General features: G+C 42.8%; 3 protein-coding genes across 10 annotated transcripts; 1 reads left to right on the forward strand and 2 right to left on the reverse strand.

Annotated features, from left to right (window-relative positions):
- Positions 1–21,554: 21,554 nt before the first annotated feature.
- On the reverse strand, positions 21,555–28,657 carry RPL15 (ribosomal protein L15). The gene is made up of 4 exons (XM_073333482.2): positions 28,596–28,657; positions 27,078–27,259; positions 25,867–26,003; positions 21,555–21,906 (listed from the first exon to the last, which is right to left on the reverse strand). Exons 2-4 carry the CDS (start codon positions 27,247–27,249, stop codon positions 21,601–21,603), a joined length of 615 nt encoding a protein of 204 aa, XP_073189583.1. The 5' UTR covers positions 27,250–27,259; positions 28,596–28,657; the 3' UTR covers positions 21,555–21,600.
- Positions 28,658–29,875: 1,218 nt separating this feature from the next.
- Positions 29,876–36,125, forward strand: NKIRAS1 (NFKB inhibitor interacting Ras like 1). 2 transcript variants are annotated; one of them, XM_073333491.1, is made up of 4 exons: positions 29,876–29,969; positions 33,513–33,585; position 33,627; positions 35,748–36,125. In XM_073333491.1, exons 1-4 carry the CDS (start codon positions 29,876–29,878, stop codon positions 35,985–35,987), a joined length of 408 nt encoding a protein of 135 aa, XP_073189592.1. In that variant the 3' UTR covers positions 35,988–36,125. The 2 variants fall into 2 exon arrangements, with proteins under 2 accessions (XP_073189592.1, XP_073189591.1); XM_073333490.1 differs by having other exon boundaries at positions 33,513–33,754.
- Positions 36,126–40,804: 4,679 nt separating this feature from the next.
- On the reverse strand, positions 40,805–103,144 carry UBE2E1 (ubiquitin conjugating enzyme E2 E1). Of its 7 annotated transcripts, XM_073333485.1 has the most exons (7): positions 102,741–103,144; positions 102,322–102,384; positions 100,667–100,849; positions 97,985–98,035; positions 52,954–53,086; positions 42,839–42,986; positions 40,805–41,637 (listed from the first exon to the last, which is right to left on the reverse strand). In XM_073333485.1, exons 3-7 carry the CDS (start codon positions 100,816–100,818, stop codon positions 41,540–41,542), a joined length of 582 nt encoding a protein of 193 aa, XP_073189586.1. In that variant the 5' UTR covers positions 100,819–100,849; positions 102,322–102,384; positions 102,741–103,144; the 3' UTR covers positions 40,805–41,539. The 7 variants fall into 7 exon arrangements, with proteins under 7 accessions (XP_073189586.1, XP_073189587.1, XP_073189588.1 ...); XM_073333486.1 differs by lacking the exon at positions 102,322–102,384; XM_073333487.1 differs by lacking the exons at positions 102,322–102,384; positions 102,741–103,144 and adding an exon at positions 102,424–102,669.
- Between the last annotated feature and the right edge of the window lie 3,321 nt (positions 103,145–106,465).

Here is a 106,465-nt window from a genome sequence, read left to right on the forward strand (position 1 = left end):
CACGGCCTCTGACAAGACTGATGGTCTGTGGCACCTCAACCACCCCTTTCCTGTGGCTGGGAGAATCTGGGTGAATTGCTCTAATACGGTCACTTCCGCCACTTGCACTCTGGTCTGCTTTTACGTGTCTAACCAGTTCCAACACTGGTCCCACAGACATTGAGCCACCACCCAAGGTCAAGCTCCTGGCGGGTATCTCTCCTGGAAAAACCTCTGACAGAACATCTCAGGGCTGATACCTAGCGAGTCAAGTAGGCCAGTTTTTACTTTGGTGTACTCCAGTGCCTCAACAGGGCCCAAGCTTCCATATGTAGCTTATGCAGGGCTGGACAGGTATGGGGCTATCGGGGTAGCCCACTGTTCTGGTGGCTAACGTGCCATGGTAGCCATCTGTTCAAAGGTGACAAGAAAGGCCTTGGGTCAGCTCCAGGGCCCATTTTCTTGAGCCATATGGGCAGCCTGGCAGATGGGGATCTCCTATAGGTCCAGGCACCGTAGCACTGGATGCCCCCTGAGGCTGTAGTTGTGCCACTACCTCCTGGCTCAGGTGTTCTCGTTGTGCCTGATGTTGAGCCGCCAGCTCCCAAATTAGCTGTTGCTGGTATTGTTGCTGTTGGGCTGCTTGCTGTTGTTGCTCGGTTGCAATCTCTTGCAATATCTGCCCCTGTTGTTGCTGGTTCTTGAGCATCCATTTCAGCAGTTTTTCCATATCCATGATTCTCTTTAGAGTCGTTCCCTTGCTGTTGTGGTAGTCCTTTTAACAAGACATGGGAAATGACCACAGTCTCCACCACATGTCATAGGGGTGGGGGGGGGGGTTTGAGTCCAAGGCCAGCAGTACCACCTAGTGGCGATACCCCAGACTGTGTCACCCGGTGGTGAGAGTCAGTGGCTGCTTTGCCTAGTGGGTGGATTCAGCAGCTGTGTCACCGAGTGGCGACTCAGGAGCCAGGGGGTAGAGGAACTCAGCCCTCCTTGCTCCACTGGGTTCAAACCCAGGGCCCAAAGAAACAGTCATTCAAAATAGTCAACGAATGGCTACGCAGATGGTGTCGGAGAGAAGGCTTTGGTTTCTTTGACCATGGGATGGTGTTCCATGAAGGAGGAGTGCTGGGTAGAGACGGGCTCCATCTTACGAAGAGAGGGAAGAGCATCTTTGCCAGCAGGCTGGCTAACCTAGTGAGGAGGGCTTTAAACTAGGTTCACCGGGGGAAGGAGACCAAAGCCCTGAGGTAAGTGGGAAAGCGGGATACCGGGAGGAAGCACAGGCAGGAATGTCTGTGAGGGGAGGGCTCCTGCCTCATACTGGCAATGAGGGGCGATCAACAGGTTATCTCAAGTGCTTATATACAAATGCACAAAGCCTTGGAAACAAGCAGGGAGAACTGGAGGTCCTGGTGATGTCAAGGAACTATGACGTGATCGGAATAACAGAGACTTGGTGGGATAACTCATATGACTGGAGTACTGTCATGGATGGTTATAAACTGTTCAGGAAGGACAGGCAGGGAAGAAAAGGTCGGGGAGTAGCACTGTATGTAAGGGAGCAGTATGACTGCTCAGAGCTCCGGTACGAAACTGCAGAAAAACCTGAGTGTCTCTGGATTAAGTTTAGAAGTGTGTGCAACAAGAGTGATGTAGTGGTGGGAGTCTGCTATAGACCACCGGACCAGGGGGATGAGGTGGATGAGGCTTTCTTCCGGCAGCTCACGGAAGCTACTAGATCGCATGCCCTGATTCTCATGGGTGACTTTAATTTTCCTGATATCTGCTGGGAGAGCAATACAGCGGTGCATAGACAATCCAGGAAGTTTTTGGAAAGCGTAGGGGACAATTTCCTGGTGCAAGTGCTAGAGGAGCCAACTAGGGGGGGTGCTTTTCTTGACCTGCTGCTCACAAACCGGGTAGAATTAGTGGGGGAAGCAAAAGTGGATGGGAATCTGGGAGGCAGTGACCATGAGTTGGTTGAGTTCAGGATCCTGACGCAGGGAACAAAGGTAAGCAGCAGGATACGGACCCTGGACTTCAGGAAAGCAGACTTCGACTCCCTCAGGGAACGGATGGCCAGGATCCCCTGGGGGACTAACTTGAAGGGGAAAGGAGTCCAGGAGAGCTGGCTGTATTTCAAGGAATCCCTGTTGAGGTTACAGGGACAAACCATCCCGATGAGTCGAAAGAATAGTAAATATGGCAGGCGACCAACTTGGCTTAATGGTGAAATCCTAGCGGATCTTAAACATAAAAAAGAAGCTTACAAGAAGTGGAAGGTTGGACATCTGGCCAGGGAAGAGTATAAAAATATTGCTCGGGCATGTAGGAATGTTATCAGGAGGGCCAAATCGCACCTGGAGCTGCAGCTAGCCAGAGATGTCAAGAGTAACAAGAAGGGTTTCTTCAGGTATGTTGGCAACAAGAAGAAAGCCAAGGAATGTGTGGGCCCCTTACTGAATGAGGGAGGCAACCTAGTGACAGAGGATGTGGAAAAAGCTAATGTACTCAATGCTTTTTTTGCCTCTGTTTTCACTAACAAGGTCAGCTCCCAGACTGCTGCGCTGGGCATCACAAAATGCGGAAGAGATGGCCAGCCCTCTGTGGAGATAGAGGCGGTTAGGGACTATTTAGAAAAGCTGGACGTGCACAAGTCCATGGGGCCGGACGAGTTGCATCCGAGAGTGCTGAAGGAATTGGCGGCTGTGATTGCAGAGCCACTGGCCATTATCTTTGAAAACTCGTGGCGAACCGGGGAAGTCCCGGATGACTGGAAAAAGGCTAATGTAGTGCCAATCTTTAAAAAAGGGAAGAAGGAAGATCCTGGGAACTACAGGCCAGTCAGCCTCACCTCAGTCCTGAAGGAATTGGCGGCTGTGATTGCAGAGCCACTGGCCATTATCTTTGAAAACTCGTGGCGAACCGGGGAAGTCCCGGATGACTGGAAAAAGGCTAATGTAGTGCCAATCTTTAAAAAAGGGAAGAAGGAAGATCCTGGGAACTACAGGTCAGTCAGCCTCACCTCAGTCCCTGGAAAAATCATGGAGCAGGTCCTCAAAGAATCAATCCTGAAGCACTTGCATGAGAGGAAAGTGATCAGGAACAGCCAGCATGGATTCACCAAGGGAAGGTCATGCCTGACTAATCTAATCGCCTTTTATGATGAGATTACTGGTTCTGTGGATGAAGGGAAAGCAGTGGATGTATTGTTTCTTGACTTTAGCAAAGCTTTTGACACGGTCTCCCATAGTATTCTTGTCAGCAAGTTAAGGAAGTATGGGCTGGATGAATGCACTATAAGGTGGGTAGAAAGCTGGCTAAATTGTCGGGCTCAACGGGTAGTGATCAATGGCTCCATGTCTAGTTGGCAGCCGGTATCAAGTGGAGTGCCCCAAGGGTCGGTCCTGGGGCCGGTTTTATTCAATATCTTCATAAATGATCTGGAGGATGGTGTGGATTGCACTCTCAGCAAATTTGCGGATGATACTAAACTGGGAGGAGTGGTAGATACGCTGGAGGGGAGGGATAGGATACAGAAGGACCTAGACCAATTGGAAGATTGGGCCAAAAGGAATCTGATGAGGTTCAATAAGGATAAGTGCAGGGTCCTGCACTTAGGACGGAAGAACCCAATGCACAGCTACAGACTAGGGACCGAATGGCTAGGCAGCAGTTCTGCAGAAAAGGACCTAGGGGTGACAGTGGACGAGAACCTGGATATGAGTCAGCAGTGTGCCCTTGTTGCCAAGAAGGCCAATGGCATTTTGGGATGTATAAGTAGGGGCATAGCGAGCAGATCGAGGGACGTGATCGTTCCCCTCTATTCGACATTGGTGAGGCCTCATCTGGAGTACTGTGTCCAGTTTTGGGCCCCACACTTCAAGAAGGATGTGGATAAATTGGAGAGAGTCCAGCGAAGGGCAACAAAAATGATTAGGGGACTGGAACACATGAGTTATGAGGAGAGGCTGAGGGAGCTGGGATTGTTTAGCCTGCAGAAGAGAAGAATGAGGGGGGATTTGATAGCTGCTTTCAACTACCTGAAAGGGGGTTTCAAAGAGGATGGCTCTAGACTGTTCTCAATGGTAGCAGATGACAGAACGAGGAGTAATGGTCTCAAGTTGCAGTGGGGGAGGTTTAAATTGGATATTAGGAAAAACTTTTTCACTAAGAGGGTGGTGAAACACTGGAATGCGTTACCTAGGGAGGTGGTAGAATCTCCTTCCTTAGAGGTTTTTAAGGTCAGGCTTGACAAAGCCCTGGCTGGGATGATTTAACTGGGAATTGGTCCTGCTTTGAGCAGGGGGTTGGACTAGATGACCTTCTGGGGTCCCTTCCAACCCTGATATTCTATGATTCTATGAAAATGCACAGTCTAGGAGATGGGTGCCCTGCTCCCTGGGCCACTTCCTACCCCAGCTTTGGTCCTCTGCTGGTATCACTTGTCTGTCTTGGGTCCCCCATGAAGTTCTCTCAGGTGACTCTCCAGCAGGTCTCCCTCTATCTGCTGCGGTTCGTTGTCCTCAGCCCCCATGGCTGAAGGGTCTGCTGTGGCTTGACCATAGGGTCTGGTCCTGGCTTTGGGAGCCTTGGCACCTTCTCTGCAGGAGGACTGCAACACCCAGCTGCTCTCGTGCTCTGTCCGACACATATTGAATCTATTTCCCCATGTTAAGTATCCTCACACCTTCTTGTCAACTGTCTAAATGGGCCATCTTGATTATCACTACAAAAGTTTTTTTCTCCTGCTTATAATCGCTCATCTTAACTAATTAGCCTCTCACAGTTTGTATGGCAACTTCCAACTTATCTGTATGTATATCTATATCTTCTTACTATACGTTCCATTCTATGCATCCGATGAAGTGGGCTGTAGCCTACGAAAGCTTATGCTCTAATAAATTTGTTAGTCTCTAAGGTGCCACAAGTCCTCCTATTCTTTTTGCAGATACAGACTAACACGGCTGCTACTCTGAAACCTGTCTCTCATGATGATCCTCATGCAGGACAGAACCTTTCAAAACTGGCAATAGAGCAAACCAAAAATGGGAACAGGTGCAAAAAGTCAGTCTATACCATGGACAGTATGCAATTCTCTGGGGAACTGTCTGTGCCAGGAATTGTGAGATAGATGCAATGCTTTCAGGGAGTGTTTTATGTGGTATAGTGCACCCAAAACATATTAATGTAGGTGGGCTGCATAGTTCCAGATAGCACAAGTTCAGTCACACTGATGCAATTCTCTAGTATTGATAGGGCCCTACCAAAGTCACGGTCCATTTTCATAAATTTCATGGTCAAAGCATTTTAAAAATCTTGAATTTCACAGTTTCATATATTTAAAACTTAAATTTCACAGTGTTACAACAAAGCATGAACATGTATTTTAAAACGGCAAAATATAAACATGTAAAGCGCTTAAGTTAATGAAAGCAGGTTAAAAAAAATTCTGGTTTCAATTGTCATTCATTGTCTGACAATAACTCAAAAACTATTGTGAAAAGCTGTCTGTCACACTCTTTACTTACTGAAGTCAGTGGTTGAATGTGAGCGTGAAGCATCCTGCAACCGTGTCTTTCTTCATTCCCTGTCTCTGCGCTGAAAGTACCTGTCTGTGTTTAGATACACCTCTCACTGCATCCACGGAGTTCATTGGAATTGTCAGAGCGGCCAAGCTAGCTAGCCTTGAGAGGTGAGGGATTCTGCCTTCCACTGAGTTCCAAAGCTGTGGCACAGGCAAAGTACAATCCGCTTCTTTCACAATATTTTTGTAAGCAGGAGTCTCCAGCCTACAATTCTTGTTGAAGCCAGGAGCTGCATTAAGCGAGGTTAATCCACTGTCAACAGGTGCATTTGTGCAGGGTCAAAATATGCACAGCTTTAGGAACCCTGCTACAGGTTGTTGAAACTTTTGAGGTGTTTTTTTCTGCATCGCTTGACTGTTCCTCGTGGCAGTAATATTGTCTGAGCTTCTTTGCCCTGCAAGAAAACACCTGCTGAGCCCTGACATTTAACTCAGCGTTGTCAGAGTGATTTTTGTTTGACTGTGTGTCCGCCCAGAACAGTACATCCATTACTTTGTTGTAAGCTTCGTGGATTGTGACATGTCGAGATTTGAACCAAGTGATTAAATCCATCAGTCCTGTGGCATTCTTGGCAACAAACTGAACTTCCTCATTCAGCTGAACATCGTTTAGAAGGGTTGAAAGATCTGTTAAAACTTGTGTTTTTGGTGTCAGTGTTGGCTCTTCTGAGACGAACTCTGAGTAGATTTCACGGTCCGTGACATGTTTTTCACGACTGTGAGTTTGGTAGGGCCCTAACTATGGACAAGGCTACTGAAGTAAAAAAAACTTCTATCCCTGTATTATATTTATAGCTAATCTAAAAAAAAGACTAATCTGTTCAATATTTTCAGCTATCAGCTTAAATATTGTCCTCTTTAATTCAGATAATGGCAGGCTCTAATACAATTGAACTATAACCGTGACTGCTTTCCTAAATTAATGGTGTAGCTAAGTACCAATCATTGAAGACAAAAGGAATCTTTCCACTGAGTACAGTGGGCTTTGGATCAGTCCCTGCAAGTGCACTGTACTGCTTGCTTGCTTATTTTCCAATTGGATTTTATGTGTATGTCTAATTTTTTTAGACTTGTTGCACCTTATTTTCTTAGTGAAGAGAAACCTTAATAAGAGTTCCTTCTGCTCTTTCACCTGTCACTGCATCCCTGTGTGTATCCAGAATGCTTTAGGAAGAAGCTTGAGATAAATACAGAATATGAGTATTCTAATAGGAATTATAACACAGGGATTGCCCTATAATCCATCTAGTCCCATATCCCATGTCTCACAGTGCCCAGTACCAGATGCTTCACAGGAAGGTGTAAAACCCTTTAATGGACAGTTATGTACTAACGTATGCAGTGTAGTTGTAGCTGCGTCGGTCCCAGGATATTAAAAAGACAAGGTTGGTGAGCTAATATCTTTTATTGGTGAAAGAGACAAATGGCTGACTAACTTTTGTTGGTGAAAGAGACAAATGTGTTAATTACTTATGCTAAACATTCTATTCCATCTTGTTTTAGTTGTAACACTCGGAGTTTCCCAGACCTGCAGAAGAGCTCTGTGTAAGCTCAAAAGCTTGTCTCTCTCACCAACAGAAGTGTACCCTTTAAAAGATATTACCTCACCCACCTTGTCTCTCAGTTATGTACTAACAGGCATATACGAGAAGTTTCTTCCTAATCCACATGACTAGTGGTTTGTTTGTGGCCTGAACCATGAGAGTTTATATCCCTCCGACATTTTTATCCTATGTAATGTTACTGTGTTGTGACTCATATAAACATCTAATGCAAATGGACTCACTAGGCCAATCAAAATGAAGGGTACAAATCATTTTATATTGTGCTAAAATTACTCCCATCTACTTTAGCCACAATAAAAAGACTCAGGTAAGATCACCAAGTTCCTGAACAATACAAGTAGCCTCAGCTGTCACTGCAGATTTCAATGGAAGACCAGGACATAGGCCTCTATTTTTAGGCGTTAAAGACAAGATATATTAATTTTGTATTAATTAATCCTGTATTATAACAACGTCATCATGGCTCAGTTTTTGTCAGCCATATTTTTCTTTCATTGTAATAAATTACTTGGCCTCCAAACTCAATTTATGTACCAGAGGACTGAATTATTGCTTTGTAAGAGAGAAATAATGCTATTATAATTTAGTTATGTGGATTGTGGTTTACTGGGGAGCAACATAATGGATTACACAAACACAATAAACTACCCCTAACTTTCTCTCATGCACTATTGCACCAATATTTGCATTTCTTACAACAGCTGATTTCTAACAATACATTTTGCTTTCCCTGAGAAATATCACAACAGTTTTAATTAAGTCATACAGTCAGTACACAACCAGGTGATGCTGATGCTGCTCTATGTGTAGAACAGCTGCATTTCTTTTCTCCTCCAATGAATTCTCTCCAGGAGAGGCCTCCATGTAATATAATTTGTGAAACAATAAACATTCCTCATATGTCCTCTTCTCCTTTGATTTTTTTCAAACTGACTTAAAACTGTCACAGATTGCTGGAGAGACTCTTAAATTAAAGCACTGAGACTCACCAGTGAAGTACATAAACTATAGGCTTTATTTATCATTACTGCACTGTATGAGTATGCACGCAAGTACTCACTAAATCTCCCAAAGTCCTGTCCCAACATGCAACTGGGCTCAGGATAAAACCTGAGATCGATTCCATGGAAACCCATGCAGTAGTATTGTTGTCATAGGGGCAAAATAATTGTTGCCCAATTACTTTAATTCTGTTCAACTGCCCTGAGGTATTTCCCTCCTCAGGTCTGATTGCCACCAGTTTAAATTCATTTTGCTTCTCTTCTTTGTTAACCTGCTTGATCCTTGGGTGAGGTACCTACAGAAGGGCAACATCGTACAATAATATTAGCTCAAGGCCTAAGTAGAACGAAAATAAAAATAAATATCATTCCGCAGATTTGGGGGGAAATCCCCACATTTTGCCGAAGTTCCTCACAGGTTTCTATTATTCCTGCATATCATCTGTACTTTTCCCTTCTGGAGCCATGCAGCACTATCATGCTAGTACAGTGGTTCTCAAACTGTGGGTCACCAGGGCTGGTATTAGACTTGCTGAGGCCTGGGGCCAAAGCCCGAACCCCACCGCCCAGGCCAAAGCCCGAGGGCTTCAGCCATGGGTGGTGGGGCTCAGGTTACAGGCCTCTGTTTGGGGCTGAACCCCTTGGGCTTTGCCCCCCCGTGCCACCTGGTGCTGCGGGACTCAGGCGGGCTCAGGCTTTGGTCCCCCCCCCCCTCCTGGGGTCACGTAGTAACTTTTGTTGTTAGAAGGGGGTTGCAGTACAAGAAGTTTGAGAACTCTATTTGGTTTGCTCTCCAGCCTATTAAAAGCAACTAAGAGTTAAAAGAATTAATTTGCTTCTGTTTCTTCAGAGTAAAATGCATTAGAAATTTATATAAGTTTATTTATAAGAAATTTATATAAGTTTATTTATAAGAAATGTATATAAGTTTGAGATTAGTGTAATCTACTAGAGAGTCAATAGACGAAATTCAGTCCAGTCTAAAACAGATGAAACTCTCATTCACACATGGGCTGAAAATGGCTTAATAAGGCAGAAAGCACAGCCCCCCCAATTCTGTACACCAGTGGTCCCCAAACTGTGGTCTGCGGCACACTTGCTGGGGTCCCACCCATGGAGAGCAGGCCGGTCAGATGGTGCTGGCTCTTCTCCTTGGTTCCAGTGCTGAAGTAGATTAAAAGAAGCTAAAAATACATTCAGGGAGGTCATGTGATTTTGACTGGGAAGAGAGGTGGTCTGCACAGTCCCACGAGGAAGGGATGGTGTCTGTGAGACAATCTGTCTACATAGCTCTGATCCAAACAAATCCAACGGCTGTTCTTGAGACTGCAAGAAACTAATGTTTCAACTGATGATGATGTTGTTATTTATATTATTGTTGAATTTTTTCCCCCGTTACAGTTAAATAGAATGGCCCAGCTCCTCAGCTGGTGTTAATCAGCATACCTCCAGGTCAGGCCAGGTAGGTCAAATTCTGCTCCTTTACACCATTGTAAGCCCAAAGCAGATATATTGAAGTCAATGGAGTTACTCTGAGTTTTACACCAGTGTAAGAGAGCTTAATTTAGCCCAGAGAGTTCCTATAAATGAATACCTTAAAGCAGTAGTTTTCAAACTGGGTTACGCATACCCCTAAGGGTATGTGAGCTCTTGTCAGGGTACGCGATAAAAATCCTGTAATGGCAGACAACGCACTTTATTTAGTAAGACTTGGCAAGCTAATCATGGGTATATTATAACCCTATCTCAGATGGGGGTACGCAGTAGACTCATTATTTGGAAAAGGGTACGCCACCTAGAAAGTTTGAAAACCACTGCCTTAAAAGTCAGTGAGGTGATTAGTTGGCAATACAGGAATTGTAATTGCTTCAGTTTCTTAGCATCTCTATTTATTGTGTCATTTTCATGTGAATTCCCTCTGAATGTGGCTAACCTGGGAAATAAAAAGTCTAAATGAGAACAGAGAATTTAAGACCTGAAGCTGCTGGGGGTGAGTGCCATCCATCATCAGGAATTGAAGATACTTGGCACTTCACAGGATTGATTAAATCAAAGTCCACAGACTCTATTTGGTTTGCTCTCCAGCCTATTAAAAGCAACTAAGAGTTAAAAGAATTAATTTGCTTCTGTTTCTTCAGAGTAAAATGCATTAGAAATTTATATGATTTAGGATATGCCTTTTAAATGGATAAAAATGCCATTACCAGTGGTAAAATATGATTGTGTGAATAAATAAATAAGCCTGATATGCACCAAACTGTCAGAGAAGAAGCTTCATAAATGATTATGTCATGCAGGTCTCAAATATTTAGTTATTCAATCAAATATTCTCTAGTCACAAAGAGCCTCTGAAATGCTAAAGAAAATTGCTTCCAGCTATAAAACCTTAACTATTAAAACCATGTAACATCCCTTATGAAAGCATGCACAAGACTTTGTTGGTATGAGCCTAAGCTTGTTAGAAATACTTCCTAGCTATGCAACGAACTATTTTGCAAATATAGAGCCCAATTCTCATCTCATTTGGGTGAGCATAAATCAGGAATAATTCCACTGAAATCAGTGGAGTTACAATGGTGTAAGACCAGTGAGAGATCCGACTTACACTCATAGAGCCTGAAAATACGTTTTTGGCTACGTCTGTTATTTGATCTTCGAAAGAAGCTCTGGGTCCAAACAAATCCAAAGCTGCACTCCCTTCCCCAGGAGTGCAGATACCACCCTCAACAATTCTTCTGGGGGCATCTTCCAGGCCACATCACCACTTCAGTCCTCTCTGGATTAGTCCTTAGCCAACTTGTCCTCTTTCATCTCCTACATCAGGCTATTCATGCAACTGGACCAGACTTGGTTGATGTGATAGAAACAGTGTTGGGTATCAGTATCTTATTAAATTCAGTATAGCACACATTTCCCCACCCATTCACCTAGCGGCCTCAGCTCTGGGAAAACTGAGCCCTGCAACATCCCAGATAAAGGGTGGCTTGGGGCAATTGCTCCCTTTGAGATCTCCCAACTAAGAACAAATGGAACTATTCAAGAGCAACTTCATTCACTCTTACTGGTGACCACAGGCAGCCCAACAGAACCTCACTGTCACTGGTACTGAAGGCAGGTGACGGCTCTAATAAAATCATCATGGACTCTTTGTTCATTGCTAGGAGATCAATCAATGCAAATAACCACAGTTTCTATTCAAAATCAGGGTCTAAAACAACTCCAAAGATTCCCAACATTGCCAGATCTGATCTGCCACAATCTTCTCAATTAATTTCTCCCAAAATGGGATATTTGATAACATCAGTAGTTAGCAAGAATGTCAGTGTCAAAGTGATTTTTTTTTACTGGGACACACAACAGCTTTTTAAAGGATTATGGACAGCTTGCCTGCCCACTTCCATACATTCCAGTATTTGGGCCTGGATCCACAAAAGGACTTAGGCACTGCAATACCTAACTTCAAGGTGCCTAGAAAATCACTGGAACAACATAATTTACTAAGCATGACTTAGGCACCTATACAATGCACAAGGACAGATAGATACCTTAGAATGGGATCCACAAAAGCCAGGAAGCTAGGCCCGGAGCTGCCTGAGCTAACTATTGGGAGATGCTGACAAAAGGGGTGTGTTCTAACCCCCACCCCCTCTCAGAGGTTGGCACCTAAATCAGGGCTGCAGGGAAGTGCCTGCGTTGTGCATGTCAGACTAGATGATCATAATGTCCCTTCTGACGTAAATATCTATGAATCTTTGTTAGTGAGCCCCAAATCAAGAACCCCCTCCTAGAATTAGGCGGCATAGGCACGAAGGTGTTTCTTGTGTGAATGAGTTAGGCACCTGCCTAACTCCACACAAAACAGATTGGGGCAAGAGGTGGAGGAAGAAGGAGACAGCCATCATCTTAATCTTTATCCCAGTGGTTAGGGTACTTACCTGTGATGTGGGGAAACCCTGTTTAAATCCCTTCTCCTCATCAAGTAAAGGGAGAGAAATGAACTGGGATTTCCCACATCCCTGGTGAGTACCCTAACCACTAGGCTAAAGGTTGTGAGAGGCCTCCTCTTCCTCCACCCCTTACCATTTTGTGTGGTGCTAGGTGTGCTCAGACAACCTACAGGATCAGTCCCTGGGGGAAGGGGGAGGAACACCTGTCTTCTCCTGCTTTGGGGATCCATTGGGGCTTAGGCAGGAGATAGGTGCCTGGACCCCTCGAGGGAAGCTGCAGCATGCATGCATAGAGGCAGAAATGTAGGTGCCTATGGAATTCTTACAACAAAATGTAGTCACAGAGTGAGTCTGGACATCAGCTAAGCAGAGATTTTGTGGATTGCACTCGTGCCTAAAACTGGGACACAGGCACTTAAGTTCCTTTAATCCCAGTTTCCCATCCAGCTCATTCCTATCTAGTAGTAGCTTTCAGGCTAAATTTGGCTCAAAAATCACTCCTGTGACTGAAACATCTCTCATTTCCTTAGACTGAAATAATTTTTTCTCCTTTAAGTGCATTTTTAGGACTCACGAAGATTGCCAGAATGACTCCCACTGAAAAGCAAAATCTTCTAGTGAGTAAGAGCAGTGGCAGTGTAAGCTTCCTTATACCATCTGCTAAGGTGCCTCAACCCTGATATAGTGGGACCGTCACTAGCAACAAATGGTCATTCGGTCTCTAGACTTATATAATCTTTGCCTGTTCACTGAGATATCCTGTGGCAGTACCCATATTACAGTGGTTTTTGCTGTAATACTTTCTACAACTAACTCTCTGTATAATTTTCCATTAGTGATGTACCCAAATACTTGGATGCTAATATCTAAATTGTATTGTTAAATTTATTCACCTAAATTTGGGTGATTGCTGATTGTGTACTATATATATCTTATGACTCTTAAAACAAACTTTGTATTTGTGGATAATCTCTAAGCACTATACCCAGATGTACAGACAATTCTTTTCTTAACCAATTATATAGTTTTTTAACATTAGCTTTAATAAAAAAAATTAAATCAGTACAGATATCAAGCTGTTTCAGTTGGACACATTTTTGTTTAGTGACTGGATGAGTGTGACTCTTAGAATCCAGTTACTAGTGTATATATTCACAATAATAAATCTGATGTGTTTCCCATGGCTATTCTAAAATGACTGCTTAAAATTTGCTGCTTTGGTGAACAGCCTTGTGAATATTCAGAGAAAGTGAACATAAAAGGACACTAATCCAAGCCTGGCAAATTTGTTTTAAAATTTTGCAAGATTTGTTCAGTTGTAGGCACACCATGTTCCAAATTCAAATCAACGACCAAAACACCGAGAATTTAGTATCCTCGTACCAAATGAGATCAGTTTTTAAACTGACCAAACTTTGTTCTATTGAGAATGGACATCTAGACATCAATCAGATGTATCTGCTTAAACTGCTATGGGAACCCACCATCTCCAAATCAATAAAAATGTGTCTGTTTCATTCTTCCAAGTAATTAAGGAAGTTGTTTTGCTTAACATATGAATTCCTAAAGCTTTGTAGAAATATGAATTAGTTTATTTCTAAAACTATTCTGATCTTTTATTACATATAGTTTACTCCTTTTTCTAGCAAAGGCTTTCCCCTACCGCCCCTCAGAGAAAAAGTTAACTGTAAGCAGGTTCTCTATAACCCAAACAGCAGCAGGTCCACTGTAATAAACTATGCTGAAATAATTTGGAGCGTACTACTTCACTATAAAGTTTCATGATAAGCTTGTTTCACTGTACATTGAATAATCATTGATTCCCAATGAAATATTTGTGAACACCAAAGCATCTTCTTGAATTTTATTTCAGCCTTTCTAAATACAGTTCTCATTTTATTAATGACATTCGTTATAAATATTGGGTTTTTATCCAGGTAGTAAAGACAATATAAGGATCATGTAACTCAGTAGCTCCATTTAGCTGGTTAATGATGCCATTGGTGAGAGACAGGCATTATCACAGCAGGGGCTCTGTGTACTGTTTCTTATGAGAAAAAGGGACTCAACCAACTGCTTGTTAGTCATGAAAATGAACAATGCCAGAAGATGATGTACATTAGAGAAAAATGATTGCATGAATGAACACGGACCTAAGATGCTGCTTCCTTCCTGTAGTTAGGTTGTAAGCTCTTTGGGGAAGGAGCTCTTTTCTCATTATGAAAAAAGAAAAGGAGTACTTGTGGCACCTTAGAGACTAACCAATTTATTTGAGCATGAGCTTTCGTGAGCTACAGCTCACTTCATCGGATGCATACCGTGGAAACTGCAGCAGACATTATATACACACACAGAGATCATGAAACAATACCTCCTCCCACCCCACTGTCCTGCTGGTAATAGCTTATCTAAAGTGATCATCAAGTTGGGCCATTTCCAGCACAATAGCCCATCCAAAGTGACAACTCTCTTCACAATGTGCATGATAATCAAGGTGGGCCATTTCCAGCACAAATCCAGGTTTTCTCACCCCCCCATCCCCATACACACACAAACTCACTCTCCTGCTGGTAATAGCTCATCGCGAGTGGTCACTTTGGATGAGCTATTACCAGCAGGAGAGTGAGTTTGTGTGTGTATGGGGGGGTGAGAAAACCTGGATTTGTGCTGGAAATGGCCCACCTTGATTATCATGCACATTGTAGGGAGAGTGGTCACTTTGGATGAGCTATTTCCAGCAGGAGAGGGAGTCTGTGTGTGTGGTTTTTGGAGGGGGGTGAGAAAACCTGGATTTGTGCTGGAAATGGCCCACCTTGATTATCATGCACATTGTGAAGAGAGTTGTCACTTTGGATGGGCTATTGTGCTGGAAATGGCCCAACTTGATGATCACTTTAGATAAGCTATTACCAGCAGGACAGTGGGGTGGGAGGAGGTATTGTTTCATGATCTCTGTGTGTATATAATGTCTGCTGCAGTTTCCACAGTATGCATCCGATGAAGTGAGCTGTAGCTCACGAAAGCTCATGCTCAAATAAATTGGTTAGTCTCTAAGGTGCCACAAGTACTCCTTTTCTTTTTGCGAATACAGACTAACACGGCTGTTGCTCCTAGAGGCCCAGTCAGGAATTAGGGTTCTAATAGGCTAGGCAGTGTGTATTAAGCTGCTAGCCTATGCATAATGAGAAATTTCAGAGTAACAGCCGTGTTAGTCTGTATTCGCAAAAAGAAAAGGAGTACTTGTGGCACCTTAGAGACTAACCAATTTATTTGAGCATAAGCTTTTGTGAGTTACATTACCTGTAAGGGTAATTTCGTGAGCTAATTACCTGTAAGGGGCTAATTAAGTGAGCTGTAGCTCACGAAAGCTTATGCTCAAATAAATTGGTTAGTCTCTAAGGTGCCACAAGTCCTCCTTTTCTTTTTGCGAATACAAACTAACACGGCTGTTATTCTGAAATTTCTCATTATGCATAGCCTAGCAGCTTAATACACACTGCCTAGCATATTAGAACCCTAATTCCTGACTGGGCCTCTAGGAGCTACTGGCATACAACTGATTATTAATATATAAATGTCTCAAGTTTTGGTTAAAACTATGAAGACGTGGCAGAACCTGTACACTCAAAATAACTTGCATAGTATATCTTGCAGCACACAATTCTCAGAGCTGATACTTAAGGTAGTTCTGCTTGGCTCTTTCTAGCTGAAATATGAAATACACAGCCAAGTCTGCTTTGGTTGTCATGAGCTAGATTTCATTCTGCTTAAATCTCAGACAAATGGTGCATATTCCTTATGTAGCAGTCTTTACTTACATGATAACAAACCATTTGTTACACGAGACCCCTGCCTCATTCATTGCACAATGCAATAAAGACAGGAGGTCTGCAGGAGGAGAAAAAGATGTTCCCCTAATGATAAGGCACTGAACTAGGACCCAGGAGAGCCAGGGTCTGTTCCTGGCTCTGCTACAGACCTCCTATGTGATGCTGAACAATACTATTATAATGTACAAGAAGGCTGAATTAAATTTGCACAAGCAGCTTAGTTCAGGCATTTCTTAACTTGTTTTACTCTGCAACCTTAATATTCTGTATGTAATTAGATATATATAATTGAACCTGATTCAGAAACATCTGGGTTAGGAAGAGAACAGCAACCTACAGAACGTGGATCCCTTTAGAGCTATAATTTTCAAAACTTAGTCCTCAAGAATGGGTCCAAGCAGCCCCTAAATTCACTCGCAGCACCTGGTTGGGTTCAGATCCAAGTTGTTTTGATCTGAAAAGTTTCCAAAGAACTAAATATTTCAATATGATAGCCTGATGTATTACCACTCTGGCCGTGTAATAGACAATATTTGCAGGAGGACAGAGATTATATTTCTCCCAATTTAATCAAAGGGCAGATAAGAGAATTTGTGATTGATTAGACGGATGAACTGGACTAATTGTATGCTTTTGCTTTTCTCACTGGGTTGCAGCAACTAGACAGGCAAGTGACTGTTGCATTGCATATTAAAGGAGAGAGATGAGAGAACAGGTTAGGATATTACCCTTGTCATAAATATAAGGGGAAGGGTAACAACCTTTATGTATGGAGTAACATCAAATCCCTCCTGGCCAGAGGTACAGAATCACTTACCTGTAAGGGGCTAATCAGTTCAATTAACCTAATTGGCACCTGATCAGAAGGATCAATGGGGAAAGATACTTTCAAATGGGGGTGTGTGTGTGTGTTTGTTAGTGCTCTTTGTTTTGTTCCTTCTTGGGACAAAGAGAGAGGGACCAAGCAGGTAACCCAGCTCCTACTGAAATGATACTTACAATTTCTGTAATTTGAGATGTAATAGCAAGGAAATGCGTTAGATTATCTTTTGTTTTATCTTGTGAATTTTCCCTATGCTAAGAGGGAGGTTTATTCCTGTTTTTGTAACTTTGAAGTTGAGCCTAGTGGGGAATCCTCTGTGTTTTAAATCTTTTTATTACCCTGTAAAATTACCTTCCATTCTGATTTTACAGAGGTGCTTCTTTTACTTTTTTCTTCATAATAAAGTTCTTCTTTTAAGAACCTGATTGATTTTAGTGTTCTAAACATAAAGGGTCTGGTCTATACTTTTATTAAAAGCACTTGGTTAGTATGTTATTCTCAAGCCTCCCCAGGAAAGGGAGTAAGGGGCTTGGGGGAATATTTTGGGGAAATAGGGACTCCAAGTGGTCCTTTTCCTGAATCTTTGTCTAAATCACTTGGTGGTGGCAGCAATACCATCCAAGGACAAGGAAAGGAATTTGTGCCTTGGGGAAGTTTTTAACCTAAGCAGATAGAAATAAGCTTAGGGGGGGTCTTTCATGAGGGTCCCCACCGCTATACCCCAGAGTTCAGAGTGGGGAGGGAACCCTGACAACCCTGCTCCCAAGTCAGTTGCCTCATCTTGCACAAATGCCAGTACTGAAACAGAGAATTACACTTCCACAGGTCTGCTCAACTGTACAAAGCTGATTCTGTCTGCCCTGTATCTAGTTTAATATTGGTTTAATGCTGGTTCCCAATTCTCTTCTCCCAAACATCAGCTCATTTGACCCCATTAAATGTAAATCTATAAGCCTTACATTCTACATACTATATTATAGAAAGGCTGTCAGTGATTAGAAAACAATGTATGGAAACAATAACTTAAACTCACTGTTGATTAGTGTGTCCTGCAGTTTTCAGCTTAACCAGCATTGCCAAGTAATGAACATCTCTATCAACTGCAGGGCAGCCAGTAAGCTCTTCTAACTTGGTCAGAGCACCAGCTAAACTACACCATTTAATCCATTTTAACAGGTTTTTTTGTTGTTTTTTTAAACACTTACCATCCTTAGAGAGGAATGAATTAAGTCTGAACCATAGTTAAAATTAAGTTGCATTTCTAGCACTCACCTTTAACTTCATGCTAAGTGAGTGGTTAATACATGAGGCTTAAAAATGCATCTGATACTACTTCAGGTGGTAAAAGCTTACAGTTGACTGCTTTTGATGGCACTTGGCAACAGCCAAGAGATTTTTTTTGCTACAAAGCGCTATTGTTCTGGAATTTAATTGCTGTACCCATTCTTTCTGGTCTAAAAAGTACCAGACAGTTTGTTCTCAATTACATTAAAAGAAAAAAAAATCTGTTTAGAGTCAGACTGACTTAAAAAGATTGGTTTCAGAGTAACAGCCGTGTTAGTCTCTATTTGCAAAAAGAAAAGGAGTACTTGTGGCACCTTAGAGACTAACCAATTTATTTGAGCATAAGCTTTCCTGAGCTACAGCTAGTGAGCTAGTCTCTAAGGTGCCACAAGTACTCCTTTTCTTTTTAAAAAGATTGAGATTTTTCACACTCCTATCCCAGTTTCTTTTTTTAAACTGTATTCATGTGATTCCTTAACAGTATGTAAATATGATACTAGAGAGAAAAAGCACATAATATTGATCATGTACCTTCGCCCGGCCCCATACATACCCATAAGATTTAAATTTCCTCTCCCTTTCCAATTCAAGATAATGACAAGGTTTAACAGAGTAAGAGACACTGCTGATGTGAGACGACTGCTTTCAAGGCAATTAAGACTTCCTAAAGGCTAGAGGTGAACAGGCAGTATCTTGAAACATGCCTTCACTTTGCTGGAAAAGATACTTACACATCCCACCAAACCACTCTCAGATGAATCCATTTATCAGCTCTCACAGCACTGAAATTCAGCTAATCTGGCAAAGTGGTCATTTTTTGGCATGCTTCTGTCAAATACCTCACTCTTGCACAGCACTTTACAAAGGAGGATAGTATTATTCCCAGAAAACCAAGGCACAGAGGTGATAGGTGAGTTGCCCAAGGTCACCCCCCAGGGTAGTGGTAGAACCAGGAACAGACCCCAGGACTCCTTAAAGTCCACTGCTCTATCCAGTAGGAAACACTGTCTCCCCTATATTGACTGCAGATCTGGCATGTAAGGTTTCTAAATGCCTGTGGAGCAAGAATTTGTTCTGCTGGACCTTGGTACTCCAGAAGACAGATCCTTCTGCAAGCCCCCCCCCCCCAGATACAGGAGTGTTTCTTGTCCCTGCTTTCCTACTCAGCCGCTCCCAAGGCCACAGAAGGGAGGCAGCTGCATGGGTTCCTTCTCAGTAGCCAACAACCTCCTCGGTGTTAAGGGGAGACCCGGTCCAACTTGCACCTAGGTTCTTCAGTTTTGGGTCAAGCCAGGCTGTCTTAAGGTCTTGCTTTCCAGAAACAATCCTGTCTTCCCAATACCAATTCCCCTCCCCCAGAGCAAAGTGAAATGAAGGAGACAGCAAAGCTATACACAAGCAGTCTTTCGGATGCCTTTCTTCAAAGCAAAATGGAGTAGCCTCTAGCCTGGCTATAAAGGAACAGTTTCTTTTGAAGTTCCTTCTTGCCCCAAATCTAATTAAACAAGATTTCAAACAGATTGCTAACAAGAGCCTTTTGGAATTGCTCTCCCCAACACCAAAGTAAAATAAGGGCATGGCTACACTTGCAGATGTAGAGCGCTTTGAGTTAAATCAGCCTTTGGAGAGTGCAGTAGGGAAAGCGCTGCAGTCTGTCCACACTGACAGCTGCAAGCGCACTGCTGTGGCCACATTGGCAGCACTTGCAGCAGCATAGGGAGCGGTGCATTGTGGGCAGCTATCCCAGCATGCAAGTGACTGCAACGTGCTTTTCAAATGGGGCATGGGTGTGTGGAGTGTGACGGAGTGTGTTGTGTGTATGTGGAGGGAGAGAGTGGGTTTTTGCAGGGCTGAGAGCATGTCAGCATGCTGTCTTGTAAGTTCAGATGGCAGCAGACCCCCTCCTCCCTCTCTCTCACACACACACACAGCATTCCACAGTAACTGCTTGCTTTGTCTCAGAACAGATAAGCAGCTGGCTGTCAGAAACACAGCTTTCAAAGGGCATATCCGCATTCCAGCAGCGATTCAAAAACAATGACAAGAGTGGCCACTTGACTTAAGGGGATTACGGGATGTTTCCGGAGGCTGATCAGAGGGCAGTAAAGCAACACCTTGTTCACACTGGTGCCGCAGTGCTCCAGCGGGGGCGCAGCAAAAGTTATTCTACTCGTCGAGGTGGAGTACCAGCAGTGCAGTAGCTGCGGAGTCAGAGCGCTATAAGTGCCTTGCCAGCGTGGACCGATAGTGAGCTAGTGTGCCTGGGACTCCTTTATTGTGCTGTAACTCGCAAGTGTAGCCAAGCCCTAAGGCTTATAAACAAGCTGTCAGAGAAGTACACTCCCTTTGGAGTGCCTTCTCTTCAAATTAAAACCTTTTGAGACAGGCTATAATCAAACAAACAAAAAAACAACAAATTTATAGTCTTAGTAGTGTTTCCCCTGTGAACAAAGATTTTTTCTAAATTTGGCTGCACAGAACTACTTCCTCATTCCCAGAAATTTTGTTCTTGGTTGTTTCTGGGAGGCCCTAGCTACTTTCAGGCTGTCAGTTAACCTGTTTCCTCAGCCTGGAGTCCCATGGCTCTCTCAGCCATGTTCCCTGTGGTCCTAGGCCCCAGTGGGCAACAGGCCCCATCACAGCCCAGCTGCATGGCACATTTCTGTGAGAATGCATCATTACTCTCTCTACTCCCAGTGTTATGAATGAAGTATACTAGGAAACCAGATTACATTTCTTGGGGGGGGGGGTGTTAGATTGCATTGTTCCAAAACGGGCAAATGAATACATCTGTTCCATGTAGAATAGGCACATCAAAGTAAATAAATCAGAAGAAAATGCCAGAAGACCTATAAAGAGCAACGGAACACAGCAACAGAGTTCCAGTCTGGAAAAGCTGAGCAGACACTGAAGAACTGTAGGAAATACTCACCAAGCCTGTATCTTTGAACATAAGTCACTGTGTGAACTTATGAACTGGGCATTTAAAATGCATATTTTAATGAAAACAAGTATCTTCATCCTAGATTTTAAATCCAGGTTTAGATTTAAGCACCTTATTGCAGATACCCAGGCTTGAAAACTTCTAATAGTATTAATTCATATTCAACAATTACAACTAAAAAAGTTTTGTCCTACTCACACTTAAGGAGCAGACATCACTCCCAAGCAAATTATGTTTTAAGCATCTTTCAGTTTACCATCTGACACCAATATAAAACAAAACTTGTATTTGGTTCACATCAGTGTGTGCATCATAGCTGGCCTCTTTGTTACCAGCCTCAGCAGAGAACACTGAATAGACATGGAAACCTCAACACCCTTTTTGACCGTAATAGAACGGAGACGCTTGCACTGTTTCTCCTGCTTTACCTGTTGTGATTAGAGTTCTACTCTCCAGCAATGTCACTCTAGCACCCAACCATCAAGTTAAATTTTTTTGCCAGTCCTTTAAAATAAGGCAATACAACTATGACCTCCTTGAGAAAACCTGACTTCCCATTTTAAGTAATTAAGTAGAGACAGTGGAAAATTCAAGATCTCTCTCAAGCTTTATTAGATTGTGACATTTACAAGAATTAGCGATAACGGTGGAGCTGCAGGGTATTGCGTCTTCTCCATGCAGCGCGGCGGGAGCCACCAATGGTGTGATGGAATTTGTGGCCCTTGCCAAGACCACGACTCTTCCTGCCAGCTGATGTCAGCCCACGCATCTCTCTGTGTTTGTGAACTGGTTTGGTGATCCATTGGGTGTCAGGGTTGCGTCTGATGGCCTTGTGGAATGGATCAATCAGGATTACCTCAAAGAACTTGTATGTGGAATCTTCACCCACCCAGTAGGAGTTTAACACTCTTAGAGCCCCACAGTGGCGACCAGCACGCTCCTAGACAACAGGGTAAAAAACAAGAGTTCATACAAGGGTGGAAGGAGAGAAATTCTTTAGGACTGTGTACACAGGGCTCTAACTAGAAATATAAAATTAGGAAAGGGACAATTGAAATTTACGGCACTTAACCCAGGTTCTCGTCCCCAAAAATCCTTGAAGAGGACAGAATACAACAAAAAAGGGACAATTAACAAAAGAATTTGAGACTGGAGAGCAGTTTGGAAGGATTCTCACGTGTGAGAATTAATGAAGAATTAAGGGGAAAAGTGTTTGGTGGACATAACAAAGGAGACTGCTTCACAGCATAGATGCACAATGATGGCAAAGAGTAGGAATGGAAAAAAAAAGATAAAGGATACATTAAGGAGATGATTAGGAGGAATGGAATTAAAGACTGAACAGGAAGAATTGAGAGCAAAGGTGTGGCTGGAGACAAGATTATATGCCACAGTAACAGGCACCAAAAGCCTGAATGTGGCAGACAGGAAGTCAGTTAAGGCAGTGGTGCGCAAACTTTTTCCAGTTGCAAACCCCTCCATTAACAGAATCTGTCCGTGTCTCCCCTCCATTATTGCACAGCCAAGACTTCCTCACAGCAGCTGGCTGCTTCTACCTTGCAGCCAGGAGGCATTGCTAGGGCAGGGCCAATACCTGCTCTTCTGCTCCTCCCACCTCAGCTTTTCCGTGTGGGGGAAGACGTACGTGATGGTCTCTGGTGGTGGAGCCAGGGTTGGGCACAGAAGCTGCCTGGAGCAGAAATTGCACAGCACACTGACCCACGTCAGGAGGTGGAGGAGGAGCTGGTGTTCCCTCTCTGCCCCCTTCTACTGGGGAGGCTGACCTGGGCCCTGCTGCATGGGGCTGGGCATGAGCCACCTGGCATCACCGCTTGCTTCCAGAACAGTCCTCCATGCCCACCTGGGGGAAGCAGGGGGGGAAATCACACCCCACAGTTTGTGCACCACAAAATTAAGGAATTTAAAGGAGAAGGATTATATGACATGAGTGTCATCAGGTTACTGGACATGTATTAGGCTATGAAAGTCTTCTGAGGGAAGTGATGGAAACCTCATTAACTGGACACCATCTTATACTAGAGAAAACATACACACAAAAATCACTACAGGGAATAATCCCGTATTGACTGGAAGGGAGGACGGGAAGAGAAGTGTTTTCCTTCTCTCAAACTTCTATGGAGGGCTGCTGCCCACTTTGAGACACAACATCCTCTCTCCATTAACGGATGGCCAAGAACACCGCAGCTCAGTTTTCACAGAAACAAGAGAAAGAAAAGACCTATTGGGTCATCTAATCCTGCTCCCTCCCCAGACAGTTTAGGACTGTTCTCTTTTTATTTTTGTTAGTGTTGTTCAGTTTAATATTAAGCATGTGTAACCAGAAAACTTTCAGCACTACCCATGGGAGATTACTCCACAGGCCAATAGATCTCCCTGACATCCCACTCCATTTCCAGTCCTGCAGCAAGAAGTGGACCTAGTACAACTATTATATATGAGACAAAAAGCAAGGACATGAAGCCATGTTTCAATATCAAAAGGAGCAGAAAAGGGCATTACATTGATTTAACTGCAAGGAAAAACCAATGCAATATTCATCTTTTTTACACTCCATCCAAAAGTTAGAACCCTGCATCACAAGCATTCCTGCCTACAGACAAAGCCTTAATAATGACTGAAATAGACTAGCAGTAAAAGTTGTCTATGAGAAAAAGTATACAAAATTAAGTAAACTGGTGTCTAAAGAGCTGGAAACCTGGCTAGTCCTTTAAAGTGATCAGAACTAATTAGATCAAAGGTCTAATTAGCATGAGGCAGACAGATCTGAAGACCTTGCAATTTTTAAAAAAACAAACAGTGACTTGCTCAAAGACAACCTGGATCGCAGTTTAGATTGCCAAAAAGGAAATAAATTATTTTTTCTACAAAAGTGGCACTTTACAGGAAAGAGGGAAGTCAGAACATTCCTGATATACAGAAATACCTTTCAGGGTAAAGATAGACAAAACACACAACAGGAGACAATTCCAAACAGGCTTTGACTTATAAAGAACAAGTTAACTGTTTTCTCATTCTTTTTTTTTTTTCTTGGCATTACAAACCCCCACCTGCTCACCCCTGCCCATGGTCAAGAGAAACACTGGAGAAATGTCCCCCTCATGGAAACTACAGATCTACTGTCAGACACACAGCACCCCCCATTCTCACAATGTTGCCTTTTGTTTTTAGAAAGATTTGATGGTATGAACTTGCTGTACAAAGACAGTTCACTCCTCTCATCATTATGTAAAATAATGTATAGTTAAGGCTCTGATTTGGAAGATTGGTTGCACAGATGGAATTCATGGCCTCTCAGTGTGAAAGCTGGGATGACCCATGAACATCACATTTCAAGAGCACATTATGAGTGCATAACAAATGGAAGCACCTGAAGCTACCAAGTAGTCTGAAGTTTCTTTAGAACTGTCTAGCGCTCAGAAGGCTCTAATCATGGAAAAAGCCTACCTTTAAAAAACAATTAAAAAGGTCTAAGGGTATATCAGGCAGTTTGTCTTCAACAAAACATTTATTTTTGGGTTGTTGGACAATTGGATATTTTTCTAACTTGCAGGACGGAATTCCATATTTAACACACAGTTTTAACATTTCCTCATGACTCATCTTTAACATTCTTTTGACAGTAATTAGGTTTAACTGAGTTCTCAACAATCTTTCAACCAAACTCTCTCCCATTACCAATTTCTGGCATCACTATAGCTTCAGTATTTCAGTAGCGAGTCATCAAATCCAGAGCTAAGTTAACCCACAAATAGTCTTTCAAGCTCTCAGGGTATCAGACTTTTTGTCCATGTTAGGGACACTTGTTTAATACAGCCCTCCCCACACCAAGTAAGGCAGATCAGACCGTGACTAGCAAATTGATTCATCAGCAGTTTTCTGTTAAACATTAGAGATGTTTCGTTCGGTGGACTGTAAATGAGAACTTTACAGGGAAGAAATGGAGAGATACAAAACACCTTCTAACTATCAATTCAGTAAGATAGGGGCATTCTCAAGCTGTGGGCCACAGCACATGCCCTGATCATATGGTGTTAGCTCTTATACTGTATAAAGCACAACAATCCGTGCCCTGAGGTGGTTACAGTCTAAATCTGATCATAGACTATAAACAGTATGTAATGAACTATGACAATAGCATGAAATACTGAGTAAAAGAATTGTTTTAGGGTAGAATCCGATAGATGTTCTAATCTATTCCCTGTTCTCTTATTATCCATAAACCTATCCCTTCATGTATTCTAGGATTCTCTTCTCACCAGGTACCATTCATCTTGCTACACCAAGGGAGCAACACAAACTGACTAGGATCATGTTAGTTTCATGAAAATTATTTTACTTCTTGGCAAGCAGAGTATTCAGAAGCAACAACTCAGTTTAAATTCTTCAGCAGGAAAGCGATTAAGATTGGAGAATAAATATGCATACCATACCATGCATATCATAACAGCTTTAAACATCAGGAAGGGTTTGTTTGGACTGTCTAGGTTACAGAGACCAAAAGCAAAGGTGAAAACATGCACCATAACATATTTGAAGTTTCTTGATGTCAAACCCCCTTATTTAATGAAGGCTATCCACTGTTGCTGGCTGTTCTATTGTATGCATAGGACAGCTGCATTGACAAATTCGGTGACTGTTCTGGCATTAATGTGCAGTGCAAATGACTTGTCAGGTTAACTTCTCTGCACACTAGTTTCCCCATCTGTAAAATAAGAAATGGATAAAGAATCCTACACAAGTACTCTGGTACTATCATTAGTCGTGATCTTCTGCGTTACAGAGGAAATCACTCTTTTTGGTCAAGAAGGATATTCAGAACCAGTGCAACTCAGCCCCCCAAAGAAGCTGCTATTGAGTGACACAAAGGAAAGACACTTACCTCTGCTACAGATTGCAGGCTCCGGGCAAATTTCAGCTGGTTAACACCATGATTTACAGGTTTACCATAGGTAGCACCTTTCGGGACTGGGCGTTTACGACCACCACGACGAACACGAATGCGGTAGATAACATAACCTGTAAACACCATTTTTTAAAAACTGAGTTTCTTGGAACTACAGACTTCTGATAACCTTTCAGTCACTAATTATGCTTTTACACTTCCCCACTGGGGCTATACTTCTATGCTACCACAAGTACTGTTTTTTGTACAATAATCTTCACCCACTGCTCACCAAGTGGTACAGCATATTAAGAACTTGTCTGCACTAGAAAGTTTTGTTGTTTTGTGGATACTGGTACAGTTAAAGTGGCAAAACTCCCCAAGTAGATAGCTCCACTGGCATAGAGTATTCTGGTTTGGGAACCGAAATAACCTACCGATATAAAAGTACATTTATACAGGCTTTTACCTGCGTGTTGCCCCCTAAATTCCCTTCCATCCCCACAAAAATGCTTCACCCAAGTTTAGTGTTTTTAACCCTGGCTAGCTGGGAGCGTGGATTAGAACCCAGGTTCCACTTGGGTAGTTTGCAGCAAGGATATAGACTATATCACTCAAGTGCTGATAGGCCTCCAGTGTCTTCTCATAATTCTCTCTGTGCCCAGAAGGACAGACAAGGTCTCCCACAATTCACCGAGAAAGAATCAGGGCTCAGTTCATTGCAGAACATAGAACTAAGAGATCTGTCCCCAGAAGTGCTGGTGACACACAACAAAGAATGCAACACCAGTGAAAACACAGTAACTTGACTGTGGCTGGTCTATACCTGAGCTAGATTAAACCGGATGCTGAACACCCAGGCTAACTCAGCAGTGAAGATATACCCTAAGAATAAGGGGACTTCAATCTCCATACGTATTTAGGCTGCGGTTAGCTTCTCTACCCGAAGTGCCAATGTGGGTGCCAATTAAGAGTTAACTTACATTCTACTTGTATGTGCCCACAACTCATATGGTAATTTGGTATGATACCAAACTACTTTCACACAGGAAACAAAGTTAAACTCTCAGTGAAGAGCATGATTAAGTATGCAGCACGCTCCCATCTACACTGATTCATTAATATTCAATCATGGAAGGAGCCATCAAAAACCATTAACATTGTACCACTAAAGCATGCTGACCTCACACCCTTTTAGTTCTAGTTACCTTGTTTAGCCTTATATCCAAGTCTACGGGCTCTGTCTGGCCTGGTTGGTCGAGGAGCTCGATGTAGGGCAGACAACTGGCGATACTGCCAACAGCGGACACGCAGGAGGAAACGCATCACATCTGACTGCTTCTTCCTCCATAGCTCTTGGATGTATTTGTAGGCACCCATGTTTGTTTACCTGCTGAATTAGAGATCTGTGTGAGCTTGCAGAGTCTTTCCAACCGAAAAAATATAACATCACACAGAGGGAATAAAAAATATGCTGCCTTATGTGAACACATTTCCAAAGCTCCCTATACATATGTCAGGCATGATGACACTGTTAAAGCAGCACACATCCAAGATTCTGGAGATCTGTAACTAACCCCACACATACCGATTACCATCCTGAAGTTTCCTCTCCTTTTTATCTGTTTATGTCTTTATACCTCAAACTCTTCAGGGCAGAGACTTTTTTCCTTTGTGAACCTGCTCAGCATGTTTTGGCTGCTACCACAAACTAATAATATCTGATCTGAATTTTAGTTATTGCTCTGTAAATTTAAAACTTCAGGGAAGTCACGCTGGGTCTCAGTTTCTTCACCTAACGAAAAGCTTACTTTATCGGTTTCTCAAATACTTTGAGATCTTCAGGAGATCATTAAAATTCTGCAAAATATTCAAGAAGCCACTTATCCCATACAGCATAGTTTTGCAGGTCTCACGGGAAGTCACAATGCAAATTTAATTCAGCCATGTCAAATTCAACCCTCAAAAATATCTCACCCTGAGACAGCTTAATTTATAAACAAACCCACATTTCTGGTTATCTTCCCTTCTTGTGCTAAGAGTTCTGGCTTCCCATCTACCTATATTGGGTGGTATTTGCTACACCAGTCCCTCTCTCTGCTTTCAATGCGGCGGTTTAAGAAGCCTTTGCTGATCTACAGGGTGCAGATGCCTGCCTGTATACAGCAGCACAAACTAGTAAAAGTAAAGCCAAGCTGAATAACTGGACTCAGTATCTACCCCCCACCCAGGCTCCTCCTCAGTGAGGCTCCCCCACGATACAGCCCTAAGGCTTGGCTGCCCCTGGACCCTAGAGCGACACGCCCCTCCCCGCACACACGTCAGTCAGAAGCTGTCACCCCCACTTCGTTACACTCGAAGGGCTGCCCAACAGCAGCCAGCTCAGAGAGGCCTAGACACCCGCTGCACCCCCCTCCCCAACCCTGTCATGGCTGTTCAGAGGCCCAGCCACCCGCACCTGGCCGCCCAGTAGGGCTCCCCACTCAGCTCGCCGCGGCCTGCGCCCCAGGCACCCCCCACGCAGCGGGGAGGCCCGTCCCAGCTCGGGCCCAGCACCCCTCAGGGGCCCGTCCCGACCCATCTCCTGCCGCCCGGTCCCTGCCCCGGAGCCCGGGCCCTCGGGGCCTGGCCCGCGCACGGAGCGGAGAAGGAGGGACGGATGGGCGGCTCCCAACCTCCGATGGGGTCGGATGCAGCCAGCAGCCCAGCACGGCGCAGACACTCACCTGATGGCGCCCGAAGCCGGAAAGGAAGAGGCCTACCTCCCACCGTCCTTTGCGGCCCCCTATCGCTTCCGGCCCTAGCGCTGGGACCTGCTGGGAAACGTAGTTCTGAGGGGGCCAACGGCTCTGATTGGCCTAACCTCCTCCGCCCCGCCCCCCTCGCCACATGCCAATAAAAGGAAGGGGCGGGGCTGCGATTACAAATCGGGCTGTGGGTGGGCAGGACTTGAGGAGGCGCCCCACTCCCAAGGTGGGAGGAGCATCTTTCTGCGCGGGGGGGGTCCGAGCTCCCGCCGTGTTCTTGGGGCGGGCGCTGTGGGCGGAGCCCGGCCCCAGCTCTCGGAGAGGCTGGGCGGGGTGTGCGGTGCACGCGGCAGCTGCTCTGCCAGCTCAGGGTCCCCGCCCCCTCCTGCCAGGGGCGCCCCCTGGCGCTAGGCTAGTAGCCGCAGGGAAGGGCGGACCTGGGGCCTGCTCGCTGGGCTAATAGCCCCTGAGAGAGCTTCCCTCTCAGCAGCCTCCCCCCAGCCTCCCGGCCAGCTGGCACCTGCGTGCCCGCGGCGCCTCCTCTGCCCCGTCTCCGGGCCAGGGGTCCCTGCACATCCAGCCAGGACAAAGTCGCAAGTCAGGGCCCCCACCCCCAGCCGAGAGTGCCCTGTACGCAGCTGTTATCGGCCCGCCGGTGCCTGAGCTTTTGGGGGGCACTGCTGCCAGCATTTCCCTGTGAACGTGAGGGCAAGATGCATGCTTGGTTTGAAACGCAGGCCCAGGCGCTCACGTGTTCCCAGGAACTGGCGTGATCAGATCAATATATATATATATATGAAACCCACAATGTGGTGGTGGGAGTTGGCAGCACTGCACAGGCCGTGTGCTGGGTGCTGTACAAACACAAAAGCAGGCACAGTCCCTGCCCTGAAGAGGCTGCAAGGCCTTGATCCTGCAACTATGTAAGCAGGTGTGTAACTACTTGGGTGAACGGCCCCCTGGAAGTGGAGGGAATTGCTTGCCTGAGTAAACTTAAATGTGTGTAAACGTTGGAAGGCTTGAGGCCTAAAATGTGGAGGGGGAGCAAATTGCATTGTTCTAGAAATACCAGCTGCTGGTGACCTCTTCAGATAGAGCTCTGCTTCAAAATCAACTCCATGGGTTGTTGAACTGCATAATTAAAATATACTGAAGCACTAAATGTTTCAGTGACTTTGCTGTTAATGTAATGTCTTAAATATAACAGATCCCTGTGCTTGAACAGGATTTATTTGCTGACTTTGCTATCCTGAAATAAGATGGGAAAGGGCTACAAAGTGGTGATTTGTGGAATGGCATCAGTGGGAAAAACAGCAATTTTGGAGCAGCTTCTCTATGGAAAGCATACTGTTGGTGAGATGTTTTCCATTTTTATGATATTCCAACAAGTTTTAGGGGTACCAATCCGGCCTTTATTTTTCTTGCCTTTACTGAGGTGAAGGGGGAGAATGAACATGGTGTTGTTTTTTAGCAGCGATCAGTTTTCTGGAACTCTTCTGAATATTGTTTTAAGTCTTCTATATCACCTCTTCATGGACACTTGCAAAGTAACCATAAAATTGGCTGTGTGGGTGTGTGTGCGTGTGGTGGTGGTAGTGGTGGGGTTGTTTGCTTGCTCTTCTTGCTGCTTAACATAAAAGTTTAAAAGAGGAAAAAAAGATGAAGAGTGGAGGGTGTAATATGTGTTCTTTCTGCCTGTTTTTTGACACTAGAAATTCTGGTCTTCCACCTGGGAGACTATATTGATGACTGTAGAATGAGTAGACTTATTACATCTGAGATGTAGTAGATACAGATACCTAGAATAGGAAACCTGCTAAATTGAGAGGGGAGGTGATTTCATTTTTGTAGACTGTTTAAAACGTAGTTTTAGTTGTGGTTGACACCTGTTTAGCAGAACATCTGGTAGATAGGCTGTGAATTCCATAGCACCTGGCACTCTTCAGCCTGACTTGTCTTGAGAGAGCAGACTAGAGCAGTGACTGGTTAACTTCTCCAAAAGACGTCTGGAAAGGCTTTTGAAATATTCCCTCTGTTCAGTAATGTCTCAGATGGAGGTCATACCTGTACTTTGAGGTGCCTATGGCCCCTCTGTTTCTGCCAAAGCTTATCAGCTATGAGACAAAAGGATGGTGAGAACTTCAGTTCTGTTGAAAATGCTTCTTTTCTTTATATCTCTGCCTCCTGACTGCAAAAGGTGGCCCACCACTATGTGTACTATGTCCAGCTCCGCACATCTGCTTGGATCCTCCAGCACACAGTCCTTTGCGGGATAGAAGCCTAAAAGCTGTATGGTGAATTGTAGAAATATAGATAATAGCAAATGTGCTTTGCCAAAATCCCCTCATATACATACAATCTGAGGTGGGATTTTCAAAAATGCCCAAGGAACACAATGGGAGCATGGATCCCATTAAAGGACAATGACACTTAGGCTCCTAAGTCACTTGGACACTTCTGATAACCCCACTTTTTTGTAATCTGTTTTGCTTATTTGCAGGTTCTTTGTGCATTGTCTAAGTTTACTATAAAGAAAAGGAGTACTTGTGGCACCTTAGAGACTAACCAATTTATTTGAGCATAAGCTTTCGTGAGCTACAGCTCACTTCATCATTCACTGTCAAATATTTATTGGACAATGGCAGTCAGTATCTGTGATCCTTACTCTTTGTATTTCTAAATTGCAAAACCATTTACACTAAACAAATTTTACAGTGTGCCTAGTCTGCTACAGATGAAATTTGCGAGCATGTTTCTTGCATGGTGTTGATTAGCAATGTAAACAAGGATTCTTGCTCCCGACCCCCTGGACTCTCCGAGACTTAGGCTAGTTAGTAATGCTATAAATGACGTGCCTTTCCACCCCCGTAATCTTTAGCTTTGTTTTATAACAGTTGTAACAAGGCCTAAGAAAAATGTCTGTAGGCAGATTGTACGAACCAACAACTGTAAATACTCTTGGCAGCATGATTTCAACCATAGCATTGTCAGGTGGTTCTGTCCTCCTCTTTCTCTAGCTGATGCATGCAAGTCTAAGATTACTAATAATCTTCAAAGGTGGGTTATTCTAACTGGGGGAAATTCCCACTACATGAATGGCCAGCAGGAGGCCTATGTGCCACCAGAAACTGGGAATGAGCGACTGGGGATGGATCACTTGATGGTTACCTCTTCTGTACATTCTCTCTGGGGCACCTGCCACTGGCCACTGTTGAAAGACAGGATACTGGGCTAGATGGACCTTTGGTGTGACCCAGTATGACCGCTCTTAAGTTTTGAGTGGCACATGGGCCTGGTGCTACCCTTTTGCAGAGGCCTGAATTTCACCCATTGAGACTACTGGTGTGTAAATTCCTATGCCTCAGAGAAGTCCTTAAGGTCCTCCATTGTTACTTATTCTCACTCCCAATCTTAGCTCTTTCCAGCATGAAGGACTTCATTTCCACCCCTTTCTCATCAGGTAAGATGGTACAGACATATCTGTTGCTGCTTCCATTATGTTGATTGGGAGGAACGGTCACATGTACACTGACTAGAGGCAGAGAGCAGGAAGAAATGATTGTTCTCTGAAGGGATTCAATTAGCCACCTAGTTTTTAAAAATGCCCCAGCACACCCTTCTGCTACCACTTTCCTGAATCAGATCTACAACCTTATTTCGCACTCATTCTCTTTTTATTAATCAGTCCAATTTTTCCTTGTGCTGTTAGTCTTATGTCCTCATGTCAGTGTGGCTATAGTTGGAGGCAAGATCAAATAGTCTGGTCAGAGTTTGCCATGTATCTAATGGGAGCTGGATTTATGAAGACTAGAAAAGGAGGGAGGGAGTAGCGAGGAGAGCTTGTGCCACTTTTTTTCTGGAAACAAAGGTTGCATGCAGCAGCGGAAATAATCAGCACAGGTGTGGGTGGAATACTTCAGCATCTTTGTTGGCATGAAGAGTTTCAAATAGTGTTATTCAACATAGTAAAATCCTTATTTCTAAAAGTGTGTCAATATTGTCTAAAAATCAGAAAGCTATCTTGTCTCAGATGGAGGTCATACCTGTACTATCCACCCTACAAGAACCAACAAGTGTATGTTTGTGGGTGTGCAATGGAGGCAGGAGATGACAAACTTTGGTAACAGAAGGTTTGTTGGAAAACTTGAAACTACTACTAAAACCACTGAGCTAGACTTGAAATTCTGAGATCTCCATCATGTCCTTAAGTTATGTAGATTCCCTGCACTCAAACATCCTTCAGCCTTGCCGCTTATAGCATCATATGGCCTGAGTCTACCTGTTGGGTAGTTAGTACTTTACACAAGTAGTCCCTAGACTACACGTATTAGTCCCCTTACTCTACTTGTGGAGTAAGGTACTATTCAATATGAGGAAGGGTGACAACATATAGGGACTAGCTATAGGGACTAGATAGGTTGCTAAAGAAAACTTAATTAAGCCTTACAGTAGTAATTTCTTTAGTACTCCTTTTTCCTCCGTTATGCTGCCTGAGGGGCAAATTCTGACTCCTCCGCAGCTGGCTTTATACATAGAACAACTGGTACAGTTCTGGTGGGCAGGATTTGGGGAACCTGTGGGAAGGGCCAACTAAGTTATATCAGCCTGAACTTATGCCCATAAAAATGCATTAATATATATTAATGTACTGAATGTGTATGTGACATGGTCTCATTACTGTAAATAGCTAGCCCGTTGGTCTTGCTGAGAACATAATGGGATCTGAGTTCAAATCCTGGTCAAACCCATCCAAAAAAAAGTTTTTTTTAAATGGATTGAAATGCACTGTTGAAAGCCATGAGTATTAGTGGTTTTACTGAAGTATGAATAAATACTTACAGCATTACTTTACAGAATTTATTATAAGTTCTAACTTTTAGGGCTTTTTAAAAACAGGTTTAGAAGAAGGTGCAACATTGGAAGATGTGTATTTGGCTTCAGTCGAAACAGATCGTGGGGTTAAAGAACAGTTACGTCTCTATGACACTGCGGGTCTGCAAGAGGGAGTAGAGTTTCCAAAGCATTACTTCTCTGTTGCTGATGGTTTTGTTCTTGTGTATGCTGTGAACAGCCTTGAATCCTTCCAGAGAGTAGAAGTGATCAAAAAAGAGATTGACACAATCAGAGACAAAAAAGAGGTAAAAGCTTGATGCCTTAATTTCTTGGTCATGTCTGAAATAGCACAGTAATGGAAAGTTAAATTACACAGCAGTACAAAGGAAAGCAAATATTCCCTGCAGTCTTGGGCAATCTATACAAGAGAATTTCATTAATCCACACACTATATAATTGGCACAAAAGATAAATATCTTGCCCCTCTTCTCAGCAGAGATGTATGTAGTATTTCATATGGACGGTAGTATAGTTTGTAAACTGATCAGGTGTTATACATGAAAACTAAAGTGCAGTGGATAAAACAATGTGGTCAGTTATCCTCATTTGCTTTTAGTGTCATACTTGCTCATTTATAAAATACAGTAGTTGACAATGGGTCTCCCAGACATTAGTCAATTAGCAAGGAGGATCTACTGTATTTCAGTCTGGCTGTTGAATCACTTGTGAAGAATGACTGCTGTATTTTCCCTTAGAAAGCTGCTAGTGTTAGCAGTTGATACAGTGTTGCAGCTCTTCTAGATGAACACCGCCTGCACAGTACACTTGTGTTTACCATCTTCTTAGAGTATCCATATATCCTTTCATAGTTCTCCCTGCTAAATGCCTTTAGCCGATAGGCCAGCAAAATAAAGCTCATTCAGGCAATAAAAAGGGAGGGGGTAACAGGCAGAATGTCATACCACTTCTTGCAAAATACAAGACGTACTTAATTAGTACTCAAAATGTATTCGGGGAGAGGGGAAAGGAATGGTTTGACAACGGTGCAACTTGCAGTCACAGAAGAGACAGATTAGCCATTGACCATAGTTAGGTATCTTGTTTCCTGAGTGGGTTGCTGAAGTTATGTTCTTGAGGGTTATTGTGCTTTTCTAAGTTAACTCCCCCCTTTCTGGGCAGATACAGAGCTGCTTATGTGTGGGTCTGGGAAGGCCTTCGTGGTAAATAAAAGATGCTGTGATCTTGACTAAAGCATGTGGTGGAAATGGTGGCCCTATGCAATACGAGTTAAAACATCAACAATATTGACAGAACTTAAAGCAGTAATCCTGACTTACTCAGAAGGTAATGCTCTGAGAGCTCTACAGGGAGTCGTAGAAGATATTAAAGCAAGAGAACCTGTGGTAAAGTACTTACAGACAGAAGAACCCCAGGAAAGAAACTGGAGGCATACGACATCCCAGAGTCTGCTCAACAGGAAAGAATAGTTAGGCCTGGCTACAGTAAAAACTAGTGCTGGCAGGAAGAGGGGAGGGAGAGAGAGAGAAGAAACAACCCAAAGCAAGAGGAGAGGGTTAGAATTAAAGGGACACGGTAATACGTTTGAGTTCAGGGCTGTACAGAGCAGGGCTTCTCCAAGGAGTATATAATGTTGAGACAAAGTCCTCTGACTAATTTTTATTAGTCTTAGCTTTTGTACCTAGTTTATACATCTCTCCTCCAGGACAATATGCCACTTGAGTGTGATATTTAGAGGGGGTGCCTGTATGTTGTTCTGAGTAGTGTGACAACTTGTAGTAACATCAACAGGTTATCTTATGGAGGAAGAGACTTACTCTTCTTACGCTACAGTCTGGGGCTTGGAAAGCAGCAGTCTGGGCCAGGTCTTGGCTGCCTTACTGCCTTGTATTGTCATCATCTGTGTGAAGGTGTCAAACTGACATTCAAGAGCATTCTACGCTCTTGTCATTGGTGTGTGCAAAGCAAATGGAGAATCTGGCTGTAGAGCTTTGCTCATCACCAGAATGGATTTTCATCGGGTGATGTGACACACTCCACTTTCCTGCCTCCCTCCGGTTGTGGGTAGCAATCGCCACCCACCTTGCTCCCAGCGCACTGAGTGACACAGGTTTAAACCCCACATTCTACTACTTCAAAATTCAGAACGTGTTTAGGGTGAGCCAAAATTAACGTAGAGATTTAGATTGTGAACGGCCTAGCTCCTGCATGCTATTTAACAACTTTGATACAGTGATTGATCTGCATATACCACCTGGACCTTTTTGCTCTTCTTTCTAGGTGACAGTTGTTGTCTTAGGAAACAAAACTGACCTCACGGAGCAAAGACAAGTGGAAACAGAAGTAGCCCAGCAATGGGCAAAGGCTGAGAAGGTGAGACTGTGGGAGGTGACAGTGACAGATCGGAAAACACTCATTGAACCTTTCACTTCACTAGCCAGTAAACTTTCCCAATCCCAGAACAAGTCAGCATTTCCTTTGCCTGGGAGGAAGAGCAAAGGCAATAACTGTGATAACTAAAAACCCCTATTCCAGGGGAGGCTATTCATCTGCTGCTGCAAGGGCCTGGTGTCTCTCTTTCTCTGCCATTTGTTTGGCATGTTTTTTCTGAGGCAGTACTGAATTCAGAATTAAAATCAGCAAAGTCATGAATGTAGCTGTCCTTCAATCAAGTATTTTCTTGGAAAACCACAGCTGGTCACAGTCTTAAGCACAACACAAGGAAACACTTTGTAAAAAGGTTATAATGGTCACTGGGGTGTTATAGTAGATCACTGCAGTGATGGCTGTCTATATCCCCACGCATGGCCATTTCAGGCTGCTACTGGGTCAAGTTCACAAGTGTACAATTAATAAACTACTCCATATGCAGCTGTCCAGCCTCTGTTCTTCCCCTTTTGCAATTGCAAAATCTCCTGGCTGCAGCAAAGGAGAAAGGGCTTACCTATCTTCCCATGGCTAGAGAAAAGGTGTGTGTGATGTAGTTTCAGCCCCTTGGTGCCTCACTTACTACCCATGGGTGGTGTGTATAGTTGAAGTTCCAGCACAGCTGAGTGAGAATACTCTAGGAGGAGACGAACAAGAACATTGCCTACCTGGCAGGGGTATGCATCAGTGTTCCTGCTGCATGTGGAAATGGTGACATTCCATGAGTGATTCTCAGATAGGTCAGGCCTCACTTGCAACTAGCGATCAAAGGCTGGAACATAATGTGGCTTCCTTGTAGTTCCCCCTAGACTCATCCAATATGGAAAGTGACCTTTACTGTTACGTGGTATACAAAACAAAAGCTTGAGGAGCAATTAAAAAAAAATCTCTACCCTTGGGGAGAGTAGACTAACTATGTAAATTTTGTTTCACTTTTATATTGCTGATGTTAACTGAAGCAAAACCTGGTACCTGCTCTTGGTTAGATATCTGACAGTTTCATTGACAAGAGATGGTACAAATTCCCTGTTGCTAGTACTGTAGTTCTTAAGTCAACTGGAACCCTGCCACAGCTTAGGAAATATGGGAGAGAAAGGGCTGCAGTTACTACCCTTGCCTAGCAGAGCAATCATCAAACACTGCTGCTGTCTATCTGCACAGGGAAGTTACACCTCGTATTCTGTAGAAAGACTAAGGCTGTGTACATGCTACAGCTTAGGTTGGTATCCCCCCTGCCTTCCCCCCCCCCAGCAAAGTAAGTTACACCAACCTAAGCGCATGTGTAGACAGCATTGTGTCAGCAGAAGAGCTTCTCCCACCAACATAATTACTCCAGCCCTGTGGGCGGCAGTAGCTGTTGATGGGAGAGCTCTCTCCTGTCAGCTTAGAGCATCTGCACTACCAGTGGGGCAGCTGCAGTGGCTGTAAGTTCTGTAGTGTAGCCATAGCCTAAGTAAAGAACAGTGTGAAGCACTGTATCTCTTTGTGGAAGAGGCTTAATGAGTGTAGCGAGAGGCCTGCTAGTGGTGGGTATATCTAAAAGACAGCCAGCCAGCTCCGCATGGCAGATCAGCAGAAATGCTTTTGCAGATCCCTCGGCTGTAAAAAGTGGCACAGCTTCCAACAGCAGATGCATATGATACTGAACTTGACCTCACAGGACGGATCAACACATTTCAGGATTCTGCTCTCCTAACAATCTGAACAGGACTGAGGAGGGAGATAGAGCGAAAGCAGCAGGAGAGCAAATCATTTCCAGAGAGAGAGAGAGAGAAGTTGCTTGGAAAGCCATATGAAAGAAACAGTGAACAGACAAGTGAAGTTCCAAACTGGAGGAGTAACTCAGTAACATTTTTGGTATTTTAAACAGTGTTGCACTGTCCTGAGTCAGCAAGACCTCAATAGTTATTTGTGGTGACACTTAAGCTGCTGAGTACTGTCATTTGAAAGTCTCAATTTTGATGGCTGCACTAACCCTTTAAATATGTACCTGCAATATCCTTCTGCTACACAATGGTATGAATAACTCAGTGCAAAGTATGAACAGCGAGTAAGGGTGGTGCAATAATACAGTTTACCAAAATGAAGCAAGTTTTTATGATGGAGTAACTTGGATTACCTGTATACTTGAACCTGTTTTTTGTCTTGCCCCGTGAGGTAGTTCTGGATCATTGTTCTTCCTGTGCCCAAGGCGTATGACAAGAGAGTCAGCAATTACATCTTCAGTTATTCCTTATGAATGAGCAAGCTCCTGCTACACTCTGCTAGAACTTTGCACATGTTTCTGTTGAAGGATTGCAGCTGACTAAGAGCTTTGGTACTAGCAGAGCAGTAGTGGAACGCCACCCACTTTAACTTCCTGCTGACTGTACATGAATCCTCCATGTTTCTCCACACATGGAGTGTTTGCAGGAGACCACTGACTGGCTTTGGAAGTGGGATGAAGATAGGACTAGTTTGTTCTACCAGCAGTGGTTCTCCAGCTTTTACATGCCATCATTGACCTGCCCCATGTTACCAAATTTAAGGCACTCCCATCTCCCCATAACAGAGGAAGTAGGGTGTGCCACCCCTGCTGTCATAGCAGCAGGTGGAGAACCCATGCTGAGAATGGCAGATGAGTCAATCTCAGATCAGCCACATGGGCTTGCCAGGTGTCTAACCAAATACTACCTATGAAGTCACCACATAAGTGGGTGTTGTGTATTAGAGAGCAGAGAAAGCAGGCAAGATAAATAATGCTAGCATGTCAGAAGACCTTTAAGGTTGGAGAGTACAGTGTTACCATGTGGATCTGTACCCTATCTACTTCTGCACTGCATAGCCTGAATCCTATAGAGCAGGGGTGGCCAACCTGAGCAGGAGCCTGAATGTACCAATATTCGTTGCCAAAGAGCCACAGTAATATGTCCGCAGCCCCCTGTTAGCTCCCCCACCCCACTGGCAGTTCTGCCAGTCAGCCCCTCCCTCCCCACATCTCCCAATCAGCTGTTTTGTGGCATGCAGGAGGCTCTGGTGGGGAGGAGCGAGGGCATGGCAGGCTCAGGGGAGGGGCAGGAAGGGGTGGAGTTGGAGCAGAGCCAAGGGTTGAGCAGTGAATGCCCCTTGGTGCCTGTAGCTCCAGCCCCAGAGTTGGTGCCTATACAAGGAGCCACATATTAACTTCTGAAGAGCTGCATGTAGCTCCAGAGTCACAGGTTAGACACCCCTACTACAGAGAAAGTTCTATATTGTTTGCTCCCCTTGCTGTGATCCAAATGACCTGATCCCTTTGTCTGAAGCAGAGGAAATCAGGTGGTAGTATGGCATCAATTTGCCACTGTAGCACTGGGAGGAGTCCTCTCATTGGCAATCCACCTTCCAGGCACTAGCTAAGTCAATGGAAGAATTCTTCTGTTGATCTAACCCTCCCTGTAGGCAGCACTAGGTTATCTTAACTACATCTCTCAGGGGTGTGAATTTTTCACACCCCTGAGCCACACAGCTATGCAATGTAACTTTTCAGTGTAGGCCAGGCCAAACTAACAACTCAGCACTGCTCTGCTTGGGCATTAAGAACCTAGGTGGTTTCTAACTGGTCTACACTGAAAACTTCTGTCAACCTAGCTACCATCTTTCAGGGAGATGGATCTACATGACAGGAGAACCCCAGAGGTTGCTTTAGTGACTGGCTACACTGAAGCACTACAGCCGTACCACTGTGGCATTTTAAGTGAGAAGGCATTAGGGATTAGACAGGGTGACTAAGTAGTAGTTGGTCACCACATAAGCAAGAAAACCCAACACATTACTTTTCATTTGGTCAGACTAGATACTGGCATTTTTTTTTAAAAAAAAAGCCCTTTTCTTTACAGGTCTGTCCTACTGCTTTTTAGCCACTCAGGCTTAGTGTCCTTTCTAAATACTACAGTCCCTTGCAGTAAAGTAGCTGATCTAGTTGTAGCCCTCAAACTGTTCAGAGCCGCTGGTGTTGTGTCCGAGTGAAACTTGCATATATGTACAGCTTTCTGCAGGATTAGTAGGTTTCTATGGGCAGTGAACTATTGCTGTTGAGAGTGTGGTTCAGTGACTACAGCAGGGAGGGGATAGACTGAGGCAAGGCTAGTGTGTTCTGTTCTTTGTTTTACCATTGATTCAATACCTGTTGAAGACTGATCACATAGCTCCCTTACAGCTAGATTGTTGTCCCTATCCCTTACTGGGCTGTACAAGTGGCATTATCAGGAATGAGTTTTGCAGCCCATCTCTTTTATGATGCCATTCCTTCTCCTCCTCCAACTGGAAGTACAGCTCCCTCTCTCATATTACAGCTGTGACAGACATTCCCCTCAGGGGCTCACCTGCAGCCCGTCCTTGGTCTCACTGTTCCAGCTGCATTCTCTGCAGTTTTAGGTAATAGGCAGCACTTCAAAACCAGTTTTGGGAGCAGTTAACCTTAAAGTTAAGAAGCTTGGAATGTTCAGCAATGTGCTGGGGCAGGGATGCTATGTAGACCCCTTCAGGTTCTACTGTATGGAGCTGGACTATTCCTACGGTAGGCAGTGTTGTGGCGGACCTGAAGAGCTCTGTGTAAGCTCAAAAGCTTGTCTGTTTCACCAACAGAAGTTGGTCCCATAAAAGATATCGCCTCACCCACCCTGTTTCTCTATTCATGTGCTATCAGCCGGTACATACTAATGTAGAAAAAGCCTTTCAAAAATGGAAGCAGTAGGAGCTGCTTACTACAAAGCACCCATCTAGGCAAGTTTACTGCCATTGATAAATCAGTGCAGGGAACTCTTCCCTGAATGCTTTCAGACACCAGCTAGCTTACAAGGAAAAATAGTGGGTACTGAATATAGGTCTTTCATCAAAACATAGTGGGGAGAAGTTTTTTCAGCAAAACAACAAAGCAGGTCACTAAGCGGGAGTCATTTTTTTACATATTTTTATTAGCACAGTAACAAATGCAGACTTAAGTAGCCCACAACATACAACCAATCCACTGAGTGACTCCTATTCCACGCCTTACATTTAAACAGCTTAAGGTATTTCACTACAGGTTGCCATAAATCCTGATTAAAACCTTTATTCTTTTCACAAAGGTAGATTGGCATATAAAATAATACATTAACTACTTCTCATTTCCTATATGAGGCCATATATCCACTCCTCCATATTACATATCATGAGATGAGTCTTTAAAAAGGAATTGTTAAATACCAGCACACCCTCCCAAGGGGAAAAAAATCCCAACATCTTTTACAAAAACAAAAAGAAAAAACCCAGTGTGTAGAGTCTTCAAAGGACTTTTACATAAATGTCAACATATGTACCTGTACAAAATTAAGCTGTTTTATCTTTTACATATCGCAAGCAACTGAACCAAAAAAATGTTTAAGTTTACATTCTTCTTTTTACTATATGTGAGCTAATATTGCTGAACTAATGACAGTCTTAAAATATGCTATTCCCGATTCTAGTTGTCTACTGTAGCAAGATACCTTAAGTTACAACAACAAAATCTTAGGAAATAAAAGACTGAATAAAATCTGTTATAGAAATACCCTACTCTTTACCAGCACCCTCCCTCCCCCCACTTCAAAATCAATAAGCAGCTCTTTCCATCACAGACAAATAATGCAAGAGTTTAACAAAAATCCATTTTATGTAGCATATCTCTTGGTCCACTGTCTGGCCATTCTGTCATGCTCTGCTCTGTTAGTCATATACTGAGTGGCAATACTTCCAACCAGGGGATCAGCTGAAAAGGAAAAAAAAGTTCCTGCTCATTTTAGTTAAGAGAACTGGGAAAAACATAAAAGAAAAAGTTGAGAATTGGTCTGATGGGTTACCCAAAAGCACTCATTGGGGTGGTGGCGGGGAAGCGGGGAGAATACATGGTGGAACACTGACCCATTGTATAGTACATAGATTATTAGACTTTCCAAGTAGAGAACAGGTCTTAATTTGTATATGTAAATTTATGGTGCTTTATAAGTGATTGCTCAATGGGGGGGGGATGGGGATTCACTAATTCAAGTTTTAAGGAGGTAAAAAAACAGATACTTATGCTTTGCCATCCTTGTAGGTTATATTGTAAACTTTACCTGATCTGTGTGCTTCAATTTCCTTTACCATTTCTAAAGCTGTATGCATGTCTCAGACACTAAGTGCACCTATATCAATATAAATCTGGCTTCCGTGAAAAGATTAGATCAGGTGTTTTTGGTGAAGTACACAGAGCATAACACCTTAGCTACTACACTTCTATAAAAGTTAGAAGAATTTCTATAAGTTTTGCTTATTTTATATTACTGATATATACTTTGTTAACTAAGCTGGACACAGGAGGGAAGTATTAAATGTACTAAAAACAGTTCTTAACTGACATAGGAATTACATTTTATATATATAAGATAAATTCCTAAAAATATAAATATGGTGGTGGGAAGTTTATTCTCGAATAATTTACTGTAAAGCTGAACTGGAGCTTCCAGGAAAAGTTGAGAAGATAACAGGCTGGAAGTTTCTTTGTGGTGGTAGTTTTTAAATACATCTAGTCTATTACCAAATCACTAGAATTTCAGATGGTGCAGACCCCCCACACAAATATGGTGTTTAAAACACTACTTTGTTTTTAGCTGGAATTTCAATCTACAGATTGATTGTCCAGGATTGTTCTGGTTGCTGCTTTCTTTGCAGTGCAGTGTAAGAACAGATAGATTACAGACATATACAGAATATCTGAACAACTTCTATTATCCCACAAAGAGAACAGAAAGCTTGGGCTATCTTGTGGGGACATAGGGATTCTCTTCTCTAAGAGCTTGATCCTATGCTCATTGAAGTCAATGGCAAAGCTCCTTTTGACTTTAATGATGCAGGATCAGGATGTAAGTTACTAACATGCCAGATGAGCCGTATCAATAGAGATGTTATCTGTTAGGGTATGTGAGACTTACCAGGGTTGCAGTCTGTAAGAAGTGAGCAGATGGAGAGGAGAACTTTAGAAATAGTTAGTGCTGGACTCCAGTTGTCTTTTAAAATGTCAAGGCAGATCACTCCTTGGCTGTTAATATTACAGTGATAGATTCTTGTCCGAAACGTAACCTAGAAAAACCACAATTACAAGATTGTTTGCTAACATGTAAAACTACACAGGTCATAAGTTTGACTTTACAGATTTAAACAGAAAAAGGATAGGAAACCCAACATTTAATTCAGATTAAAAGTAACTCCAGCTCTGCAAGGCTAAACTGTAAAGTTAATCTTTAAATGTATACTAAAGCTGAATCAGATGTAATGTGCCATTTAATATCTTTCCTATCAGAATAATCAAAAAAACTGGGTGTGTTTTTTTTTTTTCCGGATTCCTGGTGTGCTGCTGCCCTCTGGTGTCAACTAGTTGTATTACAACAGTTTTAAATCCGCTTTTAAAACAAGCGGACATTACTATTGTGTTAATCTTTCTTTTGTTTTCCAGATTGTTTTATGCAACGAGAGAAACAGTGGTTACATTTCATTTGTAGAAGAAAAGTATGAAATAGTTCAATTAACTTTAGCTTAAATTTAACAGAATGTAACAGAAGATGAAGTATTTACTGCAAATGAAAATTAGAAGTAATAAGCTATACTTTATATCTGCACAAACTGTACAGATAAAACAGAATTCTTTATGCTTCTTAAGAACCATAAGATCAACCTGGATGGTCAGTTTCTCTCCATACTAAGTTTCCCACAAAAATCACTCCCTGTTAATGGAACATTTCTTTTTTGTTGCACAATTCTCTTCATTTTGAATGCAAATCATATTTCAGTTAAAGGTGGAGAAGAAAATTTAGTCTCATGCTTTAACATAAATGGATTGTATAGGAAGGTGCGATGTTGAAAATTGAAGTCTCCTGTCTATCAAAGAGCCCACAGAGCTCCACAGCACATCCAGGCCAATATCTGTAGCAGATTCCCACTGAATCCCCCCCGTGTCAGAAGGAGACAGGCCTCCACTCTTGGGATGGCTGCTGCAGTGAGGGGCTTTTGCAGCTCCCTTAGAATTCTAAGGCTGTGGAACAACTCAGAACAGGTAAAATAATGAGACCAAAGCAGTAGAAAAAACCTTCCTGCATTTCTCTAATCTGGACCTGGAGAAACCAATTCTAGGGTCAGCAGGATGGTTGTCTCCACTCCCTTTCAAAAGGGGTCTCAGTACTGAGGGCACTAATTATTATCATGGTGAGCACTATCATAGTGGTGAGAGATATGGACACCTGTCTGTTCGGCATGGCAAGGCAATGACCAAATTAATTTCAAATAGGCCACCAGATGATAACTAATATGTCAAAGTTGTATTGTATGAGAGTACTCCAGAGGTGAAGAATGCTTTTCAAGCCTCCCTTCTTCAGAGTTCCCAAATCTCATGATTTTATCTTAAGTCTTGTAATATTTGCAGTTTTGCTTCTGGAGATAAAGTGATTGTGAGAATTCTCACGTTCATGTAAAATAATTAAAAAGGTTCCGTGACCTTATGGTTGCAGAGAAAAGCTTGGAAAGGTGACTTAAGTGTACCCTAAAAACCAGAAGGCAAATAAAGGAACCCCACATTTTTAATGAAAAGAATCATAATTTTAAAACCAATCTTGTGATGTTGGGGGCTTAACTTATGATTTTTGAACGTCTGGGGTTGGCAATACTGCTTCCCCTATTGCAGAACAGGTATGGATTGTATTTACTAGCTGCCATAACTCTTCCCTGTTCACTCCACTTAAATCCATAGAATTTATATAATCCCACAATTCCCATTTTCAAGATGAGGAAATAAAAGTTCAAGAGTTCAAGTGACTTGCCCAAGGCCACACAGCAAGTCAATACTGTTTCCACGGGTCTGGCTACAGATTCAAAAATCAACAGTGCAGTAATTTATGTTATCAAAGCCATGGCCAAAGTTTTCAAACTTGGGTGTCTAAAGTCAGTATGAGAACCAATGTTTTTTCCGCATTGTTCTTACAGAATAGCAAATATGGCTTATGCTTTAATACCAGATACTAAGATCTCTTTCACATTAGGTTTTTAAATCCATGAAAAGCAGCCAGATTTCCAAAGGGGCAGCACAACTGTAGCCTCCATTGACTTCAAAGAGCTCAGCACTTCTGCAAATTCAATCCACTTCTATTTAGATTCTTAAGTACATACTTCGGAGCCTAATTTTAGGCACCCAGGCTGAATGTAGCCTATGTCTTCACATTAAGAAGAAACACATTAAAAAGTGTCCCAACGCTATGTTTTGGAGAACAGTAAGTCTATCCTGCAACCCTCCCTCACGTGTGTGGTGCCACTGAAGTCAATGGAACTACTTACAGATTCATAGATATTAAGGTCAGAAGGGACCATTATGATCATCTAGTCCGACCTCCTGCACAACACAGGCCACAGAATCTCACCCACCCAGTCCTGCGAAAAACCTCTCTCCTATGTCTGAGCTATTGAAGTCCTCAAATCGTGGTTTAAAGACTTCAAGGAGCAGAGAATTCTCCAGCAAGTGACCCCATTCCCCATGCTATAGAGGAAGGCGAAAAACCTTCAGAGCCTCTTCCAATCTGCCCTGGAGGAAGATTCCTTCCCGACCCCAAATATGGCGATCAGCTAAACTCTGAGCATATGGGCAAGATTCACCAGCCAGATACCCAGGAAAGAATTCTCTGCAGTAACTCAGATCCCACCCCATTTAACATCCCATCACAGGCCACTGGGCCTATTTACCATGAATAGTTAAAGATCACCATAATAAAGATTATCAAAATCATGTTATCCCATCATACCATCTCCTCCATAAACTTCAGAGTAACAGCCATGTTAGTCTGTATTCGCAAAAAGAAAAGGAGGACTTGTGGCACCTTAGAGACTAACCAATTTATTTGAGCATAAGCTTTCATGAGCTACAGTTCACTTCATCCGATGAAGTGAGCTGTAGCTCACGAAAGCTTATGCTCAAACAAATTGGTTAGTCTCTAAGGTGCCACAAGTACTCCTTTTCTTTCCTCCATAAACTTATCGAGTTTAATCTTAGAGCCAGATAGGTCTTTTGCCCCCACTGATTCCCTTGGAAGGCTATTCCAAAACTTCACTCCTCTAAACTTCCCAATGACCATGAATTATAACTGTTCACCTGAGTAAGAGCTGTCAGATCATGCCCTAAATCCTCAGAATTTGCCAGCTGTCCATGCCCATGAATCTCATTGTCTGTTTATTGGTAACAAGGGTAGTTCTGACACATTCAGGAGGCGTGTGGCATAAGAAGAATGCACCAGTGTTTTTTCTGGGATTAGACTGGCCTACATGTTAAACTCGTCTGTCCTCCCTCATAGCTGTTCTACTGCGTTCCTGGATCCTTCTAGCATTCAGCAATGTGAAAAAACACTGTTCGTGCCCCTCCCTCTCACTCAGTCTCTGAGTGGGAGCACTGGTAGGGGTGTGGCATGCATAACTACGAAACGAATGCCTCTAGTTTCCTGGGCACTGCATCTTTAAGTTTCCAAGAACTCGCCTGCTATGCAGAGTGCTGCAATCTTTGTGTTCTCAGAGGCACAGTAGCCTGTGACACAAGAGACACCCCCACACTATGCTCTCTCATGGAGACATTACACTTCATTCTTTATAAATAACTCTGATTTTCAGTTGAACAAAAGTACATGCTTTTGCATATTATGTATGGAAGCAACAAAATAATCTCCAGGAGACAGCACAGTATTTCTCTCTCTCCTCTGTAACAGGCAACAGCAATTGAGAACAAAACCAGTTGCTGATCTCTGCACATCAAAAGCTTTAAAAGGTACAATATACAGAAACCAAAAAGGCATCTATTTCTTTGCTTCATATACCCCAATGAGTGCTTCCTAGTCTACGTCATGTACATCAGGCCAAGCAGTTGGGTGACCTCACCTGGTGATACAGGAAATTGAAAAAACAGATCACTCCATTCAGGATAGGGGCGGGCAAGGAAGAATGGAAGTCCAATGCATGTACAGTTCCCAGGCAAGACTTTGCTATTGGCTCATAAGCAGCCTCCAATTCCATCCCACTGTTGGGTTAATACTTCACTATTTTGACCTTCAGCTCTGATTTTCCTAAATTACTATCTCCCCAGCTTTCAGGTGGCAGTTTGTTAAAATGCACCATAAAACCTTTCAAAAAGGAAGCATGAGTATTTCCAGGTTGATGAACTAAAGACCAAATTCACAGAAAGTTCAAGCATTCTAATTTGCAAATGCACACTGGCTCTGAGCACGGGAGATGAAAATTGGGTAGCCTGAGAAAACAACTTTTTTCAGACCGATTTTCAGTACAGAAGGTTAACTATCTGGTATTAAAGCATAAGCCATATTTGTTAATGTAAGAACAAGAAAAAAAAATCATCAGTGGTATAGACTGACCAAAATTTATGGATGCTTATCAAAGCATGGGGCAGGATGGGCAGGATCCCCTGGGAAAACAACATGACGGGGAAAGGAGTCCAGGAGAGCTGGCTGTATTTTAAAGAATCCTTATTGAGGTTGCAGGAACAAACCATCCCGATGTGTAGAAAGAATAGTAAATATGGCATGCGACCAGCTTGGCTTAACAGTGAAATCCATGCTGATCTTAAACACAAAAAAAGAAGTTTACAAAAAAGTAGAAGATTGGACAAATGACCAGGAAGGAATATAAAAATATTGCTCGGGCATGCAGGAGTGAAATCAGGAAGGCCAAATCACACCTGGAGTTGCCACTAGCAAGAGATGTTAAGAGTAACAGGAAGAGTTTCTTCAGGTATGTTAGCAACAAGAAGAAAGTCAAGGAAAGTGTGGGTCCCTTACTGAATGAGGGAGCCAACCTAGTGACAGAGGATGTGGAAAAAGCTAATGTACTCAATGCTTTTTTTGCCTCTGTCTTCACGAACAAGGTCAGCTCCCAGACTGGACTGCACTGGGCAGCACAGTATGGGGAGGACGTCACCAGCCTTCTGTGGAGAAATAAGTGGTTCAGGACTATTTAGAAAATCTGGATGAGCACAAGTCCATGGGACCGGATGCGCTGCATCCAAGAGTGCTAAAGGAGTTGGCGGATGTGATTGCAGAGCCATTGGCCATTATCTTTGAAAACTCATGGTGATCGGGGGAGGTCCCGGAAGACTGGAAAAAAGCTAACATAATGCCCATCTTTAAAAAAGGGAAGGAGGATCTGGGGAACTACAGGCCAGTCAGCCTCACCTCAGTCCCCAGAAAAATCATGGAGCAGGTCCTCCAGGAATCAATTCTGAAGCACTTAGAGGAGAGGAAAGTGATCAGGAACAGTCAGCATGGATTCACCAAGGGCAAGTCATGCCTGACTAACCTAATTGCCTTTTATGACGAGATAACTGGCTCTGTGCATGGGTGGGAAAGCAGTGGATGTGTTATTCATTGAATTTAGCAAAGCTTTTGATACGGTCTCCCACAGTATTTTTGCCAGCAAGTTAAAGAAGTATTGGCTAGATGAATGGACTGTAAGGCGGATAGAAAGTTGGCTAGATTGTTGGGCTCAATGGGTAGCGATCAATGGCTCCATGTCTAGTTGGCAGCTGGTATCAAGTGGAGTGCCCCAAGGGTCGGTCCTTGGGCCAGTTTTGTTCAATATCTTCATTAATGATCTGGAGGATGGCATGGATTGCATTCTCAGCAAGTTTGCAGATGACACTAAACTGGGAGGAGTTACACTGGATGAGAAGCTGGATATGAGTCAACAGTGTGCCCTTATTGCCAAGAAGGCCAACGGCATTTTGGGTTGTATAAGTAGGGGCATTGCCAGCAGATCGAGGGACGTGATAATTCCTTTCTATTCAACATCGGTGAGGCCTCATCTGGAGTACTATGTCCAGTTTTGGGCCCCACACTACCAGAAGGATGTGGAAAAATTGGAAAGAGTCGAGGGCAACAAAAATTATAAGGAGACTTATGAGGAGAGGCTGAGGGAACTGGGATTGTTTAGTCTGCAGAAGAGAAGAATGAGGGGGGATTTGATAGCTGATTTCAACTACCTGAAGGGGGGTCCAAAGAGGATGGCTCTAGACTGTTCTCAGTGGTACCAGATGACAGAACAAGGAATAGTGGTCTCAAGTTGCAGTGGGGGAGGTTTAGGTTGGATGTTAGGAAAAACTTTTTCCACTAGGAGGGTGGTGAAGCACTGGAATGGGTTACCTAGGGAGGTGGTGGAATCTCCTTCATTTGAGGTTTTCAAGGTCAGGCTTGACAAAGCCCTGGCTGGGATGATTTAGTTGGTGATTGGTCCTGCTTTGAGCCGGGGGTTGGACTAGATGACCTCCTGAAGTCCCTTCAAACCCTGATATTCTATGATTCTATGAAAGTGACTGTTTTCTAGTTAGAGGAGCTCTGCCTAACTGAGGCAATGAGGAAAGGATTTAAGTGATTTGCACTTAAGTAGAAACTCAGACCTCTGATGTTTTTAATGCACATATAGACTAGCTGTTCACCATGTACAATTTTTGTTGATGATACAAAAGCCAGTGACATGGAAAACAAAAATAAAATCTAAAAAAAATGTACAAATATGTTTAAAGTAGTGCTTTTGATTAATCACAGTTAACTCATGCGATTAACTCAATTTTTATAGCGATTTAAAAAAGTGTGATTAATCACACAGTTAAACAATAGAATAATAAATTTCAATTGGTATTTTTGGATGTTTTTCTACATTTTCAAATATATTGATATTCTATTACATCACAGAATACAAAATGTACAGTGCTCACTATTATTTTTTATTACAAATATTTGCACTCTAAAAATGATAAACAAAAGAAATAGTATTTTTAATTCACTTCATACAAGTATTATAGTGCAATCTCTTTTTCGTGAAATGTAACTTAGAAAGGTAGATTTTTGTTGTTGTTACATAACTGCATTCAAAAATAAAACAATGTAAAACTTTAGAGCCGACAAGTCCAATCAGTCCTACTTCTTGTTCAGCCAGTCGCTATGACAAAGAAGTTTGTTTACATTTACAGAAGACACTTCTGCCTGTTTCTTATTTACAATGTCACCTTAAAATGAGAATGGGCGTTCTCATGGCACTTTTGTAGCCGGTGTTGCAAGGTATTTACCTGCCAGATATGCTAAACATTCATATGCCTCTTCATGCTTTGGCCACCATTCCAGAGGACATACTTCCATGCTGATAATGCTCATTAAATTTGTGACTTAACTCCATGGGGGAGAACTGTATGTGTCCTGCTCTGTTTTACTTGCATTCTGCCATATATTTCATGTTATAGCAGTCTGGGATGATGACCCAGCACATGCTCATTTTAAGAACACTTTCACAGCAGATTTGACAAAATGCAAAGAAGGTACCAATGTGAGATTTCTAAAGATAGCTACAGCACTCGACCCAAGGTTTAAGAATCTGAAGTGCCTTCCAAAATTTGAGAGAGATGAGGTGTGGCGCATGCTTTCAGAAGTCTTAAAAGAGCAACACTCCGATGAAAGAAAATCAATCTTCTGCTGGTGGCATCTGGCTCAGATAATGAAAATGAACATACGCCAGACTGCTCTGCTTTGGATCGTTATCAAGCAGAACCCACCATCGGCATGGATGCATGTCCTCTGGAATGGTGGTTGAAGCATGAAGGGACATTGAATCTTTAGCTCATCTGGCTCATAAATACCTTACAATGCCGGCTACAACAGTGCCATGCGAACGCCTGTTCTCACTTTCAAGTGACATTGTAAAAAAAGAAGCGGTCAGCATTACCTCCTGAAAATTGTAACCAAACTTGTTTGTCTTAGTGATTGGCCAAACAAGAAGCAGGACTGAGTGGACTTGTAGGCTCTAAAGTTTTACATTGTTTTATTTTTGAATGCAGGTTTGTTTTTTTTACATAATTCTACATTTGTAAGTTCAACATTCATGATAAAGAGACTGCACTACAGTACTAGTATTAGGTGAACTGAAAAATACTATTTATTTTGTTTTTTACAGTGCAAATATTTGTAATAAAAATAAATATAAAGTGAGCACTGTACACTGTATTGTAATTGAAATCAATACATTTGAAAATGTAGATAACATTCAAAAATATTTAAATAAATGGTATTCTATTATTGTTTAATTGTGCAATTAATCACAATAAACTTTTTTAATTGCCTGACAGCCCTAGTTTAAAGTAAAAGTTTGTGATCACTCCAGCATTTATATCATTGGTGAAAAATCAACACAACAACAACAAAATCAAATCAGATCTGGAAAACACTGAGCTATTAAGACAATACAGAGAGATATCTGAAGCCAAGAGAACACTAAGCCATATGGAAGAAGAGCAGAAAATATAATGAAACTGAACACCCCTCCCCCCGGAAAGGTCCCACTTGAAAGAGCTTCGTCTTGGTCACTGCACTGATGTGAAACCACTATTGCATTAGGAAAAAAGAGATAAAGAAGCTGATCCCATGACTCACAAAGATAAGTGGTAGGATAAGGTAATATTTTTGTATCTATATCTATATATACACACACACATATATACACATACACACACACACCTGCAAAGTGAGATTGGGGGGGAAAAGCAGTTAGAGGTTATTAATACAAAAAAAATCAAAGCACAGATTGGGTCAACCCAAGCTACTATTTTCACCTCAACACAAACCAAATGCAGCCTCACCGTAATGCTACTCTTGGGAACTGGAGAAATTACATGGTGTAATATTGCAGAAGAGTAGCAGCAGCCTTGAGGACAAAGTACAGTTTAAGAGCCAAAAGCTCTTCAATTCTAATCTGGACTCTGTGACTTTCTGGGTGGCCTTGGGCAATTAAGCATGTGCCTGTCTAACCAGAGCCTGAATCGCCCTCTCTGTATTTCGCTCTCTTCCACTTGCAAAATGGTGATAATAGTTCTATCTTGCAGGAATAGTGTGAGGATTAATGTTAACACAGAACTCTAAATATGTAATGTGCTCCATAAATACAAATTATTTACATTATACATACTAAAACTAGACACTTTGGCCACTGTCATAGGCTTTTTTGTAAGTTTCTTGCACTGACTGGCTTACTTTAAGTCCGAACTTGAAACAACTTTCATTTTTAAAAACTTCTATGTCTGCAGCCTCAGACCCATTCATGGAGATTAATGGCACTTGCTCTTCCCGTTTTGGGATAGACAAGCTAAAGTGCCAATGAAATGGTGACCAATCCTTTAGCACCATAGGATATAGGATTCTCATGGCAGCATACTTCTGCCTAAGGTGAAGCAACTGGAAAGAAACATTGCTGAATATATCCATTTCAGCTGACATCCTCTTAGGATTTTCCTTATGACCATCACCGCCAACAAAAAAATACTAAAGCAATGAGACCCGGAACCACCCTTAGGCAACCTTATTCGGCAATTTCCTATCTTAAGAGACTGTCCTAAAGAATCCCCAAACATGTGTGAACCATAAAGGAACATCTACTTACATTAGTATTGGATTTGTGATAGAACCCAACAACACAGAATACGACAAGCTTCCAAAATATAACTTGTATCCAGAATCCAGAAAAGCACTACTAAGAAATTGATATTATGCACATAAATCAACTATTAGCAAATCCCTAAAAGAACCAGGGCCTTAAAAACCATATTTGTGCTTGAAATCTTTTAACCTACTGTTGTTACAAAACACACCTTAAAGTTTACTGTAACTGAAAGAGATGAGAGAAAGAAATATTTGCCTCTATTTTTCCAGTTTGTTTTCTTTCTTTCACAGCACTTTTTGTATATTTGGTTTCATAGTTTCCCCTGTGTAGTAAGTCAGCTTCCCATGTTTGTGCAACAGGGAAAGGGAAAAATACTTTAAAAAAAAAACAAAAAAAAAACAGAAAAGAGATGATTGAAAAATAAACCCCACCAAAACTGGGCAGGGGATTCCAGGTGTGGTTCTTGAAACCAGGTTTAACTCATTTTCTTATATCAACTGGATTTCAAATTGACTGTGTCCCATGAACGTTGAGTATGCTGCAAACATCCTGCAGATCACTGGGTAGTAAAGTGTTAGGCTGTCTCTCTTACCTTTGGAGGCTTGAAGGGATATTCTGGTGTAAATGTGATATCAAGGAAGAAAACTCCACCCTCATATACTGAGCCTGGAGGTCCTAAAATAGTTGATCTCCATTCATAGATGTTATCGCCTTTGGGGCCAGCGCTGTGCAATAAAAAGGATACATACATTTAGGAGGTAAAGCTACAAAACCAATTTGAATAAATATGATACCATAGATTTAAAGATAGTTGAATCTCAACAATGTGATATTTAATACACAATGTAGAGGTTAGGACTGTAATAAAAAGTAGATAGCTTGTTTCCAAGCTTCATTACAATCTTATACCTGCATATCTGAGCCATTGTTAAGACTAAGTGGCGCACACTGTATTGCAAGGGTCTGGAGAAGGAGGTAAAATGATTGTGTGTCTTTAAATCCCATTCTGTGGATCTGGATGTTGGGAAGAAGTACCAACTTCCCCATTTGTCCTTACAAACAAAAATAAAAATGCACATCCCTTCAGATAGCACCAGTTCAATGCAACAAGAAACATCAGTAGTTAAGTACTACACAACTTCAAAAGAAAATTCTATATTTAGAAAGGGCTGCTTCATGTTAGCCCTATTACAGCTTTATTACAGGGTTCCAATGAGCTAAACCTCACAGACCACATTAAAATTGGAAACTTGCTTACTGGTACTTACTTAAACAAATTCGAGTGAAAAAAAATTATGCTCATTGTGCACTGATTTTTTTTTTTTTAGTTTGATGTAATCAACAGGAGATATTATTTACATTTCCTACATTATTACTGAACAGCAGTAGTTCATTTGCTTTAATTGAGTGGATCAAAACTATATTATGATGCTTTACAATGTCAAACTTCTCCCTGCTTGGTCACAGTATATTTTGTGCAAAATGGTTTCTAAAATGAAGCAACGATATGGGTTTTTCCTAATGTTGCGGCCCATTTTACAGAGCTGTTTTTTGCAAATTTCCATAAAATCAGGGTTAAATCTTGGATTTAACATTCCAGACACACTGCAAAGACCACCTTTTTCTCCTAGCACTGATGTGGGTGGAGGGATAAATTAAAGGTCTTTTATTCATTATAATAATTATGGAGCATTAGTATTAGAGGTGGAAGGCATCTAATGCATTCAATATGAACGTGATAATGTGACGGGATCCAACTGATGGGTGCTTATTAATTGTGTTATGAATAGAAATAAATAAATACAAATAATGTTAGATCACACTGTAAAGGTCCCAACACCCAAGGATGATGGACGGCTTTCTGTTCTTTGTTCTGCTGGTGAACATGTTCCTCTATGTATGGGTAAGCAAAGGGAGAAGGAATTTTGTATCAAATACCTCTATTATCTCATCTTTAGGTTCCAAATCCAATAAATGCCCATGGTACTTTGATGATTAATTTTAATAGCAAGACCCGTACTAGAAGATTTCTTTGCATGTCTCCCCACATCCTCCCCAATGTGTAAAGTTCTGAAAACTAACACAAAAATTACACACTGTACATTGGAAAATATCTCTCACATCCAAACCCAAAGCTTCACATAGCTTGTGAAATGAGGCTTCGAACAAAAACACTAATGTAAGGTAAAATCCATTGTACCCTAAAGACTCATGATATCCCTCTCCTCCCTAATTATTTCTCTTTGCCCCATACAGGTCTGTATATCTGGATGCTTAGCTCTACAGCTACTAGACATGTAATGGGCTGTGATACTACTGTATTTCTACAAGAAGCCCTGCCTAGGGACAGGCACCAGCTTAACTGTGCAAAGTTATTGAAAAGGCACTCTTGGGTGCCCTTAGCCACTACTCCAAGAAATTACCTCTTGGAGTGGTGTTGAAACACTATCATTACTCCAAGTTGCACAAGCCAACCCCCTTAAGATGGAACTACTGCATTGAACAGGTCCTTGCAATTTGTTAATACCAATGCACTGCTGGAATTTACAAATTAAGAACTGTCAACTGGGAGTACTTCAACGTGGGGTGGGGGCGGGAAAGGGGGAAGCAACATGATCAGCATACTAAATAAGGCCCTCAGAGCCTATGAGAAATATTTCAGTATTTTATTTTGCATTTCATTTCTAGTTTAAACCCAAATGACTATCAATACAAAAAAAACCCCCAATGACTTAAAATTATTATTCAATAAAAACCCAAATGACTTCAAAAATATTATTCATAATAGTCTTAGAAATGTCTTATACCCTATTAGGCTTCCAATTAGTTATTAATGCATGCAAGGTGCTTTCATTTCCACAGATGTAGTAGTATATTAATAGAGTTTTGGATTAAATATATCTATCACATCTTTGTAAAACATTAGTAGACATTTCCCCAATATTTTATTAAAAAGTGATGCATGTAGCTTACCTTTCAAGCCTTTCATTTCAATTAACAGTGTGAAATAGCTGGAGGATTTCAATTTTTAAATAGCATAATTGATTTCTTATAAAGAAAAGATTGAAAGGGGAAGATGCAAGTCAGTTACAGAATGCAACATTACTTGGGTTTAAGTTAGGATTAGGTACTATCAAGTGGCTCAATACTCAAGTGTTTATTAGAAAAGTGATGGTACTTGAATGTAGTTTAAGTGCAGTGGCATTAACTTCAGTGAAGATACAAAAAGTAGTCAAAGATGAGGGATTACATTTTTTTGCTTAAAATCCTTTGCAATTATCTGTTTAAAAAGAACACATTAATATGTAGGTATATGGTGCATAGATGCAACTGATACCTCCAATAATCTGCATCACCGCTATACTCAAATGATTATAACAGACTGATGCAACATTTAGCAGCTGTCATACACTTGACCATTCTGAAGACAACTTAAAATAATATAAACTGATTCCACTACAAATAGCTACAACACACTGTATTAAATCCAAGAGCCAATAACCCTCTACCTCCAGAACTTTTGTGGGGGAGAGTTTTGTGGAGGTTGGGGGTGTGTTAAAAGCCAGATCAACAAAAGGATTTAGGCGCCTATCTGCTACCTACATCCAATATTCAGGCATCACCTAAGATCCTCAAAACCCCTGCTTGGCTGCTGCCTAACCCTGGAGGCATCTAAAATCCTGTGGCTACATTTTCACTGTTAAAATCCTCCATGTGCCTACATTTCTGGCACTGTGCTTATTCTAATCAATTTATGGATATCACTTAAAATGCCACCGACCACCTCAGGTCAACTTGACAGGATGGTGTGAGAAAAGAATTTCATTAGCTACAATTAATTTCAGTAGCCCATGGAAAACTAACAAATATTTCAATTAGGACCATGAGGAAAACCACTATTAACTCTCACTCAAATCCAGAGCCCTATTTTTGAATTGAATCTAAAGCAAATTGGCCAAGCAGTTTTGGAGTTACATGTCTCTGGAAAACAAAAGATGAGAACAAAAATCTTTAGCGAGACTACCCATTCCAGAGATCCAGATCAAACCTACATGCAAGCAAACACCACATTGGAAGAATTTGGGTATTCCCAGGCAAAACCACCTCAGTCATTTCTACTCTAATGCTGCTAAATTACGAACTGTGATGGCAACAGTCTTAATTGAACACCAAACAAGTTGAAAACAGGAGCAATAATTTTGAAGTGAAGATATTTTTTAACTTATTACATAAAATAAAATGCACTGGACTTTAAAAGGGCATGATTTCTATGGCAGAATTCTGTGTTTCAGTTTAATAAAACACAAAATGCATCATGGTTTGACCATTTGGTTTTATGCAACTTACAGAATTGCCTCTAATACAGTGATACAAATTTTCTGTTTCATATAATACTCAAACCATACAGACTAAAATAATGTTTCTCTTCTCTACCTTAATATTTATCTTTTTGTTTTACACTTTAAAACAAACAAGTTGTTTGGGCATCACTATATTATGAAGCTACCTATTGTAAACAATTGAATAAAAAATGGAGTCCTGATGGTGGTCATTAGTAAGAGGTGCCAGTGTTCTTCATCTACTGTCTTAAAAATATAAACAACTGTTTTCTTTTAAAAAAAGATCCAAGAGCAAAATGCTTTGTAAACAGAGACTTAAGTTTGAGCATTTAATATGAAATTGTAGTGAAACATTTGTTTCCAGCACTGACCCAAACTCTCCCCCCTCATCCATTGCAATATATTGTCCATTATATAATGTTACAACTCTGCCCCACTCTGGTAGCCCATATCATAGTGGGGGTTTCTAACCTATATCATGAGAAGGAACTTAGGGGAGGTTAGCGAAGGACACAAGAAGTCCCTAACCAGTGGCGGATGAGGGGTTTGGGTTGCTCTACAATGACAGATGTAGGTATTGGAGGAAAGATGGGGTGCAGACTTAACATTACTTTTGGAAGTTTCACAGAAAATGTAAACATGCAAGTCAGGAAATTCTGTATTAAATAAGTTTTCTGCTCTCAGGATTTTTTTTTATTAAGGGATGTTGCATTTAGCCATGATCTCTTGTTTTTAAAAATGTATACAAGTGCACAACCATAATTTTAGAGATAATTATTCCCTCCCACACACACTGTACCTGCTAGAAATGTATTACACACCCCCCACTGTACAAAGTGGTTATTCTGAGTTACCAACAGAGCTGCTCTTCAGGGCAGGGCAGGTCTATTTTTGCATACTATGCAGCATAAACAAGTAATAAATACTATTACTAATTGTGTAAATTGAAGAGTAAGGGCTGCAGACAGTCTCATCCCTGCTACTCTGCCTCCTATCTTAAATCATTCAGGACAGACAGGAAAAGATCCCTCTAACATATCTCGTACATGCCTAGCTTTCTACAAGAGTCTGAGTAGGCATGTTTTGCATCTCTTAAGATTCCACAATATAGTTTCCTTTGACAATAGTCTCAATAAGCACTGAAACATCACAAGGTACTGAGAAATGAATCTGAACAGCCAAGACAGAAGACACTAAGACGATGCCCTGAGTCATGCACGTTTAATTACTATTTTCAGTAGTTTAAACATCAAATAGAATTTTAACTTTGTCTCATTTTTAGGTCAAGGAAAGAAACTGGACCAAAAGAAACCTAAAAACAAAACAAACCAGAACAACAACAAAAAACCACCACCACCATCAAAATCCCGTCTGGACAGCTCTGACAGCCTAATGGTAGCGTACTGGACTATCACGTGACCAAATAAATCGCAGGAATATTTTTGCCCACTTTAATTAGGGACAGCTCCCAGCTGCTCCCCAGTGTCAAGATTAACTGAAATGATGGATTGACTGGGGGAAAATGCCTTAGAGCTGCATAAGAGGTGGGGAATAGACAGCAGGGAGAAGGCAGAGGCCTAGCTGGGCTTTTTTATTTTTGTTTTTTAAAGGAAGCAGGGGAGATAATATTGTAAAAATAGAACAGAATACTGTTATGGTGATCCCACCATCTGTAAAATGGGGATAACAAGACCTAATTACTTAATTCCCATTGTAAAGCACTTTGAGCATAAGAATGAAAAAGCATGAAGCACTAAGTATTATTATGGTAATAACTAGATCTACTTCTTCAAGATATTGGTATTTTCTGTCTGACAGTCACAACTATTTCCAAGGGCAAATGCCTTCCAAATCTTACAGTATTCCTAAGAGAAGAGACAGAAGGCTCACACAACATTTCATTGGTAGAAATTGGAAAAGAATGACTCTCATTAAGTATCCAATCAATTTATTAAAAGGCATTTTTGAAAGAAATAATACTGCAAGAAAAAGTGTATGCCCGAAACTGGAAGGTAAATTTCATAGCAAATTAACTTGGGAAGAAGTTAAAGTATGAATTAAGCACAATATTTAGGATCCAACATTAAAGTATGTAATCTCATGTGTTAGAGTAAAAACATTTTGGGGTTTTCTTAGTGAAAATTTAGTGGGGTTAACACATCAAAGATATTTTGCAAATGGTTCAGTTTAGCTGAGTGAAAACCAGTGCAATACAATCCAACTAAATGGTCAGCCAGTCCTACAAGTGTTCTCCATCAGGTGAGGTGCTTGCAACCTTATCTTATTATGGTAGAAAGGACTGTGCCCCAGTGTTTGCAGGACAACAACCACAATGTGTAGGTTTTACTTACAGCACACACAATTCTGAGGTTGCTACCAAAGTATCTGAAAACCTTTTGTGGGAAGGCCAATGCTGTTAGACTGTTTTGCTGCAAAGTTCAATTTTTAAAACTTACTTCAAAGCTTAAAAATAAAACCCTTGATTACTGGAGGGGTCAGAAAGAGGCTTACATTTTTCTCGAGAGTACATTGAAGCTCTATGTAGTTTAGCAATAATCCCTTCAATTTATAAGCAAGTCCTAATAAAAAGGTTCAGGAGAAATTAATGCATTTAACATTGGTTCCAAAATTGAAAATAAATCCAAACTACTCCACTCCCAGAGGGGGTCTACTTTCTCCAGCAATAGCTTCCTCCTGCACAGATTCCCTGTGCAACTGATCACTGGAAGTTTATCCTACCACATATAGGAACAGTTGCTAAGCTCCAATCCTGCTACAGAGAGGTTGGACAGTTTTATAAAAGCTCAAGGTTGCAGCATATGCCTTTATTTAAATATGCAAGGACATGAAATGCCAAACTTTGAAATGTTAGTAGAATTATTCTTATTCTATGCAAATCTGTTTTACTTTTTCCTGCAAAGTTATATTTCAACACAAGGACAAAGTGTTAGCTCAAATTTGACTTTACATCTCCCATTCAATGATAACCTAAACAGGAAACAATAAGATCTGGAAGTGAAAGAGTATGACTCAGCTAACAACTCGTAATGGTTTATTTAAATGACAGAAAGAGGTGATGGTAAAAGCTATGCTCTGCAAACTTAACCTTGTACTATTTTTACCATCAGCTTCCTTCTTGCCATTTGTCAATTGGACTATTAGCTACCAACCTGAGGAAAGAAATTCCTCCAGACAATCAAAGCTTGTTTCCAAATTTAGTACTTATTGTATAGCTGTATTTACAATTCAAAGGTAAAGCTAAATAGTCTCACAGGTATAGCATTTCTGTATTTCAGCCACTGGCTCAGTGCCATCTCAGACTCCGATGTGGTTTTGGTAGTTGATACAGAACAAATAGTAGTAAATTAACTTCTGTAATTTTTATGCTGTCAGAAGGCAAACAGACCCTACAATTGGATTCAGCACATCAAGTGATCTTTGTACAAATGAAGATAGTTCTGGAGTGAAAGTCATACTCTTTCACTTCTTCCAGATCTTATTGTTTCCTGTAGGACAGGCCTAACAAAGAAAATAACAGAACGCCACTAGCCGTCACCTTCAGCCCCCGACGCATTATTAAGGATCTACAACCTATCCTGAAGGATGACCCAACACTCTCACAAATCCTGGGAGACAGGCCAGTCCTTGCCTACAGACAGCCCCCCAACCTGAAACAAACACTCACCTGCAACCACATACCACACAACAGAACCACTAACCCAGGAACCTATCCTTGCAACAAAGCCCGTTGCCAACTGTGCCCACATATCTATTCAGGGGACACCATCACAGGGCCTAATAACATCAGCCACACTATCAGAGGCTCGTTCACCTGCACATCCACCAATGTGATATATGCCATCATGTGCCAGCAATGCCCCTCTGCCATTTACGTTGGTCAAACTGGACAGTCTCTACGTAAAAGAATAAATGGACACAAATCAGATGTCAAGAATTATAAAATTCATAAACCAGTCGGAGAACACTTCAATCTCTCTGGTCATGCAATCACAGACATGAAGGTCGCTATCTTAAAACAAAAAAACTTCAAATCCAGACTCCAGTGAGAAACTGCTGAATTGGAATTCATTTGCAAATTGGATACTATTAATTTAGGCTTAAATAGAGACTGGGAGTGGCTAAGTCATTATGCAAGGTAGCCTATTTCCCCTAGTTTTTTCCTAACCCCCCCCAGACGTTCTTGGTAAACCCTGAATTTGTGCTGGAAATGGCCCACCTTGATTATCATACACATTGTAAGGAGAGTGGTCACTTTAGATAAGCTATTACCAGCAGGAGAGTGGGTTTGTGTGTGTGTGTGGGGGGGGGGTGAGAAAACCTGGATTTGTGCTGGAAATGGCCGAACTTGATTATCATGCACATTGTAAGGAGAGATCACTTTAGATAAGCTATTGCCAGCAGGAAAGTGGGGTTGGGGGAGGTATTTTTTCATGCTTTGTGTGTATAAAAGATCTTCTACACTTTCCACAGTATGCATCCGACGAAGTGAGCTGTAGCTCACGAAAACTTATGCTCAAATAAATTGGTTAGTCTCTAAGGTGCCACAAGTACTCCTTTTCTTTCCTGTTTAGGTTATCATTGAATGGGAGATGTAAAGTCAAATTTAAGCTAGTTCATCACTTTGTCTTAGTGTTGAAATATAACTTTGCAGGAAAAAGTAAAACAGATTTGCATAGAATAAGGACTGAAAAGGGACAGCATCTCCTTCAAGAAATTCTGCATCACTATTGCCAATCAATACCGATACCAAAGCACATGGGTCACCAGAACTGGCTGCAGCTAATATCTCTGAAGACAAGACAGGCTTATGGTCCACATTCTCCGCTAACTTCTTTGCGGGTTGCAGGACTATAAACATGTTTTCAAATACTGCAAGCAAATCCCACCCTTCAAACTGTCCACCTTCATTTTAAAGGGATCAGAAGACGGTTTCCTAAATTGCATGTTTTCTACCCATTTGGAAAAACAGAAATACAGTAAGATTACTCGGCTACTCCAGGAACAAGACACATGGATACTATTTATGAGAGATTAAGTCTAGACAAATTGATTAGAAGTCCTAGCATATCCATTCATGCATTTGCAGAGTTTGCAAACAGTGCACCATAAAGTTAAACAATAGGACGCAGACAATTGGGAGGCTTCTTTCTCCAGCCAAAAATAAAAAATAAAAATCCATATACACATTTTTTTATTTAAAAAAAATCCAAACTATTGAGTAAACCAAATTAGTCTACTCTGGTAACTTCATACAGGTTATCTCCCTCAGAGCTCATTAGTAATACTTTACATTACCAATGGTTTAATATTAGTGGTCACACCACTACTATGTCAAAGAAAGACAAAAGCTAAATAACTTAGATTAAAGTGCACTGCTAGTTATGAACATCCTTGAAGAAACCGGCACCCAGAAGGTTAATAATTATGTGTAACATTTGGCTAGAGGTGCTCCTATGCTGAAGGCTCTCCAAAATTCCTCTAACTAATAAAGATTGGGTTCCTTGGCTACAAACTGATTTTTCTTCCCAAGCCAGCATTCATATTTATTTGGAAAAACACTCTTAAGAAATATTTTTAAATGGGAGGAGAAAACTCCTCAGACTAGAAACGTGCTGCAATCTGTCTCCTGCACCCATCTAAAAAGACACTCTAAAATATGGATATTTTAGGACAGATCACACTACTGTGCTTGATGTTCCTTAGGACATTGGTGTTATAGTTTTTCCAGACAGTTACGAGTGGATATGCAATACTCTAACAGAGGAAGTGAAAGAAAAAGGAGTCAAGTACTACTCTTTCCATGACCATGTATTCCCCTACTGACTTTTCTAACCATCATTATCGATCAGTCTGTAGTAACGATACTAATACAACAAAGTGGCTCTCCATAAAATGAACTAATATTGCAGAATTACACGACACAACACTGATCTTCAAAGCTTTGTTTTTACATTGTGAGAGACTTAGGAAAAAATAATCCCGTCCGTAACAATCCCCCCCACCATTTCTTAACTAGTGCTTTTCCTCAGTAGGTCTCAAAGCACTTCACTGTCTTTTAATGAATTTATCCTGACAGGCGCCCTCTGAGGTAGAAAAGCATTATCCACATTTTACAGATGGGGTACTGAGGCACAGAAAGGCTAAGTGAGTTATCCAATGTCACACAGGAAGCCTATGGCAGAGCAGGGAATTGAACCTGCATCTCCCACAAACTAGGCTGGTGCTTTCCAAACTTTTTCTAAGGCAACCCATCAACTGCATTTTATCTTTTTTGAAGACCAACCGTATAGAAACTACTGCTAGTTAGCAGTGCTTTTATACAGGACTTTAGAGCACCAGTTTAAGTGTGTGTGGTGGGGAGGGGGTATCCGCTTGCTGCCTCCTCCCCAGCCTCCTTGCTCTCGTTTTCCCAGCAGGCCTGTCTCCCACAGGCTACTGGTTCCTCCGGGTTGGTGCTGCCCAGATCCCGCTCCCCACGCTGCTGCCCCTGCCCAGTGGAAGTGAAAGAGCAGGGTACAGGGACAGCCGTGCTTCCAAGGCACACATGGGTAGTGATGTGTGGAGGACAGTGAAAGACACTGCAGTAGCGGGCTTGAGGTGTCTGAAAAGTGATGACGACTCACCAGACTCTCTCTGTTTGGGAAACACTGTCCTAGGCCACCAGACCATCCTTCCTCCCACTTCAGGTATATCAGTTCCCCTTCATTTAAATATAACTTCCTCTCATGCACTCAGCAAATCGAAATCATCGCATTCATATTAACTGATGCATACATTGTCGTGGCTGAAAGGAAATGTTTTTTAAGGTGGCTGGGGGCAAATTCTGGGTAACTCACAACATGCTGACACACAACTGGCTAAACCTAGTTGATTAGAAAAAAACATTTAAGATCAAACTATACTACACAACCACAGCATATTTTTATTGATTACAGGGGACTGTGGAGTATTAACACAGTTGCATGCCACACAAGTCCTAATAAAATACATTTTACAATTGTAGAATGGACAGCCTAGAAATTTGTTCAACTGACAGGTCTGGGATGGGGTTTCTGATACTAATTTATTCTTAAACAGTCTATTAAAGTAAAACACAAAACAATTACAGAGTAGTTACTAAAAATCTTTATATAGCATTGTAGGTTGTTCTAGTTAATAAATAATAGTTCCTATTGTTGCCCGCAAGAGTCACTGTAGTTAGTCAAGGTTTATTATAATGACAGTGTCAGCCAATACTATGCAGGAGTCAACAATCTGACTTTAAGAATAAGAGAGTTTACTTAAAAGACGACTTTCAAAGTATCTGAAATAAATTATTGGGTTTGTGCCTTTTATTGCTATTTTATGGAATATGAAAAATGGCTTGAGGGAGTTTGTTTATCTTAGAAATATCAGCAATGTCAAGTCTGGTCTTCTCTGGTTTTGCAGGACCCACTGGGTTTCAGAGGATGTATATGGTCAGCTTTCACTCCGTAACTGACCAGGCTGGTGCAGTGAATCTTCCAACAAATAATGTACTTTTCCCAGAACGTTAGTCACTCATTGAGGTTAAATAAGTGTTAACAAAAAACAAACAGTTTTAAACATTGATGGAAACACGCTTTCCCTCTCAGTTGTCTTTTGTGCTGATATCATTTTTAGTTCTTCAATTATCAGGGGGCTTGTCTACATAAGTGTTATTGTGATAATGACGACTCAGCAGAAGGTAACAGAAGCTGCAGCACATTTAAGACATGGAAAAGGATATGATGAAACATACCATATATACGGACACCAAAATCAGCACGTGTATAAACTCAAGCCCTCTTAATTCCCCCCCTTTTTAAAAAAAAAGTCACCAACCTGCACATAAACAGAGAATATTTGTTGATAAAATTAAATATGCTGGTAAGGAGACAACCAAGGAGAGCAGCAAGTTTTGCCTGATATAGCCTAGCGCGAGGCACATAAAGAAGAACTGCCGGAACTTAGGAATTCCTCTTACCACCTCTTCAACAAAACCCAGGAGCTCCACTCCTCCAGTTTGACCCCCTTAATGTCAACCTGCAGTTTTAGCATAAAAACAATCCACATTCTATTCACAAGTACACATAATAACTAGATAAAAACTTTGAAGTTTAATAGCACTTCAGGAAGGATCTCTCAGAGTCTGGCTCACTTATCAAATCATACAGGGAAATATTTTCTTCATAAGCTTCTTAAACTAACTATAAAAATTACACAAAGCTATTTTTCATGACATTTAGCAGAATTCATGGATATCTGTACTGCAGTCACACTGTTTGGACTAAACACAAAATTTAATTTGCACCAATCAGCCTGAGATGGAAAGCACATACACACATAAATACACAAACACACACACACTTTTTTTTTTTTAAAGGGATACCAACTTAATTAAAAAAAAAATTTTAACCTGTTGTTACAAGTAATACTACAGATTACAATATGTATTTCTTTATTTTGTACATCTGAGAGCTCTGTGTCAGTTTCCCCATGTCTGTAAGTGTCTTTCACAGAGATAGTAGTGAGAGAAAAAAAAATGTTTTAAAAAATAAGAAAATGCAACAGTAAAACTTTAAAAATTGGCCAAGTGGCAGATGTAGTACCTGAAACTAATTTTCTAACTCCTCTTTTTTTGAGGAAGAACTAACTAGACTTTGCATTATAGTGTCTCATTAAATAAAATACAAGCACACACACATTCATTATATATAATGTCAGACTCTGGACATATAAGAACTCTTTTTATTTATAAAATAAAGTAATAGTAGAAAATTAGTTTCAGGTACTACACCTGCCACTTGGCCACTTTTATTTTTATATTCCTCCCTTTCGTATCTGGCCAGAGCCTGACAAACACATGAAAGGAAGGAAATCCCAAATTAATGATGAAACTTCTGGGAAACCTGGCATCATACAACAGCACACAAGTAAAAATGGCACTGTGTGTAAAGGGAGGGTGGAGATCAGTATTAGAAGATATTTAAATCATCCCCTTCAAAATAACTATGGTTTAATATGAAAAAAGCTTGTTAATTTTCTTCCACCTATTCACTAAGAGGTCAAACAAGCATATTTTAAAATGTTCTTTTTAATGAAACTAAGATGTTCAGACAGTAATACATATACATTTCAACCTTAGATTATTAATTTTAAGGTCTAATCAATCTCATAAAAACTTTTAAAAATTAAATGATGGTGGTCAAGTAAGAGTCCTACTTCACAAATCTAAGATTCATACATCGTTATCTCATATTTGGCAGGCTGAAACAAAGACCAAGGAAGATAGAGTACACTCAAGTAGTTTTTTCTTAGTAATTTACAAAGACAATACTGGATTTCAAAGTCAACTGACATTCCTGTAATTAAACAGCCTCTCAATCTAACAACCCCTCCCTCACCCCCAAAAAAGGAAAATAAATCTGAATTTTTATCAAATGACCCAGTAAAACCATGATAAGATAAAACTCTTTTACAGCTAAAGCAAACTCAGTTGAGGAGTATACTATCCTGCAGAGCTTGTGTTAGTCATGAAAATCTGAAGCACTATGACATACTTGTATAATGAGAAATTGCGTAACTAGATGTTAATCAGCCAAGTGTTGATACCAATAAAGATGGTATTAAACCAAAGTAATACCAAAACAAACATTTAATCTTTCAGAATTGCAAAGTGTAATTTACATATTTATATACTGCTTCTTTCAATACATCAGTCAGCTAAGACACAAGCCTGAATTATGATCAAGCAAAGTCACATTAAAGGTTAAATACTGGAGTAACTGAAAGAACATGTGTGCAGATTTCAGTGTTCAGCTGTAAAACTGGATACTCTGAAGCAGATGTTGTTAATTTAACAAAAGTATGAAGGAGAATCCTATTGGGCAGATCTCTATTAGGTGGTTTTGTCATATGGATGGTTCGTAATGTATATAAATACCTCTGTAACTGACTTTGGAAAATAGCCTGAACCTTTAACACAGTTTTCCTTTGTAAACATTAAATATGATAAATAAGAATGGTCAGCCCAGTAATATAATATTCCTACTACAGCCCTAGACTTTGGTTATATAGTTCAAATCCACACTTTTGTACTGCACTTTGTTTCTTCACTCCAGGACCAAAAGGAGGTACATAGAAACATAGGAACTGACATCCTGTATCAGATGCAAAGTCATCTAGTTCAGTGTGCTGCTTCTGACAGTGGCCAGAACCAGATGCTTCTGAAGAAGGTATAAGAACTACTGGTAAACAGATGTGGAGTAAGCTGCCCTCTACATTTGGTCTCATCCTAATCTCCAAAAGTTTGAGACTAGTTTAAACCCTGTGGCGTGAGGTTCAATACCTCTTCCAAAATTTTACATTTTCCAAAATTTATTGTTAAGTATAATGCTGTGTAATCTTGGTATCCATATAAATGTTCAATCATTTTTTAAAACTTTCTAATTTCTTGGACTCAACAACTTCCAGTGGCAATCAATTCCACAGTGTAATCTAACACTGTGTAAAAATGTATTTCCTTTTATCAGTTTTGAATTTCCCACTTTTTATTTTCATGAAATATCCCTTTTGTTATGAGACAGGGAGAATAGACGCTCCTGATCTACCTTCTCTGTACCAATCATTATTTTAATATACTTTTATTATGACTGTTATTCATCTCCTTTCCAAGGTAAACAATTCCAAACTTTTCAATGTCTTTTCATATGGAGAGTTTTTCCACATCCTTGATCACTCTCATTGCCCTTTTCTGAATCCCCTCTTGTTCTGCAATATCTTTTCAAGATGGCGTAGCCAATACTATACACAGTAATCAGATAAGGCTGCACCACTGATTTATATATAGGCATTATATTTACCCTTGGGGGAATTCTGCAGAAATTAATGTTTTGCGTGCAGAATTTCCTCCCCCCCAATGGGCTGCAGTGCTGCTGGCCTCCACTAGAGGCCACTGGACCCAGCAGAGCTCAGATTGCACCTGGAAGACACTGCCAGGGGGAGGGACCAAGGGAGCTACAGGGTTAGGGTTAGTTCCCAGCATGCCCTGAAGGAAGGAAGGTGGCAGTGCACAGGGAACTCCACGCAAGCCTGGGACTGAGCATCAGGCTGTTTCTCCCTCTGGATCCCTGGGCTCTGAGGGGTAGGGGGTGGGCGTTTGGGCTGCGGGGAGCCCGCAGCTGAGGTCTGGGGGAGAAGGGGTGCAGGTGTCTGGGCAAGGAGGGGCAGGGGTGCCGGTGTCTAGGCTAGGGGGACCCTGCGGCTGGGCTTGTCTCTGGGGAGAGAGGGGAATGGGTGTCTGGGCAAGGGGAGGCCCCACAGCTGGTCGCTGGGGATTCAGGTGTATTGACTGGTGGGGAGGGGACCCGCAGCTGGGCTCCAGCAGGGGGGGAAGAGAAACAGGAGTTTTTTTAACTCTCTACTCCTGGGGGGATTTTTGTGGTGTCTGTATTGTTACATACTTGCTGACAGGTATTTTGAAATAAATTACCAAAATAATTGAAACTGGCATGTAGTGTTATTTTTGACAAATAAAATTTGCAGAATTTTAAACTATTGTGTGCAGAATTTTACTTTTTTTTGGCTCAAAATTTTTTGGTGCAGAATTCCCCCACGAGTATATATTGTATTATTCACCATCCTCACTCACACCCCAAAAAAATGCGTCACACTTGTTGGCCCAAAATGGAAGTTTCTCCAATCCTGGGTATACACTAAGGCCATGTCCATACGTACATTGTACAGTACCATCACCGCAGTATGTCTGGTGAAGACGCTCTATGCTTATGGGAGGGAGCTCTCCCGTTGGCAAAATAAAACCACCTCCATGAGTGGCAAAAGCTTTCCCACCGACATAGTGCTGTCCACATGAATGCTTATGGTTGGTGTAATTTAGGACACTCGGAGGTTGGTTTTTTCACACCCCAAATAATGCCAACATAGGCTATGTCTACACTACAGCCTAAGACTGCAAAGGTGATGAAGAATTGGTTTGACTCATATTCCTAAAAGAAGGAGTTCACTTCAATCTGCACTCTGCTGAATGCCTGTTCCACTAGCACGTTTGCTAATAAAGCTATCCATGGAGTCCTTTCAGCAGGTGTCAGTTTGGAAGGACTCTGTGTGAAATCCTGACCTCACTGAAGTTAATGGAAAAACTCCCCATTGACTTCAATGGGGTCAAGATTTCACCCATTATGTGTATTACAAGATATATAAAAATCCCCTTTGGGTACCTAAAAGGCACAATTAATTCAGAAATTGGATTGTCCAATTCTCACTGTGGCTCCTCTTAATCACAGTGAGTAATTAAGGCATAACCCACCCTCACACCTGCTACTAGAAACCAGATGTTTTCAAATCCTCATTTTTTTAAAAAAGTACAGGTTTTTTTTCTCTTTATGCAACTTCAAAAGTTTACTTTCAGGCTTTTGCCACCAACTAGTTCTGCTAACTATTTATTTTATAAATAAAAAGCTTGGTTTTAATCTTTATCTAAAAACTACAGTTTCAGATCAACAACACAAGACCCTATGAGAGTTCACACTGTGCAGTGAAGAGGACTACAATTCTCTAAAGAAAGCAGTTTAAGGGTCTTCCTTTTAAACTACATCGTTTAGTCTAAGTGCCTTTCATAAATTCACAATAAGAGAATCTGAAGACAACAAATACCTTGGCTAATACCCAAAGATTTATAATTGTTGTTCATATTACATTTTTCTCAACCACTCTTCTCGTGACAACTGAGATGAAAAATTTAGCATATAAAGCAGCAAAAATACATTCTCTTCTCTAATATGTAGGAGTTGTACTATTTAAAAATGCTACGATCCATCAACATAAATGTCAGCTACAATAGCCTACCCTTTTAACACAGCTACTACTTCACCCCTTCTATTTTTCCACTCTGTGCAATTAAATCCATAATTTAAAGTGCCATCTAATAAAATGCCAAGAAATGGTAGTTACCTACTGTAATGTTCCTGCTATCCTCATCATGTCCTTTTCAGAACTGTAGTGATTTCACACACACAGTGTACTTAAGTTTAACCACCATCATGGCCCTTTCTTTATGCAGTTATTAATTCTTCACAAGTTTTAGGGTTCTATTCATCACTTCATATGCCAGTTCTATAGGGCTTTTCGTGCAACTTGTTCAGAAATGGTGCGTAATGAACCTCTTCTGGGAAGAACGGTAGACATCAGTAAGACGGAAAGGACCAGGGAAAAACACTTAGGGATGCACAAGCCTGAAGAGGTAGAAAGCAGGCAGAGAAAAAAGAAATTGCCAGTTTATGTACACATCAGCCCTCCTTGGTCAAAATTAAGAAGGAAGCACTTGAAGCAGGAGGTTAAATACCCCTGCCACAATTTTTTTTTTAAATCAGGATTATACTATCCAACGTTATCTGTGATATCCATATAAACGTCCAGTCCTCAACCTTACTAAATGCTTAACCTCAGTAACTTCCTGTGACAGCAAGTTTCACCAACTGTGTGAAAAATATTTCCTTTAATTGTTTTTTGCATTTGCCATCTTTTAATTTCACTGGATATCCCCTTGTTCTTAAATTCCCAATCTGCCTTCTCTGTACCATTCATTATTTCATATAATTTATCATGTCCCTGATTATCTGTCTTCTCTTGAAGGTAAACAATCGCAGTCTTTTCACTCTCTTCATAGGAGAGGGTTTACCATGCCCTTGGTCATTCTCAATATGTTAAGCCCCTGTTTCAGAGCTTCCAGCAGCATTTAAGCATAATTACAGAATCACCATTTCTTTTCAATGCCAAAAATCAACTGGTGACTATACCAATGCAAAGTTTTGAATTCTATTTTTAGAAGTCAGAACTTGCTTTTATTCTAACAACGCTGCTTCAATGTAGCACTAAGTGAACAGTTTAAATAAACGACTGAAGCACTGCAGCCTGGATATATTTCTCCAGGCAGATTTAAACTTTCCAGTCTACTACTAGAATCTAGAAGTAAAGAAAGAGGGAAAAACAAAGGGAGAACTAAAAAAGACTCAATCACGACGTTCTGACAAGATAGTTGGTTGAACATGAGAAATTACCTGGCAATGGTTAGAAGCATCCATAGAAGGAAAAATGTTTCCCTACTTAATGCTAGTGATTCTGCAGCTGAAAAGAAACTCACTGAATACAGCATCCAAGTTGCTGAAGGTGCCACTGGCTGAGACAAAGTGCCATGAAAAAAAGATGAGAGAACTGCTCAGGTGCAGCTATCTAAACCTGCTGATGTGCACGCGTTCAGCTCATTATTTACACCTCAGTGAGAAAGTAGTATCACCCAACAGCTCTAAATCGTGTTGTGAAAAAACTTAATTCTTAGAAGCCATCATCTGCCTCATGGTTGGTTGACTGAAAAGGGAGGATTGATATCTTTGCTTTACAATGACATTTGACAGAACTCACGAGAAGATTGCACCTTTCTATTTGCATCTAACGAGTACAATTACGTTGAAATTTGCACCAAGCAGGAGGATGAGTTTGACCAAAACACAGGAAGCATTTTACACATTGAAGAACTCTACAAGGAGGTTTCAGAGGGACTTGACGGATTATAGGTTGATGACACCAGTGTTGCAGTCTCAGTGGAAATCCAGCTTGATCTACTCATCTAAGAACAAGAACCACACAAGGACAAAGTGGAAGAGTAATTCAGAAAAGCCTCAGAACCTACTACCCAGGCAACATCACTGATAAAGTTTGCAGATGACGTAAGAATTGGGGGGAGTGGTAAATAATTAAGAGGACAGGTCACCAATATAAAGGGATCTGGTTTACTTGGTAAATTGGGCACAAGCAAACAATACGTTTTTTAATACAGTTAAAACTAAATGTATACATCTAGGAAGAAAGAACGTAGGCCATACTTACAGGATGGTGGACTCTATCCTGGGAAGCAACGACTTGGGCATCAAGATGGATAATCAGCTGAACCAGAGATGATGTGTAACTCATGAGAAGGATGATGGGGGGGAAAATGTGACCGCCCCACACGTCGCCTGTGGGCTGAGAAGCAGCAGCAGAGCCAGGAGTGCCAGGGCAGTGGTGAGCGAGCACCTCAGGGAGCAATTCGTGGCAGGGGGCGTTGCTCACTGGCACCGAGCTCCTTCAGGTGAGAGGCAAGAGCATGTCAGGGGTACAGCTCAGAGCTGTGCCACCAACTCTGCTTGGGGAGCAGGGCAGGCAGGGAGGGCCAGAACAATTTATCCAGGATTGTGGTGGATTCTGTGTCACTAACAACTTTTAAATCAAGATCGGCTTTTTTCTCAAAAATATGTTCTAGGAACTATTTTAGGGAAATTCTGTGGCCTATGTTACATAGGTCAGCCTAGATGATCAGAATGGTCCCTCTGGCCTTGGAGTTTATTAGTCAACATGACTGATCACAAATACAAAAGGTCATAGCTGGACTCAACAAAGATTGGAGGCTGAAACGTGGCTGATAGACTATAATCCCAAGTTCTCTCTTTGTCTTCTAAGATTTAAAATTGAAGGTCCAGATTTCAACTCCAAATCTGTATTTGCAGAGGGTTGTGTTGCAGTTTGTCACGTCAAAATGATAGTAAATTGTGGAAACAAAATCAAAGACGACAGGAGAGTTCTGTCCCTTTTTATAAACCTGCACTCTTGTACAGAAACAATCAAGTGTGCTTTGAACACGTTTGGATTAGTTTGGTTGAAACTCTGAAACAGGCTATGTACTGAAAAACACAATGAGTTTGTAACCATACATATAAGTAAATAAAAGAGAGAGTAATGGGCCTAATTACTTAGTAGGCAGAAGACGCCATTTTATTGCATTTGGTGTTTAAATTCGAGAACTGCACACTTTTCATTTTTAACAATATGGCCCTTTTTATGTTAGGCAAAGTATGCTAACAAATGAATCACAGTGTTTTGAAAAAGGATTGGGAAGAGGTCTATTTTTTCTGCAGCAGGAAAAAAACCCCCAAATAGTGGGGCTTTTTGGACTGGGGGAAACTTATAACAACCTTGGTCTTTGTATCAGCATCATTGATATTTGTTTAAATTAAACTTTAGACTGAAATGAAGAAGTTGCCTTTTAGTAAGAATAAACAGCAAAATCTCCCTGTGGAGCTTCTTCTCACTGTAATTGTCATGTTGACCTCTGTCTATTATGGGTACTCTTTAGATAATGAAATAATTTATAACACAAATAAAGAATGTTTTCTAACTGTTCTGACACAATTAAGACTTCATTCATTTTTAAAGAGAAAAGAGATAAGTCTGGCAGAACCCTAACGAAAGCCACTACTCTGCAGTTAATGATGTGTTGCCATAGCCATAAGAGCAGCAACTCATGCTGACGGGAAGAGTGGGGAAACAGAGAGAACAAGAGATCTCAGGGCGGTAGAAGAAAAAAAAAAAGATACATCATCAAGCTGGATGACATTTGGATCAGTTGTCCTAAAAAAGCGATAGTTATAATCAAAATTTGTTTAAAGATATATGATTTTACCTGGCACAGATGTCACTTTAGGTCTATGCATGTATAAATGCACAAATGAATAGCTGCATATTGTCCTAGCTCATTGTTAGATAAAATGAACAGCTGCTGCCTCAAGAACAATACAGTAAGAAAGGGTACAAAGACAATCCAAGGCTGATAAGCAGGCGAGTATTAGCTTATTTCAGTCCCTTTACCTACACATTTATTCAGAACACACATGCACTCATGCAGTCTTCCATATTGGCAGATCTATAATAATTTTATCTTGCTTGCTAATTGCACCACCAAATTATGACAGAGTATAAAACATTGATCATGTCTTACAGCTTTTGCTCACAGTGATTATGTGTTTGGCCTCGGCATGTATACTACAGGGATTCACTGCCGCAAGCCAGAGTTATCCTGTGAGTCTGTTTTGTCTGTACTAAAGAGACTTTCCCACAGTGCATTTCCCTTGGCTGACAATTTTTTTTTTTTTTTATTTTAAACAAAGTCGGTCAGTTTCAGCAAGCCAAGTGCAATGGCAAAGAAAAGGAAAAAAGCATTTATAGGAATCCTTTTCAATGACAGTTATTGTGTGTATTTGGGAAAGGAATAGAGAGAAAAACACTATGGAAGAAAATCCTCTGTTCTGAAAAATATTTAGCATCTTAAGAGCCTCCAATTAGTTAGAGAAGTGGATTGGACTGAAGAACTTATGGACCTAAAGGCAGAGGAGGCCTAGGATTACTTTAAGTCAAAGCTGCAGAAGCTATCAGAAGCCTGCATCCCAAGAAAGGGAAAAATTCATAGGCAGGGGTTGTAGACCAAGCTGGATGAGCAAGCATCTCAGAGAGGTGATTAAGAAAAAGCAGAAAGCATACAGGGAGTGGAAGATGGGAGAGATTAGCAAGGAAAGCTACCTTATTGAGGTCAGAACATGTAGGGATAAAGTGAGACAGGCTAAAAGCCAAGTAGAGTTGGACCTTGCAAAGGGAATTAAAACCAATAGTAAAAGGTTCTATAGCCATATAAATAAGAAGAAAACAAAGAAAGAAGAAGTGGGACCGCTAAACACTTAGGATGGAGTGGAGACTTTGCCTCAGTCTTTAATAAGGCTAATGAGGATCTTATGGATAATGGTAGCATGACAAATGGGAATGAGGATGAGGATATGGAGGTAGATATTACCATATCTGAGGCAGAAGTGAAACTCAAACAGCTTAATGGGACTAAATCGGGGGGAGGGAGGGGCCCAGATAATCTTCATCCAAGAATATTAAAGGAATTGGCACATAAAATTGCAAGCCCATTAGCAAGAATTTTTAATGAATCTGTAAACTCAGGGGTTGTACTGTATGATTGGAGAATTGCTAACATAGTTCCTATTTTTAAGAAAGGGAAAAAAAGTGATCCGGGTAACTACAGGCCTGTTAGTTTGATATCTGTAGTATGCAAGGTCTTGGAAAAAATTCTGAAGGAGAAAGTAGTTAAAGACATTGAGGTCAATGGTAAATGGGAAAAAAATACAACATGGTTTTACAAAAGGTAGATGGTGCCAAACCAACCTGATCTCCTTCCTTGAGAAAGTAACAGATTTTTTAGACAAAGGAAACGCAGTGGATCTAATTTACCTAGATTTCAGTAAGGCATTTGATACCGTGCCACATGGGGAATTATTAGTTAAATTGGAAAAGATGGGGATCAATATGAAAACTGAAAGGTGGATAAGGAATTGGTTAACAGGGAGACTACAGTGGGTCCTACTGAAAGGTGAACTGTCAGGCTGGAGGGAGGTTACCAGTGGAGTTCCCCAGGGATCAGTTTTGGGACCAATCTTTTTATTACTGACCTCGTCACAAAAAGTGGGAGTGTGTTAATAAAGTCTGTGGATGATACAAAGCTGGGAGGTATTGCCAATTTAGAGAAGGACTGGGATATCATACGAGAAGATTTGGATGATCTTGTAAACTGGAGTAATAATAATAGGATGAAATTTAACAGTGAGAAGTGTAAGGTCATGCATTTAGGGATTAATAACAAGAATTTTAGTTATAAGCTGGGGATGCATCAGTTAGAAGTAACGGAGGAGGAGGAGAAGGACCTTGGAGTATTGGTTGATCATAGGATGACTATGAGCCGCCAATGTGATATGGCCATGAAAAAAGCTAATGCAGTCTTGGGATGCATCAGGAGAGGTATTTCCAGTAGAGATAAGGAGGTTTTAGTACCGTTATACAAGGCACTGGTGAGACCTCACCTGGAATACTGTGTGCAGTTCTGGTCTCCCATGTTTAAGAAGGATGAAACTGGGACAGGTACAGAGAAGGGCTACTAGGATGATCCGAGGAATGGAAAACTTGTCTTCTGAAAGGAGACTCAAGGAGCTTGGCTTGTTTAGCCTAACTAAAAGAAGGTTGAGAGGAGATATGATTGCTCTCTATAAATATATCAGAGGGATAAATGCTAGGGAGGGAGAGGAATTATTTAAGCTCAATACCAATGTGGACACAAGAACAAATGGATATAAACTGGTCATTGGGAAGTTTAGACCTGAAATTAGATGAAGGTTTCTAACCATCAGAGGAGTGAAGTTTTGGAATAGCCTTCCAAGGGAAGCAGTGGGGGCAAAAGACCTATCTGGCTTTAAGATTAAACTCAATAAGTTTATGGAGGAGATGTATGATGGGATAACATGATTTTGGCAATTAATTGATCTTTAACTATTCATGGTAAATAGGCCCAGTGGCCTGTGATGGGATGTTAGATGGGGTGGGATCTGAGTTACTACAGAAAATTCTTTCCTGGGTATCTGGCTGGTAAATCTTGCCCATATGCTCAGAGTTTAGCTGATCGCCATATTTGGGGTTGGGAAGGAATTTTCCTCCAGGGCAGATTGGCAGACGCCCTGAAGGTTTTTCGCCTTCCTCTGTAGCATGGGGCACGGGTCACTTGCTGGAGAATTCTCTGCTCCTTGAAGTCTTTAAACCACGATTTGAGGACTTCAATAGCTCAGACATAGGTGAGAGGTATTTTGCAGGAGTGGGTGGGCGAGATTCTGTGGCCTGCATTGTGCAGGAGGTCAGACTAGATGATCATAATGATCCCTTCTGACTTTAGTATCTATGAATCAATGTACTGCATTCAAAAAGCTTTAGAATGCATAATTTGCTGCGTCACTAATGAAGAGCGGATCATATTCACTGAAACTTCTTTTGCAATGCTGGATAGGTAGCATTTATTGGGTTTAATTTGTCAATTGTTCTTAACAGTCTAGCTGAAGAATACAATGAGACAACGAAAAGAATTCTAACCTCAAATCTCTTGCATGTATTTCAAAATTGAAATCTGGCAAATACCTAAGTTGTACAGAATTCTCTTCCTTCTTTACTCTCCATGCCTCCAACTTCCCTCCTCCCATCACTGAAATTAAATAAAGGAACATTAATAGCTTCACATTAAACGTTAAAGCTTCACATTCTGTACACACTCAACAACTATTTACTACTCCATTCTAAACTGTAGCCACAGATATTTCTTTTACTGAACAGCAATTTTCTTTTTGATATTTTTAGTTATAAGGCAACACTAGCACAGGGGCAACAGGAGTTCAGTGACCTTTCAAAATAGCACTGGAAAGCAGAATCTAAGCTGCATTCACACAAACTGCTTCAACTAAAATCAACGGCATACATTTATTAAAAATGGCGCAATAAGCGATACGCACACTGGCAAGAAATGTGTGGCGGTGAGGACAGAGCCATCCTGTGGCTGACCCACTCTCCTGGAACTCCTTCTCCACTACAGCTAACAATGATCCTTTTCAACAAATCCCCTCACTGCAGACATGTAATACTGAAAGTCTGAAATCTAACAGGCACAAATATATGCAATCAAATGAGACAATGCCAAAGACCTGGCTCTTACAAAGATAAAATATGCATAGGAACAACAAGAAAGATGCAAAATTTGAAACAGTTCTTATTTTATCCAAGTTTGTTGATAAGTGGACAGGCTTGGCCACGTAAAACAATCGTCATTCACAACCTTTCTAGGATTCTCAGATGTGTACAGATGTATTAAGTCCTTCAAGGATGTGTCACTATTGATGCAAGAATTTAAAAAAGAGTTTTCCTTTCACAGATCAATGTCTTTCTGTGGTCACTGGCCCCAGAGAAAGGTCAAGAGTGAGGGCTTTTCTTCCCATTTACAAGTGAGCAGATATTTGGTCCTCATCAGGAGGCATTAAGATTACATAGGGAATGATATTATCCCCTGCTAGGGAATAAATCCATAAACCAAATCAGCACAGTTTAAAAGGGCAAAATGCAAGGTACAACTCTTCAGCACAGTAATCTCACAGTCACTGATTTTAAAAAAAATTCTCACACCCTTATGCATGCAGGAGAGAACCACTAGATTTCTATAATTTGGTAAGGTACTCAGTTACTCTAGCAATAAGCCTGGCAGCTAATAAATAAATAAATAAATAGATGAGTGCGATGAATATTTCATATATCAGAATGCACAAATATTTTATAGCAAGTACTTCCTCGAAACTGTCTTAACATCAACATGTTGAAATGAAGCCTTTTGTTTCTAGGATACAGTTCATGCATTATCCTCAACAAGGGCTGAAACCTTATGTATTTTCAATCCTTGGGCACCACTAAAGGATAATCTAAAGGCATAATCTAGTCAAATTTCACAACTCCCTTGATGTGTTACTTTAACACCTGAAAAATGGACTATGTCTCTAAAAATAAAATCAGGTGCTAAAACTATATTGCTGACTCTCCCAAACATTTTAGTGCATGTGAGAGATTAATAAAAATATATATTTTTTAAATTCTAAAACATGCTGCTGGCACCAGATCTAGGTACTGTCCACTTGTATTCACCACATAAGTACATACAGACACACACTGCATCTACTGGACATTATAGAAATACTCTAGGAGCCTCAAAGTTAGATTTGAGATACATTTTCCACATAGCACCTGTGATTGAAAAGAGCTTTAGAAAGATAAACCATGCCTGTCTTATTACCCACGTTTACCCTATCAATGAGGACAGACTTAAATATGTCTAAGACATTACAATTTCAAAACCACCTGAGTTTAAATACTACTAAACATTTTAAAAACACTCCTTTTAAAAAAATATTCCCAGGGAGTCTTCTGGTTTTTTTTGAACCCTTATGACTTAATGATCTGAATAGTTGGACACTTCAAAAGTCATGCACAACTTCATTAGCAAAAATGCTCATCATTACCTAATCTGAAAACAAATTAGTAAAGTGTTGTTCATCTGTTTGCTTTTGTGGCTGGGATGGATGGGAGACCATCTCTGCTACAGACTTCCCTGCGCTGAAGGGGCTTGGCAATGGTGACACGTGTAGGCCAGTGGAGAAGACTCAGTGTGGACTGCAAGAGTAGCTGGGAGGGGGGCCCTCAGGAGCAGCGTGGTGCTGCTGGATAAGGCGACTGGAACAGACCAGTGCCGGATTTACAGTGGCTCCATGGAGCCAGGCCCATACTCAGAAGGGACCACGGCCTGCTCCCCTGGCACTGCGCCCCAAGACTCCGCTGGCTCCCCACACCCACCACTTGCTCCTCTCAGCCTGCCCGCCAGCTGGCCAAGGGCTCCTCTCCACTCCATGGCCCCACCCCCTGCTCCTCTCAGCCCCCTGGCTGGACCCCAGTGCACCTCACAGTCTCTGCTTCCCACCACCTGCGGGGCCCCACCTGTCTCCCTGGAGCTGAGCCGCTTGGGACTGGTGCAGAAGCCTGGCCAGTCTCGGCCAGGTGTGAGGAGAGAAACAGTGTGAGGGGCTTGGCTGGGCCCCTCCAGACAAGTGCGTCTTGAGGGAGCCCGGCCAGGCAGGCCCCGGCCTGGCTGATCGCACCACTCCCAAGGGGCCAGAGCGATTCCCGGCCCTGGTTGCACTGCCAGCTCAGTCCGGCAGACACAGTCGCCTCCCAACAGCCCGGGAGGCAGGGGGTGGGGTCTGTGGAGAGTATGTGGGGGTGCTGGGCTGTGAAGGGGCGGGGAGGATCTGTGTGTGTTGAGGCACTAGGGAGTGGGGGTTCTGTGGGGGGTGCTGGGCAGTTGTGGTGGGGCTGTGGGCAGGGGTGGCGTGCAGGGTGATGTGCATTTGTGGGTGGGTTTGGAGGGGCCCTGGGCATAGTGGGTCCCGGGGGACTCTGGCCAGAGGGAGTCAGGGGGTGTTGGGTGGGGAGGCTGTGCGGCTTGGCATTGGCCTGCCCCGAGGGGAAGGGGCATGCTGGCAGCACAGGGCCGGGAAGGCCAGTCTGGCAACTGCTGGTTTGCAAATAGTGCCCTCGCATTGGACGGAGCTTCCCCTGCCATGCCATGCCCCATTGCCTCTGGCTGGCCCTTCGCTCTGGGGACTGACTTCCCCGCGCCATGCTCCATTGCCTCCATGGGGGCCCACAAATATGTTTGGCACCGGGCTCACAAAAGGTTAATCTGGCCCTGGAACAGACTACTGTGCTTCTTCACTGCTCCAGTCCATTAACTTGTTACAGTTTGGCAGAGAGGCGACCCAGTGCTGCGAGCCAGAACAGGAGCACTTCGCTCGTTTTGCAGAGCCTACTACATCCATGGCCTTGCTAACGTGTAAGGAGCCATGGTCTCGGAAACGTGTGTGAGGAGCCAGGAACCTGGCAGGTGCTGTACAGGGAATGGATTCCTTTCCAGTGACCCACAGCAGGCTTGCCACTGGGCTGGAAAAATCAGCCAAGCACTATCTTTTCCATGCCTTCTCCTCCCAAGCCCTCACACTTGGCCCCTCCCTGTAAATACTACAGAGCCTTCCCTGATGGGTAGTAGCTGTCCAATCTTCAACTCAAGCTCCTCTCTCTAAGCTGCCCAACAAGCCCCCACTTCCAGACCTGAGTCAGTGAAGACCCATCTGTCCATAATATTCTTCACTGGCTCATTTGTGAGCTAGTGGCCCCATCCTCCTCCTCAGATCCAGGCCCCAGCCAGCTCTTCCCTTAGCTCTATTCAAACCCATCCCTATGCTGCCCTTTTCAATTGTCCAGTCAGTCCTGGCCTGGCCTGATGGGGGGTGTAGTGCATACCTCACTTACCCTTTCTACAGCCTGCACCCCTGATCTCCTCCCCTGCCAGAGCCCTGACCCCTGAGTTAGCCCCCAACATCTCCTAACACCGCGCATCTCTGATTCGCTGTCTTCAGACTCCATTCCTATTTCACAACTAGAACCCCAAACCTCCAATGTCTCCCTGGTCAAAGCACTGCCTACCTAATGCGACCCCTCCCAGAATCCCACAATCCTCCTCTCTCTGGGTACAGAGTCCCAACCCCTTATGCTGTTCCATCAAACTCCCCTCCCCGACTCTCCTCAAAGGTCTCCTGCCAGAACTCAGCTCGGGTAGCTTAATTGGCTATTTCCTTGGTATTTAGTGATTGCAGTGATGGGAAATACACTTTAGCAGCCTCCACTCTGAATTAACAAAGATTTCAGTGTGGGCACATACACAATGATGTATATGTAAGCGGGGGAATAGTCCCGCTATTGTGGGGAACTTTCCTGGCTTCTGCGCTACCCCGGTGAAGTGGGCTAGTGAAAGGATCTGAGTGCTCGCTCCCACTTCCTTTACCCAGTGGCCTCCCTGCTTCCACTCTCCTGTCTGGCAGAGTCCTTGTAACCCCAACAAGGCTGGGTCCAGGATTCCTGGGGGGCTCGACCCCCAACCCTGCTGTGGTCACCTAGGACAGGGGCTAGGGTGTCCCCACTCCGGGGTACTCTCTCTGCACTGGGCACTTCTCTGACCCACTGGCCATTACATACAAGTTAAAGCAAATGCAAGTTATTTGATCAACAATTAATTTTACAAAGAATAAGGAAAAATGGAAAAGGTTAAAGGAAACACATCAACCCGCTCTGTGGCAGGGAACATCACAAAAACAGTGTCTCTGGAACGTCAAGGCAGTTCACAGTCTGTTCCTTGTAAGTCCCAGGCCTTCTTCTCAGGCCCTGGCTCTGCCGCAGGGATGCTGTGGGTTGGTCTCTTGCTCTGGTGGTGGCCACACGCTCTTAGGCTCTAAGTGGTAGGACCCTTCTTCCCAGTGTCGCCCCTGCCCTGTTGGGGTTACGATCCAAGCCTGGCCTGCAGAGCCTCTTGGCTGAGGCGTCTCCCTGTGCTGGGCCCGCTGCCCAGGGTCCCCCTCGCTCTCCCCAGCTGCTCACCGCACCCAGCTCCAGACTGCTCCAGCCCCAGCAGCACCGCTCTGTCTCTGCACTGCTGCTGCTGCCCTGCCTCCAGCTCCCTGGGCTGCTTCTTTGGCCCGTCTGGCTCTGGTTGCTGCAGCTCTGCTCCCAGGACAGGTCTGCTCTGCAGGCTGCTTCTGTGACTCTGCTCCCAGCACTGACCTACTTCTTGGGCTGCTTTTCTGGCCCCTCTGGCTCTGGTTGCTGCAGCTCTCCTCCCAGGGAAACTCTGCTCTCTCTGGGCTGTGCCTCTGGCTTTGGGGCTGCAGCTCTGCTCCCAGGACAGGGTCTACTCTCTCTGGGCTGCTTTTCTGGTCCCTCTGGATCTGGCACGGCTCTGCTCCCCAGCTTAGCTTGGGCCCCTGCTTTCTCCTTAGCTCAGCCCCACTCTGTCTGACCCAGGAAAATCCAGCTCACACCGAGGACAGGACCTCCCTGGCCTCCTGACTCTCTGATTAGTCTGCCCACGCTGTCATTCAGGCTGACCTGGAGCATTGGCCTCTCCCCATTGTTCCTGGGGACTATCAGTCTCAGGGTCCTGGTTTCCCATAGACCCTTCCCCTTTTAGTACTGGGAGCCAGCCAACCAAAACACCCCCACTGAATGTTAGTAAGGGGGCTACAGTCCCCTTACATATAGTTACAGTTTGGAACCTATTAAGAAAAGTTATGTAAAAATGCCTATGTATCACAACCCACAGTAAGTAGGAGCTAGAATATTTTTTATCTTTGTAGAAAAATGTCTACAAGCAAGGAATACCTCACACATTACAAAACTCGAGTATAATAACAGAGCAGTCATAGTCTCATTCAAAATTATATATACACAATGAATACTAAGTATGTTAAATTGTAATGCCTTAACACATATCATAGTTATGCATTTTAACTAACATTTTCCTAACAAATAGTTTCACTTCTTCCAGTTAGCAAGGCAGAGGGTAAAGTAGGAGCACGGCAGAGGGTAAAGTAGGAGCACAAAGATAGCCCCCCCCCCCCCCCCAAAAAAAAAGATTAGCTATTGGATACCTTTATTTATTTCCCTGGGTACAACCCAGAATAAAAGTAATTATATCAACACACATCAGCCTGTTACTTTCTGATACTACTACAGCGTAACAGCTGCGATAACCTTGATGTGCATAAAACTGGAAAATAACCAAATCACATATTCAATATTCTACAATAGTTACTGAATAAAGGCAACTCACTTATTTACTTTGATCACATAAACTGCCACAAGAGTAAGCAAGCCTTTAAAAATGTGAGACCTACTCGTCCAAGGACTAAACCCATTTGTTATTACAGAATATTTATATCAGGCTATAAATTTACAAAGCCCTTTACAAACAGATAAAAAGGCAAGTCCCTGCTCTGAAGACTTTATAGTCTAAATAAGGCAAGGCACATATGCACAAATCACAGATTAACTCTTCAGGAAAGTGAGGATAAGAGGGCGAGTGATGAGAAGTGAGCAGGGATTGCTTTAAAAGGTGGAGTTTAGGGAGGAATAGCATAGGGATGCTTGGCACATGAGGGCAAGGAAATTGTTACACCCAGGCACAGTGCAGGGAGGTGGGTGGGCTGCATGGCTGAAGGCACAAAGCTAAGTGAAAAAGCAGACAAAGGAGGAATATGGTGAAAGGATTGAAATCAGGAGGACAAAGAGCAGGGAAACAGGAGATCAGATACTTTGTTCGTTTGGTGGGAAAGCTCTAGTAACCTCTTCCAGGGCTTCCAACACATAAGCCTGCAGCTTCCCATCTTTGGTACTGGCCTAGGTTAGATGGTATCTACTAAATTCTGAGCCACTCCTTTTTTTCCATCCCAGTCTTGTTTGCTTGCTTTTCTCTGCCCTGGTCTCAATCTGAGTGTGTCCCTCTCCGTCTGGGTTTGTTTCTTGGTCTCCCTCCCTTTCTGTTTTTGGCCTCTCCTACAACCCCCATTTCTATCCCATATAGGAGAATACCTTATTCCTTCTGCTTCTTGCTATGGCCAACAACAAAGTAAAACTAACACGATGGGGCAGGAAGGGAAGAAAAGTCTATTTTTCACCCCAGACCCTCATTGCCACCATTCATTTCAGGAACCAATCCATAATTGTCTTAAGTCTTCCTTACAGACATCATCTCTCTTACTCCCTACCATCCACCCACATCCCTTCGTACAATCTTGCCACTGGTACTACTTTACTACCTTCTCCCCAGAGTCTCCCGCCATCCTGAACGGCTTTACTGTATCTCTCCATCCCTGTGACTGAATTTCATTTCAAATCCCAACAGAAGACCTATCTTGTCTCCCTGGCGTATAACTCACTCACTCACTCATTAGTTCTCTGTTTCGTTTTCTCTCAAGTATGCGTGGATACAATTGGTATGAAAGCTGCTATACAAAATAAAAAGTTGCAAGAGGCCTATTCCTGGCACACACCTGAACAGTGTTCAGTGTGCCTAAAGGGAGGTCTGAGCCCTGGAGTTGGTGAATACTCGGCCAATCACCGGGCACAAGCTATCTCGCTATCAATAACCCTCATGGGAAGTTCCAGTAGCCATTAAGACAGTTCTGTATTACCTGAGGATCCTCTTACCCAAGTACATCAAATGTCTGGATCTTCAGGGCTTGTCTACACTACTGCTTAAGTCGATGCAAGTTATATCGCTCAGGGGTGTGAAACCCCCATCCCCGAGCGACATAACCTATATCAACTTAAAGCAGTGTCTACGCTGCGCGATGTCGGCAGTAGTGAAGACAAGCCCTTTGTGTTTAAGTCTGATTAGCACCAGGAGCAAGAGTGCAAAACATTTAATGCAATGGAGTGTTGGGGCCAGGATCAGGTTTTTATTTACTCAAGGACATTTTTATTTGATTATTTACAACCTAAACCAACTATGTTTGTCTGTTTGTTTACTGATTAAAATAATTCTGAGGCTTGGTTTTACTATCCCAAATTAAATGACATGAATATCATTGCTGCTGTCAACAAAGCAATCTAAAATACAAATATGTTCTCAAAATTAAAATTATCCTACAAAAAACACTAGATAATTCTTATTGCTGAAGAACACATTTACAAACTGAAGTCAAAGCCGACAACAACTGTAAATGCTTTGATTCTTTACCTAACGTATTTGCCTTAAAAAGATTACTAGGACCCACAAGAAATAATTAATGGGCAAGTATAATATTAAACTGTTAGTCTGATAGATCAGAAACTTCTGATGAAATAGGCCTTCATGATACACTACAATATTGATATATTTGCTTTTAAACTGTATGTTATTACAACTGCATGCATTTTAGCAATCTTTCAAGGCCATCTGCAACAATTAAGCACTGCTTTAATTAAAAGATACTGCGATTTCTCTACAGTTTATAGGCCATTTCTCAGAGCAGCCAGATTCTATACTTGGTCAGAATACCAAGTAACGTATTAAAACTTTCTAAGAGCATCCACCTGAATATTTCTCTCTCACAAGCATATACCCCCCACATTAGCATCTTAACACTTCCACTGAAATAGCCAATTTGTATGGTTAACCTGACCGTTTCTTTTTGGTATGATGAATATTACTTTGCTGAAGCATTTCCTATGCCTCCTAAAAGTCTGACAAAGTTCTCTTTATGTCCATACCACAAGGACTCCCCACCCCCAAACACACACAACCTTTTCATTGACGTATCGATCATGAAAAACCACTTTTTGGCTTCAGGATTAATTTTTAATATTTGATCTCCCTTTCAACCAGTGTATGATTCACTCCAGAAGTCTAGAGACCATTATTTTAAACCTTCTTTTCCTTTTTACAGATAAGGGAATTAGTTTCATTGGTAAAATGTTTTGTTCAGACACCTATGGCAGAAATAGTAATAAATATTAGCAGCCCAATTGCCATAGGTACTATCTCTATCACAGCAGCGTACATCTACTGTTGCTTCTAAAAATGTCAAAACCAATTCAAGATTTTCCAATGAGGCCAACAACTCCAGAGACAGAAATCATATGCCAAATATCAGAATGATGACTCTTGAGAGCAGCTGTTAAAGTGCATCATGGTCTGGTTCTCCACTGCCTTGCACCTTGGGTACACAAGTGAAAACACTACCAAATCAGAATGGCAGTGCTTTACACTTACTGCACACCTGTGTAAATGACTATAAAAAGATTCAAGACACTGGGGAATCATGACCCATATTTTGGGCTCCAAAATGCTGCTCCCTTAAAAATACAGGACCAGAGGAAATTTAAAACCAGAATTTGGCAACATTAATCTTATACAGTTTTTAATTCAATTACTTAGATTTTCTCTTAAACAAAGGGATTGCCAAAAGTTGGCCTGGGCCCACTTTTTAAGACCTAGAGTCAATCTTTCCTGGTCTAGACTTTTAGTTGCAAAATCAAAGGGAAAAACCCGAGCGCTATCAGGCAAATGTATCTGCTACAGGCAGTGTTCCCTCGAATTTTGTATGTCTATGTGCGGAATGAATTTTGTTATGTGCACCAATACGGCGGTGATGTGAGACACATCACCTTCATATTGGTGCACATAACAAAATTCATGTGGTGGGGGTCGAGGGGTTTGAAGTGTGGGAGAGGGCTCAGGGCTGGGGCAGGAGTTGGGGGGGATGAGGGCTTTGGCTAGGGGTGAAGGCTCTGGGGTGGGGCTAGGAATGAGGGGTTCAGGGTGCAGGAGGGGGCTCAGGGCAGAGGTTCGGGTACGGACTCTGGGGTGGGACCAGGGATGAGGCGTTTGGGGATGCAGGCTGTCCCAGGGCTGCAGCAGGGAGAGAGCACTCCCCTCCAGTCCTCTCTCATCACAGCGGCTCGGGGCTGGGTTGGGGTGCCTCTCCCCCGGTGGCAGCAGGTCCGCCCTGGGGCCGGCAGGGAGGGGCGCCTCTCCCCTGGCAGCGGCAGGTCTGCCCTGGGGCTGGCGGGGAGGGGTGCCTCTCCCTGCCGCAGCCCTGAGCGGGGCTTAATAGGCATCTGCGCGGCCACACAACTTAGAGGGAACTTAGGCTACAGACCATGATTCTGTATGCCACTATCCCCATCCAAGCACACTTCCATAAAGAATATAACAGTGCTTATTTGTCATTGTGTGCACTGCACTCAAGCATACATATTTGTGGGATGTTCTGCTGCTAACGTCAATTAATATTTCATGCACAGTATACATTTATTACACACATTGTAGAACCTTTATAATTTGCACTAACGTCTGGCAGACCCATTGCAGACTACTGACATTTGCAAACTGGCAAGTAAGCAAACAACAAAATACTGAATTCCAAAATATACTAGGTTTTTATTTTGACAGTTGCCATTTTTTTTTAATAGTACTTCACAATGTAGTAATAAATGTTCTGTAATAAAGTCAGGAATAAGAAAAGGAGTACTTGTGGCACCTTAGAGACTAACCAATTTATTTGAGCATAAGCTTGATGCATCCGATGAAGTGAGCTGTAGCTCACGAAAGCTTATGCTCAAATAAATTGGTTAGTCTCTAAGGTGCCACAAGTACTCCTTTTCTTTTTGCAAATACAGACTAACACGGCTGTTACTCTGAAAAAAGTCAGGAATGAAAGCAAACCTGTTAAATCTTTGTTGAGAAATAAGTATTTGTTCAAATTATAAAGCATGCAGAGAAGTGTGATTCTACTGCAATTACTCATATGTCCCATTAATTTCATTGTGTTTAACTCACATGGCATCACAGCAGAACAATGTAGCCCTTAACTTTATTTCATATAAATCTATAAGATATGAGGAAGTCAGTTTCCCCAACTTTTTACACACACATCCTCTTTCTTTAATAAGTTCAATGCTTTCAAAAGGTGCGGTGTTGGCATGAAAGCAGAATGAAATCACAGGAAAGGTACAGCAAAGGCAGGAGTGGTACAAGCTTCCTATACACAACCTCACCAAGGGGGCTTGTACTTGAACTGGAGGGGCCACTCTGACTGGTAAAGATTAGTTCCATCTCCATTCTCACAGCATCTCCCTCTCACAAGGGTGCCAACACTGTAGGAAGTTTTGTGACGTAGATATTTGACTACTATAAACTTGACTGAGACCAATTCATTTCACATAAGCCATAAAGCAGTTGATGGAAATGACTTTCAGTCACCACCAACCTGGCCTGGATTCAGATCCTGAGAGGCAAGAAATAATTATCAAACCCTGAAGCACCCAGTGCCACCTGAAGAGGGGAGCAATGACAAACTACTATCTGTATGCAGACTTTACAGGATAGAGCATTTAGATCGTAAACACTCTGGGGCAATGACAAGGTTTTCTTTTATTTCTATAAAGCACCATGCACCTATGGGTGAAATGTATCTTTTGCCTCCTTAAAAAAATAAAATAGTTCAAAGTACAAAATTGAAACACAACATACTAGGACAAATGAAATTACACAAAATTAAAGATCACAGATTCCTTAACCCTAGACAAAGTATTAGCATTCCTGTTGGGTAAAACATGTAAGTAGCACAGTGAACGTAATTGCCTGGTGTTCGCCAAGGACAACAAAGATGGAAGTTAAATAATAAAGTTAAGTGTTGTATGTGAATGTGTGGAGGGCGATAGGGATTTCGACCCCTGTCTGAAGCCTTGATACACTTTCACAGCTGCTCTCAAGATTCAGCATTCTGATATTTGGCATACAAGAGCACAGAGCATAGTTCATTTTGGAATTGCTGAACAAGGATATGCCAAACAAATTCTACCACAGGATCAGCCTAGCTACTGCCACAGATTCTCAAGGATCCTGCCACTAAAATGCTTCTGATTTTTAAGGGAGCTGATTAAAATAGTTCCCTGACCTCAGAAATGTGGATTCCTGTAATATTAACTAATCAATCTACAGTAAAGTGGTTGCTCCTATGCAGCTTTTGTCTGAATACATCAAGCAGATGACTTAGCCTGCAGGAATAGCTACATAAAGTTGCAATTTACCAAGTATATAAATTGCATTCTTTTCAAGGTTTGCAAGACAGACCACACACAGCTGTTCAGGATCACTAAATTAGTTAATAGTTTCTAAAAGGAAGAGTAATTTTTCTATAGATTATATGCCAAACAGAGGGGGAAACCACTGATAGTTTATATGACAAAAGATAATTTTCTAAGGTCACATAGCACTAATTATGAAGGTCTTTCCCCATCTCCACACTTGGAAATTTAACAGAGAAAATATTTACATTTTAGAGGAATGAATAAATGAATAAATGAATAAAAAATGTACCAAAAATCACTTTTGCAACCTGGGTATTTTAAATGAAAATGACCTGCATTTTAGTCACCTCCTCCCCCTCAAAAGCCACAAATGCATAACAGAACCTGCAGCTTTTAAAATTATAATGATCTCAACTTCTGTACAGATCATTAAAAAAATGCAATAAGAGAAAAGGTACATGAGATGGTGGTTGCATTCAGGAAGCTCTCTTTCAAGTGTACACACACAGAAAGAGAAAACCCCTATATTGTGCTTTAACAACTACAGTCTGTTCTTGAATAATACACCCAACTTAAAAGCAAGATCTCTAAAGCATTTACCCAAGTTTCAGCTGTTTAGAAAGTACATTCGTACAGTATCTCCAGCAATATAAAAACAACTTTAGTCAAAAGAGGAGCTACACTTTGAGTATGCAAATAAAGTCCATTAATTAATTAAAATTAAAGAGTTCAAAATGGCTCTTTTGAGCCACTCATTTTCTGCAGATTTCATGTTAGTCCAGAAGTCATAATCCCTTACTGTAGAATTTTGAAAACAGTGGCTATTCTTCACCTTTGTTCCTACAAGCTATAAGTGCCCTACAACTTGAGACATAATTCTTATTTAAATACTGACCATTTATTTGCATAAGACACTAAGAGAGATCTCGTCCTTGTCCTAGGAAGTTACAAAGATTGGACACAAAAGTACACTGGAAGAGCCAAGGAACAATGCTAACTTAAATTTTAAAACATTGGTTCAGGACAGCTTTTTCCACTGTGAAAGGTTACTGTTTGGAGACATTAAAGACTTTTAAGGAGAGATGTGAAAAATCATCGTATTTAAGGCCTGGTCTACATTTAAAAGGTAGGTTGACATAGCTCTGGTGCTCAGGTTAAACCAAAATAACCCACATTGGAAACCTGACTAGGTGAATGAAAGAAGAACGTTTCCATTGACCTAGCTACTGCCAACCAGGGATGTAGATTTATGGAGGTGGAAAAACCCTTTCAGATGCTGTAGGAAGCGTCTACACTACAGCAGCATAGCTGCAGCACTGTAGTGCTCATAGGGTAGACATGGCCTAAACAATGGCTGATCCTGCCTGTATGGACAGGACCAAAGTTTGTTTTAGTTATAGTAAAGATGTTGTTTTTTTTATCCTAGTTATAACCATTTTGGTCCCTCGGCACAGACTAGAAAGACTGCATACATATTTAAACATGATCATTTATGCTGTGTAGTTGTAACTGTGTTGGTCCCAGGACATTAGAGAGACAAGATGGACGAGGTAATATTTAAATCGGGTAATTTCATGTCCCACTATGCTCAAGAACCTTTCTACAACATTGCAGATGTATACAGCTCCACCTTGAAGCGACTGTACTGTGGCTGGAATGCTAACCTGGTGTCACAGTTCAGGGAAACTGCATCTGTATTTCCCCCTCTGTGGTCTGCCAACGACATCCACTTTAGGCTGCTGTCACCTCTCTAGGCCAACTAGGGTTGCCAGGTGTCCAGTTTTCAACCAGAACACCCGGTTGAAAAGGGACCCTGGCGGCTCAGGTCAGCACTGCTGACTGGGCCGTTAAAAGTCCAGTTGGTGGAGCTCGCAGGTTCCCTACCTGGCTCCACGCGGCTCCTGGAAATGGTGACATGTCCCTCCAGCTCCTAGGTGGAAGAACAAGGCCGGGGGGCTCCGTGCATTGCCCCCGCCCCAGGCGCCAGCTCCGCAGCTCCCATTGGCTGGGAGCTGGAGCCAATGGGAACTGTGGGGGGCAGAATCTGTGGGCAGAGGCAACACGCACTATGCGGAACAGCCTGGCTACACCTATGCCTAGGAGCCGAGGGACATGTCGCTGCTTCTGGGGAGCCCCCCCCAAGGTAAGCGCTGCCTGGAGCCTGCTCCCTGCACCCCAACTCCCTGCCCGAGCCCTGAGCTCCCTCACGCACCCAAACACCTTCCCAGAGCCTTCACCTTGCACCTCCTCCCACACCCCAACCTCCTACCCCAGCCCTGAGCCCCCTCCCACATTCAAACTCCCCACTGGAGCCTGCACCTCCCCACAAACCCCAACCCCCTACCCCAGGCAGGAGCCCCCTCCCGCACCTTGAAACCCCCCACCCCGGAACCCGCACCCCCAGCCCAGAGCCCACACCTCTCCCACACTCCGAACCTCAGCCTCAGCCCAGAGCCTCCTCCCAGACTCTAAACCCCTCAGCTCTACCCTCCAGCCCCCTCCTACACCACAAACCCCTCATCCCCAGCCCCACCCCAAAGTGTGCACCCCCTCCCGCACCCTGAACTCATGTCTGGCCCCACCCCAGAGCCCACACCCCCAGCCGGAGTCCTCAACTCAACTCCTTACCCCAGCCCAGTGAAAACGAGCGAGTGAGTGAGGGTGGGGGAGAGCGAACGACAGAGGGAGGAGGGATGGAGTGAGCGGGGGTGGGGCCTCAGAGAAGGGGCGAAGCCTCAGAAGGGATGGAGCAAGGATGTTCAGTTTTGTGCGATTAGAAAGTTGGCAACCCTACCTGAGACCCACATGTGCCTCTTCCTCCTGACTGGGGTTTTAAGGCTGCACAGCTTCCTGCCTTACATTCTAATATCCCCAGTAAGCCAGACTGCCTAAACAGGCCAATTCCTGAGTTTTTCCTCTCTCTCCAAAGGCTATGACCAGTATATTACCACAGTTATAAGTTATAACACAACTCCTCCTAAGCAAGCACAGTTTTTCCTGAATGTAAAAGAAGTACAGCATTATTAAAAACAATAAAAGAACCAACTCACATTCTCTGCTTTCCAAAGATCATCCCCAACTCCAGCCTAGGGCTCTGGTATGTTTTAGTCCTTCAAAACCCACAACTAGGGTTTCCCTGTGGTTACAAGTTCATCCATCTTAGATCCAGAACAATGGCTGGGCAGATCAGCTGTTTCTTTACTCAGCTTGGGCCTTAGATCTTGACCTTCAGTAACAGGTAATTAGCAGACAATTACTCTCTCCTTATGGTATAGCTTCAAAAGGCTGGGTTTTTGCAAAATGGGGAGTTGGAGAATTTACATTAACTTCTCTCTAGGTATACCCCAGGAAATCCACTGAACACTTATTGTCCCAAAAATCCATGCTTGTCTGGCACATTTTCAATGTTTTTTTGAACTCCCAGGTCTTTCATCTGTCACATCTCTTCCAACCCACAATAATACAGAAAATTAATACAATAAGGTGTCTCAAGAATATTGCAGGAAACGGTCATATCTGTCACATCTACCCCCAGAAGAAGTGGGATGCAACTTGGGTGCTTGATCATCCTCCTAGGAGAATGCAGAGGTTTATTCCCTGGATGGTGGTTAATTTCGTATTTCACCTATACATATAATAAACATTCCACTAGCAAGCGAGCATATTTCCTTCAAAAATCCACACAGTCATTTGACCTCCACCCTGTATAATTTCTCCCATTAGAGCCTCTGAGGGTGGAGTTCTTGCATATACTTACTCCCCCAAAACATTTGGGTGTGAAACTGAGACCTGGTCCTCCCACTACCACCTCCCCTTGGATTCTAGGGAGGGTATGTGGTGTCCCTTTGTCCCTCAAGCAGTTAGCTGCCCCATGGTGGGCTGAGATTCCCACGCTCCCCGGAGTATTCCAGAAAGTAACTCTTCGGACAGAAGGGAGCAATAAGGTAGGGCTTCCTCCCTGTGATGCAGCTCTCTGCACCGCTTTTAACAGATTCTTCAAATCTCCCCTGCAGCCAAATTCCTTTCTCTGCTCATCTCCTCAGACATCAGGGCCCGAGGGGGGGAAGAGGAAAGTGTATTGATCCCCCATCCCACTGGGGTGGTCCCCTGATCCCCACATACTGAGTCAAAGTGCACAGCAGTTCTCCCCCCACCAGGCTCAAGGTCCTTTACATTTTCACAGGCCATCAGGCAGTCAGAGACCGTGGGGGGAAGTTCCCCCTTCTTTCTAGCCACAGTTACCTTTGTCATCTCCCAAGCAGCTGTCATACACTTTCAGAGGGCATTTCCCATCCTTGGGTAGGTGTCATAGATTTGGCAGTGCCCTGCAGCTGCCTCAGTGTCTTTACTTTTGGCTGGAGATGTTGCCAGTACTCTGTACTGTGCCTGGTTCCCTGGTAAGGGTAGGCAGAGAGCTTATTTCCCTGGCCTGGGCTTCAGGACTCAGAGATTTTAACTTCAAGTTATCTTGTCATTCCCCTGCAGTAGGAAACTGTCTCACTTTCCTTCTCCTCAGGTATTTGTCTGCACATACTGGGAAGGTAACTTGATTCCACCTGGATTGGGGGGGGAGGGGGGGGAGTGGACAGGAGGGATACACCTCAGACAGCTACTCTATTTGCATTCTGGTTAACCCTTGCAGGTCTGTAGCTAACTCGGGGGTCTGATTCACTCACCCCTTATGCTTTTACAGCCATAACATCATTCCTCAAAAGCAAATAATATGGGATATCTGACAACACAACTACAACCAGCATCCCTGACCCTTCCTAGTCTGTATAGAATTCTGTGCTGTAGGTAGAGTGAAGACTTTTACACCAGGAACTTTAACCCACATTTCACACCTTGGGAGCATCTGATGGGGTTTCACAACATGAGGCTTAACTACAGTTTTAACTGTCGCAGTATCTCCCCATCCAATAAATGTCTCCCCATTAACTACCACCTTCCACTCTCGTGCGGGGGATAAGGGGGTCAGATGGATCTGCACCAGGAGGGTGCAGCATGACATGTGGGCGGTGGTTTGGGGTCAGAAAAGCTCTGGCTTGCTGAGGATAGCAGTGTAAATCAGGGAGCTGTGCAACCTTAAAATCCCTGGTCAAGATGGAGTGACATGCAGGTCTCTGCCAAGAAAGGTTACATACAATCTTGGCCCACAATAATATATAAACTTAATACAGCGAAGTCTTTCAAGGATATTGCAGGAAATTGCAATATCTGTCATATCAGGGATTCAGGAGACGCGGCTTCAATTCTCTCCTTTGGCACATACTTCCTGTGTGACCTTGGGCAAGATACTTACGTCCTGGTTTTTTAAATTATTTAGGCACTGCTCTGTTCAGCGTTGCCACACCTAACTGACTTAGAAGATTAATTCTCACTGAAAGTCACTGGGACTTGGGAGCCTATGTCTCATTTTCAACAGTGACAGGCACTTAGAAGCACTAAGGTCAGTTAGGTACTGCAATGCTTAACGGAACAGGACCTAAATAACTTTAAAAACCTGGGCCTTAATCTTTCGGGCCCAGATCCACAAAGCTATTTTGGCTCTTAACTTCCATTGAAATCAGCGTGGGCCTCAGTTCCCCACCTGTAAAACGGGGAAAACACCGTACAGGGAGAACTACATTAAAGATTTTGAGGTACTCAGCTATTATGGCAATAGAGGCCAAATAAGTACCTGAGATAGACAGTGTAAATGGCAGTTAATGTTTTAATCATGTCCCTGATACAGCCTTAGAAATCCAGTCACATGGATGTATCCAAGGCTTTAGATATTGATTAATGTGATTAAATACAGTTAAGCCCTGTTTATAAAGAAAACTAGAACCATGACTTGAGAGAATCATGGAACCAGACTTCCACGACATCTAAATGTGTAATGTAAACAAAGCCCTATAAGACACTCAACACACCAATGACACAAAAAAACAACCAGCCCAGATTATGACTTTCACCTCCTTATACAAGCTAATATTTAAAGAGAGAACTGAAATTTCATTATGACTGGGATCCAAATGTGTAATATTCAAAGCCTATGATGTTAACCTCAATTTCACATTAACCAACAATCCCTTCAGTCTGGTTGTTTTATCACTAAACAGCTGCAATGAAAATATTGATTTTACACCTCTCATCACCAGTGTCAGAAGCCAAATCATCCCATAAATGGAGAAAAGAAAATTAAAGCTTTCCAGCATCCTGTTTCAATCATTTCACATAAAATGTTAGCATGCTAAGAATGAGAGATATAGAACTCACTTAAAATTAGTCATATGCTGTAGCTACACTAGGCCATGTAAGAGAACACTAATATCTTAAACACCTATCAGAAAAATATCTGAATTCTATTCAGTGTACTACAGTTAGAAAGTCATCAGCATCTTCAAGGTCTGTTTTTTTTAAATTCAAGTCTGAACATATATTTGCACCCCTGCAATAATTAAAATCCTGATTTGCTCTTCAGCTATTTTGCTTGAAAATTTAAATTTAGTAAATGAACAACCACTTTCATAGCATCATGGATAGGCATATTTACAAAATAAATAATGATTGAGTCTCTGCCTGGTAGGGGGGTCTTTCAGTGTTCTGGGTTCCTTCTGGACGTGATAAATGTCTTCAACTACCATGGACTTCAATGGGAGTTGAAGGTGCTGAGCACCTTGCAGTAAGACCCCAGAATAAGACATGGACGACAACAACAAGGAGCTGACAAACACAGAGATGTTAGGGAACAGTTCAGAAGATGACAACAAAGGTGTGATTAAGTGGCTGGTTGAGAAAGTAGTGAATCTTCAGAGTTACGCAGCATTTTTTCTATATAAATGAGACTATGAGTAAAATTTTCAAAAAAGCCTAAGGATCCTAAGTCCCATTTTTTAAAGTGACAGTCACTTAGAAGCCTAAGCCCCACTGAAAGTCAACAGGAATTTGGTGCTTTTCAAAATGTTACCCAGAAAGACTCCTCCAATAAATGGATTTTGAGAAGAGCTTTAAAGGAGGAGAGGATGGAGGAAAAAAGAAGCCCCGATTCCAGCAGGAGGGTAATACACAAAAGACAGTACCAAGGCACAGGAGAGAGAACACAAAGGAGGTAGTCAGATGAGATGCTTGAGCTGAGCAGAGAGGACATAGGGTAAACAAGCCTTTTTTTAAAGTTACTGAGGCAGGAGACTTAAAACTATGTTCTAAAACCAAGTTTAATACTTCTCTCACAGCGCTAATATTCAGTGTAAACTAATGCAGGCTTCCCCAGAGCAAAGTCCTGCAACCTTAACCATTACACAGCAACCAGAAAGTCTCAGTACCATAACTTCCCCCCACCCTCCATTTGACAGTTTCCCCTTCCACAGGAAGTAAATACTCCACATAACTTTGATAGCTGGAACTCTTCTCACTGTTGTGGCAAGCAGCATCTGTCCACACTTAGCAAATCTGCTGTATACAGCCTCAAGCCCGAAACATGTCAGGAAGTGTAAGGCATTTAGCATTTTGAACCAAACTAACCACAAGTATAAAAACAGACACTGTACTTACTCTCATTAGAAAATACAGATATTAAATACTACAGCTTGAATGGCAATGCGAAAACACCTGGTTTCATACGAAAACCACTGTTCGTGCTTTACTACTTAACACATTATAGGTTAGCTTAACGTATTCTAATTTTACAACATTATTTGTTAGATAAAACTACCAATCTCCATGCTAATTCATTTGAAGGTCAGATCCAGGATACCTAAAACTATAATACGACTTTATACTAATGTATGGCTTGTACTATTAACTGCTTTCCACCATTAAAACCATTCATAAAGGCTAACACGTTACAAATCCAACCTTTTTTGTATTGTGTCTTGATATTACTATCCCCAGTGGACTGCACTATTTAAATAAGAAACCACCTCCGCAGCCATGTTACATTTTAACAAAGTAGTCTGGAAGCTAACCCACACCCATGAATGACTCCAATTTCTTTATATAGGAACAGTTTAGGGTTTTGATATTATTTCTAAGATGGTTCGGATGAAGGCTGAAACCTAATTTAGTTATATAGAAGCATTTTAGGCACCCATGAAAACAGCTTCCGGGCACATTAATACCATTAAAACAATATACCAGTAGCTGAAGAGAGCTCAAAACCCACGTGTAGTTCTCTTCCAAACACCACACGCTTTAGTAGTATATCAAAAACCTTCCTCGCCAATCAAACCACTGTACTATTGCACTATCTAGGTGAATTTTAAAAAGTCACCTTATCAAACACTTAATAAATTAAGTTTATTCATTAAGAAAATCTTTAACAATTTACTACTTCCTAATCACCTGTTTTTCTTTTTTTCCCCCTCTGTGTACCACCTACTGATATTGTTGTTGATCCTTTGGCAACAAGGGTGGGGAGTTGGCGTCTTTGGCTGATCCATTTCAATGTGGAGGCCTCCTTTCAGCCCATACCTCCCATGTACTCATATGCTCTTTTCCCATCCCACTGCCAGTTATTAGGATGCTTGACAGTGGTTTTGAAAGAGATGTTAATGGCCCCTTTGCTGAACTCCAGTGCTATTGTCTCCCTGTGCACCAGCTAAGGGTAGCAAGAAGCTTCAGAGCACCAGCAATATAAAGGTGGGGGCAAAATGTCCATTCTAAATACTTGACTGATTTTAAAATATATTTTAAGTTGCATTTTCTCTTAATTGCTGCTACCCCTGACATCAAAGGCTTCAGACCTAGCTCAGCAGCAGCAGAAAGGCACAAGGAGCAGAGTCAGATAAAGAACTCAAGAATGTCTTTGGAAACAAGACTCCAGCAGGCCAAATGGGAGAGACTAAGTTGAAAGCAGCCTTCCCGTTTAATTAACAGGACCAACCAAAGACATTGCCAATAACCATCTCATTCTCAAATGCCAAGGGGAATCACCAAGGGTCAGGGCAACTAGGTGATGAACACAAAGCTTTGTAGATACTAAACATAATGTTTAAATCTCTAAAACATAGTTTAAGTAACCATTCTATAAAGGACAAGAGCATATCCCAGGGTGTGATTTCATCAGATAACATACGCGCTTCTTCAGTGTGTATACTCACTGATGAACTAACAGCCCCCCCTTCTCCACTGCGTGTTATTGCTTAGGATAGAACTGTCAGAGCTGGAAAGAGCCCACACAGATTTGACAATTTTCTGCTTGTTTGGCAGGACTCTTATATAAATAAAAATTAATGCAGTCAAGCATTAGACTTGTAAACCAGGAAAAACCGAAAAGGGGCACATTTTCACACTCTTCCATATTGACCACTGTCAGAAACACACACACAGATAATGTGACAAACTCTAATGCAATTACGAACAGAACAAAACAAAACAAACAGAAAATTCATGTCAAAACACATAATGTCTCCTGAGCTTTCTCCTGCAGGGGATTTATTTTTAGGTCATCCAAGCATTCATGAGAGTATTTTATGTCATCTAAGTGATCATTCCTCTGCTGCATCTAGAACTTATAAGGATATTTACAAACAATAAAAAGCATACTTTCTCTCCTCCCCCTGGGAAGGAAGGATCAAAACAAACCTGCAATTGGGAGGTGGATCTAAGGTGATGTCAGCCAATTCCTTCTGAATCCTAAGGCAATAAAAACAAGAAAGAATAAAGGTAAGTCACTAGGTGGGCTCACAGTCAATACACACATGCAGTACAGGTATCAGTCACGCTGACTGTGACACTGTATGTGTCTCACTCTTCCAGGAACACACAGGGTAGGTCTACACCTGCAGCGGCATGTAGAGTATGTACACTGCATGTCCAACTAGCACAGGTAAAAATAGTGTAGATGGCGAGACACTGCTTAGGTGAGTATAGTAGAGAGATGCCAGAAATCTAGGGTATGTACCCTACACAGCTCTCTACATGACCAAGCAGTGCCTCCTGCATCTACACTGCTATTTTCAACAGTGTGGTGTCCTGCTGCCTCCCCACTCCTAGAGCCTTTCTGCACCACAGTGCAAAATTCCAGCAGTGGGGAATCATAGGGATCTGTCCCACTGTGTGTGCCTGCAGTGGTCTAGTCTACACAGGAGGCAGTATGTAGGGTATGTGTAACTATACGCCGCAGTGAAAGGCTCAGGCAAGGGGAGGCAGCAGGGAAATGCTCCAGCAGCTCCCTACACTGAAGCCTTTCACTGCAGCTGGCCCTGCTGCTGGAGCCTTTCCCCACTGCCAGAGCCTTTCACTACAGCCTATAGTCACACACATCCTACACACCGCAGCCTGTATAGACAAGACCACTCCAGACACACACAGTGGGGTAGACACCCTATGACAGAAACACAGAGAGAAAAATAGACAGACATTCCCTCTCCCCATATCAGCTCCACAGCCTGGTCCACTGATCCACCCCCCCACACACAGGGGGACAAGGCCCCATCCCCCTCCAACATACTGACAATGAGACAGATCCTCCTTGCAAATGTGAGTGTTCGTTGTGAGGAGAGGACTACAGCCTGTGGTAAATTATGAATCTTTGTCTCACTGAGATGGGCTAAACAGCCACTGCCACAATCCCCTTCCCCACTTAGCATCCTGGGGAACTGGCTGGAGAAGTTCTGACTGGGAAGGGTGGGTAACTATCAACAGAGACCAACTCCATGCGCTCCCTGATCCATTTCTGATTAAACACAAAGAGAGGAGAATAGTCACACATCTCCAAGATCCTATCTGCTCTCAAAACACAGCCTCCAAATCTCCCCTGCCACCCAAAGCCCCGCCCCCCAGTCCCCTCCCTTATGTCCACAAAGCCCCTCCCCAAGATCCTCCCTGTCTCTACTTCTCCGGGATCCACAGCTCCACACTTTCCTTCCCACCACCACCAGCTACCATCCCCATTCTCCAGAACCCCACTACTGCAACTCAAGCCTCCCCTCCAAATCTCCCCCCACTGCACATGCAGACAGCCTCCTTTACTTCCCCTCCTCCACACTCAGCCAGCCTCCTTTGCCTGTCTTCCATTTGTCTCACATAATAAGAACCAAAGCCTATTCATACCAACCAATTTACAATCAACAGGCCTTTACAGATACTTTAAAACTAGCTATGGCCTCTCATCCAACCACCACTAGCTGCTGTGTATGTGACTTTGCCAAGGAACATTTGCTCAGACAAGTTCTGAAGTCAACAAGTTGCCTGAAAGCTACAAAATCCAAAGGACCTCTTGAGCACAACAGCACAGCATTGGCTGAGCAATCAAAAAAAACCAGCCCTTTTTGACACGTACAGATCGCGAGCTTTTTGCTGGTGCATTGCAAAGCTTTAAATGACCAACCAAACGGATTATTGTTCTTATTGACAGAGTAATGAAAGCTTGCTTGGAAGCTTCATGCTCAGCTAGGTGAGCTTTTTTGGAGCGGGATGGTGCTGAGATTCAGGTGACATGGAGAATGGCTCAAGTACGGCAGCAGTAACGTTTTGGAAGTGAGTTGGCTCTAAGGGCTTCTCTACATGGGGGATATTGACTGGCATAGCTATTCCAGAGAAGTTATTCTGGTATAATTTAAGAAGAGTAATTATTTCACAATAAAGTCCCTTGTATTTTAGAAAAGAGTGTCCACCTGGAGAGCTGTTCTGGAATAGTAATTCCCCAGGTACACAAGCCTTAATGCAGGTCAGAAGGAGACTGGGAAGTACTAATGCGTTTAGTGGGGAGGACTGGCACTATATAAAAACTGTTTGTATATATGACATCTATCATCATACAAGGTCAAAGTAAACATTAATTAATTATTACTCACAACACCCCTGTGACTTAAGTGTTATCATCATCATCATCACCCCCATTTTACAAATGGGGAAACCGATGGAGAAATTAAATGACTTCCTCAAGGCCACATAGCTTCAGTAGCAGAGCAGGAATTAAGCTCATAGGCTTTAATCCCTACAGAGATCTGGCTCTAAAACCGGGTGCTGAGGAGAGCAGTAATATCAGTGGGGATGAATGGTGCTGAGTGCAGATGGTGAGGAGGAGATGGGGGAAGCGGTAATGTTTGGGGGAAGCTTCTTGCTAAGTGCAGATAGTGACAAAGGGGAGATGGGGCAACAGTAATTTCTGTGGAAATGTCGAAGGTAAATGCTAGTAACGAGGAACAGAAATAGTTAACACTCAGTGGAGGGGAGGAGGAACAGCAGCAATGGGGCAGATACAGAAGGCCATATAGGCAGAGACACAGCAGTGACATGGTGTCTGGCTGCAGACAGTCTCACCTCTTGGCGCTGGTGGAGAGGAGCTTGGAGTTTTTACTCATGCTGACTTTGCTTTCCTTCTTCTTAGGGGTGTTTGTCTCTTTCTCTGTCTGCTGGTTGGAGGATGAAGATGAGGAGGAGCTGGTGCTGGCCCTCGAATCGTCATCCGACATAGCGACCCCCCCCCCACCACTCAACCCAGACCTGGAGAGGAGACAGCGCAGGATGTGGGGAATAAACAATGAATGCACGCACAGGGAAAGGAACTCACAACAGTCTCATAGGCAAAGGGTGTTTGGGTCGCACTCTCTTTAGAGAGGGCCTCCTCTCTCTCCCCCTCCCTTCTGGCCTTCACAGACAGGCACGCTGAACAGAAATGGTCTCAGCAGAAGGAGCAGCAGCTTCTCCCTGCACCAGTAACACCGGGGGAGGGGAGGGACTTGAATGTCTTCTTTCAATAAGAACAGAAATGGGGGGGGGGGGGTGGAGGCTGAGTGAACAGGGACTGGGAAGAAGGAGGCTGCAAAGATCAGAGGAGCTGCAAGTAATTCCTTCTAATCTCACCCAAACTACACACAAGAAGCCAGTCATCCTCACCCCCCAGTTATCCAGCCCCAGCGCATGGGATATAAATAGGATGCCTCCCGTCCCCTATGCACACTCAAAGGCACATGGAGGAAAAGGAAAGGAAAGGAAAAGCAGCAGAATCAATGTCTGCAACAGGAGTGGGGAGACATTGGTTATAAGGGGAGAATAAGTGTCTGGGAAGGTGAGGGACAAGCAAGCAGAGTGTTTGTGGGAAGGAGATCAGTGCCTGCAACGGGGTGAGGGACAGGCAAGGGGGGTGGGGAGAGAGATATCAGAGCCTGTGGGGGAGGGGGGTGAGGAACAGGTGTGGGGGGAGATCAGTGCCTGCAGGAGGTTAGGGACAGGCAAGGGGGGGGAGAGGGACCAATGCTTGCAGAGGGTAAGGGACAGGTGTGTGGGGGATATGAGTGCCTGCAGGGGGTGAGGGACAGGCAGGGTGTGTGTGGGGGAGGGAGGGAGAACATGACGGCCTGCAGGGGGTAAGAGGCAGATGTGGGGGAGAGAGGAGTGCCTGCAGTGGGTGAGGGACAGGCAGGGTGTATGGGGGGAGATCAGTGCCTACAGGGGGTGAGGGGGGTGATGGGAGAGGGAGAGGGAGGGGGGTACCAATGCCTAGGTATGGGTGAGAGATCAATGCCCACAGAAGGCAAAGAAGGTAGGAGGGTGGAAATCGGGGCCTGCTGGGGCAAGGGAGGGGAAGTTAGTAGTGCCCACAGGGGCGGGGGGGAAGGGATGGAGGGGCGGCGGTCCCCGCGGGGGTGCGGGGGAGACAGCGGTCCCCAGGAGAGAGGAAGCAGAGCCGGGGGAGGGGGGTGATGGTGGGGAGCAGAGCCGGGGGAATCTGGGAGGGATGGGAAGGGGAGCGGAGCCGGGGGGGAGAGAAAGGAGTACGTGCACGGGGCACACCTCCAGGAGAGAGCTGCTCCGCTCCCCGATAGGGAGAATTCCCCCCCCCCCCAGTGCGGGCCCTGCGGGGAGGGGGCGATACCTGCGGGGCCCCGGGCCCCTGCCCGTGGTCGCGCCGCGCGGGCCGCCGGCCCTGGCCTGGCCGGGGGGTGCCCTGCGGGGAGAGGGGCCCCGCTCCGTACCTCTCCCTTTGTGTCTGGCGGCTCCTCCGCGGCGCGGCTGGGCCTGGCCACTCGTGTCTCTTGCTGGGAGAGAAGCGGAAGTGCTGCAACAGCAACTCTTACCCATGCAATGGCTGCCCCGCTCCTCCCCGGCCCCTCGGCGAGCCGGGGCTGGGGGGAAACGGCCGCACTCGCCCCCAGGGGACAGGCGGCGCGGGAGCCCCAGCCTCGGGGGGCCGCCGATGGAGGCTCCTCCGCCGAGTGCCCTGCCCGGGGGGACGCGGGGGGCGGCGGAATAAAGAGGCTCCGAGGCTCAGCTCCCTGCCCCGGTCCTAGGGGGCTGCCCGAAGGCTGAACCGGGCTCCTGCCCATTCCCGCCCCTGGCTCGCCCGGCCCCAAAACAGCTCCCTCCCCCCGCAGGAGCAACAACTACTTCTCACCTGGCTCAGTCCAAGAGCAGCCGCGGCAGCAGCTTCCTCCCCGTCTCTCACCTGTTCCAGCCCTCAAGCAGCAGCAGCAGCAGCTTCTCCCCTCCCCGCCCCGGGCTCAGCCTTGACTCATCCTCAGCAGCAGCTTCCCACTGGCCCGCGCCCCGAGTTCAGGATTCCATTGTCCCCACGCAGGCCCCCGTGCGCTCAGGAACACACAAAAGGAAGGGCCGCTTGTGATGTCAGCAGCCGCCGCTCCTGCGGGGAGACGGCCGCGGGCTGGGCTCCGGCTGGCCAGCTCCGGGATGGGGGAATGGAGCAGGACTCCGCAGTGGTGAAGTCCACCAGCTGGGGAGCCTAAGGGGCATGGAAGGCGCCGCATTAAATAAAGTTGGGCTAGATTGTGCTGCATCTTCAATGGCCTTCCCTCCCCCACCCCCACCCCCGCCTTCTTCTGCTCCTGCAAAACCGTTGCAGTTGATCTTTTGGCACCGCCGTAAAGAAAACAGTGACATCTGACTACAACAGTGACCCACCGTACTTTTCACCTGATCAGAAGCCAGCACAGTCAGTCACGTTTCTATGGGCCAAGGCATAGATCTCAATGGAAATGCTGCACCAAATCCATTCCTGTTGTTACCTCCATTGACTTCAACGGGTTAACAGCAGGGCTGAATGTGGCTCAGTGCCTTCAGTTTCCAAAAGTATATCAAGAGACCAGACAGCAAACTGTGTAATATAGTCTACTGGCTGGGCAAACAAAGAATATCACCACTTATGCTCAAATAAATTGGTTAGTCTCTAGGGTGCCACAAGTCCTCCTTTTCTTTTTGCAATATCACCACTGTGCATCATAATAATTCATAGTACTTTGCATTTCTATCACTCCTTGCAACTGAGGATCTCAAAGCGTTTTACAAACGTAAATGAGTCCAGCTGTGCAACACACCTGCAAAGTACAGTACGTATGATTATTACCACCAATTTATGCTTTGTGAATCAGAGGAAAAGTTGTCTAGTCTCCCAGAATTTTTAGGGATGCTCAACACTTGCATCTCTATTGACTTCTTATTGAGTTTGGGTGTTAAGTACTTCTAAAAATAGGCTTCCAGTCTCATGTTTTAATCATGACCCTGTGTAACACATTACAGCTGCATACAAAGACACTCACCATGGCGGTCCTGGGGAATGAACTCTGGAATTTCAGTACCGAAAGCTAAAGAGCGTCCTGAACTAAAGATGTTCTCCACTGTGTCTGAATCCATGATTCCCTCCAAAATGGCTCTCCAGATGGAAGTTTTTACTCCTGTATTTCAGACTCTCACTATAAACACATCTAACAGGGATAGCATATGATAATATCTAACAGGGAGGGCTTGTAATACAGGACTGTGCATGTGGTCATGTCACCCTCTAGTGGCTGGCCCCTTCAGTTCCATAGTTCAAAGCTATGGGACAGCTGAAGTAACTCTTCTTTTAGCTCAAGCGATAAGTGATCTGTGCTTTTGGTGATGAATGTCTCAGGTTCAGTCCTCTCTAACAGCCAGTTTATGACACATGCATCTCATAAATTCCATCGTCCAGCTGTTTTCTTCACTCAACCCTAACTATCAGACCTATAGTCACTTTGGCAGGAATCCTGCCTCTTTGAAGCCCCAACATAAAGAAAAGTTGAATTTTCCCTGATAGTTGTAGAGTCATAGAGTTTAAGGCCAGAGGGACTATCAGATCACCTAGTCTGACTTCCTGCACATTGCAGGGAACTAAACACAACTCCACCACATCCACACTAAGCCCAACAACCAGAATGAGACCAAAATACTATAGCCCTCAGGACACTAAACTGTTGTGTGCCACAGCCAGAGAACAAAAAGGTCTAGTGCTCAAGGCCTCTGCAATGGCAGGGAATTGATTATGTGAGATCCTAGCAACTGACCTGTAGCCCATCCTACAGAGAAAGGTGAAAAACCCCCTAAGGACATGGCAAACATGATCTGGGGAAAATTTGTTCCTGACCTTGAATTAGTTTGTCCCTGTGCACGTGAACCAGACTCGCCAGTCGAGCACCTGGGAAGAAGAATTCTCAGTACCACCTCGGAGCATCAGCCCAACCCATCCATGGCCATGGCCATAAAAAAAAAATCCAGAATATATTGGGGGAAAATGTATTCCTTCCTTACCCCTACAGGTGACCAGCTGAAGCCCTGAAACATGAAATTTTAGGAACATAAGACATGAACCAGAAGGGACCCCCTGGGCCGCTCTCCCCCCTGCATCACCACAGGCTACCCCATTAAACAATCCCACTCATAAATGTATCTATCTCTATCTTAATACTAATTAGTTTGTTCCCCCCACTATTCCTACTGGAACCTCACTCCTCTGATGGTTAAAAACCTTCTTTTAATTTCCAATATACATTTATTCATGGACAGTTTATATTCTCCAGAGGTTTTTACGTCATACAGGAGCAGTTGACCTGGAGATGAACTAGCTTGTCACTGACAGTTCTTTTAACAAGGACTTACTTGTAATCAAAATGTTAAATTAATAAATAAAGGGTTGGCTAGATATGGAAAATCCTCCACTTCCTTAGTAGGTTCTTTGAGGACTTTACTCAGCAAGAGCAGCATTTGGGCCAGCTGAAATCACAGTTGCCTGTGAATACTAACGCCACCCATGTAGCAGAGATAAAACTTTTTGTAACCAATCAGTGTCATATGACTGGGGCCATGTGCTGGAATTTAGCACTTACCATCTCTACCCTATAGTTATTGACTCAGAGGGGATACAATAGTCAGAGCCATCTTTTCTCTTTGGGTATGTCTACACTACGAAATTAGGTCAAATTCATTGAAGTCGTTTTTGTAGAAAGCGTTTTTATACAGTCAATTGTGTGTGTCCCCACACAAATGCTCTAAGTGCATGAAGTCGGCGGAGTGTGTCCACAATACCAAGGCAACCGTCGACTTCCGGAGCATTGCACTGTGGGTAGCTATCCCACAGTTCCCGCAGTCTCCGCTGCCCATTTGAATTCTGGGTAGAAATCCCAGTGCCTGATGGGGCTAAAACATTGTCGCGGTTCTGGGTACATATTATCAGGCCCCCCTTCCCTCCCTCCTTTTGTGAAAGTAAGGGCAGACAATCGTTTTGCGCCTTTTTTCTTGAGTTACCTGTACAGATGCCATACCATGGCAAGCATGGAGCCTGCTCAGCTAACCATCACCGTATGTCTCCTGGGTACTGGCAGATGCGGTACTGCATTGCTACACAGCAGCAGTTTATTGCCTTTTGGCAGCAGACAGTGCAGTATGACTGGTAGCCGTCGTCGACGTAGTCCTGGGTGCTCTTTTAATCGACCTCGATGAGGTCAGGGGCAAACGTGGGAGTGACTCAGCCAGGTCATTTCCCTTTTAAGTTTCGTCTCATGGCGATTGAGTCCTACGGGCAGTGCACTGTCTTTTAATCTGCAGCCAGCAGAAGATGATGGCCAGCAGTCATACTGCACCGTCTTCTGCCGAGCACCCAGGAGATAACGATGGCTAGCGGTCGTACTGTACAGTCTGCTGCCAGCAAGATGTATAAAGATAGATGAAGTGGCTCAGAACAAGAAATAGACCAGATTTGTTTTGTATTCATTTTCTCCTCCCTCCCTCCGTGAAATCAACGGCCTGCTAAACCCAGTTTTGAGTTCTATCCTTGAGGTTTTGAGTTCTATCCTTGAGGGGGCTATTCAG

Source organism: Lepidochelys kempii, chromosome 2, assembly GCF_965140285.1.
Source record: "Lepidochelys kempii isolate rLepKem1 chromosome 2, rLepKem1.hap1, whole genome shotgun sequence".
Lineage (NCBI taxonomy): Eukaryota > Metazoa > Chordata > Testudines > Cheloniidae > Lepidochelys > Lepidochelys kempii.

Excerpts from the sequence above, each read along its gene's own strand:
- RPL15 (XM_073333482.2), bottom strand. The coding sequence starts at position 27,249 with ATGGGTGCCTACAAATACATCCAAGAGCTATGGAGGAAGAAGCAGTCA. Across the intron at positions 26,004-27,077 it reads TGGATATAAGGCTAAACAAG|GTTATGTTATCTACCGCATT; the intron begins GTAACTAGAACT and ends TGGTGTTTACAG. Across the intron at positions 21,907-25,866 it reads GCCTGCAATCTGTAGCAGAG|GAGCGTGCTGGTCGCCACTG; the intron begins GTAAGTGTCTTT and ends CCTGTTGTCTAG.
- NKIRAS1 (XM_073333490.1), top strand. The coding sequence starts at position 29,876 with ATGGGAAAGGGCTACAAAGTGGTGATTTGTGGAATGGCATCAGTGGGA. Across the intron at positions 29,970-33,512 it reads CTATGGAAAGCATACTGTTG|GTTTAGAAGAAGGTGCAACA; the intron begins GTGAGATGTTTT and ends TTTTAAAAACAG. Across the intron at positions 33,755-35,747 it reads CAATCAGAGACAAAAAAGAG|GTGACAGTTGTTGTCTTAGG; the intron begins GTAAAAGCTTGA and ends TCTTCTTTCTAG.
- UBE2E1 (XM_073333486.1), bottom strand. The coding sequence starts at position 100,818 with ATGTCGGATGACGATTCGAGGGCCAGCACCAGCTCCTCCTCATCTTCA. Across the intron at positions 98,036-100,666 it reads CTCTCCACCAGCGCCAAGAG|GATTCAGAAGGAATTGGCTG; the intron begins GTGAGACTGTCT and ends TTATTGCCTTAG. Across the intron at positions 53,087-97,984 it reads GATCCACCTCCCAATTGCAG|CGCTGGCCCCAAAGGCGATA; the intron begins GTTTGTTTTGAT and ends TTTATTGCACAG.